The following is a 142942-nucleotide window of genomic DNA, read 5'->3' on the forward strand; positions in this document are numbered from 1 at the left end:
TAATCTAAAAATTATTTTTTATCCAAAATCATTGAAATTAATGATCACAAACGTTTAAATAATGACAGTGGGTCTAGTTATGTGATAACAATGTATAGTGAGCAGTGAAATAACTATTGGTTTCCATTTGTGGTGACTGCTGACTGACATTAGGGATGAGATTAAATAGATCCTGGAATTTAGCCTGGTCTGGAGCAGGCTAGCTCCACAGAATAAATCTCCATGGTAATTTATACCATAACATATCCTCCTGCCCCCTATCCATCTTTAGTGCAACCGGATTACGGATCAATTGAGCCAGGATCACCAAGATATCCTGGCTTAATCCCTTATCCTAGTTTTGTGCAACAGGCCCCCGTTATTATTCGGGATACTCAAGTTTTTGTTTTTAAACATCATATACCGTTAACAATAACCTGAAAAAGCTTGTTTCCCGGTTATAAGAAACCCGGGCTAGATACCTGGTATATGCTGATCTAAAACGGGATACTGTGGCATGTTAACATTTTATCCCGTTTATTGTTGTTTTTGCGGTTTGGGCAGGTTCAGTTTTGCATATCATATGTGTTGTGTGATGCATTATGTTTTCATCTGATTGTTAAACAAATCACTTCAAAAAGTAGGCTACCTGCGCAATTTGATCCACCCTAATAATTTAGCCTACTATAATTAAGTTACTGTAAGTTTCTGCTTATAATTTCCGACATTTGGTAGATCATATTCAGTAGCGACCTGTCATTCAAGGCAGTTTTGAGCCCCACATTTTTTGCAAAAAATAAGTAAAAAGAAAGGCTTGCCTGTTTTGTATGTTATTTTGGCATTAATACGTGTCAGTTTGCAAACAATTAAAGATATATATAATTGAGTTAATAAAGCCGCCTTCAGGCTGTAACACAACAAAATGTGGAAAAAGTAAAGGGGTGTGAATACTTTCTGAAGGCACTGTATATTAATATGGGCTGTTCTTAGCCTTTTCCTTGGTAGTTTATCGGAGATAGATATATGGAGAAGAAAAATTTCAATTAAAACATTGTTTTGACATAGAGTCAGTCAATCAGGCACTTGTGTCAGCTGCTGTGTGTGTGTGTGTGATGTTGGGCTGAAGCTACTGACCCAGAAGCTTGGCTCTCTCTCTCCTCCCAGGCTTTTGGGAGGGAGGGTGGACAATGAGCTTGTCATAGGCGATATAAGCAATGTCCCACATGCTCTCTGGAAGCTTCATCCACTTTTATTATTATTATTATTATTTATTTATTTATTTTTATTTTATTTTTTAGGGGTGGATCAGCTTAATATTGCGGAAAGAATATTGCTTCCATCAATGTAATTGTCTGCATCATTTCCAATCCCCCATTTATTTTTTGGGTAAATATATATATCCATACACGCATGCATACATATACACATATATACATACACATACCTATATAGATATAGATACTTTTTTAAAGAATATACCTTTATTATTATTCCCCGCAAACCCACCACCGATCGCCCAATTGGAGTAAACTAATAAACACTTCGGCTTTTACCTTCAATTTATTCATCTTATACACATTTTACAGACACCGTCTATTTTACAGTAGTTCTTTTTTGTTTGTTTTTAGTCCTTCCTCTATTTCTGATGTCCATCCAGTTTGATTTCTATTTGTAACTGTGCTATATCACAAAAGTTCTGAACCTATATACATTTTACACACCCCGTATGTTTTACATTGTTTTATCTTGTTATTAGTCCCACCCTTCAGCTCCATTCAACCCCTCCCATCAATCCATCAACATCATCCATTTCGGATTTCTATTTGCCATATATTTTTCAACTGTGCTGTGAAGCTTCACAAAACAATTGAACCTTTCTATTCTCATAGCTTCTACATATTGTAAATTAAAAATAAACATTTTTGCTAAAATAATTATTATATTATTGATTGATTGACTATGGCTTTTCAAATCACCCAGTATTGCTATCTGCAGCGTTAGTTCTAGGCAAATGTTGCAATTCTTCAGCCATTCCTGGACCTGTGACCAAAAACGAGCTACATCTGGACAATACCAAAATAAATGATCTAATGACTCTGCCTCCTCACAGCAAAATCTGCAGAGCTGGGAAGATTGTATCCCCCATATATATAACATTCTATTATTTGCAAGAAGTTTGTATAGTAATTTAAATTGAAAAATTCTAAGTTTTGAATCCGGCGTTGTTTTGCGTATCAATTCATAAACCATGTGCCATGGCTGCATGTGTGACATCACTCCACCAGTCCTATTTATAATATCATTCACTAAAATTATACTTTTTTTTTTTTTTAAATTTCTTCGAAAAATACAGTTTTTTTTAAATCAATTACTATATTTGAATTTAACCACAATATTTGTTGTATTATTTGTTCTGTCTTTTCAAGTGGATTAAACTGAAATTGCAACCAACTTTCTAAGGCTTGTTTAAAAAATAAAGATATTTTGGAGATTATTTCCTTTTCAAACAACCGAAAGTGGGCAGGTGTAATCTGAATAAAGGGAACAAGGCCCTTCTTGAACATAGGATGAGACACATGAGTCACCAATTTACTAGAAAACCAGTTTGGATTTAAATATAACTTTGGTATGACTGATGCCTTTAGTGAGAGGTCTAATGCTTTAATATTTAATAATTTCTGCCCTCCGAATTCATATTCGTTATATAAATAGGCCCTTTTAATTTTATCTGGCTTGCCATTCCAAATAATGAATATTTTTTGTTCATATAATTTAAAAAGCAGGTCACTAGGTGTAGGCAAAACCATAAGCAAATAGGTAAACTGATATGACTAAAGAGTTAATCAGGGTGATTTTTCCACAAATAGACAGGTATTTTCCTTTCCATGGTAGCAAGATCTTATCTATTTTTGCAAACTTTCTATAAAAATTTATTGGAGTGAGATCATTTCTTTCTTTTGGGATTTGTATACCGAGTATGTCCACATCTCCGTCAGACCATTTAATTGGTAAACTACATGGTAATGTAAAATGTGCATTTTTTTGTGATCCAATACATAATATAGTACACTTATTATAATTTGGTTTTAATCCAGAGAGGATAGCAAAAGTATCTAGATCCTAATTGTGGTTTTAAAAGAAAACATGAATCATCGGCGTACAATGACACCTTGGTTTTTAAGCCACGGATTTCTAATCCCTTAATATTATTGTTTGATCTAATCTTAACAGCTAACATTTCAATGGCAATAATACATACATTTGCTGATAGTGGACAACCTTGTTTTACTCCTCTAGATAGTTTAAAACTTTCTGAGATGTAGCCATTATTTACTATTTTACACCTAGGGTTACTATACATAACTTTAACCCATTTTATAAGAGATTCCCCAAAATTGAAATATTCTAGGCATTTATATATAAACTCCAGTCGTACTTTATCAAAAGCCTTTTCAAAATCAGCTATGAAAACCAGGCCTGGTGTCCCCGATATTTCACAGTATTCTATTGTTTCCAGTACTTGTCTCATATTATCTCCAATGTATCGTCCATGTAAAAAAAACCTGTCTGATTAAGATGAATAATATCTGACAATACTTTTTTAATTCTATGCGCCATGCATTTTGCTAGGATTTTTGCATCACAACACTGAAGTGTAAGAGGTCTCCAATTTTTTAAACGGACTGGATCTTTATATATACCATTTGGGTCCTGTTTCAGTAATAATGATATCAGACCTTCTTGTTGCGTGTCTGATAATCTACCATTTATATAGGAGTGGTTAAAACATGCTAATAAAGGTCCTTTGAGTATATCAAAAAAAGTTTTGTATACTTCCACTGGTATGCCATCCAGCCCTGGAGTTTTCCCATCCTTAAAGGCCCCAATTGCATCAAGCAGTTCCTCCTCTGTAATTTGGCCTACACATGAGTCTTTCTGTACAGATGTTAATTTTACATTATTATTAGGGAAAAAATCCATACAATTAGTTTCAGTTAGTGGAGATGGAGGAACCTGAAATGAAAACATATTCTTAAAGTACTTTAATTCCTCTTTCAAATATAATTTGGTGAATCATGCGTCAATCCATCATTTGTAACAAGTTTTAATAAAAAAATTTTGGTAGCATTTCTATATTGAAGATTGAAAAAGAATTTGGTGCACTAAACAATTTATCATCTAGTAGGCTTTGATTAAATTACCAATATCCTCGCCCACGTGGAAATTCTGTAAGAGTAATATATATGCCAATTATGTGATGATCCGACCGCATTCTGTCCCCTATCAACACTTTTTAAACTTTTGGTGCCAGAGAGAATGGCATAAGAAAGTAGTCAAGACGACTAGCTTGATTAAGCCTCCGCCATGTATTTCTCACTAGGTCAGGGTATTTAAGCCTCCATATATCCATGACATTCATGATTTCCTTAAGTGCCTGAGGGTGATAGTTTGTAGTGTGATTTCCTTTCTGGTCCATAGAGGTATTTAAGACCATATTAAAATCTCCCACCATAATAATAGAGTCTAGTGTTGCTTGTAGAGTTGATACATTCTTATATATATTTTCAAAGAAGCTTGGATCATCATTATTCGGACCGTATAGGTTAATAAGCCATATCTGTTTATTGTCCAATAACATTTTTAAAATAATCCATCTACCTTGATAATCTGTTTGGACAATTTGCACATTTGGATCAAAATTACTGTTAATTAAAACCATCACCCCTTTTGAATTTCTTTGCCCATGGGAGAAATATATTTCCCCCCCAGTTCTTTTTCCACAAAACTTCCTCTAAAATTGTTGAATGGGTTTCCTGTAAACAATAGATATTATATTCCTTCTCTTTTAGCCAGGTAAATACTGATCGTCTTTTCTTATTATCTGCTAGGCCATTACAATTATAACTGGCTATACTTATTTCACCACTTACCATAATGAGACAACTTTAAATTCTATTTATGAAAATATATGTTTGTAAACGTACCATTAAAAAGTAACATGATGATTGAGTGTCTATATAGCTGTACCATGATATTTGCATTGCTACTAAGTAAACCTCCAATTGGTCCCTACTATTCCACCCGCTAAAAGCCTTCCTCATCCCTAGTTGGGTTGTCATCCCATAGCCCTGAACAGACTGGGATCCATCCTTCGAAAAGTGCACACAGTGTCATTTACCGAATTGAAGTAAATCAATTGCCAAATGCATTTCCATCGCCCTCACCTCGATTTGTATTATATATAGCTGTGGATCATCCTCTATTGTCCCTAACATCTTTAACTCCTTCGCAACAGTTGTGGGATACACACATACACCCACACACACTCAACCCTTTCCCCCTCACAACCATAGGCTCACATTCTCAACAGTTGCACCACCCAGAGCCCAACTCAAGAAAGGTCTTGATTTACAAATGCATTTACAGTTGCAGCTGCATTAGAAGGCCTGCAAGACTGTGCAAAAAAAAATGGGCAGAAATTTAGAGATTTTATTAACCATTGTCACATCCTAGATGATGGAGGTCAAATGTACACCTCTTCCCTGAAACACCCACCCAAGTTTGTTGTCAACTTGCTGCAAGTCTCTTTCAGGATATCCACCTCTCCCTGGGAGAACTGCAAACTGTTCTTAAGGTCTTGGACCTCTCTGGTCAGATCATCCAGTCTTTTGTTAGCTGAGTCCACCAATATTTGGACAAAGCTCTTGAAGCTATTTTCCTGTTGCTGTAACAATTATTTGTAGACATATTTTTGTTGATTTAAAAGATCACGCACTTGTGATAGCGAAACACTGTCCTCTCCATTACTCCCACCTTCTTTAGCTTTGGGCAGCATAAAGGTAGCGTTACATATTCTGGTAACATAAAGTGTTCTGTTCTGTTGCAATTTTATAGTCTATGACATTTCAGATTTACATATGATAATTTTTCACAAAGTAGTTTGGATGTAGTGAACTCGTTTTTCAAAGTAACTTTAGTTAAGTAAACTATATTTGTCTTAAGGGGAGCTACTGTAGCTTAACTTCTTCCAGTGTGAAGTAATTGGTAGGTTGGTAAACTATTTTCAGAGTAGCTTCCCCAACACTGCTAAAAAGTTGTGACTAAACCTGGAATATCAACACTGGGAACACAAATGAAAGCTGGAAAAAGAGTGGGAAAGAGAGGCATGAGACAAGTCCAGTCTGGTTGTGAGATACATCCCGCCTCTCTCTCCTGTTCTTCCCGGCCCCACCCTACACCTCACAGTCCACTACAAAACCCTTTACATCACACCAGCTACATGACAGACCGCCACTTTACACAGACCAACACCTGAATTAAGAGAGTAGAATTTCCTTTTTAAAGCGAAGGAAAACCCTTGACAAAGAACTTTACTTTTCAAATTTCCAATCAAGACAAGAGGACACATCATAAGGTATTTGTTCAACTTTTCTACTTGTATCTCTGATTTTGTGCTATTTCAAATATGAAACATACCAGCTCCATAGTGCATTATAACTGCATTTTAATTTGTTATAACTCTTAGCGGAGTAACCTATCCAATCAAGTTTAAATAAATTAATATTGATGGTATGTTTAGGGGGCAGACACATGCATGTAACATCCTTATATTTTCATGAATGTCACTTAATTAAAACAGACTAAGGTATGTATGATTCAGGCCATATGCAAAGTACAAACAAAGAAACTTTTTTTTGCTCTCTATCGATTAAAAGATAATAAGTTCTGAGGAACATTTCCACCCAAACTTTTACTTTTGACATGAATCTATTGTGAAACACTCTATGGTTAATCCAAAATACGCTATTTTTTTCATGGTATAAGAAATGTATTCATACTCTATTCCATTGACGAACCAAACATAACGCCTTCATATTATGCTCAGGATTCAGTGATTCACCAGGATCTATAAGCAGCAACAATTACTATTAGTAATTATGTTCTTACCACTCACCCCCATCCTCTCGACCTCCTCCTCTTCCTCTTACCCTCACCTCTATGGGTCCTTGTGAGAAGAGAAGACACATTTATGTCTTTGTTTTACTAGTCTGCCTGGTCTTGTCCAGTTGAATATAAGGAGAAGGGTCCAAGTAAGCACTATTGCATGTTTTCTTAATTCAATGAGAGTAGCATACCATCAAGGGGCGGCGGGTAACCTAGTGGTTAGTGTTGGGCCAGTAACCGAAAGGTTTCTAGATCGAACTGCCGAGCTGACAAGGTAAAAATCTGTCGTTTTGCCCCTGAACAATGCAGTTGTTCCTAGGCCGTCATTGTGACAAAAGCATTTGTTCTAAACTGACTTGCCTAGTTAAATAAATAAATAAATTGCTTAGATGGATGAAATAATATGATCCAGTGGAGAAAATAAAGGTGTGACATTTTGCAAGGCTACTTACTGTTGGGGTGGAAGAAAAGCTCTTTTGGCTTGATTTAGTAAAGTTGTACTCAGCTAAAGGAATGACATTTGCTGGACTTTTTGGCAGGGCTAGGTGAGATTGAGTGGATCCAGGTGAGGAGATGTTGAAGTCTCAGTGAGACTAGGAGTGGCAGCATGCCACTGAGCTGCAGCAGCAGCAGGCTGAGGTAGACCGGGCCTGTCACAACACGACTCTGTCCCAGGGCTGTGCTTTCTGAGACTTTGTTTTTAAATGCACCTCTGAGCTACACAATCCTGACTTGTACAGGCCTGTCATAGGGAATGAGTCAGTGTGTGTAAGTATGTGTGTGTAGGTGTTTGTGGGGTACTCTGCTGTGTGATGATCACAGAAATGACCATGTAATTCTATATCTACATTTAAAGCAACCACACTTCCTTTAATACCAGAATGTGAACTGTTTTGTATCCCTCCCCTCTCTCTCTTCCAGGATGGGATCTGCTGGGGTACAGATTGTATGTGTGGCCCTTGGGGTCCTGGGCCTGATCGGGGGCATTGTGTGCTGTGCCATCCCTAGGTGGAAAGTGTCATCATTTACAGGACAGAACATCGTAACGGCACAGGTACTGAGCAGATCAAGTGATTTATTAGCCCTATGTGGTTTACATTTGAAACCCCTAAATACTTTCTAACATTATATTGGCTCAAATGACTCTAATAACTCGGAAAACGTAGAATGAATGCAATATGCTGAAGTCAAATAAGCTGTAATGAATGAATGGCGTGTGTATTACTGTAACTATTTGTCTCTGTGTGTAGGAAACTGAAGAAGGCCTGTGGATGAGCTGTGTGGTGCAGAGTACGGGCCAGCAGCAGTGTAAGAGCTATGAGTCCATGCTGGTCCTGCCATCTGACCTGCAGGCGGCCCGCGCCATGACCATCATCAGCTGCATGGTCACCTCCCTGGCCATCCTCATCTTATTCGCCGGCGCCGAATTCACCACCTGCGTGGAGAATGAGGACATCAAGCCCAAGATCAGCCTTGTGGCCGGGATCGCCCTGTTGGTGTCTGGCCTCCTCCTCATCATCCCTGTCAGCTGGTCCGCCAACAACGTCATCAGCAACTTCTACAACCCCCTTGTGGCTCAGAAGATGGAGCTGGGAACCTGTATCTTTATTGGCTGGGCTGCTGGGGTGCTGCTGATTCTGGCTGGAGGCCTGCTCATGTGCTTCAGCAGAGCCAAATCTGGCAGCTCGGGAGGAACCGCCAAGTACTACGGCAACAGCGCTTCAGCCCCCGCCGCCAACAAGAACTACGTCTAGTGCATGTACTACACCTCTGTATGTTTGTATGTGTGTAGAGAGATAGTTTGATGGAAAGGAAATGGGTCAGACAGAATGGAAACTAGAAAGGGGAGGGGTTTAATCTTGAGGATAAAGAAGGGACATTATTAGTGGAAATAATGGTTGTAAATATTGAATATTTCAAAATAGTAAGACTGGTTTAGTTGTAGTTAATCCAAGGGTCCAATATGGTGGTTCAATTTAAAATACAAATAGATGTTTCTTTTTGGGGGGGGAACTAACTCAATATACTATAATATACTATAAATCAAAACTGTGTAGAGATGATGATGTACCTACATTCATTCAGTTTCTTAACTGTGTCCAGCTCGCTAATAATCACCTACATGAAGGTTAGACAGTCTAGGAGCACCGGAAATTCCAAAAACGATGGATAGAGGAAATTATTTTACAAATTGTGACGGCGAGGAAATATAACCAATTTTCAGTGTGGACCTCGTTGAAGACCAAATGCAGCCCGCGGGGCAGAATGAGTTCGACACCCTTGTTGTAATGTGTTATCTCGTTGAGTTTTTCAATGCTGGGTGACATGCTTCTATAATGCCATGAATGAACAACAGAGACCAAGGTGAGGGACTCAGTGGTCATGCATTTCAAAATACAGGTATAGTCAAATGACTGTATATATCATTTACATCCATGAGATCACAACTTTTTTACTTATGAAAATCAGCTTGTCTTTTACTTTTGTGTATCAAATAATAAATACATGTTTTTATTTTATTCTGTTGCAATACAAATGATTGTCATCTCCTTCAGGTGTGCCATCCTTTAGATGGCGTTTGGAAATGTTAACAAAAGCAAAACAAGTTTAAATATTTTGGAAAATATTAAGGACTTTTATTTCCAACTATGTAAGAGCATATATTAAAAACAAGTCTCTATAAATGTGAAAACTGACGCCAAAAAACGAATTCAAGCTTCCAGACACGAAAAGATTTGGCTGCTGATATTGATGTCTCCAACTCTCCCTTTAACCATCTTTCCTTCAAACATCCCCAACTATTTATAACTATCTTACTTTCATCCCTTCTTTCTCTTCTCCTCTTTACACTTCCTTCTCTCTCTCCATCAGCTCCCTCTCGAACCCAATGGCTCTGTTTCAATTCTTGCTCTCCAGTTCGCTCACGCGCTTGTTCAGCTCCTCTACTGTTTCCTTCAGAGTCTTCACCTCCTTCTGCAAGGCATGTACCTCCTGAGAGAGAGAGAGAAAGATAGAGACAAAAAAGAGAGAGAAAAAGAGAGAGAGAGAGAGAGAGAGAGAGAGAGAGAGAGAGAGAGAGAAGCAGAGGGGAGATTCCTGGTGAAATGTGCAAAAGAGGAAGCCATATCTAAAATACAGATCTATTCACAGATATATCAAAGCATGTAGGTAGATGCAGCCATGTCCTTACCCCAGTGTTATCATGCTGATGCCCCATGGCTGCTGATGTGGTCTTCAGAAGACTTTTGTGAACTTTGAACTCTTTGGTTTTGGTGGTTGTCGCAAAACCGTCCTTCAAGGAGATCAGGATAGGTTGGCCCTCTTTTCCTTCAAACCACTCATTGGCCTCCACAGACGGCTCTGGACCCATGGTGTCTGGGTACAAATCCTCCTGAAACAGGTCAGACTAAAGAGAGATAGAGAGTGAGATATTTAAGAATTACATGCTTTGAGTTATAGTCATTTTTTAAAAGTGTATTTACCTTGCGGGGCACCGTCATGACAACGGGCTCACACTTCCTCTCATGGAGCTTGTAAAACCTGGTGGAGCGCGAATAAAACAATATACATTCCCATTTTACAAACAGAGCTTGTGTGTGTATACTGACGAGTGAAAATGTCCATGACTCTGTGTGGTTACCTGGCGATTTCACACTTGTTGACCTCCAGGCCCCTCTTGGGCATGTAGCCCATGCCCTTCTGACTCTCCTTACTGCTGTACATGGACAGGTAGTGAACATAGGGAGCCTCATCCGTCACCTCAAAGTACCGGATACTGCTGTCACCCTGAGGCAGGAAAATGAATGGTTAGTAAACCATAGTGTGTGTGTCAAAGGAGGTTGGTGGCATCTTATTTGGGGAGAAAGGGCTCGTGGTAATGGCTGGAGCAGAATAAGTGGAATGGTATCGAATACATAAAACACATGGTTTCAACGTGTTTGATGCCATTCCATTTGCTCCGTTCTGGACATTATTTTGAGCTGTTCTCAAAAAACGTTTGAGCCTCCTGTGTGTGTGTGTGTGTGTGTGTGTGTGTGTGTGTGTGTGTGTGTGTGTGTGTGTGTGTGTGTGTGTGTGTGTGTGTGTGTGTGTGTGTGTGTGTGTGTGTGTGTGTGTGTGTGTGTGTGTGTTTTTAACTCTAACCTTGCCACAGAGGTAGACGATGCCAGTGTCAGGGTCAAAGAAGGGCAATAGGACACCACTGCTGGTGTCCAACTCCTGCAGGGTGAGTGGCTCCCCAAAGCTCTTCTGTCAAACACATACAGGTCATGTCGGGTCTTAAGACACTATTCATACGCCTTTATAAGAAGTTCATAATTGTCCCATAACACTCACCGGGTCCCAAAGTGCCACCTGCCTCTCACTCATGCGACTGAAGCCGGTGCTCAGGATCTTCCCATCGGACACAAACACAGCCTTGACAGGCCTGGAGCCTTCGTGGGTCTTCTCCTTCTCCTGAGAGAGGCAGAGAGCCAGAGAGAGAGAGATGCAGACTCAGGGAAAGACAGACACTCAACGAAGGAGGTTAATCTATCAAAGACGCATGAAGGGAACTATATGAACTAATCACTGACTGTGATTCTATTGAGATCTATGACATTAAACCTGGTAGACTGTCCAGGGTTAGAGCGGCTGGTTCTCCTGTGGTACTGATGGGGGCAAGGAGAGGGGCACTCACAGCGATGACTGTGCCCTTGCGGGGGTCCAGCACACGTATGGTCTTGTCCTTACAGGAGGTGAGGATCTGGGAGCCGTCCCTGTTCCAGCAGGCACTGTAGATGAGGTCAGGGTGGACCGAGTCGATCCTCACCATGGCCTCTCCACACGCCACGTTCCACAGGATCACCACGTTGTCACAGCCTGGAAGCCAGGGGAGAGAGAGATGGAGGAACAGGCTGTTAGGCCATGCAGTGCTACTCCAGATATGTTAACAGTTGAAGAGGCACTTGTATTCTGAGGCGATGCATCATAGCAGTGCTATACCTGCGCTCATGAGCACATTGTGGGCAGTGGGGTGCCAACTTAGGATGCCTACGCGTTTGGAGTGCCCCTCCAGCTTCACCACGGGGTCCTTCAGGGGCGTGACCAGGCCACCCTCCGGGATCTCCCAAATCTGAACAATGGAGAGGTAGAGGAAGAGGAGGGTATGTCATTACACTGAGTTAACACAGTACATAGATACAGAACACTGATCGACTGGATCACACAGGGACATATGTCCTTATGTGCATCCATAATATGATTCTACTTAACAAGCTCAACATTATGGCCAGTGAAAGGTTGTGACCTCTGCTTACCATGACACTGCAGTCCTCTGAACCACTGGCAATGATGTTGTCATTGTGGGGACAGAACTCAATATCCAGCACTGGGCCTGTGTGTCCACAGACTGTGGGCTGGGACATGTCAATACGACCCGTCTACAGGGAGACACAAAGGAAAAAGATGAGTTACTATGACACAAATAAACACACACACAAGCTGATTGCTCAAACAGGAGATAAATACTACAGTATGCAGTAAGAACACATGGAGATGTAGATCTTTGCTACCACTGTGGTCTTGGCAACAGAGAGACCTAGAGAGGGTTCAGATGCGAGGAACTCAGTCAGCTGATGACAATTGTATAGCTCTGCCTGAAATCAGCCTTAGAGAGCAGAGAACTCTACTGGGAGAGTACTAGCAGTCTGTAGGGTTCCCATGGCCCTGGGGGTACACACAGGATCTGGACTGTTGGCCCTGGTGAAACACACACAGGATCTGGACTGTTGGCCTTGGTGAAAGACACACAGGATCTGGACTGTTGGCCCTGGTGGAACACACACAGGATCTGGACTGTTGGCCCTAGTGGAACACACACAGGATCTGGACTGTTGGCTCTGGGGGTACACACAGGATCTAGACTGTTGGCCCTGGTGGAACACACACAGGATCTGGACTGTTGGCCCTCTCTGTCACGTTGGCCCTCGCCCACCATTCACAGTACCAAAACAAAACCATCTACATTCTCCTCATGCTCCTAGACCTTAGTGCTGCTTTTGATACCATTGATCACCACATTCTTTTGGAGAGATTGGAAACCCAAATTGGTCTACACGGACAAGTTCTGGCCTGGTTTAGATCTTATCTGTCAGAAAGATATCAGTTTGTCTCTGTGTATGGTTTGTCCTCTGACAAATCAACTGTAAATGTTGGTGTTCCTCAAGGTTCCGTTTTAGGACCACTATTGTTTTCACTATATATTTTACCTCTTGGTGATGTCATTCGGAAACATAATGTTAACTTTCACTGCTATGCGGATGACACACAGCTATACATTTCGATGAAACATGGTGAAGCCCCAAAATTGCCCTCGCTGGAAGCCTGTGTTTCAGACATAAGGAAGTGGATGGCTGCAAATGTTCTACTTTTAAACTCAAACAAAACAGAGATGCTTGTTCTAGGTCCCAAGAAACAAAGAGATCTTCTGTTGAATCTGACAATTAATCTTGATGGTTTGTACAGTCGTATCAAATAAAACTGTGAAGGACCTTGGCGTTACTCTGGACCCTGATCTCTCTTTTGACGAACATATCAAGACTGTTTCAAGGACAGCTTTTCTCCATCTACATAACATTGCAAAAATCAGAAACTATCTGTCCAAAAATGATGCAGAAATATCCATGCTTTTGTCACTTCTAGGATAGACTACTGCAATGCTCTACTTTCCGGCTACCCGGATAAAGCACTAAATAAACTTCAGTTAGTGCTAAACACGGCTGCTAGAATCTTGACTAGAACCAAAAAATGTGATCATATTACTCCAGTGCTAGCCTCTTTACACTGGCTTCCTGTTAAGGCAAGGGCTGATTTCAAGGTTTTACTGCTAACCTACAAAGTATTACATGGACTTGCTCCTACCTAGCTTTCCAATTTGGTCCTGCCGTACATACCTACACGTACGCTATGGTCACAAGACGCAGGCCTCCTAACTGTCCCTAGAATTTCTACGCAAACAGCTGGAGGCAGGGCTTTCTTCTATAGAGCTCCATTTTTATGGAATGGTCTGGCAAAGTGGGTGGGGTTATATCCTGCCTGTTTGGCCCCGTCGGATGGGGACACAGTGTCTCCCGACCCCTCCTGTCTCAGCCTCCAGTATTTATGCTGCAGTAGTTTAGGTGTCGGGGGGCTAGTGTCAGTCTGTTATATCTGGTGTATTTCTCCTGTCTTATCTAAGTATGCTCTCTCTAATGCTCTCTTTCTTTCTTTCTTTCTTTCTTTCTTTCTTTCTTTCTTTCTTTCTTTCTTTCTTTCTTTCTTCTTTCTTTCTTTCTTTCTCTCTCTCGGCGGACCTGAGCCCTAGGACCATGCCTCAGGACTACCTGGCCTGATGACTCCTTGCTGTCCCCAGTCCACCTGGCTGTGCTGCTGCTCCAGTTTCAACTGTTCTGCCTGGAACCCTGACCTGTTCACTGGATGTGGTACCTGTCCCAGACCTGGTGTTTTCAACTCTGTAGAGACAGCAGGAGCGGTAGAGATACTCTGAATGATCGGCTATGAAAAGCCAACTGACATTTACTCCTGAGGTGCTGACCTGTTGCACCCTCGACAACCACTGTGATTATTATCATTTGACCCTGCTGGTCATCTATGAACATTTGAACATCTTGACCATGTTCTGTTATAATCTCCACCCGGCACAGCCAGAAAAGGACTGGCCACCCCTCATAGCCTGGTTCCTCTCTAGGTTTCTTCCTAGGTTCCGGCCTTTCTAGGGAGTTTTTCCTAGCCACCGTGCTTCTACACCTGCATTGCTTGCTGTTTGGGGTTTTAAGCTGGGTTTCTGTACAGCACTTTGAGATATCAGCTGATGTAAAAAGGGCTTTATGAATGCATTTGATTTGATACATTCAATAATGTACTGTACAGTACATGCCTTATTTTGAATATGAAGTGACATAATGTTTTTTTTCAAACTTCATTCAAACGTTTCTCCTAATGTCCCTGCCTTCATTATAGATGAACAATCAGCTGCCATCCAAAACCCTCTTAGTCACTGTCTCAATAATAGTGATCACATACTGGTTATATTGCTGTAGTAATAACTACAGAGTAGTTAAGTGACAGAAAAATGTACTTCTCCAACATATAAATCAAGGTAGACTCAGCGATATGACGTAGATGCAGAAAGTACATTTCCACAACAACTAAGAGCGTTGGAGCGCAAGGCTCAACTTCTCAGCTGTTTTGGTCCCGTGGCTCCCACACTGTAAGAGCGTGATGCGAACCCGTGCACATGCGCAGATACTTTGTGCGACTGTGTGAAGTCTTGCATCTCGCTCATCTCAATATCTGCAGTCATTTCGCTCTCTACCTTTAAATCAAATTATCGTTCATTGGAGAACAATGGCTTCCTTTGACCAAATCATTAGGCCTTAAATGCACTGTGAATTGTGGTTGAGAGGACTACTATTCATCCCTGTTACAGGCAAGTCCAAACAGTGACGCAATGGCGCATGACGTTGAGACAGTCTATGTCTCTGTGTAACATTTTTTTTTTTATATCTACGTATCTGTTCTATACATTAATATGCATACACTTAATGTCAAAGTCTTTCAATTACACCTTTATGCTTCAATATCACATAACGCATTCAAAATCAATCTAGATATTGACCACTATAAGACCATTACATACACTATATATACAAAAGTATGTGGACACCCCTTCAAATGAGTGCATTTGGCTATTTCAGCCACACCCGTTGCTGACAGGTGTATAATATCGAGCACGCAGCCATGCAATCTCCATAAACAAACATTGGCAATAGAATGGCTTTACTGAAGAGCTCAGTGACTGATCATAGGATGCCACCTTTCCAACAAGTCAGTTCATCAAATTTCTGCCCTGCTAGAGCTGCCCCGGTTAACTGTATGTGCTGTTATTGTGAAGTGGAAATGTCTAGGAGCAACAACGGCTCAGCCGCAAAGTGGTAGGCCACACAAGCTCACAGAACGGGACTGCCGAGTGCTGAAGCACGTAACGTGTAATTATCGTCTGTCCTTGGTTGCAACACTCACTAACGAGTTCCAAACTGCCTCTGGAAGCAACGTCAGCACAAGAACTGTTCGAGCTTCATGAATTGATCACCAATGTGCAATGCCAAGCGTCTCCTGGAGTGGTGTAAAGCTCACTGAAATTGGACTCCAGAGCAGTGGAAACGTGTTCTCTGGAGTGATTAATCACACTTCACCATCTGGCAGTCCGATGGATGAATCTGGGTTTGGTGGATGCCAGCAGAACGCTACCTGCCCCAATGCATACTGTCAACTGTAAAGTTTGGTGGAGGAGAAATAATGGTTTGTTTTTCATGGTTTGGGCTAGGTCCCTTAGTTCCAGTGAAGGGAAATCTTAATGCTACAGCATACAATTACATTCTAGATGATTCTGTGCTTCCAACTTTGTGGCAACAGTATGGGGAAGGCCCTTTCCCATTTCAGCATGGCAATGCCCCCGTGCACAAAGCGGTGTCCATACAGAAATGCTTTGTCAAGATCGGTGTGGAAGAATTTAACTGGCCTACACAGTGCCCTGACCTCAACCCCATCGAACACCTTTGGGATGAATTGGAACGAAGACAGGGTGCCAGGCCTAATCACCCAACATCAGTGCCCAACCTCACTAATGCCCTTGTGGCTGAATGGAAGAAAGAACCTGCAGCAATGTTCCAATATCTTCTGGAAAGCCTTCCCAGAAGAGTGGATGCTGTTATAGCAGCAAAGGGGGAACCAACTTCATACAAATGCCCATGATTTTGGAATGAAATGTTCGACAAGCAGGTGTCAACATACATTTGGTCATGTAGTGTATGTGTTTGTTGTTCATATTTCAGCACATTCGTCCCATGCTGATACTGTACTTGCATCCCCACATATGCTTCTGTTTTTCAATGTCAAACCCACCACTTGTATGCATGACCAAAGAGCTATATTTTCATGTTATTTGACCATAGCACCGGTTCCAATCCATGTGCCAATGCCGTTGATCAAACTCCAGGCGGTGCTATAGTCAGATGGCATGAAAATATAACTCTAGCTCAGTAAATAGCTCAGTATTTGTATTATATATTTTATACAGTCATCTTTTTTCTCATCTTTATCTGGTGTGCTAATAATTTTGGACCTGACTGTATATGCAGCTGCACTATACTGCGCCCTAGCCACATCCTGTCAAGACTGTGTTGCACTGAACCGCTCCAAATATGGTGAAAAACTAGCAACAGCACAGAGAGAGCGAGTGACGTGTAGAACCGAAACTCTGCCCCAAACTTCCTTATTCAGCACAATGTGTGATGCCGCCTTGCAATATTCAAAATTAAAATGTTGAAAAAACATTGTTCTTAGAACAAACTGTACAAACTGTACAAACGACACGCCAATGAGCATTTTCATCAAAATTGTACCGTAGTTGGGCAAATCTGGGCATGAATGAAGGTGACATTTTGAAACTTCAAGACTTGAGACTGAGTCATATGCATAGATCTACACAACAAATGGAGAGGGAAATGGACGTTAGACCACTTTTGCGGCCTGAAAACGTCTAACTTCACTTAAGGCATTCACTTTGACCTCTGTCTCTCTGCTCAGGCCCACCTTGTTCAGAGGCAGCACTAGGAAGGCCCCTCCTCCGCTGGCATCCACAATCATGGCCACGAACTTGGGGTTGACAGAGCAGAAGTTGCTGTCCCAGGTCATCTGGGAGATGCGGATGTCATCGTAGCACTGGTCAGCCTTCACCCCCTGGCCGAAGACATGACGGAACTTACTGGCCCTGACTACCTTCCTGGACATGGTGACCTGATAGGGGAGAGAGATGAGGACGGGGAGAGGAGAGGGGGGTGGGTGGAGCGGTAGTAGGAGAGATGAGGACGGGGAGAGGAGAGAGTGGGGGGGTGGGGCGGTAGTAGGAGAGATGAGGACGGGGAGAGGAGAGAGTGGGGGGGTGGGGCGGTAGTAGGAGAGATGAGGACGGGGAGAGGAGAGAGTGGGGGGGTGGGGCGGTAGTAGGAGAGATGAGGATGGGGAGAGGAGAGAGTGGGGGGGTGGAGTGGTAGTAGGAGAGATGAGGACGGGGAGAGGAGAGGGGGGTGGGTGGAGCGGTAGTAGGAGAGATGAGGACGGGGAGAGGAGAGAGTGGGGGGGATGGAGCGGTAGTAGGAGAGATGAGGACGGGGAGAGGAGAGAGTGGGGGGGTGGGGCGGTAGTAGGAGAGATGAGGACGGGGAGAGGAGAGAGTGGGGGGGTGGGGCGGTAGTAGGAGAGATGAGGACGGGGAGAGGAGAGAGTGGGGGATGGGGCGGTAGTAGGAGAGATGAGGACGGGGAGAGGAGAGAGTGGGGGGGATGGAGCGGTAGTAGGAGAGATGAGGACGGGGAGAGGAGAGAGTGGGGGGGATGGAGCGGTAGTAGGAGAGATGAGGACGGGGAGAGGAGAGAGTTGGGGGGTGGGGCGGTAGTAGGAGAGATGAGGACGGGGAGAGGAGAGAGTGGGGGGGTGGGGCGGTAGTAGGAGAGATGAGGACGGGGAGAGGAGAGAGTGGGGGGGTGGGGCGGTAGTAGGAGAGATGAGGACGGGGAGAGGAGAGAATGGGGGGGTGGGGCGGTAGTAGGAGAGATGAGGACGGGGAGAGGAGAGAGTGGGGGGGTGGGGGGGTAGTAGGAGAGATGAGGACGGGGAGAGGAGAGAGTGGGGGGGTGGGGCGGTAGTAGGAGAGATGAGGACGGGGAGAGGAGAGAGTGGGGGGGTGGGGCGGTAGTAGGAGAGATGAGGACGGGGAGAGGAGAGAGTGGGGGGGATGGAGCGGTAGTAGGAGAGATGAGGACAGGGAGAGGAGAGAGTGGGGGGGTGGGGCGGTAGTAGGAGAGATGAGGACGGGGAGAGGAGAGAGTGGGGGGGTGAGGCGGTGGTAGGAGAGATGAGGACGGGGAGAAGAAAGGGGGTTAGTGTGAGAAAATTAAGAGGAGATATAAGAAGAAAAAGGAAGAGGGGCAGAGTGTTTAATGTACAGTGGTAGACTAATCAAGTGGTTATTGTATTTAAGAATTAGCAGACTGCTACTGTAGCCAGTGAACTCTCACCCGGCACCCTTACAACATTTACATAGACAGAGAGAGAGAGAAAGAGAGAGAGAGAGAGAGAGAGAGAGAGAGAGAGAAAAGAGAGAGAAAAGAGAGAGAGTGAGAGAGATATATAGAAGAAAACCATTAATCTGTGAAATAAATGTAACTGTTCATCATTTGCATAAATAATACACAAATGCAAGCAAAAACATTTTACACGATATGAAGAGCAATGAAGGGATTTGAATACTGTGACCTTAGATGCCACAAAATGTCTTAAGAACATGAGCATCACTGACCCACTCTAGTTAGACCACAAGACAAACACATAGTGAGGACACAAACACACAAAGCTACAGGAAGGAAGGACAATACAGGAAAAGCAGAGAAAAGGGGAAGAAAGAACTTGCACAACTACTTCCTCCAGTCTGCAACTGTTTCTTTTTGTCTTTATTATCCGAGGTACACTTGTGGCTCTGTGTAATGCTTTAACTCACATCTAGTCATAGGGATGAACCCACACAGAGAGAGACAACATGGAGAATTGAAGGAAATATGAACATATGGGACTATAGAGGCAAACTGAAAGGCATACTCCACTGCTGTTTGGAAATCATGTGAACCAGGAACCTACAGCAACAGTTAGACCACATCCTACCGAACAAACAACAGAACCACAAAACGATCGTTCTTTCCGTTTCATTCACACACATGCTCTCTTTGTCCCTCTCTAATGTTCCTTTTTCACACATTAAACAGTTGGCAGATATGTATATGATATTATCTTTTTGCGAGCTATAACCAAAGAGAATGCAACTGGATGAAATATTGTCGTCCAATTTAGGGTTTGTAGGGTTTGTCATGCATTACTGTCAGTGGATAGTCCTCATGTTCAATGCATAGGCTACATTTCACAAGTTTCAGATTTATCAATAAGAATATTAGTGCACACAATGACTCAGTCCTGGCCTACAGCCCATACATTTATGCTGTAAAACGACAACTCTAAAAGAGTGAGCATAGAATTTACCTCCATTTGCAGACCTTACTTCCTCAAATCTGAAGCTGCGCTGACTCTGAATCCCTTGGCTAGACTTAGGCCTCATTGTTCTTGTAGCATTTGTGCATCACAAGACCTCTTTGGTAGACATTCATCTAATGCAATAATCCTTTGCAGAGTGTGCCCTAACCTTATAAAGGACCAGGACCTGAGTACATGTCAATAATGGTGTGTGTGTGTGTGTGTGTGTGTGTGTGTGTGTGTGTGTGTGTGTAGGCCTACAGCATGATCATATAAAGGGACAGCAATTATGGACTATCAGTCACATGGTGTGTGATTACTAGAAGGATGCTGAAAGCAGGCCTACCTGTTTTAGTGATGGGGAAATGTTCTGCTCAGTCAGGCTCCCTGCTTGGTTCTGCTGTGTCGCCAGAGAGGAGTAGGAGTCGGTAGTCTAGGGTAGATCTCTTTATGTGATGGAGGAAGTGAGAGTTTTAGATGGTGGAAATGGGAGGTGTCTCATTCGGTCTTCTCACTTGCTGGGGTTGAAACATTTAAATGACAGCTCTCAAGAAGAGATTAGATGAAGTTGTTGATATGCAGACCAAAGTGAGCCTAGTTAATTAGACTAATCAAATCATCAAAGCGTGTGTGCAATACTTTCTAAGTCTGTATTACTTTGATTTGATTACATTTAATTTAAATTAATATATATATATATATATGAAGATAAACAATGTAATGTCACCGGAACAGAGTCTCCAGAGTGCTCTAAAGCTTTGGGCCTCCCGAGTGGCGCAGCGGTCTAAGGCACTGCATCGCAGTGCTAGAGGCGTCACTACAGACCAGGTTTGATCCCGGGCTGTATCACAACCGGCTGTGATTGGGAGGCCCATAGGGCGGCGCACTTTTGGCCCAGTGTCGTCTGGGTTAGGGGAGGGTTTGGCCGGGGGGGGCTTCACAAGTAGGCTGTCATAGTAAATAAGAATTTGATCCGAACTGACTTGCCTAGTTAAATAAATAAAGAACAATGAATTCTAGGGTTAGGTCATCCCAAGGATCCCACTTAGCATCTACCATTCTGTAGTTGCCTACTTGCAGTGGGGAAGGTTGACTGTGGGATATAAATATGCTCAAAGAAGGTGCTGCTGTGTACAGGACAACCGCCTGCAAAAATGACAATTTAACCCCTGTGCACAATGCATGGATAACAGGATAAGGTCAAACAGAGAATAGCATGGCACAGCTAGGCTCTGTTTAAAGACACATGTATGCATCCTTTAACCAGACCCTGCTCCCTCAACCCCCCTGAAAACATCTCCATTAAAACAAGCAAGAGAACAGAACAGGAGAGACCAAAAAGACAGAATGGAAGGCCAAAGACAGGTTTAAAAATATAGACTTCAGTTTATTGCACAATCGTTGCTGGAGACTGAGGAGTGGGAGGGCCTGTCTGTATAATGCAAGACACTACAGATGGACACATGTAGAGAAACTAGACACAGGGAGATACAAGATGGCCATAAATTAACAGAAGCGTTGGTGAGAAGAACACAGGCGGGTCGATGAGGCACAGTAGGATGCAACTTGCACCCAGACATGGAGCAGGACAGACAAAACACATTAAAACACAGATTTCACACATGAAGTATGAGATCTTAATAAAACAGCTCATATATTCAAACATACAGGGTCCATAATATACATTCCTAACTGGTTTGTGCAACCCTGAACATGCAGGGTTTGGTCACTCGTAGCATGTAAACACTGATGAGTAGTAAGTATGTCAGTCAGTCACGTTGCCTGTGTAAAAGCAGCCTGTCTAATTCTGGTATTGGTTTTCCACCAATGGTCTTTTGACTAATCACATCAGGTCTTTTCACATCAGATCTTTTTCAGAGTTGATTGGTCAAAAGATCAATTAGTGAAAATATCAGAACAGGGTTTCCTGTGCCAGACACAGAACGGTTGGCGGTGAGCCTTTATACGATACAATATGATGCCTCCAATGAACTGCAACGTTACAGTTATGTCCACCAGATGGGGCCAAACGAACAGCCATTCAATTCATTTACAAAAACCAAGACAGACCGAAGACAAGGACAGAGAAACAGACAGACCCTCAAGAAAGCTCCCTTCATCAAGAGGAAAAGGGCATTTCATCATCTGTACAGACAGTATCATAATTAGTACCAACCCTCCACAGAGTAATTGTATTAATAATAATAAGTATCATCGTCATCATCATCGTATAACAATAGTGGACAGTTAATCCTTTATAAATAGTCAGAAACAGGCTAGCTGGCACCTGTGTACAAAACAAAACGTTACATTTTGTTAGGGTTTTCATACATCATGTCATCATTATCATCATAGAATAGCAGAATATACAGACTAAAACAATGACCATTAGCTGGCCTGGTTCCATCTCTGAAAAATGGTACTGTTGGTGGGCCTGGTTCCATCTCTGAAAAATGGTACTGTTGGTGGGCCTGGTTCCATCTCTGAAAAATGGTTTTGAGTTCTTTCTCACACCACATTCTTCCCTCCCCTCCCATCTTCCCGTTTCCACAGTCTAACTCTTTTCTCAACCACTCTTTAAATACATTTCACCTTGTTTTATCAGAGCCCACCCCAAGAATCCCTAAATAATCCCTACTTCTACTACTACTGCTGACTCTTACCTTCCCTCAGACCCCTACTCAGTTCAGGAGTCCCTCACAGTGGCCTCTGTGGTGTGCGTCTCTAAAAGCCATGTTTCAGAGAGGACCCCCCTGGCCTCAACGTAACAGCTACGGCTATAGCAGCCTGAGAAGTGGAAAACCCAGGGTGGTGGAGTCCCTTTGAGTAGAGAACTGGCCCTTTTTGGTTTTTGTGACAGTTGAGAAACAGCACTTGAACACACATCCACTTCAGACAGTGTAAATGTATTTGTATCTGATAATGCATAGATATCCAGTTGTAATCAGAGGTATTCATACATGCCCCCCCCCGTATCTTCCCCGTCTTTTATTTTTATGAGGTTACATTTAATCGAGCAAAAGCATTCTTAAACCCTGTGTCTCTCAAAAACCCACACGGTTACCCATCTCTACAACAGAACTGAAAATAATCCGTTTTATCTGGGTTCACATATTAGAGTAAATAGGTTGGATGTGGTTGATATTAATACACAGTAGAACCCCACCTCAGCCCGTTTCTCTTACCAGGTCCCTTTTCCCTCGGACACAGAGCATTGTCTGAGGTGACAAACATATTGAATTCCAGGTTCCTACTTCTGCTTTCTTTCCTTTACATATATGTATAAAAAAGTATCAGCGTTATATACTGTTTGCACTGTATGTATATATAATCTACATACATACATGTATTTACATGGACTTTAAATAAGTTTCATTACTGGTATTCACTTTGATCCAAAGCCCTTTTGAAAATAAATAAACAGTGCAGTTTATTTGATATAGTTGTATTGCCTCTGTTGTAGTCCCTCATATTCCTGTATTAGTATATACTGTATGTAGTATGTTCCTCTCTTAACACTCATGGTCCACTGCCCTGACAGCATGTAAAGTTCTTAGCTGGAGTGACTGACGCATGACGTGTCATATGTTACAATGCACAAGCATTTGGCTAATACTAAGTTAAAGTCCTCGTATGAGACAATGAGTTTATGTTTGAGAGCTACTAACATGCATTAATAATCAGTTTCATTCAGTGCACTGTAATACAATTTCAGCGTATGACGATACAAGGGGCCATGGCTGTAATGTACTCACCATGACAGGGGTGGTTTCATAAGGGGGCTGAGAAACAGTTTAACACTAGTCAGGGTCGGGTTGCAGTCTGAGGCCTGTGTGGGAGAGGCTGGGACATTCTCCCTCACCCCTGACTCAATGTGAGCAAAGCATGTGCTACAACGGAGGCCCTCGACACATCATTTGGCAACTTGTGAGTGAAGTGGAAATTAGTGTGGTTATGTGTGAGTGTGTGCACCAGGTTACAAAAGTGCAATGTTACATAGAAACATGCAAACTTAACTAGTCCATGGGACGACTAGGTAAAAGGTCCCTCAGAACAAAGCAGATTAAAAAAACTAAACGCTTGGTCTCAACCTTCCACATACAGTCAATCTTTGAACAAAATCTATAAAACACAAAAGTAATCAAAAAAGTAAACATTGTACTGTTCCTCAGAGCATAAACTCAAATGCCAGTGCAGAAACTAGTGCCAACAATTTTTACTTTAAAACTGAGTAACCAGAAATAGTTTGCTCAGGGTTACTGGTTGTGAAAATGGTGAGAGGGTTAGGGGTTCATTCATGCTTGGTTGCAGTTGTCTAATGAAATACTATATGGCACCGGTCAGCTTGGTACTACAGTACTGTACCTCTCTAAGGGTAACAAAGTGCAAAGACTCAAACTGGGCTATGTTATGTAGTAATAATGTCCAGCTTTGGCATAGAATGCAGTGCATCATACCAAATCATTATCTGGCCTCGGACAGTTAAAAGCCTAGAATGTAGCCTAGCTGTCGGCCATTTCTACCCTCTCAGGGGAACCTACTGGTTTCTAGTAGTCAAATAATAATAGTGCATTCAAATTTAAAAAACCCTCATCACAAACGGTCTCTCTAATACTGTAGCGTAATAAACATTTGGCATCTTTTTGGTGGCAGAACTTCCCTTTTCAGTCAACAAGATCCATCCTGCACAGTCATGTAACTATTGTTCAGGTATTATAAAGAGAGACATCCGGTCTGTTTTAGGCATCTTCATTTAAGACGTTATGTGCCCTTTTCATTGACTACAGTATGTGCCAAACATGATTACAATAATCAACACCAAATCAAATTCCTTAGTTAAATGTGAGGAATTGTCACTTTAAATATAGATATTGATGAATAAATAAAAAGCACTGTCTCACAAGATTAAGGTCAACCAATAATAAAGAGTAACTTAATGTAACTCAACAATAGCAATTGTAAACGTGGATAATATGTCATGATTCCCTAATCAAAATGGCTGTATTTTCAATGGCACAACGCATCCAAGTTCAGTCTAGCATTTAGGCTATGTGGATTGCACTAAAAGGGAGGTAAACTTCAAACAAAATGAGCACTAACAAGCCAAGGAATGAACCCCTTCACCCTTCACCCATACCCAGTTACCCTTCACCCATACCCAGTTACCCATACCCTGTTACCCATACCCTTCACCCATACCCAGTTACCCATACCCAGTTACCCTTCACCCATACCCAGTTACCCATACCCAGTTACCCTTCACCCATACCCAGTTACCCATACCCTGTTACCCATACCCTTCACCCATACCCAGTTACCCATACCCAGTTACCCTTCACCCATACCCAGTTACCCATACCCAGTTACCCTTCACCCATACCCAGTTACCCATACCCAGTTACCCATACCCTTCACCCATACCCAGTTACCCATACCCAGTTACCCTTCACCCATACCCAGTTACCCATACCCAGTTACCAATACCCAGTTACCCATACCCTTCACCCATACCCAGTTACCCATACCCAGTTACCCATACCTGACCACAGAGAGACAGACAAAGTCAGAGAGAAGGGAGAAAGACAAACAAACATGGAAGAAATAATGAGAGGGAGAATATCCTCTCTAATACACAGTAACTCAAGTAGTTCCATAGGACTCTGTGACGGGTCTGGGAGTGCTTTGTGCATTACTTGTGCATTACTAGCATGTATGCATGCTACGCTGTGAGTGTGTGCAGTGTGTGTGTTTGTTCTAAAGTTTATATGCTATGTGCTGCATAGGTTGCAATAGAATGACATCTGAAAAATACTTCAGAAAGAATTAATGCATCATTGACGGATCCACTTTGATAAAAGCCATAGGTTGAAATGGTAATTGACACATGAGGATAAGAGAAAATCAACTATTGCTCAAGTGTAACTTCACTTGCATATCATGATTTTTTTTGTAGACATTTCTATGTGTATTTCTGATATCAAATCCTTAATCTCCTTTGTGTGTAATCTTGACAGATCCTCTGCAGTGTGTGTGTGTGTGTGTGTGTGTGTGTGTGTGTGTGTGTGTGTGTGTGTGTGTGTGTGTGTGTGTGTGTGTGTGTGTGTGTGTTGACCAGTGAGCCAATATACAAATCCTTGTGTGTGTTCCCTAATATAAATAGCAACGCATGTATAATGGCAAGATGGACACAGATACAGTATGAACATTCTTGCTAGGTGCACATGTGTCAAAGCCTGCACCAATCCCTATTATGTAAAACACTTTATCTGGCCTTCCATGCACATCTTCATGAACACTTCCCATCTTCCCTTCCCAACCATTACCTATTGAAACAGCCCCCTCCCCCCAGAGGTCCTAAACCCTGTTCCCTGCTGGTCCTACTCCAGGCAGGGTGGGGCTCAGTCTGAGGGACAGTGGTGGCTGTTGATCCAGAGCAGGTCGTCCAGAACACCCCAGTGCAGGTAGAGGATGGAGCCCACCACCAGCACGTGCATGATCTGGTGGCTGTTGCACCAGTAGTCAAAGAGGCCCGGGCGGAAGCGCTCTGGGATGCGCGAGATGTTGATGATCCCGCCCAGTACAGCCAGCGCGTCCATGGTGAGGAAGTGTTGCAGCGAGGTGGGGCTGCCGCCGCCCACGCCCACCCAGCGCAGCAGGAAGAAGGAGAAGCGGAACAGGGCCTGCCAGGCAAAGGAGCGCAGACGCCGCACGCTACTCCGCGCCGTGATGGCCGAGTAGATAGCGTAGCTGGACAGCAGGATGTAGACGAGCAGAGCCACTGTGCGGGTGAATGGGTAGCACAGCAGGGTGCTGTAGACGATGGGCAGCGCTCCTGAGGCAAACAACACACAAAGTCAGAGGCAGTTAGTCATTAAACTACACCACAACAAATATTCCCATCCCAGAGAATCATGCACACAAAGCTGCCATCAAGGCAAAGGGTGGCTACTTTGAAGAATATCAAATATAAAGTATATTTTGATTTGTTTAACTTCTTTGGGATGGGGGCAGTATTTTCATGGCCGGATGAAAAACATACCCAAATTAAACGGCCTACTACTCAGGCCCAGGAACTGGAATATGCATATTATTAGTAGATTTGGATAGAAAACACTCTGAAGTTTCTAAAACTGTTTGAATGATGTCTGTGAGTATAACAGAACTCATATGGCAGGCAAAAACCTGAGAAAAATCTAAGCAGGAAGTGAGAATTCTGGTGCTTGTAGTCCTTTCAAGTCATTGCCAATCGAACACACGGTGAGTTAGGGTTCATTTTGCACTTCCTAAGGCTTCCACTAGATGTCAACAGTCTTTAGGAAGTTGTTTGAAGCGTCTACGATGAACGGAGACCGAATGAGAAGGCTGGGAACTTGGTCACCAAGGGAATGACATCACTTCATTGGGGCGCGTTCACGAGGGTGGATCCTCCGTTCCAAAACATTTTTCAAGACACAGGAACCGTCCGGTTGAAATATTACTGAATCTTCACGTTCTAAAGGCCCTAAAGATTGATGTTTTACAACGTTTGACATGTTTGAACGAACGTAAATACAATTTTTTTTTTTACTTTTCGTCGCAACATTTTCAGTGCGCATATTTGGAGTAGCTGAACTGAACGCGCGAACAACAATAAGCTATTTGCACATAAATTATGGATTTTATCGAACAAAACAACATTTGTTGAGTACCTGGGATTCCTGGAAGTGCCTTCTGATGAAGATCATCAAAGGTAAGTGAATATTTCTAATACTATTTATTAATTTAGATGACTCCAACATGGCGGCTATCTGTATCGCTTAGTGTTTTCTTCTGAGCACAGTACTCAGATTATTGCAAAGTGTGATTTCCCAGTAAAGTTATTTTGAAATCTGGCAATGCGGTTGCATTCAGGAGATGTTAATCTATAATTCTTTGAATGACAGTTTAATATTTTATCAATGTTATGACGAGTATTTTTGTAGATTGTGGTGCTGATTCACCGGCAGTATTGGAGGCAAAATATTTTCTGAACGTCACGCGCCAATGTAAAATGCTGTTTTTATATATAAATATGAACTTTATCGAACAAAGAAATGCATGTATTGTGTAACATGATGTCCTAGGAGTGTCATCTGATGAAGATCGTCAAAGGTTAGTGCTGCATTTAGCTGTGTTTTGGGTATTTGTGATGCATGCTAGTTGCTTAGAAAATGGCTGTGTGGTTATTGTGTCTATGTACTCTCCTAACATAATCTAATGTTTTGCTTTCGCTGTAAAGCCTTTTGGAAATCGGACAACGTGGTTCGATTCAGGAGAAGTGTATTTATAAAATGGTGTAAAATAGTCCTGTGTTTGAGAACTTAGAATTATGACATTTTGTGGTTTTAAATCTGGCGCTCTGATTTTTCACTGGCTGTTGAATAGTGTGGGACGATTTCGTCCCACCTCCCCTAGAGAGGTTAACACTTTTTTGGTTACTACATGATTCCATATGTGTTATTTCATAGTTTTGATGTCTTCACTATTATTCTACAATGTAGAAAATAGTAAAAGAAAAGAAAAACCCTGGAATGAGTGGTACTGTATATATACATTTACATTTACGTCATTTAGCAGACGCTCTTATCCAGAGCGACTTACAAATTGGTGCATTCACCTTATGATATCCAGTGGAACAACCACTTTACAATAGTACATCTATATCTTTTTTTTTGGGGGGGGGGGGGGTTAGAAGGATTACTTAATCCTATCCCAGGTATTCCTTAAAGAGGTGGGGTTTCAGGTGTCTCCGGAAGGTGGTGATTAACTCCGCTGTCCTGGCGTCGTGAGGGAGCTTGTTCCACCATTGGGGTGCCAGAGCAGCGAACAGTTTTGACTGGGAAGTCATATAGATGACTTCCCTGTCAAAATAAAGGTTTAATAATAATAATACTTTATTTGGCACTTAATACTTTTTAGTGACGGGGGCAGTATTCGGAAATTCAGATGAATGATGTGCCCAAATTAAACTGCCTACTACTCGGGCTCAGAACGTAGGATATGCATATTATTAATAGATTTCGATAGAAAACACTCTGAAGTTTCTAAAACGGTTTGAATGATGTCTGTGAGTATAACAGAACTCATATGGCAGGCAAAAACCTGAGAGAAAATCCAACTAGGAAGTGGTTTGTAGTTTTTCAAGACTGGGCCTATTCAGTATACAGTGACTTAGGGTTCATTTTGCACTTCCTAAGGCTTCCACTAGATGTCAACCGTCTTTAGAAAGTTGTTTGAGGCTTCTATGGTGAACAGAGAGCGAACAAAGGAAGTTGGAAGTTGTTGACTCAGGAGTGGACATGAGTTCATTGGCGCGCATTCACGTGAGAGTTAGCTGTGTTCCATTACATTTTTCAAGACATTGGAATCGTCCGGTTGGAATATTATTGAAGTTTTATGTTAAAAAGGCCCTAAAGATTGATGCTATACATCGTTTGACATGTTTCTACGAACGTAAATATAACTTTTTTGACTTTTCGTCGTGAAATTTTCTGCGCACTTCCTACATTTGGAGTAGCGTACTGAACGCACGAACAAAAAGGACATAAATGATGGACTTTATCGAACAAAACAACATTTATTGTGGACCTGGGATTCCTAGGAGTGCATTCTGATGAAGATTATCAAAGGTAAGTGAATATTTATAATTCTATTTATGATTTTAGATGACTCCAAAATGGCGGGTATCTGTATTGCCTGCTGTTGTTTTCTGAGCGCTGTACTCAGATCATTGCAAAGTGTGCTTTCCCCGTGAAGCATTTTTTAAATCTGTCACAGCGGTTGCATTAAGGAGATGTTTATCTATAATTCTTTGAATAACAGTTTAATATTTTATCAACGTTTATGATGAGTATTTCTGTAAATGTGCTCATTCACCGGAAGTTTTCGGAGGAAAAGCATTTCTGAACATTACGGGCCAATGTAAAATGTGGTTTTTGGATATAAATATGAACTTTATCGAGCAAAACATACATGTATTGTATAACATGAAGTCCTATGAGTGCCATCTGATGAAGATCATCAAAGGTTAGTGCTTAATTTTAGCTGTATTTCTGGTTTTTGTGACGCCTGTCCTTGCTTGGAAAATGGCTGTGTGGCTTTTATTTTTTAGGCACTGTCCTAACATAATCTAATGTTTTGCTTTCGCCGTAAAGCCTTTTTGAAATCGGACAACGTGGTTGGGTTAAGGAGACGTGTATCTTTAAAATGGTGTAAAATAGTTGTATGTTTGAGAAATTAGAATTCTGAGATTTTTGCTGATTTGAATTTGCCGCCCTGCTATTTCACTGGCTGTGTCCCGCAGGTGGGACACTAGCGTCCCACATAGCCCATACTAGTTTAATAGGCACTTACTATAGTCATTTTTTTTATGAGATTGGAAAATGTTTTTATTTTTATTAGGTTATGCATGTACTCTTTATGACAAAGTGTGAAATCAAACTTTTTTTCCCCTACCAAGTTACACATCTTGAAAGGCACCAAATTGCTGGTACGACACACTGGCTATTGGATACTCAAGATGATTTGCATATATGTAAATTAAAAATGGATTGCACAAAAAGAGTGCGCCAGACAGTGTACACAGAAAACAAAAGGCCGGAAGAGAAAGAAAGGAGATAAAAAGGTAGAGAGAATGAAAGAAAGAATGAGAGAGTAGAGAGCTTTTAGTTGCTACCCAGAAGCCCCTCTGCTTACCCAGCGTGTTGATCATGCAGATGCCGCACATGTCGAGGGTGAGAAGGGTGTGGTAGACAGGCTCTCCTCCCTCGTGGTTCATGAAGAGGTGGTAGAGCACAGAGCCCAGCTGGGGGGACAGGCAGGCCAGGAAGTGGACCACACCCAGCCATGTCACACTGATCTGGGACCAGGGGAAGTTGAGCGGGATGAGGAACAGGAAGCAGAGCAGAGGGATACCTGTCAGGAAGGGGTGAAGAGGATAAACAGGGTCCGGTCAAATAGGCCTAAATCTTGCTGACAACTAGCACCAGATTTACCAATACAAAAAGCTTGCAGTTTTCACTACTGTACCGGATAGTTTATTTTCACCTGTTATTATATTCCAATGAAATGACAAAAAAATGTCAAATGTGTGATGAATTTCCAATCACATTAGCAATACGGCATAGCGCTACTGCATAGACACCTTTTTTTCACCTTCCACAAGCTCTTGTTCAGCTTCAGCAACAATTACTGCTGCACTACAGGGCAATTCCACAGTAACAGAATTACACAGTATGGCAAGAAAAAACAACTATGTACAATGACTACTTTGAACACCTTACACATCAGGGTTCTCCCCAGGATATTTAAACAAGGAGGTGCTGCAGAGTACAGCCAAGATTTTTGAACACCTGTAACTGCAATTTCCTGCAATCTAGAGCAAACAATGGCCTTATATGATAAAAAATGAAGTAATAAAATTGTTTTTTTAAATGGTTCGGTCCTACAGACAGTGAGTCATGTGGCAGGCAAACAGGCATCCAGTTACTGTTTGATTGAACGCTAGGATGACATAAGTGACTTTGAGCGTGGTACGATTGTCCAGTATCTCAGAAATGGCCGGCCTCCTGGGATTTTCATGCATGACAGTGTCTAGGGTTTTCTGAGAACGGTGCGACAAACGAAAAGCATTCAGTCAGCGTAGCCCTGTGGGCGAAAACAGCTTGTTGATGAGAGAGGTCAAAAGGAGAATGTCAAGAATCGTGCAAGCTAACAGGCAGGCCACAAACAGGGAAATAACGGTGCAGTACAACAGCATCTCGGAACGCACAACTCGTCGGTCCTTGTCACGGAAGGGCTATTGCAGCAGGCGGCCACACCGGGTTCCACTCCTATCAGCTAAAAACAAGAAGAGGAGGTTCCAATGGGAACGTGATCACCAACACTGGACAACTGAGGAATGGAAAAACTTTTCCTGGTCCGACTAATCACGGTTGCTGTTATGTCATGCTGATGGCAGAGTCAGGATTTAGCCTAAGCTGCATGAGTCCATGGCTCCATCCTGCCTGCTGTCAACGGTACAGGCTGGTGGCGGTCGTGTAATGGTGTGGGGAATGTTTTCCTGGCACACGTTAAGTCCCTTGTTACCAATTGAGCCATGTTTGAACACCAACCACACCTTGTAGAATCCATGCCCTGAAGAGTTCAGGCTGTTCTGGAAGCAAGAGGGGGGTCTGACCCGGTACTAGATGGGTGTACCTAGTAAACTGGCCACTGAGTGTAAGTGTCTTCAGAAAGTATTCATACCCCTTGACTTATTCCACATTTTGTTGTTACAGACGTAATTCTAAATTGATTAAATAGATGTATTTTCTCACCCATCTGCACACAATACCCTATGACTACAACGTGAAAATGTATTTTTTCAAGATTTTTGCAAATTTATTGAAAATGAAATACAGAAATATCTAATTTACATAAGTATTCACACTCTTTTGCTTTGACACTCCAAATTGAGTTCAGGTTCATCCAATTTCCTTTGATCATCCTTGAGATGTCACTACAACTCGATTGGAGTCCACCTGTTACCAATTCCATTTTTTGGACATGATTTAGAAAGAAACACACCTGTCTATATATGTCAGAGCTGAACCTATCCCATGAAGTCCAAGGAACTAGTACATCTCCAAGATTGTGATTAGGCATATATCTGGGGAAGGGTATAAAACAATTTGTAGTGTTCAAAGTTTCCAAGAGCACAGTGGTCTCCATCATTGGGAAATAAAAAAAATATGGAACTATCCAGACTCTACCTAGAGTTGGCCTTCTGACCAAACGGAACAACCGGGCAAGAAGGACCTTGGTCAGGGAGGTGACCAAGAACCCAATGAACACTGACAGAACTACAGAGTTCCTTGGCTGAGATGGGAAAACCTGCCAGAAGGACAACAGTCTTTACAGCACTTTAAGGGAAAGTGTCCAGACAGATGCCACTTCTGAGAATAAGCCACGACAGCATGCCTGGAGTTTGCAAAAATGCACGTGAAAGACTGATAGCATAAAGCAAAATATTCTGTGGTCTGATGAGACACATTTTACTATTTGGTCTGAATGCAAAGCGCGATGTCTGGAGAAAACCAGGCACAGAACATCAACCGTCTAACAACATCCCTACTGTGCAGCATGGTGCTGGCAGCATGATACTATTGGCATGCTCTTCAACTGCAGGGATTGGGAGACTGATAGAGGGAACAATGAATGGAACCAAATACAGGCAAATCCTTGATGAGAACCTGCTTCAGAGTGCAAACGACCTTAGACTGGGGAGAAGATTTACGTTCCAACAGGACAATGACCTCAAACATACAGCCAAAGCAACGCTGGAATGCTTTAATCCTATTGAAAATCTGTGGAAAGACTAAGATTGCTGTTCACCGCCACTCCCCATCTAACTTAACAGAACTTGAGAAGAAAAAAAAAATTCAGATGTGCAAAGCTGATACAGACATACCCAAGACGACTCAAAACTGTAATCACTGCCAAAGGTGCTTCTGCAAAGTATTGACTCATGGGTGTGAATACTTATTTAAATGAGATATTTCTGCATTTAATTTTCAATACATTTTCAAAAATGTTTAAAACGTTTCACTTTGTCATTATGGGGTATTGTGTGTAGATGGGTGTCACGGTTGTCGTTGGTAATGGAGGACCAAAACGGAGCAGGTATGTGTACGCTCATCTTGACATTTATTAACTCAGAATGAACACACCAAAACAACAAAACGAAACGAACTTACGAACAACGAAACAGTCTTGAAAGGCTCACTCGGCAAAACAAGAAACAATCTCCCACAAATACACAGACAAACACACCCAACTAATATAGGACTTCCAATCAAAGGCAACACCACACAGCTGCCTTCAATTGGAAGTCCACCCCAATTAACTCAACATAGAAACAGATTACCTAGACTAAACATAGAATTACATAAACAAGGAACAGTGCCCAAAAACCCCGGAATACATAAATCAAATGCCCTTTTTAGAAAAACCACCACCCCAAACCACATAAACCAAATACCCTCTGCCACGTCCTGACCAAACTACAATAACAATTAATCCTTATACTGGCCAGGACGTGACAATGGGTGAGAGAATTTGTTCTTAACTGACTTGCCAAGAAAAATAAAGGTTGAATAAAAAATAAAGGTTACTCATTAAAAGAGTGTGGATCTCGGTTACATTTCACCCACCTTTGACCTCATACTCACGGCACCAATATAACTGACTGGGTTTGAACTCAGGCCTACTATAGAACAACACTTTCTGTGGCAAACAAAAGCATAAGAATCTGTAACAAAAACAAAAGCGGTAAAGTCAAGGGGTATGAATACTTTCTGAAGGCTGTTTTTTTTCTTCTTCTCTTATGGTCTTTGGGAGATCCCTGCACAGTAAATACAATTAAAACATTTACTGGAAAAACAGTGCAGATGCAAAGACCACAGTTCTTTCCTGTGAAAAATCGCAGCGTAATTCCGTTACCAAGGAATTGCCCTTAAACTAAAGAAGTGTTGTAGGTTGCTTCACTTAGGCTATTGGAATGTGCTTGGTGAGCAAAATCAGGTCCTTGAAATTTGATACACACATATCACTCTCCTCCACATCCTGCCTTCTTCCCCATCTTTCGCTCACTCTGCTTTTCCGAATGTAAAATCATTTGTCCTGACCAGGTGATACAGCCAATGCAATCCAACACCAGAGGAGGCTGGTGGGAGTAGTTATAGGAGGACAGGCTCATTGTATTGGCTGGAATGGTATAAATGGAGTCAAACATGATTTCCATGTTTGATAGGTTCCATTTATTCTTTTCCAGCCATTACAATGAGCCTGTCCTCCTATAGCTCCTCCCACCAGCCTCCTGTCTAACATCTATTTTGAGTGTGATTTCTTCTGCACCCTCCCTCCATACCCCGCTCAGCACTACTGAACAGTACAACTGGACAGGCTCTATAAGGCTGCGTTTACACAGGCAACCCAATTCTGGGGGTTTTCCATTAATTGGTCGTTTGACCAATCACATTAGATATTTTTCAGAGCTGATCTGATTGGCCAAAAAAACAATTAGTGTAAAAAATATAATTGGATTGCCTGTGTAAACACAGCCTAATCGGTCCAAAGTATGATTGCTACTCTTTAGACAGGAGTTGCGTGTTTCTATCCAAAAGTATTCCAGCTGTTGAACATATTGTGCAAATGTAACATGTAGACTCCATTTGTGTGATCTTATTTGGTTTTCAGGTGCCATATATTACAAAAAATGGGACCTGTGTGACTTCACCAACTTTATATATATATAAATATATACCATTTAGCAGACGCTTTTACCCAATGAGACCCAATGAGTCATACATCCGTATTTATGTAGCCTATTTTCTGAATGCTATTATGCTGCAAGAATATTGCAATAACCTTTTTCTCTGAATGACAAACCTTTTTCTCTGAATGACAAACCTTTTTCTCTAAATGACAAACCTTTTTCTCTGAATGACAAACCTTTTTCTCTAAATGACAAACCTTTTTCTCTGAATGACAAACCTTTTTCTCTAAATGACAAACCTTTTTCTCTGAATGACAAACCTTTTTCTCTAAATGACAAACCTTTTTCTCTGAATGACAAACCTTTTTCTCTGAATGACAAACCTTTTTCTCTGAATGACAAACCTTTTTCTCTAAATGACAAACCTTTTTCTCTGAATGACAAACCTTTTTCTCTGAATGACAAACCCTTTTCTCTGAATGACAAACCTTTTTCTCTGAATGACAAACCTTTTTCTCTAAATGACAAACCTTTTTCTCTGAATGACAAACCTTTTTCTCTGAATGACAAACCTTTTTCTCTAAATGACAAACCTTTTTCTCTAAATGACAAACCTTTTTCTCTGAATGACAAACCTTTTTCTCTAAATGACAAACCTTTTTCTCTGAATGACAAACCTTTTTCTCTAAATGACAAACCTTTTTCTCTAAATGACAAACCTTTTTCTCTGAATGACAAACCTTTTTCTCTGAATGACAAACCTTTTTCTCTGAATGACAAACCTTTTTCTCTAAATGACAAACCTTTTTCTCTCAATGACAAACCTTTATCTCTAAATGACAAACCTTTTTCTCTGAATGACAAACCTTTTTCTCTGAACATCCTTTTTCTTTTAATTACTTTTCTCTGAATGACAATTGCATAGTAAGGGAGAGGCTAAGCTGCCTGCCAATCAATCAATCATTCCTGGTCTTAATAAAGGATTCCTCTTCCTTTCAGGCATAAATTCCCCCCTGACCTGGTGATCACTAATCCTGTCTGTTTTAATGACTGTTGGCAGGGTGTGCTGTAAGTAAAATGGAAGGAGTTGGCTGACACTAAAACTCAACACTCCATTGGTACACGAGCATCCTTTATACCGTAGCAAGTTGACTTCACTTGAGGTCATCAAGAATCCTATGCTAGAGACCATGGTTTCATATGCAATCTTGGTCACTTCAATCTGAAAATGAAGAGGATTTTTAGAGACACAGACAGCCTTCTCCTTCTCTGCCCAACACATATACTGAAATTATAAGAGTATGTGGGCAAATTCATTGTGATTATCTATAACTTGTTACCATACTTTCTGACATAATTACCACGTTATTACCAGTTTATTCTGTGCTGTAATGTACTACCAGGTGCAACCAAAACTTTACATAAAGCTTATTATATTAGTCATCAGCTGCTGATGAGATTTGTCTTTGGTTTTGCCTATGGCAACTTACTGTGATTCAACTAACTACAATAGCAAGCTGCTTGCTAGTTAGCTAGCCAGCTAACCCTTTCCATGGCTGCTGTCACTGGTCACAGTACGGAGCGACTTCAGTGCCAACAGAAACTGTATTTGAATTCAACATTTTTTTATTTGTAATGCACAAATTGAATAATTGAATAAATAAATTGAACTTGTATTTCATGATTGAAAACTGAATTGAATTAATAGTTTTAAAGTTTAATTTCAATTGAATTAAATACATTTTCAAATTCAGTTCTCTAAATTCAGATTCAAAACCAGAGGCAACATCCTGGTACTTTGTCAGCAAGGAATGGTAGAAGTTAACAGATAGAATCAAACGTTCTACAGGTTGAACAGGGTTCCGGCGGTTTCTGAAGCCAATGTGGCATGTTTAATTTATTTTCTTCCGATTAATTTGGCTCTAAAATGTGTACCATTTTGGCTATAAGCTATTATGACCCCATTCCTGAATGGGCCTCTCTAAGACTCTTGAATATTGTCGTGCCTTCTGTTCCCCTCTATGATGCACACAGGACACGTAAGAGTGTGACAAAAATAAATGCAATTTGGCCCCCATAAGAATATAGTTGAATTGCCCTGTCATAGCCCTTCTGAGGATAGCTTTTCCACTCCCTATTTAATCTTGCTCTTGTGACTGACTGGGTTCGAACCAGGTCTCCAGCATGTCATAAGACTGTGTTAGCCCACTTAGCTAAATCCCATATGGATGAGTTCAGGAAGCTAACAAGTATTCAAGTCTCCAGCAAGGGCTCCTGAGTGGCACAGGGGCCTAAGGCACTGCATCTCAGTGCAAGAGGCAACACTACAGTCTCTGGTTCAAATCCAGGCTGAATCACATCCGGCCGTGATTGGGAGTCCCATAGGGCGGCGCACAATTGGCCCAGTATTGCAGAAAATAGAATTTGTTCTTAACTGACTTGCCAAGTAAAATAAAGGTTGAATAAAAAATAAAGGTTACTCATTAAAAGAGTGTGGATCTCGGTTACATTTCACCCACCTTAGACCTCATACTCACGGCACCAATATAACTGACTGGGTTTGAACTCAGGCCTACTATAGAACAACACTTTCTGTGGCAAACAAATGCATAAGAATCTGTTTACCATATTTAATGAGAGCACAACAGCGGTGGTTTGGTGATCCATGCAGGTGATGAACAACCTTGCCTGAGACCGGAAGACATGATTAGGTTCTAACCCAGGTCTCCTGTGTGCCAGACAATGCAACTTTTCAGGTCTCAGAGTATTCATCATGTAAGCATGGTCCACGAACCACCTGTTACACTTCACCCCCCTTTGACCTCCTCCTCGAAGAGACCCATCCAAGTCACAGAACCAATGCCTAGGCTTTAGCTCAGCAGGTTAACAAAGTCTTCACCCAGTCACTCACATTATAATGAGTACCCTTGCCGGAGACTTGAAACTAATATGTCTAACATGTCAAACTAACACATCTTCAGATCTCAGGCAAGGTTCTCATCACATAAGCATGGTCACAGAAACCACAACCATGTTCCAAGTTTTAGCTTTCAGCAAAGGGGTCATAATAGCTTATAGCCCAAAGAGTTCAAATGCCAAATTCATTGGAAGAAGATAAATTCAACATGACACATTGGCTTTAGAAAATGCCTGAAACCTGTTTAACACAGAGCGCACGGTTCTCCCCAATGTAAGTGGGGATGCTGCGCCACCTTGTTAAAATATCCTGGAGAGAACCCTGGAGAGTGTGATTCTATCTGTTATTTTCCACCATTCCTTGCTAGCAAAGTAACAGGATGATGTCTCTGGTTTTGAATCTGAATTTAAAGAACTGAATTTGAAAAGTGAATCTGAATGCATCTGAGAAGTTGAAAATAAGAAACTTTGCTAAACTTGAAATTATATTTTGTAAACTTAATACACAGACAATGAAAGCAATATATACAATATTGAAATGGAATATATAAATATTGGATTTCAATATTTAATGGAATTGAAATTGAATTTTAAAACTGAATGCAATATTCATTCAATTCAGTTTCAAATCATGAAATACAAGTGCAATTTATGAATTCAATAACTAAATTTGTGCATTACAAATTGAAAAATATAGAATTTAAATTCAATATCTTAATACAAAAATATTGAATTCAAATCGTTTCTGTTGGCACTGAAATCGCTCCATAGCAAAGCCTTCACCCAGGCAAGATCTGCACTGCTCTGTTGCTAGCTAGCTAGCAAACCCACTCATTTATTTCTAGAGAAATGTAGCTAGCCAGCCAGCAAGTTATCTTCATCCCAAAATATTTAAACTCACCATGTGTGTATATGTTTCCCAGTTCGTTGTGCATGTAAAAAAGGCTTCTTATACAGTCTTGGACAGAAGATATTGGTCGGTATCCAGTCAGGACGTATTTGTTGAATTGAAGATGAGGAGGTGAATTCGCCCAGTCTAATAGTCTGGGTCCATTTAAAAATGCCATAGCAACCAAAATAATTAAAACGACGCCGCCAAAAAAGTAAAATAATGACTGTACACCTATATACACATATAGTAGAATTATTGCGAATAAAAATTTATTAGACACCATTGATCAAATCTGGGGGGGTAGCTAGCTATAATGTGCTGCTAGCTACATAGCTAGCTAGCTCCCATAGCTACAATACTGTAGCGAGCTAGCGACAGAAAATATGTTCTTTCTTTTCAGCACCACTACCGGTGACAGCGTTTTTATCCCGCTGTTTGCTTTTAAAAACCGATACTTGTGTCAACCACAGGGGTTGACAAGGACGAGGCCAACCACATACATGGTGTAAGCCCGTGGTATACATTACATATTACATTTAATTGCCGACATAACACCCAACATCTGTCGGAGGTTAGCTAACACAATATAATTCATGGTAGCTGCTAGCTAGTTTCTCAATGTGTCGCTAGCTAGCGTACAACATTCCACGGCACATATCATTAGCCATAGTTAGTTAATCTGCACCGGTTCACAAGTCCAGTGGCTTTAGCTTAGCTACTTCCATCCATCACCTTGATACCACTGACTACAGAGGAATGGGTTTAGCGGTCAGATTTCCAATACAGGACTAACGTTAGCAGGTCATAACGTAAAAGCAGCTAAACGCTCGCGCACAATCATCTCTATTGTATTTACAAAAATATCCATATTCTGGTTACAGCTAACTAGCGGTAGCTAGTTTGTCACCGACCAACAACTACAGATGTAGTGCGATGGAACGCGTTAGCGTGCTACTGCTGTGATTTGGAGATTTCAAACAAATATGGATAAGGAAGATGTCAATCCGACACAACAAATACAGATTTTCGTGTCCAGATCTTCTCTCGTATTGGTAACCCCATTTCCCATAAAGATTCCGTCCAAACTCTTGTTAAATGTGACTCGTTTGTTCACCGGCGTCGAGTCCCTCGCATCGGATGACTGATGCCCTGTACCGGACAGTGACGCTCTAATCCAATGTGGGTATAGAGCGGTACTGAAGAGAATTATTGCGGGGGACTGACACTGGGGTTTTATGAGAAAACAGCACAAGGGAGACAGGGATAAATACCTCACCAGTCACTGTCTGGTATTATTTTTGGAATAATGTTTAATAATGGATGCACCAATAATTAGGCTATCCTCTCTAGAATTTAGGAAACATGAAGAAGAAACAGTTATTTGTACATTAATCTTACATCTTCTATGTATTTTTCTAATTACTTTCACGTAGTTAACACATTTAGGCCTACAACAGCAAAGTTTATTTTAAAATACACAAAAATGCACATTGGATAAGAAGGTGAAAGGTTGACTGTGGTGCCAGTCAGGGTGGCGGGAGCCATGTCAATCAACCTGCCCTCGCAGCATGCACGCTATATGTTCATCCTTCATTAGCCAATAGGAAAGCCTATAACATGAACACGCCATTACTAAACCAATTGGAGCGCAGAATTGTGTTCATGGGTGTGTTCATGTATTATATTATTATATGGGTACGTTTCTATCTGAATTGATTCTGTAGTTGTGAGAGAGGGCAAAGCAGAGAAAATATGTTGTCCCTATATTGTTGGAGGTATGCTTAATAATTCTAATTGACTGTATAGATTGTGATTCAATAAAAAAAACCAATTGTTTACCAAAAAGTAATAACTTAGTTACTAAGAGCATATGAATGTTTCTCTAAATATGAATCTAAAATATTGTTTCCACACTTTCTTTCTCTCGCTCTCTCTCAATTCAATTCAACGGTATTTATTGGCATGGGAAACATATGTTTACATTGCCAAAGTACGTGAAATAGATAAACAAAAGTGAAATAAACAATAAAAAGTGAACAGTAAATATTACACTCACAAGATCCAAAAAAGTTAAGACATTTCAAATGTCACATTATGTCTATAGACAGTGTTGTAACGATGTGCAAATAGTTAAAGTACAAAAGGGAAAATAAATAAATGTGGGTTGTATTTACAATAGTGTTTGTTCTTCACTGGATGCCCCTTTCTTTTGGCAACAGGTCACAAATCTTGCTGCTGTGACACACTGTGGTATTTCACCCAATAGATATGGGAGTTTATCAAAATTGGATTTGTTTTCAAATTCTTTGTGGGTCTGTGTAATCTGAGGACAATATATCTCTAATATGGTCATACATTTGGCAGGAGGGAAGGAAGTGCAGCTTAGTTTCCATCTCATTTTGTGAGGAGTGTGCACATAGCCTGTCTTTTCTTGAGAGCCAGGTCTGCCTACGGCGACCTTTCTCAATAGGAAGTCTATGCTCACTGAGTCTGTACAGAGTCAAAGCTTTCCTTAAATTTGGGTCAGTCACAGTGGTCAGTTATCCTGCCACTGTGTACTCTCTGTTTAGGGCCACAAAGCGTTCTAGTTTGCTCAGTTTTTTTGTTAATTCTTTCCAATGTGTCAAGTAATTATCTTTTTGTTTTCTGATGATTTGGTTGGGTCTAATTGTGTTACTGTCCTGGGGCTCTGTGGGGTCTGTTTGTGTTTGTGAACAGAGACCCAGAACCAGCTTGCTTAAGGGACTGTTTTCCAGGTTCATCTCTCTGTAGGTGATGGCTTTGTAATAGAAGGTTTGGAAATCGCTTCCTTTTAAGTGGTTGTAGAATTTAACGGCTCTTTCTGGATTTTGATAATTAGTGGGTATCGGCTTAATTCTGCTCTGCATGCATTATTTGGTGTTTTACGTTGTACACAGAGGATATTTTTGCACTCTCTCTCTTTCTTTTTCTCCCTCCCGCTCTTTCACTCCCTCTCTCTCTCTCTAGATGAGTATCATTTCATATCTAAACTTGAATAACATTATGAGTCTCCCAGTCGGCCAGTCTCAACATTTCAATAGTTGTCCTACGAGGTGACCCTATGGGTGTAACATGCCATAAATGTCAGTCTCTTTATATGAGAGACTTGATGCCATTGTATCTATTTTGATAGTTCTGATTGACACATCAAAATTAATCTTGGAGCTAAGACAGTGGAATCTCCCTCAAACATGGTTTAACTTCCTACTACATTTGGAAATGAGCAGCCTACATGGTAGCCCACTCTCTCAACTGAGAGTGGGCTGGTTAACATTATTCCTTCAAATTTTGTCTGATATGGGAACACTTTTTGAATTAAACTGAACAAAAATATAAATGCAACATGCAACAATTTCAAAGATTTTACTGAGTTACCATTCACATAACGAAATCAGTTAATTGAAATAAATTGATTAGGCCCTAATCTATGGATTTCACATAGGAATACAGCTATGCATCTGTTGGTCACAGGTATCTTTAAAAAAAAAGGTAAGGGCGTGGATCAGAAAACCAGTCAGTATCTGGTTTGACCAACATTTGCCTCATGCAGCGCAACACATCTCCTTTGCATAAAGTTCATCAGGCTGTTGATTATGACTTGTGGAATGTTGTCCCACTCCTCTTCAATGGCTGTGCGAATATGCTGAATATTGGCGGGAGCTGGAACACGCTGTCATCACGTCGATCCAGAGCATCCCAAACATGCTCAATTGGTGACATGTCTGGTGGGTATACAGGCCATTGAAGAACAGGGACATTTTCACCTTCCAGGAATTGTGTGCACATCCTTGCAACATGGGACCGTGCATTATCATGCTTAAACATGAGACGATGGCGGCGAATGAATGGCACAACAATGTGCCTCAGGATCTTGTCACAGTATCTCTGTGCATTCAAACTTCCATCGTTGTCCGTAGCTTATGCCTGACCATACCATAACCCCAGCGCCACTATGGGGCAGTCAGTTCACAACGTTGACATCAGAAAACCGCTCGCCCAACATTGTAGAATAATAGTGAAGACACCAAAACTATGAAATAATACACATGGAATCATATACTAACCAAAAAAGTGTAAAACAAATCAAAAAATATTTTAGATTTTAGATTCTTCAAAGTAGCCACCCTTTGCCTTGATGACAGCTTTGCACACTTTTGGCATTCTCTCAACCAACTTCACCTGGAATGCTTTTCCAACAGTCTTGAAGGAGTTCCCACATATGCTGAGCACTTGTTGGCTGTTTATCCTTCACTCTGCAGTTCAACTCTTCCCAAACCATCTCAAGTGGGTTCAGATCGGGTGATTGTGGAGGCCAGGTCATCTGATGCAGCACTCGATCACTCTCCTTCTTGGTCAAATAGCCCTTACACAGCCTGGAGGTGTGTTGGGTCATTGTCCTGTTGAAAAACAAATGATAGTCCCACTAAGCGCAAACCAGATGGGATGGCGTATCGCTGCAGAATGCTGTGGTAGCCATGCTGGTTAAGTGTGCCTTGAATTCTAAATAAATCACTAATAGTGTCACCAGCAAATAACCCCCACCATTACACCTCCTCCTCCATGCTTCACGGTGGGAACCATACATGCGGAGATCATCCATTCACCTACTCTGCGTCTCACAAAGACACAGCAGTTGGAACCAAAAATCTCAAATTTGGACTCAGACTAAAGGACAGATATCCACTGGTCTAATGTCCATTACCTGTGTTTCTTGGTCCAAGCAAGTCTCTTCTTATTATTGGTGTCCTTTAGCAGTGGTTTCTTTGCAGCAATTCAACCATGAAGGCCTGATTCAAGCAGTCTCATGTGAAGCATTTATTTGGGCTGCAATTCTGAGGCTGGTAACTCTAATTAACTTATCCTCTATAGCAGAGGTAACTCTGGGTCTTCCTTTCCTGTGTTGGTCCTCATAAGAGCCAGTTTCATCATAGAGCTCGATGGTTTTGTGACTGCCCTTGAAGAAACGTTCAAAATTCTTGATATTTTCCGCATTGACTGACCTTCATGTCTTAAAGTAATGATGGACTGTCATTTCTCTTTGCTTATTAGAGCTGTTCTTGCCATACTATGGATTTGGTCTTTTACCAAATAAGACTATGTTCTGTATACCACCCCTACCTTGTCACAACACAACTGATTGGCTCAAACGCCTTAAGAAGGAAAGAAATTCCACTAATTAACTTTTAACAAGGCACACCTGTTAACTGAAATGCATTCCAGGTGACTACCTCATGAAGCTGGTTGAGAGAATGCCAAGAGTGTGCAAAGCTGTCATCAAGACAAACGGTGGCTAGCTACTTTGAAGAATCTCAAATATAAAATATATTTTGATTTGTTTAACACTTTTTTGGTTACTACATGATTCCATATATGTTATTTCATAGTTTTGATGTCTTCACTATTATTCTACAATGTAGAAAATAGTAAAAATAAAGAAAAACCCTTCAATGAGTTGGTGTGTCCAAACATTTGACTGGTACTGTATGCTTCAAGGGTGCTTTCTTTCTTTCTTTTTCGGACCTGAGCCTAGGACCATGCCTCTTGACTACCTGGCCTGATGACTCCTTGCTGTCCCCAGTCCACCTGGTTGTGCTGCTGCTCCAGTTTCAACTGTTCTGCCTGCGGTTATGGAACCCTGACCTGTTCACTGGACTTGCTACCCGTCACAGACCTGCTGTTTTCAACTCTCTAGAGACAGCAGGAGCGGTAGAGATACTCTGAATGATTGGCTATGAAAAGCGAACTGAAATTTACTCCTGCGGTGCTGACCTGTTGCACTCTCTACAACCACTGTGATTATTATTATTTGACCCTGCTGGTCATCTATGAACATTTGAACATCTTGGCCATTGTTCTGTTATAATCTCCACCCGGCACAGCCAGAAGGGACTGGCCACCCCTCATAGCCTGGTTCCTCTCTAGGTTTCTTCCTAGGTTCCGGCCTTTCTAGGGAGTTTTTCCTAGCCACCGTGCTTCTACACCTGCATTGCTTGCTGTTTGGGGTTTTAGGCTGGGTTTCTGTACATCACTTTGTGACTGATGTAAGAAGGGCTTTATAAATACATTTGATTGATTGATGATGATTGATTGATTGATTGATTGATTGATTGATGTCATGTTTTCTGTCTTGTTGTGTGTTATGTGTTTGTTGTTATTAGTGTAATGGTGTAATGTCATATTGAAAATTTAAAAATCTTTATTGACAAAATAAAAACCATTCTTCCTTCAGTTATCTATGGCCAGCTCATATTGCTCTGCCTCTTTTACACTAACAAACTGATAATATTTGGTCATTTCAGAACATACATGTAGCTTGTTATATTGAATTAGCAGTTCTATAATTGAGAAGGTAAATTCCTTCTTATATCACATTACCCAGGGTTTCCTAGACCTAGTAGGCTATCATTATCTTCTCAACAGTTTCATTTTATCAACCCACACCACCACTTCAGAGAAATGACAAAGTAAATGGTCTGTCAGATGAAGCCATTTAACTGAAAGACCACTGTCGTATTTTTCCACTGAGCAGCACACCAGACCACCACCCCAACCCCTCTTCTGCTCAATTCTCGCACTCTGAAACCACAGAATGTTCTCTTCTGCGACAGACACTCTTTATCATCGTCTATACTAAGACCAACATCCCCTCAACCTTCCATTTGCTAGTCCCGTTTGAGTACGAGCACACCTTTTCCAATATCAAAAAGGAACTTTAATACGGTACATTATTGCCCAGCCTCTCACTCTCACATCCATCACATAGTGGACAGACTGGTCAAAGGTGAGTTTTAATGTTGTATATTTAGTTTTGCTTTGCACCATTTTTATAGAAAGGAAACATACACAAATAGTTATGTGCATATGGACAAAAATATTATTTTTGAGTACACATATTCTAATAATTGGATTTGACTTTGATAGTAGGCTGCGGTAACACATTTACTACCACATTAGATAACAAAAGAAAGAGAAATTGAACAAAATATGCAGTCAATAAGTACAGTCAATATGCAGTCAATATGTACAGTCAATAAGAGAGTGGCCTTTGAAATGGATACATAACAAGTGGGATGAAACAGAACAAGATTGAGTTTATGCAAGTGTTATGCTTATACCATATTATGTATTTCATAGTTGAGGGTCATGATTAATTTCCATTGAGGATTCAATTCATGGAAGTAGAATTCAAGAATAACCATTATGTAAATTGGGAATATTTATGTAGAAGTTCCATGTACACCAGCACCAAGTTTTCATACGTTTGTGTAAAATATGGTAAACATTGTTAGCTTATGATCTAGCCTGTAGGTTACGTTTGAAGGCTGACTTGCAATAAGTTATGTATGTTATATCTTGGTTATCAATAATTGTTTACTTCATTAAAATAATTACCCTCTAATTCACAAATAACTTTTATTTTTTTCAGCATAAAACAGTGACTTGTAGCTGCCTGTCGCAAACATCTTCTCACCTCATCCAGGATGTCCTTATTGATAGTGTGCCTCTGGGCAGGGCTTATGTTGTCCCTTCCTCGTCCCAGTTGCCAATCATGCATCATCGGTTCAGCCAATGAGTGCAAAGAGGCAGAATTTGCTCCTGGAACCAACCTAGCAGGGGAAGGCTTTGACATCACCAAAATGAAACGCAAAGGAGCCTTTGTCATTGACATGAACGTGTGGAAACGCAAAGACAAGACATGCACCCTCTGTGAGAATCCCTATCTGGAAGGGAAAAAACAGAGGCTTCCTTTGGCTGTGGTGGATTGGAGACCAAACCACCAGTGTAGTATGAAAGTGTCCAGTAAGCTCCATCGCTCCAGTGAGTCTCTCGTCAGCTCCAGTAGCTCTTCTGTGGAGAATAACTGGCAGGTCAATCTAGAGTTAGAGAAGGGATCAAAAAGTGGGAAGTTTATGCTCGCTGGAACCAACTCCAAATTGGCTGAGTACTCCATGGAGAAAACCAAGAGTGACAAGTTCAGTTTCACAAGCCACAGTGTGTCCTGCGGGTATTACAGGTAAACATCAGGTGGCCCACACAGCATGAGCTCATTTTACCCATGTGTCTCTGTGAAACCTCATCTCACAGTTTCCTTTGGGGATTGTAAATAAAAGTATACTTTTGCATGTTTATGGCTGGTATATTTCTGTGATCATTTCATTTTATGAGTGTTTGTCTGTATCCATACAATATTAACCCCCCTCTCTCTTTTCTCTCTCCAAAAATAGCTATCGAGTATCTGGCCAGCCCAAGTTACACCGAGAATTCAAGACAGCAGTGAAGAATCTCCCCAAAATATATCAACAAGAAAACAAACAACGTTATTACAAGCTTATTGATAACTTTGGCACGCATTACATTACCAAGGTGAGGGAGAGAGATGGTCAACATCAAGGTGGTAAATCATCAAGGCAATAGGCACACAAACTACATATCAAAATTAGGGATGTTTGCCCCTAGATGTGCAGTTTACTGGCATCTCTCTGGGAACAGTCATTACTTTCTACCTCTCATCCTGTGTGTAGGTGAGCCTGGGTGGAACGGTGCAGTCTGTGACCAGTATCATGCAGTGCCAGGCCAGCCTGCAGGGTCTCAGTGCAGAGGAGGTGAAGATGTGTCTGGATGTGGAGGCGACTGCCAGTGTGGGTGACAGTAACAGCTTGAAGACTGAGTTCAAGCACTGTCAGGAGGATAAGTCTAAGACAGAGAGCAAGGCCAGCTTCTCCAGTGTCTTCAATGATAGGTGGGGAATTATAGTCTGCTGCTCTCTCACATATAGATTCTCCCTCACACAATATCTTTATTTCTGTCTCTCTCTCTTCACACTTCCCTAATCATTACATACTCCCTTGCTAAAATGTGTATTGCCCCTCACAAAAACCTTTCCCCCTCTGACACCCTACAGGTTCACAGAGGTGAAAGGAGGCCACACCACAGAACCAGAGCTCCTCTTCTCTGCTGAAAAAGATCCCGCCTCCTACAAGCAATGGCTGGACTCCCTACCACGCTATCCGGACATCGTCTCCTATTCGCTGGAATCTCTCCATGAGTTGCTGCCCACCACCAACCCAGCTCGGAAGCACCTGCGAAAGGCCATCAGCGACTACATCCTGGAGAATGCCTTGTGGAAGAACTGTTCTGAACCCTGTCAAACTGGCATCAAAAGTGACCACAGAGACTCCTGCGTCTGCAGCTGCCACAACAACCCCGGGGTGAGCGCCGACTGCTGCCCCACCCGCAAGGGCCTGGCGCGGGTGATCATCACTGTTCAGAGAGGGGCCAACCTGTGGGGAGACCACACCACTGCCACTGACGGCTACGTGAAGGTGGCTTTCGCAGGCCTGACAATCGGACGCACTAGAGTTATCTACAACAACAACAACCCCAGCTGGGCAATGAGCTATGACCTGGGAACCGTGGATCTGTCAACCAGTAAGAAGCTGAGATTTGAGGTGTGGGACGAGGACGACAAGTGGAACGACGACCTGTTAGGAGAATGTGAGAAGGAGCTGACAGCCGGGGTGAAGGAGGATCTCTGCAACCTCCAGCATGGCCAAATGTTCTACAAGTGGGAGGTGGTGTGTGCCCCCAGTCTAGGTGGCTCCGCCTGTATGGACTATGTGCCCTCCCCTATGAATCCCCACCTGGAGAAGGTTTATGTGTCTCGCCACTCCCGTCTCATTCCAAAGGACATGCTGGTGAGTATGGGAGTGTTGGTGGACGAACCCAATCTCCATGGCAACAAGAGCTTCAGTACAGGGAACAGAGAGTGTGGTCGATTTTAGAGGTATGCATGGTGATCCATGTCAAAACCCCAGATCTTTTTCAGGTAGATTTCTCCAACCTAAAATAATAAAATAAATGTTTTGGTAAAATGTGTTTTGTTTTCTATACTGTATCTTTGAACTCCCGAGTGGCACAGCGGTCTTAGGCACTGCATCTCCGTGCAAGAAGCGTCACTACAGTCCCTGGTTCAAATCCAGGCTGTATCACATCTGGCCAGTATTGGGAGTCCCATAGGGCGGCGCACAATTGGCCAAGCATTGCCTGGGTTTGGCCGGGGTAGGCCGTTGTTGTAAATAAGAATTTGTTCTTAACTGACTTGCCTAGTTAAATAAAGGTTACATTTAAACAAAATAAAACAATTTGAGTATTAGTTGCTTGTTTTGTACTTGTTTGTGTTTATTTACAAGGTAGCTTGCATTCAATTTAAAATTGTTGAATGATTGGGTTACTTTATGCATAATAAAATGCTTATAGCACACACAGGGAGATCTCTTTTATGTCTCAAATGCAAAGTTATCTGAAGTTAACAATCAGGCAATATGTACATGTTGATGCAAGATGAGCACGTGCATAGCTGTCATTTCTTTTTATGTCAGGTGTTGTATTGCTACGTTATGTTTTGTTGCATTTGGTTTCGTTTACTGTCTGTGAGATACCAGTTGTTTGAAGGCACAGTTGCATTACTTGAGAGGAAGGGCTATGGTTTCCTGTGCACGGATGAAGTTTAGGTGACGCCATGCAAAAGACAAATGAAACGAACTGCGTGTTGAGATAACGACCAAACTATTTCCGTTGTGGAACACGATAAAGGTCTTTGGGGATACATTGTCAGTAATAGCAATACAGTAACATAAGAAGTACTATGTCATGAACAAACACCACTAGCATACTGAGGTACTAAGGAATAGTTTTTCATACACATGACATCTTCTGTATTTAATATCCCTCACAACGTCCCAGAGAATATCCCCCTTTATAATGACCTCAGAAGAATTCAGGTGTCAGGTTTTGGGAACAGGTCTTTGAATTTTATTTGGTGTTGATTTAAACTCATAGAGCTTCAGTCTTAAAACTCAACCCCCACATCACATGTACAGTACATTTACCATACTGTTGCCAAGGTTAAAAGAATGAGGAGACTGACAGACATTATACGGTTGCTTTCTGACCTTTAGTGTGAAATGGATATGAACACAAACACACTGGCAACACAATCTCCAAACACAGTAGAGGAAGAGAGGGGACAGACACACAACAATACAAAAGACAAGGACCATGAACAAAAAAACAGACAAATACAGAAATGTAACAACAGACCAAACAACAAACATCACAATGAACACATGATGGAACGGAACAAATATTCACTTGAAGAAGGCCTCAGCTGATTGACTTAACCTGGACATAGAAAGAGAGAGAGAGAGAGATAAGAAATGATTTTGAGTGATGCAGCTGGTTAAAGAGAACAATAAAACAAGGTAGGCCAAGAAGCTCTGATCTAAATTACTAGTAAGGTGACTTCATGTGCTCAGTCACAGAGACAAGCATAAATTAGTAACAAACACTCATCCCACCCACCTTTGTATCCTCCATTTCCAAAGAATCCAGTCAGTCCACCACCACCATATTTGCTTTCCTTCCCTCCTGCTCCTGAAGGAGACACACAGTCAGAGGTTTAGGTTTTGTTAGTTCAGCAGACAACAAAACAACAAAACAAATAAAAATGCAACGGTGTTAATGGACATCCCTGGTTAGATGTAGGAACCAGTGGAGGCTGGTGAGGGGAGGATGGTTTACAGTAATGGCTGGAATGGAGTCAATAGAATGGACTGCAACACATTTCATTCCATTCCATCCACTCCATTCCAACCAATAATCTCCCTCTCTTTCTCTATAATAAAATGACTATAACGGCTGGAATGGATCTACTCCATTACTATGAGCCGTTCTCCCCTCATCAGCCTCCACTGATAGGAACTAATATGGTTATTCTGACAGAAGAGAGCAGGACTTTCAGTCAGGGAATGTGACTTTATAACTTACCGTTACTGTAGGGGCCACTCTGACCTGCACCCAGCTGTCCTTGACCATAGCCTAAGCAGAGCCAAGATGAGAGTCGTAGCAATAGTTACCACAAACAGGACACACAGACACAAGGGACATTTACAAGACACGCACAGAACACGCACAACAGACTAACACTGAAAAATGTGTGCTCTTCCTCACCCACATGCATTCACACCTTAAGCAGTTACCACACACATCATTTCCCTTGGCAAGCAGTGTAGGGGTTGTGGTTGTGAGTGTGTTTAATCACCTGCTGGCTGTGCTCCATAGCCCCCTCCGTTTCCTGAAACGACAAGAGACAAGTACCCACATGTAAATAGGAGGAACAACGACAAACACATTCAGACATACTACAGAAAACACACAAAATCCTATATAGCACATGAGCAGACGGACGTACGGACACACAAACACATACGTATAGCGACAGACGACACATATAGGACAAACGGACATGTACTCAAAGACATGTACCATTTTTGCAAGGTGGTTTCCCACCACCAGTCGCAGGTCCATAAGGCTGTGCACCCTGTTGTGCACCCTGTGGCAATCCACCGTTGCCTTTAGAGAGATGGTCAGAGACAGCAGAAGCAAGACAGGTTTAGAGAGAAATGACCACACAAACAAGCACATAGTACACACTCAATCTCTGTCTCTCTTTCTCTCTCCACACACACACACACACACACACACACACACACACACACACACACACACACACACACACACACACACACACACACACACACACACACACACACACACACACACACACACACACACACACACACACACACACACACACACCATATTTGCCAGAGGATTTGCCTCCATCACCACCACCAAGGCCCAGTTGCTGAGCACCATAAGGGAAGCTTCCATCACCTGCTGGGAGAGTTTATTACAACAAGTGTATTTAATTGTGTCTAATACTGTTATAACAAGACCTCACATAAACATTCACAACCACACACACAAACATTTATTTTTCTTCCTCACACATCCACACTGTATGAGCAGGGTCACAAGTCACAGCAAAGAATTATAATACAAAAGAATCCTTGGGTCACAATGCTCTTACCATCCAGTCCAGCAGTATTGACTGGGGCGCCATTGTAAGGAAGCTGACTGACTCCACCCCCTGTGGAACACCACAAGGGTCACTTATAGAGTCTCATCATCTCTCCTCCCACCCCACAGACCACATCAATGCATGGAAAACATATGACTCAATTATGGCATCAACTGTATGCAAATGTGTAAAATGACAGTGACCCTTGAGTTTTTGACAGTGACCTTTGAGTCCCTCTGTTGCTGCTTCAGTGTTCATCACTGACTTGCTTTTTTCTTTGTCTAATCCTTCTCTTCTCTCCATCTCTCTACTTTTCAGCCTCTCTATACCTCTTTATTTTTCCTGACCACTCTGTCCTTTTTCTGCCTCTATTTTCTCTTGTTCTTCCTTTGTTCACCCTCCCCTCTCTTTAGAGTGTATTTACCCAGGCCAGTATCATGTCCCAGCCCCATAGGCTGAGCAACCCCGTAGGGCTCTGGGCCGTACCCACCCAACTTCCCACCATCAGGCCACAGCCCAGCAGGGACCACAGGCTGGCCCCCATAAGGCAGAGCACCACCAGGACCAGAGCCAGCACCCCCTACAGACACACACAGGGTACTGCATGAAGGAGGAGGCATGCGAGTTAAACAGAGATGGATTACACAGATTACACAGTGCTGATCAGAGTGAGCATAGAGAGTGTGTCAGATGAGAAGTGAAACACAGAATGTGTGTATGATTGTGTGAAGGTAATCATAAAATGGAGAGACTTCAATTTGTTTCGCTATGCGTCCTTTAGAATGAAGATATATGTAGATATAATCATCCAGATGATGTCATGAATGATGTGCTGAACATGCATATTTTGATGAGCTGGCATTCCTGAAACAGATGTTTTCCAAACATAACTGTCTGGTTAAAGGGGTCATCCATATGGTGCACGTTTATGGATTATCACATGATTATGGATTATTACATGATTATGGATTAATTGATCAGGTATGTTTCAGATGGTTATTCCCGATGGTAATTGGGAGTGTTTAGGGTGAGTGATTAGGTATTACACTGTGACATGTCCAGGGAGCGTTTCATTACTTTCGTTAGCATGCATGTTTTGGAGTGTGATGCTATTAGTGACATCAATTAGGGTGAAAGTTATTCTCCTTCCATGTGTACATCCTGCTTGTTGATGCCCTCTATCTTTCCAAGACAGGACATTTTAGGGAAAACATCCACTTCTTGACCCCTCTTCTTCCATCTCAGGGTGACTTCCTCACCATATTTCTCCTGTCCCTGTGGATATCCTCCTGCGCCAAGACCTAGAATAGCAGAGGAATAAAACAAACGATGAACCCCTGGGCAGTTAACTCTGTGGTTAGATAGAGGTCCCCTAAAGTGATGAAGAAAACCCCACATAAGACAACTAGGAGATATTGACAAGACATGGTTGGCAGAACATTGGCATGGTCCAGAGTTATTTCCAAATGGGAGACAATTGCTACACCTAGCATCCACACTGTTACATTACACCTAGCGTCCACACTGTTACATTACACCTAGCGTCCACACTGTTACATTACACCTAGCGTCCACACTGTTACATTACATCTAGCGTCCACACTGTTACATTACACCTAGCGTCCACACTGTTACATTACACTTAGCATCCACGCTGTTACATTACACCTAGCGTCCACACTGTTACATTACACCTAGCATCCACACTGTTACATTACACCTAGCATCCACACTGTTACATTACACCTAGCGTCCACACTGTTACATTACACCTAGCGTCCACACTGTTACATGACACCTAGCATCCACGCTGTTACATTACACCTAGTGTCCACACTGTTACATTACACCTAGCGTCCACACTGTTACATTACACCTAGCGTCCACACTGTTACATTACACCTAGCATCCACACTGTTACATTACACCTAGCGTCCACACTGTTACATTACACCTAGCATCCACGCTGTTACATTACACCTCTTACCTCTCTCAATGCAGACTTTGAACGATTGTTATTTGTTTTTGTGAGTAGGCCTAAGTAAGATCCTAATTAGGAGTTGTTATGACAGCTCATGCAAGTGTTATAATGCACTATAATGCCTTATTTGTATATATGCCTCATAGAAAGTGATACTAACCTTCCTCATCTTACTGAGAGCGAGTCAAGTTCACATAGAATAGAGTAGTTACCAGATTGAGCTATTATTGAGTTATTATTTATGCTGCTGGTGATTCTCTGATCCACCTCTACGCAGACGACACCATTCTGTCTGTATACTTCTGGCCCTTCTTTGGACACCGTGCTAACAAACCTTCAGACGAGCTTCAATGCCATACAACACTCCTTCCGTGGCCTCCAACTACTCTTAAATGCAAGCAAAACTAAATGCATGCTCTTCAACCAATCGCTGCCCGCACCCGCTCGCCCGTCTAGCATCACTACTCTGGACAGTTCTGACTTAGAATATGTGGACAACTACAAATATCTAGGTGTCTGGTTAGACTGTAAACTCTCCTTCCAGACTCACATTAAGCATCTCCAATCCAAAATTAAATCTAGAATCAGCTTCCTACTTCGCAACAAAGCATCCTTTGCATTACTCATGCTGCCAAACTTACCTTCGTAAAACTGACTATCCTACCGATCCTTGACTTCGGCGATGTCATATACAAAATAGCCTCCGACACTCTACTCAGCAAACTGGATGCAGTCTATCACAGTGCCATCCGTTTTGTCACCAAAGCCCCATATACTACCCACCACTGCGACCTGTATGCTCTCGTTGGTTGGCCCTCGCTTCATATTTGTCACCAAACCCACTGGCTCCAGGTCATCTATAAGTCTTTGCTAGGTAAGGCCTGCCTTATATCAGCTCACTGTTCACCATAGCAGCACCCACTCGTAGCACGCGCTCCAGCAGATATATTTCACTGGTCACCCCCAAAGCCAACTCCTCTTTGGCTGCCTCTCCTTCCAGTTCTCTGCTGCCAATGACTGGAACGAATTGCAAAAATCACTGAAGCTGAAGACTTATATCTCCCTCATTAACTTTAAGCATCAGCTGTCAGAGCAGCTTACCGATCATTGCACCTGTACATAGCCCATCTGTAAATAGCCCACCCAACTACGCCATCCCCATATTTTTTTTTCTTCTCCTTTGCACCCCAGTATCTCTACTTGCACATTCATCTTCTGTACATCTATCACTCCAGTGTTTACTTGCTAAATTGTAATTATTTTTTTACCCCTATGGCCTATTTATTTCCTGATCTCCCTAATCTTACTACATTTGCACACACTGTATATAGACTTTTCTATTGTGTTATTGACTGTACGTTTGTTTATCCCATGTGTAACTCTGTGTTGTTTGTGTTGCACTGCTTTGCTTTATCTTGGCCAGGTCGCAGTTGTAAATGAGAACTTGTTCTCAACTGGCCTACCTGGTTAAATAAAGGTGAAATAAAAAAAAGAATGAGTTGTTACTGGTTATGAATGGTTACCTCCTGCTCCCTTCCCTGCCTTGCCTCCCAGCCCAGCAGCACCATCCGCTAACACTGTTGGGTACCCAATCCCTGAAACATAATTATGTGCATATGTTTGGAGCGAGCAGTCGCACCACGCTTCGCTCCACAGGTAATATTCCACTTCGCTACATTACAACGGCTTGATTTGTTTGATCTGAGCAATTCTTCTTAGCTAGCTACATAGCCGTCTTTGTATCAAAGATAATTGTGTAGTTTAGAGTAACTGAGTAATTATCGAGGCTAGCTATCTTCGTCCTCCTAACGTAGTCAACACTGCTAGCTGCTAGCTAGCTAGTCATCACTGTTAGCTAGCCAACTTCTACCGACCAACAGCACCGCAGAAACTATTACATTACAACGCAACGACTTGATTAGTGTGGTGTTAGTGTTAGTTAGCCAGCTACATAGTTGTCTGTGCTGTCTCTGTATCTAAGATAATTGTGTAGCTTGAGTTTGAGTATTATCGAGGTGTGCTAGCCAGCCGCGACGCGGCGCCAGACTTACTCAACACACCTAGTCATCATTAACCCACTGCCAGATAGCCATCCGTTACCGACTAGCAGCGCTGTAGTTACTAATACTTCACAACGGAACGATTTGACTAGTGCAGTGTTACCTAGCGAGCTACCTAGTTGTCTTTGTCATAGCTTGATAATTGTTAATTGATAATTGTTAGCTAGCCAGCCATCGAGGTTAGCTAGCCAGCTATTTCCGTCCCCCGCGACGCCATTTTTCCTAACCTAGCCAACTATTACCGACGAGCAGCATTGTTGAAACTAAATACACTACAAGGAACGTCTTGATTAGTGTTATGTTAGCTAGCTAGCTACAAAGTTGCTTTGTATCATGACAAGGTGTAGTACTGAAACTACCGAGGTTACCTAGCCAGCTACACGTTCAAAGTCAACAACGCAGCCACTGCTAGCTAGCCTACTCCACCAGCCAGCAGTACTGTATCATTTTAGTCAATAACATTTTTGCAACGTAAGCTTAACTTCCTGTACATTCGAGACGTGTAGTCCACTTGTCACTCCAATCTCATTTGCATTAGCGTAGCCTCTTCTGTAGCTTGTCTACTATGTGTCCGCCTATCCCTGTTCTCTCTCCTCTGCACAGGCCATACAAACGCTCCACACCGCGTGGCCGCTGCCGCTCTAACCTGGTGGTCCCAGCGCGCACGACCCACGTGGAGTTCCAGGTCTCCGGCAGCCTCTGGAACTGCCGGTCTGCGGCCAACAAGGCTGAGTTCATCTCAGCCTATGCTACCCTCCAGTCCCTAGACTTCCTGGCGCTGACGGAAACATGGATCACCACAGATAACACTGCTACTCCTACTGCTCTCTCCTCGTCTGACTACGTGTTCTCGCATACCCCTAGAGCATCGAGCCAGCGGGGTGGTGGCACTGGAATCCTCATCTCTCCCAAGTGGACATTCTCTCTTTCTCCCCTGATCCATCTGTCTATCTCCTCATTTGAATTCCATGCTGTCACAGTTACCAGCCCTTTCAAGCTTAACATCCTTATCATTTATCGCCCTCCAGGTTCCCTTGGAGAGTTCATCAATGAGCTTGACGCCTTGATAAGTTCCTTTCCTGAGGATGGCTCACCTCTCACAGTTCTGGGTGACTTTAACCTCCCCACGTCTACCTTCGACTCATTCCTCTCTGCCTCCTTCTTTCCACTCCTCTCCTCTTTCGACCTCACCCTCTCACCTTCCCCCCCTACTCACAAGGCAGGCAATACGCTTGACCTCATCTTTACTAGATGCTGTTCTTCCACTAATCTCATTGCAACTCCCCTCCAAGTCTCCGACCACTACCTTGTATCCTTTTCCCTCTCGCTCTCATCCAACACTTCTCACTCTCCCCCTACTCGGATGGTATTGCGCCGTCCCAACCTTCGCTCTCTCTCTCCCGCTACTCTCTCCTCTTCCATCCTATCATCTCTTCCCTCTGCTCAAACCTTCTCCAACCTATCTCCTGATTCTGCCTCCTCAACCCTCCTCTCCTCCCTCTCTGCATCCTTTGATTTCCTCTGTCCCCTATCCTCCAGGCCGGCTCGGTCCTCCCCTCCTGCTCCGTGGCTCGACGACTCACTGCGAGCTCACAGAACAGGGCTCCGGGCAGCCGAGCGGAAATGGAGGAAAACTCGCCTCCCTGCGGACCTGGCATCCTTTCACTCCCTCCTCTCTACATTTTCCTCTTCTGTCTCTGCTGCTAAAGCCACTTTCTACCACTCTAAACTCCAAGCATCTGCCTCTAACCCTAGGAAGCTCTTTGCTACCTTCTCCTCCCTCCTTAATCCTCCTCCCCCTCCCCCCCCCCCTCCTCCCTCTCTGCGGATGACTTCGTCAACCATTTTGAAAAGAAGGTTGACGACATCCGATCCTCGTTTGCTAAGTCAAACGACACTGCTGGTCCTGCTCACACTGCCCTACCCTGTGCTTTGACCTCTTTCTCCCCTCTCTCTCCAGATGAACTCTCGCGTCTTGTGACGGCCGGCCGCCCAACAACCTGCCCACTTGACCCTATCCCCTCCTCTCTTCTCCAGACCATTTCCGGAGACCTTCTCCCCTACCTCACCTCGCTCATCAACGCATCCTTGACCGCTGGCTACGTCCCTTCCGTCTTCAAGAGAGCGAGAGTTGCACCCCTTCTGAAAAAACCTACACTCGATCCCTCCGATGTCAACAACTACAGGCCAGTATCCCTTCTTTCCTTTCTCTCCAAAACTCTTGAACGCGCCGTGCTTGGCCAGCTCTCTTGCTATCTCTCTCAGAATGACCTTCTTGATCCTAATCAGTCAGGTTTCAAGACTGGGCATTCAACTGAGACTGCTCTTCTCTGTGTCACGGAGGCTCTCCGCACTGCTAAAGCTAACTCTCTCTCCTCTGCTCTCATCCTTCTAGACCTATCTGCTGCCTTTGATACCGTGAACCATCAGATCCTCCTCTCCACCCTCTCCGAGCTGGGCATCTCCGGCACCGCGCACGCTTGGATTGCGTCCTACCTGACAGGTCGCTCCTACCAGGTGGCGTGGCGAGAATCTGTCTCCACACCACGTGCTCTCACCACTGGTGTCCCCCAGGGCTCTGTTCTTGGCCCACTCCTATTCTCGCTATACACCAAGTCACTTGGCTCTGTCATATCCTCACATGGTCTCTCATATCATTGCTATGCAGACGACACACAATTAATCTTCTCCTTTCCCCCTTCTGACAACCAGGTGGCGAATCGCATCTCTGCATGTCTGGCAGACATATCAGTGTGGATGACGGATCACCACCTCAAGCTGAACCTCGGCAAGACGGAGCTGCTCTTCCTCCCGGGGAAGGACTGCCCGTTCCATGATCTCGCCATCACGGTTGACAACTCCCTTGTGTCCTCCTCCCAGAGTGCTAAGAGCCTTGGCGTGACCCTGGACAACACCCTGTCGTTCTCCGCTAACATCAAGGCGGTGACCCGATCCTGTAGGTTCATGCTCTACAACATTCGCAGAGTACGACCCTGCCTCACACAGGAAGCGGCGCAGGTCCTAATCCAGGCACTTGTCATCTCCCGTCTGGATTACTGCAACTCGCTGTTGGCTGGGCTCCCTGCCTGTGCCATTAAACCCCTACAACTCATCCAGAACGCCGCAGCCCGTCTGGTGTTCAACCTTCCCAAGTTCTCTCACGTCACCCCGCTCCTCCGCTCTCTCCACTGGCTTCCAGTCGAAGCTCGCATCCGCTACAAGACCATGGTGCTTGCCTACGGAGCTGTGAGGGGAACGGCACCTCCGTACCTTCAGGCTCTGATCAGGCCCTACACCCAAACAAGGGCACTCCGTTCATCCACCTCTGGCCTGCTCGCCTCCCTACCTCTGAGGAAGCCCAGTTCCCGCTCAGCCCAGTCAAAACTGTTCGCTGCTCTGGCACCCCAATGGTGGAACAAGCTCCCTCACGACGCCAGGACAGCGGAGTCAATCACCACCTTCCGGAGACACCTGAAACCCCACCTCTTCAAGGAATACCTGGGATAGGATAAAGTAATCCTTCTAACCCCCCCCTTAAAAGATTTAGATGCACTATTGTAAAGTGGTTGTTCCACTGGATATTATAGGTGAATGCACCAATTTGTAAGTCGCTCTGGATAAGAGCGTCTGCTAAATGACTAAAATGTAAAAAAATGTAATGTAATCATCAATCAATTAGAATGATGTCTGTATGTGAGCGGGTCAGTTAGTTGGTCAGCCACCCACAGATGTTAGTTGGTTGGCTATAGATGATGAGACCTACCGGCTCCATAACCATTGCCTCCAGTACCAGCACCGTAGCCATTGCCATAGCCTGTGGAGAAGAGGGGGCATGTTAAAAACCTTGACAAGAAAGCAGACATTTAGTCTCAAACAAAGTCCACAAACAACACTGCATGCAGCTTTCCAACTCCTCTGGCTTTAGTGTGGGCTTGTTTAATGTTGTGGCAGACGTTTTCCACAACAGTACTTTCTGTACAGGGGATAGAAAGGTTAAAAGATAAGGACAGATGCATGCCTTGTACAGACAGAAGGATAGACAGATAGACAGACAGACAGACAGACAGACAGACAGACAGACAGACAGACAGACAGACAGACAGACAGACAGACAGACAGACAGACAGACAGACAGACAGACAGACAGACAGACAGACAGACAGACAGACAGACAGACAGACAGACAGACAGACAGACAGACATGCCAACGCCAAATACCTGCAGGCACTGCATTGGCCCCCCCAGGTAGGCCTCCACCTGCATGAGAACAAAAGAAGTCGAGGTCACTTCCTGGTGGTACAGACCCTGAGGATCTGTCTTCTCTCATTTAAGATCACTTCTCAGTGACAACTTTGGTGCAGTTGTCTTCCATCTCTAGAGAGTCAGCTATGTTTCACACTGCTACTGTACTCCTCAGTCATTCCCAACATATCTATTGAATCTCGTATTTCATCGTCAATACCTCAGCTCTATACTTCAGTCTACAGTGTCCTCTAACTGTACTTATATTTTAAGGCATTTGACCTTAATAAAGGAATTTGACCTTAGCATTTGACAAGGGGAAGCATGCTGACTCACCATTCCCATTGCCGTTACCCGCTCCAGCCCCGGGGTATGCTCCTCCCATTTGATCACCATAACCTGTGATGACAACCAAAAAACATTAGAGCACAGCACATCATTCATAGAGAGAGTACTGTGGGATATTTCATAACGAGAAAAGAGGAGATTGGCACCTGAGATCAAAAATCGAGTGAAGAAGATGGCAAATGGAAATGAGAGAGAAAATGAAAGGTGGGAGAGATAATAAGAGAGCAAGAGAAACAAAGAAAGATAGAAAATTTAAACTAGAGAGTGCAAAAGTGTGATAATTAATAGGCCTTACCCGCTGATTTGCCTGCTCCACCCTGGGGGTATCCTCCTGCTCCACCCTGGGGATATCCTCCCTGTCCCAGATTAGCACCTGAGAGAGAGAGAGAGAGAGAGAGAGAGAGAGAGAGAGAGAGAGAGAGAAAGAGAGAGCAAGAGTGAGCAAGAGTGAGGAAGAGGGCAAATGAGAGTGAAAGAGAAAAAATAGAATAGAAAGAGAGAGAGAAGAAAGAAAGAGAGAAATAAAGAGAAAAACATGGCGACAAAGTAAAAGGCTCACCACCACCAGCTTTGCCTGGTTTTCCTGCTCCACCCAGTGGGTATCCTCCTGCTCCACCCTGGGGGTATCCTCCTGCTCCACCCTGAGGGTATCCTCCTGCTCCACCCTGGGGGTATCCTCCTGCTCCACCCTGGGGGTATCCTCCTGCTCCACCCTGGGGGTATCCACCTGCTCCACCCTGGGGGTATCCACCAGCTCCACCCTGGGGGTATCCTCCCTGTCCCAGACTGGCACCTGAGATAGAGAGCAAGAGCGACAAAGAGCGAAAAATGGATTGAGATAGAAATATAGAAAGACAAAGATATATAAAGAGAGACAGAAATAGAAAGACAAAGATATATAAAGAGAGACAGAAATAGAAAGACAAAGATATATAAAGAGAGACAGAAATAGAAAGACAAAGATCTATAAGAGTGACAGAAATATAGAAAGACAAAGATATATAAAGAGAGACAGAAATAGAAAGACAAAGATCTATAAGAGTGACAGAAATATAGAAAGACAAAGATATATAAAGAGAGACAGAAATAGAAAGACAAAGCGAAAAGCTTTGCCTGCTCCATTCTGGGGGTATCCTCCTTGTCCAAGACCTGTAGCATAGGTGCATTCATTACTCAAGCGATCATCTACGTTTAAATGAATTTCAATTACATCACCTAACATGCATTAGAATGTACTGTGAAGAGGTAACATGGAACCTGTGCCAGATTTAGTAATGTTTCCAATGATTTTCTTTATGCCACAGAATAGTGAGCCATCCATTGAAAGGAGAAAAGATGTTGGTTAGGTTTCTGTCTGTCAGTGTCAGTTCCATTACCTGCTCCATAGCCGTTGTTTCCTGCCCCAGGATAGCTGCCAGCTCCAGCACCGTAGCCTGTGGAATAAGTCAACAAAGCTCAGCACAAAACCCTGTGATTGACTTGAGACTGAGCGACACGATCCCTAAACTCATCGCATTGTGATTGACCCTGTTACCTGTGGAGGAAAACATACAGCGAGCACTCATCACATAATACTGCTATTGGCTCCTAGCCTGCGGAGCACAACATCCATGCACATTACATATCACTGTGATTAGGCTGTAGCCTGTGACACACAACATCCATGCACATTACATATCACTGTGATTAGGCCGTAGCCTGTGACACACAACATCCATGCTTACCACATAACTGTGACCAAACAGAAAGATATGTTTACACAAATCCAAGCCACAGTGAAAATAAGACAAACCTACAACTCAGGTCAAATTTCAAGTCAACCATCCCTAAAGCGATTCATCAAAAGCTTTCAGTGTGCTTCTAGAACACGAACATAGAGCCAACAAGACCGGTGCATCATTCATTAAGGGTATTATCATATACAGTGCCTTCGGAAAGTATTTAGACCCCTTGACTTTTTCCACATTTTGTTACGTTACAGACTTATTCTAAAATTGATTAACTCGTTTTTTCCCCTCCTCAATCTACACACAATACCGCCCAATGACAAAGTAAAAACATGTTTTTAGACATTTTTGCTAATTTATAAAAAATAAAAACGTAAATATCACATTTACATAAGTATTCAGACCATTTACTCAGTACTTTGTTAAAGCACCTTTGGCAGCGATTACAGCCTTGCGTCTTCTTGGCTATGATGATACAAGCTTCATAACAGGCTAAAACCTGTATTTGGGGAGTTTCTCCCATTCTCCCCTGCAGATCTTCTCCAGCTCTGTCAGGTTGGATGGGGAGCATCGCTGCACAGCTATTTTCAGGTCTCTCCAGAGATGTTCGATCGTGTTCAAGTCCGGGCTCTGGCTGGGCCGCTCAAGGACATTCAGAGACTTGTCCCGAAGCCACTCCTATGTTGTCTTGGCTGTGTGCTTAGGGTTGTTGTCCTGTTGGAATGTGAACCTTCGCCCCAGTCTGAGGTCCTGAGAGCTCTGGAGCAGGTTTTCATCAAGGATCTCTCTGACTTTGCTCCGTTCATCTTTGCCTCGATCCTGACTAGTCTCCCAGTCACTGATGCTGAAAAACATCCCCACAGCATGATGCTGCCACCACCATGCTTCACCGTAGGGATGGTGCCAGGTTTCCTCCAGATGTGAAGCTTGGCATTCAGGCCAAAGAGTTCAATCTTGGTTTCATCAGACCAGAGAATCTTGTTTCTCATGGTCTGAGAGTTCTTTAGGTGCCTATTGGCAAACTCAAGTGGGCTGTCATGTGCCTTTTACTGAGGCGTGGCTTCGGTCTGGCCACTCTACTATAAAGGCCTGATTGGTGGAGTGCTGCAGAGATGGTTGTCCTTCCATAGAGGAACTCTGGAGCTCTGCCCGAGTGAGCATCAGGTTCTTGGTCACCTCCCTGACCAAGGTCCTTCTCCCCTGATTGCTCAGTTTGGTAGAGCGGGCAGGTCTAGGAAGAGACAAGGTGGTTTCAAACTTCTTCCATTTAAGAATGATGGAGGCCACTGTGTTCTTGGGGACCTTCAATGCTGCACACATTTTTTGGTACCCTTCCCCAGATCTGTGTCTAAAAACCTGTTCTCGGTTTGTCATTATTGGGTATTGTGTGTAGATTGATGAGGATTTTTTATTTATTTAATCCATTTTAGAAAAAGGCTGTAAACAAAATGTGGAAAAAGTCAAGGGGTCTGAATACTTTCCAAAGGCACTTTAGCCATTGACACAAAGTGATTGCTACAAACGACAGTGATTGGCACATGCAGGTGGATATAACACACAGACAGCTAGATTGTATGGGGTTACCAGTTTTGGTTGCTTTAGCACCCTGTCCATTGGGCTCTCCCACTCCTGGACCATATCCTAGAGACCACAACAAATGTTACTCGATAGTGCTACCTACACAATATTACAGCCACAAAGGAAAATAGAAAAAAGGAACAGACAGAGGTTTACCATTGCCTTTGGCTCCCTGATCACTGGGAACTCCAGCACCTGGACCATATCCTGGAGACCACTAAACAAGTTAACTCTGTAGCTTATAATAATAGAAACAGCGTCCCTCTGTTATAGCGCTTGCAACACCAAGGGTTGTGGGTTCGATTCCCGCTGGGGCCAACCATTTATAAAATGTATGCATGCGTGACTGGAAGTCGCTTTGGTTAACAGTGTCTGCTAAATGGCATATATTATTATATATTATGTGTCCGGCTCAAAGGACCATGAAAAACAACACCACCCAGAGAGTGGTTTAAAATAAGAAACATATCGCCCTGTCTCCTCCTACTGTGTCATTGTCCTAACAGGGGACCCACTTTAAACAGTACCTCTTCCTGTGTCCAACCCTCACTGGGTGGTGCCCAGACACAGTGACGTTCCAGAGACTGAGAAAGTGGTTTACCATTGCTTTTACCACCATTGAGGACTCCAGCTCCTGGACCATATCCTCGAGACCACAACACGTGTTACAACCACTGATTATTCAAAACCATTTGCATTCCCACAACACACTGCTCTTTATCCTAGTAATTCAACACATAGATTCTTAGCCATGCACAAAACAATATCACAGAGACTAGATGACTAGCATTTGGGAGGATATCAGCAAATTTCATGTCACCAAAAATATAGTTTTAAAGATAGTTCTAAATATACAGCTCCACTTCAATACAGAAAGAGACAGAGACAGAGACAGACTGTGACACAGACAGGGTATCAGAGGTTTACCATTGCTTTCAGCACCGCTGGGTTGCTGAACTCCTGGGCCATATCCTAGAGACCACACTAGTGATTACTTTACACTACTTGCTCAACACTGTTTACAATTGACCATTGGAAAGCTCTGTTACATCCTTTCCAGAACAGTTACAGGCATTCTGTCGGGTTAAAGCGAGACTTACTTCCAATATGGTCTTAACTGTAAAGCTGACAAAGACATAATTGTTGCAGTGGCAGTGCCATCCAGCATGCAGAACAATGTGCAGATCACCACTGATGAAGACTAGTCAGAGAAACAGAAACAACCCAGTAGCAGAAATCTACCATTTTTAGCACCAAGCCCAGTAGACACTCCAGCTCCTGGACCATATCCTGGAGACCACAACAACTGATACTGAACACTGGTTACTCAACAAGCCCAGTAGACACTCCAGCTCCTGGACCATATCCTGGAGACCACAACAACTGATACTGAACACTGGTTACTCAACAAGCCCAGTAGACACTCCAGCTCCTGGACCATATCCTGGAGACCACAACAACTATTACTTAACACTGGGTCAAAGCAAGTTAGCGCTGTAGAATGTATTATCAAAAGTTTTGTAGGTTATGATAATGAGTGCCATCCAGTTATTTAAACCCAGAGATTTAAACTGGCATTACCATTGCTTTTAGCCCCACCATTGGGAACTTCAGCTCCTGGACCATATCCTGAAGACCACAAAAACTGTTATTCAACACTGCTTATAGAAAATAAAAACCACTTGCATAAACACAACACATGATGTCTTTGACACAGACAGACAAGACACACAAAGACTGACAGAGACAAACAGACAGGGTATCAGAGGTTTACCATTGCCTTTGGCTCCCTGATCACTGGGAACTCCAGCTCCTGGACCATATCCTGAAGACCACAATAACCGTTACTCAACACTTGTTACTCAACACAAGTTAGCTGTGTAGATCTGATCATCAGAGGTTCTGTAGCTTATCATAGGAGAGTGTCAGATGAATAGAGATTCAGAGCCTGTAACACTCTGAAAGAGGTTACCATTGATTTTAGCACCATTGGGAACTCCAGCTCCTGGACCATATCCTGGAACCAACAACAACTGTTACTCAACACTGCTTATAGACAATTGATCAAAACCAGTTGCACAACACATTCTGCCCTTGATCCTAGTATTTCATCATATAGCTTATAGCCGTGCACAAATATCTAGCAAACACCAGCTGGATGTGTTCAGGAGCTTATCACCAATACTCCTCTAAAGATAGATTACCATACAGCATGCAACACAGACAGGCAGGGTATCAGAGGTTTACCATTGCTTTTAGCCCCGTTAGGTGCTCCAGCTCCTGGACCATATCCTGGAACCACAACAACTCTTACTCAACACTGTTCTACAATTGACCAGACCAGCATCCATGGATCGGTCAAATTCTACAATATGCTCAATGAACTGGCAACAGGCATGCAACAATATGTTACAAACTGTAACATTATCACACAGCATGCAGCATCTTGCTCGACCTCAACTTTGACATGGACGATAAACATTGAAGACAGACGTAGACACAGACAGGGTAGCACAGGTTTACCATTGGGTTTAGTACCCTGACCTTTGGGAACTCCTGCTCCTGGACCATATCCTGAAGACCACAACAACTGTTACTCAATACATGTTACTCAACATAGGTTTTCTCTGTAGATTTTATCATCAGAGATTCTGTACCTTTTTATAATAAGAGATGCTATAGCATTTCACTGTAATAACATGTTTATTTGGCGTGATGGAATGGTCAGAGTACTTAAATGTCTGGCTCGAAGGACCAGGAAAAAGAGCGTCACCCAGTGATTGGTGGACTAAGAGAAAGGAGCCAGTTTACCTCTAAAGTGACAGAGAAATAGAGACTGATGAAGACTCAGAAAGAGGTTTACCATTTCTTTTACCACCGTTGGGTGATCCAACTCCTGGGCCATATCCTGGAGACCACAACAGCTGTTACGCAACACTGTCAACACTGACTTATTGTAAATAATCACTTGCATGAGCACAAAACATGCTGCCCTGGGACCTTTCCCCTCTGGCCATGCACAAATATATTCATCCTTCTCAACGTTCAGGAGTCACATCGCACCAACTTTTGTAGCACATATCATGCAACATACAGTCAAAGAAGCTCCACTTTGATACAGAGAGACAGAGTGTGACACAGACATGTTATCAGAGGTTTACCATTGGCTTTGGCTCCCTGATCATTTGGAACTCCTGGACCATATCCTAAAAGCAACAGCTCTTATTCAAAACTGTGCTAAAAATGACCTGACCATGAAAGCATAATATGCTACAAACGTTGGCATAACCACACAGCATGCACCATTCAGCTCAACCTCAAATTTGAGATAGAAAGACACACATTGAATAGGGCCGTAGACACAGACAAGGTAGCCATGGTTTACCATTGGGTTTAGCACCCTGACCATTGGGAATGCCAGCTCCTGGACCATATCCTGAAGACCACAACAACTGTTATTCAATACAAGTTAGCTTTGTAGCTCTTATCAATGACCATTGAGTTCTGTCTGAAGTCATGAAAGATACAGCAATAGAGATAGAGACTCTGACATTTAGTGATGGTAACAGAGGTTTACCACTTGGTATAGCACCACTGGGTTAGCACCACTGGGTATAGCACCACTGGGTTTAGCACCACTGGGTTTAGCACCACTGGGTATAGCACCACTGGGTTTAGCACCACAGGGTTTAGCACCACTGGATATAGCACCACTGGATATAGCACCACTGGGTTTAGCACCACTGGGTTTAGCACCACTGGGATTAGCACCACTGGGATTAGCACCACTGGGTTTAGCACCACTGGGTTTAGCACCACTGGGATTAGCACCCCTGGGATTAGCACCGCTGGGTGCTCCAGCTCCTGGACCATATCCTGGAACCAACGACAACTCTTACTCAACCCTGTTCTACAACAGACCAAACCAGCATCAACATTTAGTGTTATCACACTGGCCTGGGTACTCTATCTGTCAAAGGCTTCAATATGCTAATTGTAACAAACAGTTGAGGTTACAGACATGCAGCAATGCACCACAAAGACAGAGACAAACAGACAGGGTATCAGAGGTTTACCATTGCCTTTGGCTCCCTGATCACTGGGAACTCCAGCTCCTGGACCATATCCTGGAGACCACAACAACTATTATTGAACACTTGTTACTCAATTCATCTTGGCTCTGTACTTATTATAAACAGAAGTGATGTATCTTATCATAAGAGAGCAACAAAGAAAGAGAGATGGAGATAGACCTGTGACACTCAGAAAGAGGTTTACCATTGCTTTTAGCACCGTTGGTAGCTCCAGCTCCTGGACCATATCCTGGAATCAACAACAGTTGTTACAACAACAAAACATAAATCAAAATCATTTGCAAACACAATGCATGCTGCCCTTGACACAGACAGACAAGATGCACAAAGACTGACAGAGAGACACTGACAGGGTATCAGAGGTTTACCATTGCCTTTGGCTCCCTGATCACTGGGAACTCCAGCACCTGGACCATATCCTGGAGACCACAACAACTGTTACTTATCGCTACATTCTCAAATCTATTAAAATGGTCTTGACACAAAAATTGACAAAGACCTACTCATATTGGTATCACCAAACATGCAATACAGTGAGAGTGTGCAGATCACCTCTGACACAGGGAAATAAACACAGAAACAGAAACAACTCCAGGGTAGCAAAAGCTTAACATTTTTAGCACCAGATACAGTAGGAACTCCAGATCCTGGACCATATCCTGGAGACAACAACAACTGATACTGAACACTGCTTATAGACAATTGATCAATACCACCTGCACAGCACATTCTGCCCTTGATCCTAGTATTTCATCACATAGCTTATAGCCATGCACAAATATCTAGCAAACACCGACCTTAAGGCGCTACAGAGGGTAGTGCATACAGCCCAGTACATCACTGGGGCTGAGCTCCCTGCCATCCAGGACCTCTATACCAGGCGGTGTCAGAGGAAGGCATACAAATGGTCAAAGACTCCAGCCACCCTAGTCATAGACTGTTCTCTCTGCTACTGCATGGCAAGCGGTACCGATGCACCAAGTCTGGAACCAACAGGACCCTGAACAGCTTCTACCCCCCAAGCCATAAGACTGATAAATAGTTAGTGTGGGTAGCTTTGGGTTATCTGTATTGACCCTTTTTGCACCAACTGTTTTGACTCATCACATATGCTTCTGTTACCGTTTATTATCTGTTCTGTCGCCTAGTCACCCCGGACACCTGCACATCAACTCGGTACTGGTACCCTGTGTATACGGCCAAGTTATCGTTACTCATAGTGTTTTTAATCCTTGTTTTATTATTTTTATATTTGTCTCTCTCTGCATTGTTGGGAAGGGCCCGTAAGTAAGCATTTCATTCTTAGTCTACACCTCTAGTTTACGAAGCACGTGACAAATACAATTTTGATTTGAACACTAGCTGGTTGTGTTCATTAACATATCACCAATTTTGTTCTAAAGATAGAGTACCATACAACACAGACATGCATGCATAATATGCTACAAACTTTGGAATTACCACACAACATGCACCAGAAAGCTCAACCTCAACTTTGAGATAGAAAGACAAACAGTGAAGACGGACGTAAACACATACAAGGTATCAGAGGTTTACCATTGCCTTTGGCTCCCTGACCTTTGGGAGCTCCAGCTCCTGGACCATATCCTGAAGACCACAACAACTGTTACTCAACACTGGTTACTCAACACTGGTTACTCAACACTGGTTACTCAACAATGGTTATCTCTGTAGATATTATCAATGACCATTGAGTTCTGTCACAAGTAATGAAAGATACAGCAATAGAGAAATAGAGATAGAGACTCTGACATTTATTAATGGTATCAGAGGTTTACCACTAGGTTTAGCACCACTGGGTTTAGCACCACTGGGTTTAGCACCACTGGGTTTAGCATCACTGGGTTTAGCACCACTGGGTTTAGCACCACTGGGTTTAGCACCACTGGGTATAGCACCACTGGGTATAGCACCACTGGGTATAGCACCACTGGGTTTAGCACCACTGGGTTTAGCATCACTGGGTTTAGCACCACTGGGTTTAGCACCACTAGGTATAGCACCATTAGGAACACCAGCAACTGGACCATATCCTAACACTGGTTAGTAACTACCACATACCGTTTAAAGAATGCATGTCTGAACACTGCGTAAAACTGCATCAAATACCACAAAAGCAACAATAAAACTATTTCAATAGGGAAGTTAGGCATCCAGTCAAAATGTACAGCAACAGTGTACTTAAAAATCCCTAACAGATCATAGCAGGTTACCAGTTGATATCCACACACTAGAGTGTGATATTTGTCAGAAGGGCAATATCATACAGAAATGCCAGCATCATGCAGTACTGTATGTAGCAGACAGACAGAGAAACAACAGACAGAGTAACAGACAGAGAAACAACAGACAAAGTAACAGCAAAGTAACAGCAGACAGAGAAAAACAGTCAGAGTAACAACAGACAGAGTAACAACAGACAGAGAAGCAACAGACAGAGAAACAACAGACAGAGTAACAACAGAGTAACAACCGACAGTAACAACAAACAGAGAAGCAACAGGCAGAGTAACAACAGACAGAGAAACAGACAGAGTGATGACAGAGAAACAACAGACAGAGCGATGACAGAGAAACAACAGACAGAGTGATGACAGAGAAACAACAGACAGAGGTTCAACATGGGGTTTAGGTTTAGCACCGTGACCATTGGACACTCCACATCCTGGACCACTTCCTAGAGACCATAATACTGGTTATTCAACACAACCTAAAACAGGGTACTCAGCAGCTATCTGATTGTAATATATTTACTGTAACGTCATATCTTCCTGCTGTTAGAGTTTAAACTTTTGACAGAGACAGACACACAGAGATAGAGTAGCAGATGTTTACCATTGGGCTTAGCACCCTGTCCATTGGGCACTCCAGCTCCTGCACCATATCCTGAAGACCACAACATTGACTCATTAGGTACAAAAATATATAAAAACAGACCAAACACGTGACATAAAAGCTAACATATTGACAAGTTGTTGAATCTGTACGTTAGTCATGGGCATGCAGTCTTAGCGACACTTGTACTGCAACTAATATGAACCATACATATACTTCAGTAACCCAATATGACCCAGCATATTGAACACCCCAGCACGCAACAAGCAGTGTTCACTATTAAACTGTGACACTCACTCTAAACGGAAGCTAAACTGAGGATGTAGCAGAGACTCTATATTTAGACTGTCAGAGTCGGGGGGGATGAATTCGGATTAGCATGTAAGTCAGAGTTTTGAATGGACCAAGCCGTCCTCTGTGGCGCAACACTGATACATAGAACAGACACCAGGGCACAGACAGGATCACACACACTGAGCTACAGACGGGACGACAGGCAAACACATGGTTGCCTTTAGCACCCAGTTCAAAAGGTTACTCTGCTCCACCATCACCAGTCCCTAAACAACCAGTAGAGCTACAGTATATACACATTTTATACAACCGGTGGGTCTAATCCTGAATGCTGATTGGTTAAAAGTGCATTCCAGCCGGTGTCTATTCCACAAGTTTCCACCTGCTAAATCTATACACATTTTACCACACACTCACATACCTTCACTACACATCAACATGTTCAGCTAAGAAGTCAAGTAAATGTTAATTGAAGGTCACTTCAAGTTTTTTGTCACAACTGAATGAAATACTTTTCCAATCTGGATATATTAAATCAAGAACTACTCATTCTGATAAATCAAGGCTGTTAATGTAAATGAGAACTCATTTGATGCGTAAGTGAAGTGTACACGCTCAAATCAACACATATGAAGAATGTTAAAGACATTGGACGACAAAGACGCTGGAGAGACAACATAGATAACATGTTAAAATAACACTTGAAAAAAACACCATACCAAATTCATTAGCAAGCACAGACAGCTGATATGGACATACTAAAGACAGGTTTCTATGAACACCTGGAGTTAGTCACTGATTGAGATACATTTTAAGATTTAAAACATTGTAATTAGATGAAGAGCAACATTCACAAACACTTTTGGAAGGAAACCATAGACAAACAACAGGAAGATGATATGCATCCCAGTTGACAACTAACAATGGGATGACTGAAAACAAACAACAGCAGGTGAAGAGGAGTCTCTGGCGAGCCCCTGTCCAGCTGGTATCGTAGGTCTATAGTGTTTGGCTCCCTGTCCAGCTGGTATCGTAGGTCTATAGTGTTTGGCTCCCTGTCCAGCTGGTATCGTAGGTCTATAGTGTTTGGCTCCCTGTCCAGCTGGTATCGTAGGTCTATAGTGTTTGGCTCCCTGTCCATCTGGTATCGTAGGTCTATAGTGTTTGGCTCCCTGTCCAGCTGGTATCGTAGGTCTATAGTGTTTGGCTCCCTGTCCATCTGGTATCGTAGGTCTATAGTGTTTGTCTCCCTGTCCATCTGGTATCGTAGGTCTATAGTGTTTGGCTCCCTGTCCATCTGGTATCGTAGGTCTATAGTGTTTGGCTCCCTGTCCAGCTGGTATCGTAGGTCTATAGTGTTTGGCTCCCTGTCCATCTGGTATCGTAGGTCTATAGTGTTTGGCTCCCTGTCCATCTGGTATCGTAGGTCTATAGTGTTTGTCTCCCTGTCCATCTGGTATCGTAGGTCTATAGTGTTTGGCTCCCTGTCCAGCTGGTATCGTAGGTCTATAGTGTTTGTCTCCCTGTCCATCTGGTATCGTAGGTCTATAGTGTTTGTCTCCCTGTCCATCTGGTATCGTAGGTCTATAGTGTTTGTCTCCCTGTCCAGCTGGTATCGTAGGTCTATAGTGTTTGGCTCCCTGTCCAGCTGGTATCGTAGGTCTATAGTGTTTGTCTCCCTGTCCATCTGGTATCGTAGGTCTATAGTTTTTGGCTCCCTGTCCATCTGGTATCGTAGGTCTATAGTGTTTGGCTCCCTGTCCAGCTGGTATCGTAGGTCTATAGTGTTTGGCTCCCTGTCCAGCTGGTATCGTAGGTCTATAGTGTTTGGCTCCCTGTCCATCTGGTATCGTAGGTCTATAGTGTTTGGCTCCCTGTCCATCTGGTATCGTAGGTCTATAGTGTTTGGCTCCCTGTCCAGCTGGTATCGTAGGTCTATAGTGTTTGTCTCCCTGTCCATCTGGTATCGTAGGTCTATAGAGTTTGGCTCCCTGTCCAGCTGGTATCGTAGGTCTATAGTGTTTGGCTCCCTGTCCATCTGGTATCGTAGGTCTATAGAGTTTGTCTCCCTGTCCATCTGGTATCGTAGGTCTATAGAGTTTGGCTCCCTGTCCAGCTGGTATCGTAGGTCTATAGTGTTTGTCTCCCTGTCCATCTGGTATCGTAGGTCTATAGAGTTTGGCTCCCTGTCCAGCTGGTATCGTAGATCTATAGTGTTTGGCTCCCTGTCCAGCTGGTATCGTAGGTCTATAGTTTTTGGCTCCCTGTCCATCTGGTATCGTAGGTCTATAGTTTTTGGCTCCCTGTCCAGCTGGTATCGTAGGTCTATAGTTTTTGGCTCCCTGTCCAGCTGGTATCGTAGGTCTATAGTTTTTGGCTCCCTGTCCAGCTGGTATCGTAGGTCTATAGTGTTTGGCTCCCTGTCCAGCTGGTATCGTAGGTCTATAGTGTTTGGCTCCCTGTCCATCTGGTATCGTAGGTCTATAGTTTTTGGCTCCCTGTCCATCTGGTATCGTAGGTCTATAGTTTTTGGCTCCCTGTCCAGCTGGTATCGTAGGTCTATAGTTTTTGGCTCCCTGTCCAGCTGGTATCGTAGGTCTATAGTGTTTGTCTCCCTGTCCATCTGGTATCGTAGGTCTATAGAGTTTGTCTCCCTGTCCATCTGGTATCATAGGTCTATAGTGTTTGTCTCCCTGTCCATCTGGTATCATAGGTCTATAGTTTTTGTCTCCCTATCCATCTGGTATCGTAGGTCTATAGAGTTTGTCTCCCTGTCCATCTGGTATCGTAGGTCTGTAGTGTTTGTCTCCCTGTCCATCTGGTATCGTAGGTCTATAGTGTTTGGCTCCCTGTCCATCTGGTATCGTAGGTCTATAGTGTTTGGCTCCCTGCCCATCTGGTATCATAGGTCTATAGTTTTTGGCCCTCTGTCCAGCTGGTATCGTAGGTCTATAGTGTTTGTCTCCCTGTCCAGCTGGTATTGTAGGTCTATAGAGTTTGGCTCCCTGTCCATCTGGTATCGTAGGTCTATAGTGTTTGGCTCCCTGTCCATCTGGTATCGTAGGTCTATAGTTTTTGGCTCCCTGTCCATCTGGTATCGTAGGTCTATAGCTTTGTCTCCCTGTCCATCTGGTACCGTAGGTCTATAGTGTTTGTCTCCCTGTCCATCTGGTATCGTAGGTCTATAGTGTTTGTCTCCCTGTCCATCTGGTATCGTAGGTCTATAGTGTTTGGCTCCCTGTCCATCTGGTATCGTAGGTCTATAGTGTTTGGCTCCCTGTCCATCTGGTATCATAGATCTATAGTTTTTGGCTCCCTGTCCATCTGGTAATGTAGGTCTATAGTGTTTGTCTCCCTGTCCAGCTGGTATTGTAGGTCTATAGAGTTTGGCTCCCTGTCCATCTGGTATCGTAGGTCTATAGTGTTTGGCTCCCTGTCCATCTGGTATCGTAGGTCTATAGTGTTTGGCTCCCTGTCCATCTGGTATCGTAGGTCTGTAGTGTTTGGCTCCCTGTCCATCTGGTATCGTAGGTCTATAGTTTTTGGCTCCCTGTCCATCTGGTATCGTAGGTCTATAGTTTTTGGCTCCCTGTGCTACAGGACCAAGACTTTTGCCCTCTTTCCCAACAGGCACCTGAGGTTCTAGACTTTTAGCCGCCTGTGACTCTGGGACCACAGAACCAACACCTTCGGAACCCTGTGGCTGCTGAGCTACTGGACCTTGACCTTTACCCCTCTTCCGATCTGCCACTGCAGCAGGTCCATAGCATTTGGCTCCCTGTGGTTCTGGTGCCGCAGGACCAAGACTTTTGGCCTCTTTCCTAATGGGTATCTGAGGTCCTAAGCTTTTAGCCTCCGGTGTATGGGATGCCACAGGACCAGAACTTTTGACCCCTTTGCCATTTGGAGCTGCCGGTCCAAAACCTTTGGCCCCCTGTGGCTGCTGAGCTACAGGACCAGAACTCTTAGCTTCCTTTCCCAGTGGAGCTGCAGGCCCATAGCTTTCGACTCCCTGTGCTTGAAGAACAACAGAACAAGGGCTTTTGGGCCCTTCACATCTGGCAATGCAGCAGGTCCTTGGCTATCATGATTGTGGCATAATGTGTCTACATGCAACATGCACCTTTATAGAAACTGGGACAAAGACACACATAGACAGACAAACACACAGGGTAGCAGATGTTTACCATTGGGTTTAGCACCCTGTCCATTGGGCACTCCAGCTCCTGCACCATATCCTGAAGACCACAATAGTGATTACTCAACACTGGCGACTATAGGACGGACTCATGCAGATACGATGCTCTGATCCACAAACATAACCATACACGGACACACCCACTTACATACTTCACCACTTACACAATTCCAATCACACCACAACAAAATATATATGGCTGCCCATTTGAAAGAATTTGGCAGCCGAACAATAAAGACAACCATTGATGGTAAGTAGATAGACACCTGTTAATGCACTGAGCAAACAACATGCATTTACACCATGTCTGACTGAATCAACAAAAGGCATAAATACTGATTACACAGAAGAGATTGAAAACGGCAACACGAAGAGCAGACATGAAGGCACAAACTGAAAAACGCAGGTAAAAACAAACCAACATGAATGCGGACACGGACGGACACGGACGGACACAGCAGGATTGGAAAGTTTACCCGGTTTTGGTCCCTTAGATCCCTGTCCATTGGGATACCCAGCTCCAGCACCTAATGTTTGCAAAGGGGCACTGTCAACTGGAATTATCAAACTCCACATGCAGGGTATGAGGTACAGAGGCTTTGCAGCAATCAACCACATTGCTTGTACAGATGTAGGATCTTAATTTCAGCCAGTTTGCTACAGCAGGAAAATAATCCTGCTGCGACAGAAAATGTGAATTATTATGTGATTAGAATTCATCTTTAAGAGTAAATTGACGCACCTGTGCATCAATCTAAGTAACATTATTAAAAAATCCCCAACAAAACCAGTCAGTTTAATGGACATTTATGTAGGGGTTGATATATTTTTCATTAGGGCAAATTAAGTCTGAAATTTCAAAGTGGAAAATCTTTTAAAACTCAAATTTTGCAAATGAAGATCCTACATCTGTAAAGCCAGTTTACAGATGCTTGGTGTCTATGTAGGACCCGGCTGGCTAATGTACACTGTACAGTGTACAGTATGCAGATGACAATTTGGAAGATGCGTGATATGGAAATCCCCACTGATTTATTGATTGGGATTGACAGTTTGTTCAATGAATTAAGTGCTTGAGGTGTGAGCTGTAAAAAATATGAACCCTGGCTTGTAAAATAGTAGACTATAGTATTGGCCTTTAGATGGTTCAGGCCAGCAGGGATTGGCTGCTTACCTGGTCGTGGATAGCCTCTGGCTCCAGTTCCAGGCCCGTAACCTAGCAACAAGACAAGTAGCAAGGTCAAAGGACATGCAACACATAACTCTTTACATCATGTCATTTAACCACATAACCACAAACAGAAAGCTTAAATCACCACTGCTGGAGTTATTATTATTTTATTCCAAGGTCACATTCTGGTTTATTAAATGAGAACCAATCTGCACTCACAGACAATGGCACAAATTCAACTTAACTATGATTAGATCCAACAGACAGAGACAGAGGAGACGGACTTAAGGATCTTAAATATTGTGTGTTCTATACGAACAAATACCAGGTAACAGAACAAACACGTACCTGGCTGTGTGCCATAGCCATTACCACCGTATCCTGACAAACACAGACACACAGACAGATGATGTTTACTCAGCATTGTTAGTACAAACTTTGGAATAAAACATCTCTTGTCCTGAATGTCTCACTCACCTCCACCTCCACGTGGTTTCCCACCCTGTGAGCTCAGTCCGGCTCCCGTCCCCATTCCTTGGCCATTTCCTGCTCCCAGACCAGCACCTACAATCAGACAAATGGGAAGAAGTAATATTATGTAAACATGTATTAAAATAAATGAATGAATATTTAAATCAACAAGGAAAACTGCTGCAAGAGTTAGACATTTTTGGCATATAGCCATTGTGGATTTCATGTAAAACTAAATTACTAAGACATTTCCTCTTAACAAGCCTTGTTCAGAGACTGTTTGTTGAGTAAAGTAGTAGACATTACCATAGCCTCCCTGGCCTCCGTTACCATATCCTCCCCTACCCCCGGCCCCTCCTGGGCCTCTGTATCCCCCTTTGGGAAAGACAGTGGAGACATGTCACAGATTGATACACACAAATAACACATTAAACAGAGTAGATAAACACAAGCTGAATCAAACAGAGAATACTTACACTGAGAATATAAAACATTAAGAACACCTGACACAGCCTTTACCTGGATTCACCTGGTCATTCTATGATCCCTTATTGATGTCACTTGTTAAAGTCACTTCAATCAGTGTAGATGAAGGGGCCTCAGGTTAAATAATGATTTTTAAGCCTTGAGACATGGATTGTGTATGTGTGCTATTCAGATGGTGAATGGGCAAGACAAAAGATTGAAGTGCCTTTGAACAGGGTATGGTAGTAGGTGCCAGGCACACTGATTTGTGTCAAGAACTGCAACGCTGCTGGGTTTTTCACGTATCAGGAATGGTCCACCACCCAAAGGACATCCAGCCAACTTGACAAAACTGTGGGAAACATTGGAGTCAACATGGGCCAGCATCCCTGTGGAACACTTTGAACACCTTGTAGAGTCCATGTCCAGGCGAATTGAGGCTGTTCTGAGGGCGGGGGGGGGGGGGCTAATGTTTGGTACAGTAGACTCAGTGTACGTGGTTTAGCTCTATCTTTGAGAAACTCACCTCCTCCAAGCTGCTGAGCCCCCCCTGGATAACGACCACCTGTGATTCATTAGAAAGACAGGTCATGATGGTACATAAATTCAATTATGAATGATGATTGGCAGCACTAAAAATATAAATATGGCAATCAATATTACCCCCAGCTCCTCCGGTTTTGGCGGGCTTGGCTCCGTAGCCTCCCTGTATCCCAAGAGCACCAGCCCCTGGAAGACCACAGCAAGAGGGAGATATGAGACATCAGTGATCAGTGAGCACCATAGCGGAGCATGTTTCTCTATGGTGGGAAAAGAATCTAAACGTTGTATCATATGAGTCTATATTAAATCATTAATAAGGAGGATGAGCATTGCAAGACAGAATCTCAGTCGGATTTCTCATTGACGATTGCACCACTTTCAGTTTTAATTAATTCTAAAAATGCCAGACAACTTAATCTGAAGCTATATTTAGTTGAGCAAATTAGTTTAGACCATGCTCAAGATGGGTCAATTGAGTGCAGTCTGAGATAAGACAGAATCTGTTAGGGGCTCAGAAATGTTGGTGGAAGTTCCACTGACCTCCAGCTTTTACACCTCTCATCCCTGCACCCAGAAAGAGAGAGAGAGAGAGAGAGAGAGAGAGAGAGAGAGAGAGAGAGGGGAGAGAGAGAGAGAGAGAGAGAGAGAGAGAGAGAGAGCGAGAGAGAGAGAGAGAGATGTGGGGGTGGGGGAGACAGACAGACATACAGAGACTAATAATTGCACTTACCCCTGGGTAGCATTTTCCCCATACTGCCACTTTGAGGTTTCACTCCTAATAGAGACGAAAAACAGAATTGCAAATCACTCTATGAAGTATACTATGCTGCTATGCTGTGGTTTGGAGAGAGTTGAAGGCCTTCATCGTTTCCTGTTGGCCAGTGCCAGTGTTCCACCATCCATAATGTAAGCATTTGAAACACTACAGCTGATTAAATATTAAATGATGTCATCGGATGATGAGTAGTGTACATCTCACTCCCATCCCATGCAAACTCAGCTCCAACTGGGCAGCTTGAGGGAAGAGAAACAGACATCTCCATTGATGGAGTGGAGAGACAGACAAAAAGGAGGGACTGTGTGCAGGTTGTAAAGGCTTCTTTCACAACAGGTTGTCAAATTTGGACCACTGCTGCCACCTCACCTTCCCATGCTTTGATTCAAAGCAATCAGACGAGATGAAACTACAGAGGTTTAGCGGGGTCACCAGACTTGGAGCAGGTCCATTTCACTGAGATCCAGGCAGCAAGGACCGCGTAGGCCCCTTTTTTCCCCTGATCTGACACAGTCATTGGAAATTTGACACATAAATGTCAGTTGGGTGGTTTTACAGAGATATCTGAGCATGATACCCAAGTTGATTCCTGATAGTTTAGCAACATGTCTACAGCTATCTGTCACTCAGCTGTACAGGTGTAGGATCTTAATTGGATCCCCATGTTGCAGGAGAAATGTCCTGCAAAGCATGAAATGTGAAACTTGTAGTGTATTTGAGGTTTGTAATTTTCACTTTGAAATTTCAGACTTGATTTTCCCAGGAAAATATAAATTAATTATAATCCACATAATAATTCACATTTCCTGTTGTTGCAGGATTATTTTCCTGCTGTAGCAAGCTGACTCAAATAAAGATCCAACATCTGTATGTTGACAGGCCTTCCAGACCTCTCAGATAAAGTCACCAGAAACATGAAATGCATGTTGTCAGGGTTTAAAACAAAGTAGTTACTCTGAATAGTTTAAATGTTCCATACAATTTTAAATTGTTTTTATTTTATCCCCAACTATTCAATTATAGCAATTATGCTGGCAATTATTTTCTGATTTTCTCTGTGAATTTTAGAGCTTCTTTTTTTAGAAGAGAATTTGACTACATGTGTCAAAGGAATTTCACAACTAGGGAATTAATGTTATATTAAACATATCTTATATTTCAAATGTTATTTCAATTTAATTTGGACAATTCAGATTGGCAAGTTTTTTATGGAAGTTGCAAGTTGTGCGTAATAGGTAACTAAATGTGGACCACAATGCAACACATCCAACAACAACAAAAATAGTTCACGTTTTATATATGAATATAATGTGAATATTATGCATGCATAACCACTTAAGTAATCAAACTACAATTGTTAAATATTCTTATTTTTTAAATCTAAGTTGAGAAACAAGCAAATCCATAATTTACAGAACAATACAATATCTTCGGAAACTACTATAAACTAATAAATAATTAACATTTAAACATTTAAGTCCAATTTACACTGCTGTGCACTAAGCAAGCACCAGTGAAGATCTAAGGTGGTAACAAGCAGTCCTGTGCTGACACCTACTGTACAGTGTTTCACAACACAATGTAATGAGTCTGAATGCTATTATAATAATGTTCTACAAAGCCATTTTTTTTTTACATTTTAGTAATTTAGCAGACGCTTTTATCCAGAGCGACTTACAGTAGTGAATGCATATATTGCATACCTTTTTTTTTGTACTGGCCCCCCGTGGGAATCGAACCCACAACCCTGGCGTTGCAAACACCATGCTCTACCAACTGAGCCACAGGGAAGACAGTCTTGAAGGGAAGACAGTCTTGAAACTACTCCAACATTAATTCTAACTATTCATTAAAAATACCATTTCAGATGTGCCAACTCTACAATTTAAGAAATGATGGTGGCATGTCTTAATCTCTCTTTCTATCCTTCCCAATCCTCACACACACACGTGGGCCTGACTTCTTATCTCTCTCTCTTCTCTCACCTGGGATCTATATCCTTTAGACAACGTTCTCACTTTCTCTCATATTCTGTCATATTCCCTCTCATCCCTCTTCCACATTCCTCTCATCCCTCTTCCATCAGCCATTCTATCCTCCACACAGATAGTCTTGGTTATGTCTCTTACCTCCTTGTAGTGTGTGCTGTGCCAGCCATAGGACCAGCGAGGTCTGAAGGAACGCTTTTACCAGCATGGTGGAGGAGACCTGGTCCGGCAGAGAGAAAAACAGGCAGACAGACAGACAGACAAGGAGAGAGAGAGAGAGAAACTGGCCGGCTGGACAGGGGCACAGCACAAGTAGACAGCTCCAGTGTTTGCCCACGCCTTAAATACGATTCTGGTTTTGATACCATCCCCCTGACCAGCCCTGCCCTCTACCCTGCAATTGGCCGCTGCACCGAAGCACCTGCCCCATTTTCTCCCTCTCTCTCTGGACAGGCAGTCAGGCCCACCGCTGCCCATCCATAGACAGTCCACATCAGGCTGCTGATCAGCTGGAGGGCTGCCAGCCAGTATATTAACATGGCAATGTGATTTGTGTGTGATGAGCGGGATAAGACAATGCTTCAAAGAGGTGATAAGTGTGAGATCATGGTTTAGATCAGGGATCATCAACTAGATTCAGCCGTGGACCGATTTTTTCTTGAGCAGATGGTCGGGGGGCTGGAACATAATTACAAATAATTTGTAAACTGAAAATTGACCGCAACAAGCCGAAACAGATATAATATTTGACTAAAACATAATTTCAAACCTTGCTTAGGGAATGAATGGGCAGTAGGATATGATCACGTGTCTCTCTATTATGCATGGGAATCACTTGGAGCTGATTTTCTGGTGTTTTTATAGACATTTATGTCTAACAATAAAAAACGAAATATATAATGTTGCTCAGAAAACTTGGGGGGGGCAAATAAAACCACCCGCGGGCTAAATGTGGATTGTGGGCCTTCAGTTGAGGAAGCCTGGTTTAGATGGTAAGGAAGGGGCAGTAGGACAGAAGGGCATTTTCAGTATGACAGTGTTTTTAAAAAAAGGATTGTTTATTTAACCTTTATTTAAACTAGGCAAGTCTATGTGTGTTTACAGAGGGGAAGGTATAGGAATGTGTATACATTCAAGGTGGCTAGCCTTGGAAATCCACTACATTAGACTGGCTGTATGATATTATTACATAACCCTATTACATAATTACATCATATTTATAACATTTCTGAACGAGAACTTATTATATTTATCAACACATATACAGTGGGGGGAAAAATAAAATGATCCCCTGCTGATTTTGCCCACTGATAAAGAAAGGATCAGTCTATAATGTTAATGGTAGGTTTATTTGAACAGTGAGAGACAGAATAACAACAAAAATATCCAGAAAAACGCATGTCAAAAATTTTATAAATTGATTTGCATTTTAATGAGGGAAATAAGTATTTGACCCCCTCTCAATCAGAAAGATTTCTGGCTCCCAGGTGTCTTTTATACAGGTAACGAGCTTGTTACCTGTAAAAAAGACACCTGTCCACAGAAGCAATCAATCAATCAGATTCCAAACTCTCCACCATGGCCAAGACCAAAGAGCTCTCCAAGGATGTCAGGGACAAGATTGTAGACCTACACAAGGCTGGAATGGGCTACAAGACCATCGCCAAGCAGCTTGGTGAGAAGGTGACAACATTTGGTACGATTATTCGCAAATGGAAGAAACACAAAAGAACTGTCAATATCCCTCGGCCTGGGGCTCCATGCAAGATCTCACCTCGTGGGGTTGTAATGATCATGAGAACGGTGAGGAATCAGCCCAGAACTACACGGAAGGATCTTGTCAATGATCTCAAGGCAGCTGGGACCATAGTCACCAAGAAAATAATTGGTAACACACTACGCCGTGAAGGACTGAAATCCTGCAGCGCCCGCAAGGTCCCCCTGCTCAAGAATACATATACATGCCCGTCTGAAGTTTGCCAATGAACATCTGAATGATTCAGAGGACAACTGGGTGAAAGTGTTGTGGTCAGATGAGACCAAAATGGAGCTCTTTGGCATCAACTCAACTCGCCGTGTTTGGAGGAGGAATGCTCCCTATGACCCCAAGATCACCGTTTTTCTGCTAAGGGGACAGGACAACTTCACCGCATCATTTGACGGGGCCATGTACTGTCAAATCTTGGGTGAGAACCTCCTTCCCTCAGCCAGGGCATTGAAAATGGGTCGTGGATGGGTATTCCAGCATGACAATGACCCAAAACACACGGCCAAGGCAACAAAGAAGTGGCTCAAGAAGAAGCACATTAAGGTCCTGGAGCCTAGCCAGTCTCCAGACCTTAATCCCATAGAAAATCTGTGGAGGGAGCTGAAGGTTCGAGTTGCCAAACGTCAGCCTCGAAACCTTAATGACTTGGAGAAGTTCTGCAAAGAAGAGTGGGACAAAATCCCTCCTGAGATGTGTGCAAACCTGGTGGCCAACTACAAGAAACGTCTGACCTCTGTGATTGCCAACAAGGGTTTTGCCACCAAGTACTAAGTCATGTTTTGCAGAGGGGTCAAATACTTATTTCCCTCATTAAAATGCAAATCATTTTATAACATTTTTGACATGCATTTTTCTGGATTTATTTGTTGTGATTCTGTCTTTCACTGTTCAAATAAACCTACCATTAAAATTATAGACTGATCATTTCTTTGTAAGTGGGCAAACGTACAAAATCAGCAGGGGATCAAATACTTTTTTCCCCCACTGTACTTAACAAGTACATAGACCATACACCCAGAAACAGAAACACCCAATAAGCTGAAATTCCTTCTTCAAGAGAACATGTATACACCAAGCCTTTGTCCCTGTTGTTCAGTTCTACTCTGTAACCCCTCCTCTCTTTAACTCACATCCTGACCATAAGGAAAGAACCCTCAATGGCCCTCTGCCTCTAATAACCCCTTCAGACCCCTCCTACCCCCTCCCCACCCCTCCTTAGACTTAGTGACCCCTTCAGACCCCTCCTACCCCCTCCCCACTCCTCCTTAGACTTAGTGACCCCTTCAGACCCCTCCTACCCCCTCCCCACTCCTCCTTAGACTTAGTGACCCCTTCACACCCCTCCTACCCCCTCCCCACCCCTCCTTAGACTTAGTGACCCCTTCACACCCCTCCTACCCCCTCCCCACCCCTCCTTAGACTTAGTGACCCCTTCAGACCCCTCCTACCCCCTCTCAGAGCCTCACGGTCACGCCAGCCCAGCATGAGCTCACAGCGGCAATTTAAAGTGACAAAACAGTGCATGAATCACTATTCTGGCTGGAGGCAGCAAGAAGATCCTAAGAAAATGTAGAAGACTGATAACATTCAAGTTGCAATCCAATCAAAACCAATAAACAGACAACCTGGTTACTTACTTGTCCCCCCCCCCCCCCCCCAAAAAAAAAAAAAAACTCTTCTCATGCATTGAGCTCATGTCTGAATTTATATGCAGTCAAGCAAATTTTTGAGTACAATGTTTTTTGAGTGATATTGTTAGTATGTTCCTGTCAAGCCAAGGGCAAAGGGAAGCTGTTTTAGGTCTACCTCAGATTAGTGGAGACCAGTGGAGGTTGGTGGGGGGAGCTATAGGAGGACAGTCTGATTGTAATAGCTGGAATGGAATCAATTGATTGGAGTCAAACGTGGTTTCCATATGTTTGATGTGTTTGCTACCATTCCATTTATTCCATTCCAGCCATTACAATGAGCCCGTCCTCCTGTATCTCCTCCCACCAGCCTCCACTGGTGGAGACACATTAGATGGACACAGACAGACAAAAAGCAAATTCTTGTCAGTGATGAGAGCCAATGAAGATGCTGCCCAGAGAAAACACAGTGTCTGATGTCATCACTGTTTACAGAGAGAGGGCTGGAACAGGCACATGTATTTCAAATGATATTATTTAGCAGAAGCAGTTATCCAGAGCAACTTACAGCAGTGAGTAGCATCATCTTCATGCAGGTCCCCCATGGAAATTGAACCCATAACTGTAGCGTTGCAAGCGCCATGCTCTACCAATTGAGCCACAGTGGAATAAAGTACTTAAGTAAAAATACTTTAAACTACTACTTATGTCGTTTTTTGGGGTATCTGTGCTTTACTATTTAAATTTTTTACTACTTTTATGTCAATACATTCCTAAAGAAAAGTATGTACTTTTACTCCATACATTTTCCCTGACACTCAAAAAGTACTAGTTACATTTTGAATGGTTAGCAGGACAGAAAAATGGTCTAATTCACAAACTTATCAAGAGAACCTCCCGGGTCATCCCTACTGGCTCTGATCTGGCAGACTCACTAAACACAGAACATCTCTGGTCATCCCTACTGCCTCTGATCTGGCAGACTCACTAAACAGAGAACATCCCTGGTCATCCCTACTGCCTCTGATCTGGCAGACTCACTAAACAGAGAACATCCCTGGTCATCCCTACTGCCTCTGATCTGGAGGACTCACTAAACAGAGAACATCCCTGGTCATCCCTACTGCCTCTGATCTGGCAGACTCACTAAACACAGAACATCCCTGGTCATCCCTACTGCCTCTGATCTGGCAGACTCACTAAACACATGTTTCATTTGTAAATGATGTCTGAGTGTTGGAGCGTGCCCCTGGCTATCCGTCAATTAAACAAATCTAAAAAAATGGTGCAGTCTGGTTTGTTTTACATAAGGAATTTTAAAAGATTTATACTTTTCCTTTTGATACTTAAATATATTTTAGCAATTACATTTACCTTTGACACTTAAGTAAATTTAAAACCAAACACTTTTAGACTTTTACTCAAGTAGTATTTTACTGGGTGACTCACTTTTACTTCAGTCATTTTCTATTAAGGTATCTTTACTTTTACTCAAGTATGACAATTGGGTACTTTTTCCACCACTGCTGTGCCACACGGGAATACATATATATGTAGAAAACATACACTTGGGCAAACTAACACAAAACCTCTATACACAACAGCCCAGTCCACTGACAGGTGGAATATAAATGGATGGGGCTGTTGCTCTGGGGAGAGAGATGATGATGATGATGAAGAGTGGTAGAGAGAACTTTCACAGTCAGGTGGAACAAACTCAACCTGCTCTGTGTTCCAAACAAGACCCATTAGGTTCATTAATGAACGTCTTGTTTTTACTAAACAGGTGTGACTGTACGCCTCCTAAAAAATAAGGGAAAGGGAAAAGAATGAGAACACGCAAACAGAATGTCTGAAATTCACACAAACAGCCCAGAAAAAGGCCCAGTAAATTGCAAGATAAATATGACATCATTTTAGAGTAGTTTGTTTCTGCCAGGCACTGTAAGGCTCAGTGAAAAGCATGCTGGTATAAATGTTTAATGTGGAAACCTGTGCAACCAGGTTGAAATATTCCTCAATGCCACCTTCTCTCTTAAAAGATGAAAAAGTATTTTTCCATAATTTTTCTACAGAGGGACGTTGTAAAAATGTTCCTTCAAAATAACCTGTCTAAAACCTTTTATTACGCTGTTTGTACTGACCATCTCTCTTAGTTTTCACCTCAGTTCGTAAACAAGAGGCATTGGTCGATGCATGGGATTGTGGTTCCTCATTGACTCACACATGATCTACTGTCTTCTACACTTCCTCTGTGCTGTGTGAGGGCTGCTACCATTAACACGCACTGTCCACCTACACCTCCATGACTGCTGAATATATGATGATATAAAACATTAAAATCGTCTATATGGCACCACGCTGATATCCAAAACCTTACACAATATACAATCATTTAACGAGTGGAATTCAAAGAACTCTGGTTATTTTCATGATTATATAGAACTGAAAGCACACCTGCATATTGTTTCTCATAGTGGTGCTCTGAATAGAAACCCTAACTTCTTAGACATAAATTATTAAAATTGCTCCCTCACCCACGTTTGACCTCTGCATGTATATTTTCTGGTCATTTCACTCATGGGGAACTTTTGGAAGACATTGTCCAAACCCACAGCTTCTGTGTGGTCAGTGCACTGCACAATTCATGTCAACACAATACATTGATGAGAGGATCCAAAGAACACTGGTTATTTTCAGAGAAAAGAGAGGCAGAAAGAGGGAAGAAAGAGAGAAGAAAGAGAGGGAAGAAAAAGAGAGGCAGAAAGAGGGAAGAAATAGGGAAGAGGGGGAAGAAAGAGGGAAGAGAGAAGCAGAAAGAGGGAAGAAATAGGGAAGAAAGAGGGAAGAAAGAGAGGCAGAGAAGAGGAAAGAGAGAGGCAGAAAGAGGGAAGAAAGTGTGAAGAAAGAGGGAAGAAAGAGAGGCAGAAAGAGGGAAGAAAGAGGCAGAGAAGAGGAAAGAGAGAAGCAGAAAGAGGGAAGAAAGAGAGGCAGAAAGAGGGAAGAAAGAGGCAGAGAAGAGGAAAGAGAGAAGCAGAAAGAGGGAAGAAAGAGAGGCAGAAAGAGGGAAGAAAGAGAGGCAGAAAGAGGGAAGAAAGAGGCAGAGAAGAGGAAAGAGAGAAGCAGAAAGAGGGAAGAAAGAGAGGCAGAAAGAGGGAAGAAAGAGAGGCAGAAAGAGGGAAGAAAGAGAGGCAGAAAGAGGGAAGAAAGAGGCAGAGAAGAGGAAAGAGAGAAGCAGAAAGAGGGAAGAAAGAGAGGCAGAAAGAGGGAAGAGAGAGGGAAGAGAGAGGGCAGAAAGAGGTGGTATAGACAGTGTTGGCTCTATGAGGAAGTGGGAAGAACAGGGTATGCAATGTGTGGACAGACATCTGGATGGCTATTTATGTGTGGTCAGTCAAACTGAAAATACCGTGCCTCACTGAACACACAGACTGAAACAGAGACAGGATAAACACCATACCATAGAGACAACCTCATAGTTTGTAAGGAGGGGGCTGAACAGGTAGTTCCTGCAAACACAACACACAATGAATGCATACACCTACACTGATGCAAGCACACACACTGAGACATCGCAAGACAGTGTGCCACCGCAGCACTGGCATACATACATAACACTCAGTCAATTCTTCGTTTCTGACAGGTTCTCACATGCCTGTTAGGTGGGCGTAGGTGTATGCATTCAAATGATTTGCAATCATGTTTTTCGTCTCTTAGGATTGAGGTAAATGCCATTATTAGTGTGTGTGTGTCTGTCTGTCTGTCTGAGATAAACCTGTTCCCACTACATCTGTCCCAGGTCCTCATTCATCCTCTGAATGTCAATAACACATCTCTTCAGACACATGTTTCATACCCAGACAAATATGGTGCTGGACACATGACATAATTATTTGTCATGTATTTTTGAAATTGCTTACCGCAGTTTAGCCCTGAGGATCCAGAGTGTTAGGCCTACGTGGTTTTATGCTCTTCGGGCATTATGCTGCTTCAGTCTCGTAAGTTGCTCTGGCCACAGCTGGGGGTTCTCAATATTAGTGTTCAACTCTGTGTAGCATATCAAAACTGAGTTAAGAGAACACAAAGAACCACAGAAATGTCTGAAAAGCATGCTCACCTCCCTAGCTGTGCAGGTACAACGGACATACCAGAGGATGTGGCTGAACCAACAGGTGGTGGTTGTGTCTGATGACAAATCTGCAATAAAATATCTCTCTGACAGACCACCATGCACCCTCTCACAGATGGACAACTCAAACAGTCAATATTTGCAGTCAAAATCAATCACTGCAGTAGTAATGGATATAAACACCTTGACAACAGTAGTGGAACAGAGAGATGCAAGGGAAGCTTTTGTGTAGATACACGACTCAGGTTGCCCGATCTGGATCCTCCAGGACACACAAATCAAAGACAAAAAGCTGACCAGCAGCAGGGATATGGACAGGGAGAGTATGAAATCCAACATGAGCTGCGATATTACCTATATTCTTAGAAAAAAAAGGTTCCAAAAGGGTTCTTCGGCTATCCCCATAGAACCCTTTTGGGTTCCATGTAGAACCCTCTGTAAAAAAACAAAAAAGGATTTCAGTGTAAACTCAAACAACTGAAACCAAATATCAAATATGTAGAAAAAATAATAGAGCTATATTTTTTTTATTATATATTCTTTGAGAACTAACAATCACCAATATAAAAGCGAAACATTCAGGGGAATAGAAAATTCAAAAAAGAATGCATTTAACATTATTGATGTTGTTAATAAATTTGAGCAAAAGAACCAGCCATGGCAAAATGCATAGAATTGCAGGAATGTATCTTTAAACTGCTAAATGTTCTCTCAGCTACATGGCAGAATACGTATAATCCAGTGGAGGCTGCTGAGGGGAGGACGGCACTTAATGGTTGGAACGCAGCAAATGGAATGGCATCAAACAGATAGAAACCATGTGTTTGATGTATTTGATACCATTCCACTCATTACGCTCCAGCCATTACCACGAGGCCGTCCTCCCCAAATAAGGTGCCACCAACCTCCTGTGGTAGAATTGCTTAAAAAACTGCATCTATATCTTTCAACTCCGTGGCAAAATGTGTAGAAATGCAGGAAATGTACTTTGAAACTGCAAAAATGCATCTGGGCTCCATGGAGAAATTCTGAGAATTGTAGGGAATTGTCTTAAAAATGCAGTCCGGGGGCAGCAGGAGCAGGGGTGCCAGGAGGTTGTTTAAACAGTCCTATAGAATCCAGACTGATGAAACAGAGAGGAGAGGGAGAGGGTCACATACAGACGGCCCGGCCTGTCAAAACATCATGACTCTGCCAAGCTCCCAGTGAGAGAGAATGGCCAAGAGTCTAGCTGCCGGTCCAGTTGGGTGATCTACAGTTTCCTGTAGATGGCCAGGCGCACAGTAATGGACAGCTCCATTAACACTGTAATAATTACTGCCTCTTATTCAGACTGAGATAACCCACTGGGCACACTACGTCATTTCAACATGGATAATTGGGTCATATTTGGTTGAGACATTGGCCAATGAGGTTACAACCTATATTCACCCACTCAAAAAGACAGACAAAAGTCAGTTGGATTTGCATTGTGTTATTACTATGCTTTCAAACATCTTAAAGCACAAGCAAATTCCAATGGAAAAACAATGTCTGAGTTTTGGTTTAGTTGTCACCCAAATGTCTATCACTGCACTTTCAATCATTTAAAAGCACAGCAAAGTTCAAACGTCAGATATTTATTTATACATCAGATGAATGTGATATCACTGTGTTTCAATAGCACAACCAAATGACCTGGAATGCAGTTGAGATTACATTAAAATTACATGGTGCAAGTGATCAATGCCATTCGAGATTCTGCACAGATTATTACAGCAATTGTGAAGATCTCCACAGACCTGCGATGACCTATGCATGCTATCTTGATCATGCACTCTTTATATGATTACATAAGAAGAAATATATAGTTACAGTAACCTCAAAATGTGGCCATCGATCTATTACTAATTTTAAGGTTGAATGTTACATTCGTTTGTAAAATAGCTTTAACTTTAGGCTATTTATGAAATTACAAAAGTACATTTGGTTGACAACACAACCAAATATCAACATTTAAAGGAGACGTATGTACTGCTTGGATAGTTCCAACTGAGCTACTGGCTTATCCCATTCTTTAACTTATTTTTGGTTGAGTTGAAGACATGAATCCAACATATCATTTGCTAACTTGTGCTAAGTTAATAGGCTATGTACTGTATTTCAAAAGTGATATTGAATTGTGTTTGGTTGTCAACACAAATAAAAATCTATATTTTAAGGAGATTTCTCTTCTGATTGGATAGTTCCATCTGTGCCACTGACTCAGTCTGGCTTTAATTCCAGTTTGTCTACAAATGAATAATTGATATGTTGGATTCACGTCTCCATCTCAACCAAAAATCTAAGTTATAGAATAGGACAAAATCAAATCAAACTTTAAATGCACTTTAAATAAAGTTTGATTTGATTTAGTCCTATTCTTTAAATTACATTTTTGGTTGAGCAGGAGATGTTTGGATCTCCTTCAAATGTTGATATTTGGTTGCGTTGACAACCAGACACAATTCAATATAATTAAATATCATTACATTTTAAATCAACCAGAGCTTGAAACCATAGGCCTATTGTATTTTTTTTAAATTATGGATTGAATTGAAACAATTGCTGTTGATTACTTTGCAGACCTAAATAGCATCATTAATGATTGATAAAGTATGGTCACATTTCATTTGCTCTGTTAAACCTATACTTTGGAATGACTTCAATAGTGACACAAAATATATTTCGATTTTAAGTGGAGCTCTCTTAACAATCATTCTCACGATAGCACATTGGGAACAGTTGGTGACACATTTCGTAGCAAAGTAGGGCTTACTTAAAACCCTGTGATGGGAGACCAAAGGGTAACTGTAAATGGATCAAATCTCCAGTAGGAGGTGCTGCCAAGCCTATTGTTTTGCTTTTCTGACAGTGCCTTCAGAAAGTATTCATACCCCTTGTCTTTTTCTACATTTTGTTGTGTTACTGCCTGAATTTAAAATGGATTATATTGAGATTTTTTGTCACTGGCCTACACATAATACCCCATAATGTCAAAGTGGAATTATGTTTTTCGAAATTGTCCCAAATGTATTAAAAACAAACAGCTGAAAAGTATTGAGCCAATAGGTATTCAAGCCCTTTGTTATGGCAAGTCTAAATAAGTTCAGGAGTAGCAATCTGCTTAACAAGTCACATAATAAGTTGCATGGATTCACTCTGTGTGCAATAATCGTGTTTAACATGATTTTTGAATGACTACCTCATCTCTGTACCCCACACAAACAATTATCAGTATGGTCCCTCAGTCGAGCAGTGAATTTCAAACAGATTCAACCACTAAAACGAGTGAGGTTTCCCAATGCCTCACAAAGAAGGGCACCTATTGGTAAAAAAGCAGACATTTTATATCCCTTTGTCACTATAAAGATATAGGCATCCTTCTTAACTCAGTTGCAGGAAGGGAACCGCTCAGGAATTTCTCTATGAGATCAAAGGTGATTTTAAGAAACAGTTACAGAGTTGAATGGCTGTGATAAGAGAAAACTGAGGATGGATCAACAACATTGTAGTTTCTCCACAATACTATCCTAAATTACATAGTGAAAATAAGGAAACCTGTACAGAATACACATTTTCCAAAACCTGCATCCTGTTTGCAACAAGGCACTCAAGTAATACTTTTAAAAATGTGGCAAAGCAATTAACTTTTTGTCCTGAATACAAATTGTTTTGTTTGAGGCAAATCCAACACAACACATCACTGAGTAACACTCTCCATATTTTCAAGCATAGTGGTGGCTTGTTATGGGTATGCTTGTAATCGATAAGGACTGGGGAGTTTTTTAGGATTAAAAAAATAAACAAAATGGAGCTAAGCACAAGCAAAAAATACTAGAGGAAAACCTGGTTCAGTCTGCTTTCCACCAGACACTGGAAGATGAATTCTCCTTTCAGCAGGACCTACAACACAAGGCCAAATTAACACTGGAGTTGCTTACCAAGAAGACAGTGAATGTTTCTGAGTGGCCGAGTTACAGTTTTGACTTAAATCTATCGGAAAATCTATGGCAAGACCTGAAAATGGTTGTCTAGCAATGATCAACAATCAATTTGACAGAGCTTAAAGAATTGTGAAAAGAATAATGGGAAAATGTTGCACAATCCAGGTGTGGAACGTACCCAGAGAGACTCACAGCTGTAATCGCTGCCAAAGTTGCTCTACAAAGTATTGACTCAGAGGTGTGAACAGTTATGTAAATGTGATATTCCTGTATTTCATTTTTTAATATGTTTTCAAAACTTCCTCAAAGCATGTTTTCACTTTGTCATTATGGGGTATTGTGTGTAGTAAAATACATTTAATACATTTTCAATGAAGGCTGTAACACAACAAAATGTGGAATAAGTCAAGGGGTATGAATACTGTAACGTTGAATATTACGTTTTTTTAAAGGTACAAATTCAGCATATTTTATACAAGGTTTGCCTATGTTGAAATTTGGTTACCATAATGACATAAAAACAACAAATCCATATATTTCCACGTAGATTCCATGTCACAATAAGTTGGCAAATTATGTTGAAACAACATTGATTCAACCAGTTTGTGCACAGTGGTAATCCATTACATATTGCGACAAGGGCCAAGGGGCCTATATACTGTTGCATTTAGATGAGTCTGTTGGCAACTTGGCATGCTAAAATCATCTCATACTGAACACTTTTCAGCTCCTACATATCCATAAAATGATCAGTCTAATGACGGTAGAACTCAACCCACTGTTTCCCAGCTATTTAACCACTGGTTACAATAACTGAGTATATTAAATCATTTGACACCTTACGACCGAACTGAAGTCCACCATACTTGATTTTAAGACCATAATTGAATTTTAGTCTTGCTCCTGACGTTCAGTTATTAAGATTATCAAGCTCTGTCAGATGAATCCACTCAATGTGGAAAACGATCATACAATAGCCACTTAACTGCCTTTCTGTCCACAGACACCTCCATTTCCCTGTTGACTCTCAGTGACAGCATATGGGAGATTCCACTATACAGCCCTCACATCGCTCCCGACTCCGTCTCCATTCCAAATCCCCTGCTGACTGAGTCAGACAGTGACAATATTGATGGTGTATTCTCAGTATTAAAGGTTTGTTTTAGTGTCTACAGCCAGGGTTACCCCACCAAAACAGACAGGCAGGGTCTCTGTCCAGCCACTTAGAAAACAGAGTGCGATAGTCTGAGGGATACATGTCTATGCTTTAGCAACTCCATGCATTTTTCTTTATTTATTATTTCTCATGTTTTTTGTATATACTATTTTGATATTGACTACTGCACTGTTGGGAAGAGCTTGCAAGTTAAGCATTTCACTGTACTCGTGACAAATAAAACTTGAAACTTGCATCCTTTTGAATCAGCTGGTAGTGCATTGTCCTTATTTTGTGTATTGAATTACACTGAACAAAAATATAAATGTAACATGTAGTGTCGGTAACATGTTTCATGAGCTGAATTAAAAGTCCCACTGAATTTTTCAATAGGCACAAAAGCCTTAATTGGCTCAAATTTTGTGCACAAATATGTTTACATCTCTGTAAGTAAGCCTTTCTCCTTTGCCAAAATTACTCATCCACCTTACAAGTGTGGCATTTCAAGAAGCTGATTAAAAAGCATGATCATAAGACAGGTGCACCTTGTCAATAAAAGGCCACTCTAAAATGTACAGTTTTGTCACACAACGCAATGCAACAGATGTCTCAAGTTTTGAAGGAGTGTACAATTGGCATGCTGACTGCAGGAATGTCCACCAGAGCTGTTGCCAGATAATTTAATGTTCATTTCTCTACCATAGAGAGAAATTTAGCAGTACATCCAACCGGCTTCACATCCGCAAATCACGTGTAACCACGCCAGTCCAGGACCTCCACATCCAGGCTTCTTCACCTGCGAGATGGTCTGAGACCAGCCACCTGGACAGCTGATGAAACTGTGTGTTTGCACAACCGAAGAATTTCTGCACAAAATGTCAGAAACCGTCTCAGGGAAGTTCCTCTACGTGCTTGTTGTCCTCACCAGGGTCTTGACCTGACTGCAGTTCGTTGTCATAACTGACTTCAGTGGGCAACCGCTCACCTTTGATGGTCACTGGCACAATGGAGAAGTGTGCTCTTCACAGATAAATCCCGGTTTAAACAGTACCGGGCAGATGGTAGACAGCGTGTATGGAGTCATGTGGGCGAGCGGTTTGCTGATGTCAACGCTGTGAACTGAGTGCCCCATGGTGGCGCTGGGGTTATGGTATGGGTAGGCATAAGCTACGGACAACGAACACAATTGCATTTTATCAATGGCAATTCGAATGTAGCGAAATAGCGTGACGAGATCCTGAGGCCCATTGTCATGACATTCATCCGCCGCCATCACCTCATGTTTCAGCATGATAATGCACAGCCCCATACCACAAGCATCTGTACACAATTCCTGGAAGCTGAAAATGTCCCAGTTCTTCCATGGTCTGCATACTCACCAGACATGTCACAAATTGAGCATGTGTGGGATGCTCTGGATCGACAGTTCCAGTTCCCCCCAATATCCAGAAACTTCGCACAACCATTGAAGAAGAGTGGGACAACATTCCACAGGCCCCAATCAACAGCCTGATCAACTCTATGCGAAGGAGATGTGTTGAGCTGCATGAGGCAAATGGTGATCACACCAGATACTGACTAGTTTTCTGATCCACGCCCCTACCTTTTTTTTAAGGTATCTGTGACCAACAGATGCATATCTGTTTTCCCAGTCATGTGAAATCCATAAATTAGGGCCTAAGGAATTTATTTAAATTGACTGATTTCCTTATCAAATCTTTGAAATTGTTACATATGCGTTTATATTTTTGTTCAGTGTATAAGTCAACGCAGTTCTGTTGGGTGCACGTGTTTGCATTGGTGAACATAGTGAGAGACTGACTGTCCACACAGGGAATTAAACCTCTGAACCTTTTGCCCTGTGTCTTGACCAGACCCCTCCCACTTTACACCCACTCCTAAGCATCCTCTCTCTGACCCCTCTGAGTCATTATCTTCACATCTCTGCTGCCCATCTCATTCCCCTGATAGCTGTTTCTACATGTCCTCTAACTCTCAATATTCACTTTCTCCCTGCATCTTTATCTCTCCACATCCAAGGCAGTATATCTACCCTGTCTATGCTGTTTGCAATTTCCACTTTCATAGAATTTCACATTAAGGTGTGTCCTTACAGAGCTTCTTTATCTTCCATCCCTCACCTCTTCCCTCTCTTCCTACTGAACGACAGTCAAAACCTCTAAAGGAAATATTCAAGCCTTCGTGCAATCGGCAGAGTTGAAAAGCTTTCCAACGACATAATAGTCACAGGTCTTGATTTTAAACGTTTCTACTTCATCTGATCATGATTTGCCTAGTCCCAACCTCATTTTCTACCCACCAGACAGTGTGTGAAAAATACAAATGAGCCCTTGTACTGTCCAAGACAGTGATGCAGAACAATGTTTAAATTCAGTTCAGGGTCATAAAAAATACAGACACAAATTGATGGACTAGCTGTTCGAGGCGCCCTCATCAAAGGCTCAGTATACTATGTTTTCAAGACCCATGTTGTAATGTTTGGATATGCAACTCTGTACCACTACAAAATGACTTTAAACAACAATGGATCACGCCTCACAATACATCTGATACAGACAACATGGATGTGACCATGGTTGACCATGTCATTTCTGTGACTAAACCAAGACAAAGAAAGAAAATAACTAGAAAGAATTTGGTTGAGTTCTTTTTGTCTGGTGTAAGCGTGAAGTGACTTTATTGGGGCAGGAGAACTGAATGGTCTATATCAGACCCAGGAGCCCCTCTGGAGCGGGCATGGCCTGATTAGACTCGTCTAACAGGGCACATGCTCTCAACTTATTGTCAACGCTATGGCAGGGTGGCAATAACCGCTCACGCCATCTCAATCTTTATCTTGGCATTTTGAAGCATACAGTCAAAGTGTGCGTGCTTTGCATGTGTATATGTGTGTGTGTGTGTGTGTGTGTGTGTGTGTGTGTGTGTGTGTGTGTGTGTGTGTGTGTGTGTGTGTGTGTGTGTGTGTGTGTGTGTGTGTGTGTGTGTGTGTGTGTGTGTGTGTGTGTGTGTATACTTGAACATTGTTGAGTCTATGTGTCTCAACGCAGAGGTGTGTGCCAGGTTCACATAAACAGGTGTATGTGGTAAGAGAGAGCTGGAAAGAGTGGAAACATGGGAATGTGTGAGACTGATTGTGTGCTCGAGTGAACAATTCTAACAAGTGTGTGTGTGTGTGTGTGTGTGTGTGTGTGTGTGTGTGTGTGTGTGTGTGTGTGTGTGTGTGTGTGTGTGTGTGTGTTTGTGTGTGTGTTTGTGTGTGTGTGTGTGTGTGTGTGTGTGTGTGTGTGTGTGTGTGTGTGTGTGTGTGTGTGTGTGTGTGTGTGTGTGTGTGTGTGTGTACACTTGTGTGTGTGAGTGAATGTGTGTGTTTCAATGTGAGCCTTGATGAGTGCGTATGCACATGCACAGTAAAACACAACATGGGCCTACAATAACACAGGGCCAGACGGCCAGACTGCTTGCCTGCATGACTGGCTAACCCTAACCCTGACAGGCTGACTTCACGCCTGGCTCTCACTGCTGTTTGCATTGGAGCTGGAAGCTCCTCAGACAGCGACGGGAACACTCAACAAATAGTGTGAAAATAAAGGATTCACACTTATAAAAGGACAGGCTGGCTCACACACAGACACAGAGGAAACTCACATGGTTACACACTTCATATACACACAGACACAGAGGAAACTCACATGGTTACACACATCACACACAGACACAGAGGAAACTCACATGGTTACACACATCACACACAGACACAGAGGAAACTCACATGGTTACACACATCATATACACAGACACAGATGAAACTCACATGGTTACACACATCACACACAGACACAGAGGAAACTCACATGGTTACACACATCATATACACACAGACACAGATGAAACTCACATGGTTACACACATCACACACAGACACAGAGGAAACTCACATGGTTACACACATCATATACACACAGACACAGAGGAAACTCACATGGTTATACACATCATATACACACAGACACAGAGGAAACTCACATGGTTACACACATCACACACAGACACAGAGGAAACTCACATGGTTACACACATCATATACACACAGACACAGAGGGAACTCACATGGTTACACACATCACACACAGACGAAATGGACATGGTTACACACATCACACACAGACACAGAAGAAACTCACATGGTTACACACACATACACACAGAGACACAGAGGAAACTCACAAGGTTACACACACATCATATACACATAGAAAGACAGTATTGTAGGCTGAAGAGGAGTTTAACTGATTTCAGGGAACTAATAGCCTACTGAAAGTAGGTTCAAAAATATTTGGGAAAATACTGTAAGGCATCATTTTCTCTAGGATCACATATGGATGTTGAGGGAGAAGTAATAGGCATCTAGGCAAGTTAGAGAAACACCAAACAGGAGGGTGAAAATCTTTGTCAATTGGATATCCTGCCATAGGCACACAATGCCCCATCTGGTGGTCAGTAAAAATAATGTACCCAGACCGTAAAAAAAAAAAAACATTTCAGTTGGTTGGTTCATTCAAAGATGCCAAGAGAGGCCAGGCTCCCCCAAAAAATTCACCAAGATAAAAATATTTAAAAAACATATAAAATAATGTATCTTTTGTGTTTAATCCTTTACCTTCAAATCACAAGAGGCTGAATGTACAGTCGTGGCCAAAAGTTTTGAGAATGACACAAATATTAATTTTCACAAAGTCTGCTGCCTCAGTTTGTATGATGGCAATTTGCATATACTCCAGAATGTTATGAAGAGTGATCAGATGAATTGCAATTAATTGCAAAGTCTCTCTTTGCCATACAAATGAACTGAATCCCCCCAAAACATTTCCACTGCATTTCAGCCCTGCCACAAAAGGACCAGCTGACATCATGTCAGTGATTCTCTCGTGAACACAGGTGTGAGTGTTGACGAGGACAAGGCTGGAGATCCCTCTGTCATGCTGATTGAGTTCGAATAACAGACTGGAAGCTTCAAAAGGAGGGTGGTGCTTGGAATCATTGTTCTTCCTCTGTCAACCATGGTTACCTACAAGGAAACACGTGCCGTCATCATTGCTTTGCACAAAAAGGGCTTCACAGGCAAGGATATTGCTGCCAGTAAGATTGTACCTAAATCAACCATTTATCGGATCATCAAGCGCTTCAGGGCGCCCAAGAAAGTCCAGCAAGCGCCAGGACCATCTCCTAAAGTTGATTCAGCTGCGGGATCGGGGCACCACCAGTACAGAGCTTGCTCAGGAATGGCAGCAGGCAGGTGTGAGTGCATCTGCACGCACAGTGAGGCAAAGACTTTTGGAGGATGGCCTGGTGTCAAGAAGGGCAGCAAAGAAGCCACTTCTCTCCAGGAAAAACATCAGGGACAGAATGATATTCTGCAAAAGGTACAGGGAATGGACTGCTGAGGACTGGGGTAAAGTTATTTTCTCTGATGAATCCCCTTTCCGATTGTTTGGGGCATCCGGAAAAAAGCTTGTCCGGAGAAGACAAGGTGAGCGCTACCATCAGTCCTGTGTCATGCCAACAGTAAAGCATCCTGAGACCATTCATGTGTGGGGTTGCTTCTCAGCCAAGGGAGTGGGCTCACTCACAATTTTGCCTAAGAACACAGCCATGAATAAAGAATGGTACCAACACATCCTCCGAGAGCAACTTCTCCCAACCATCCAGGAACAGTTTGGTGACGAACAATGCCTTTTCCAGCATGATGGAGCACCTTGCCATAAGGCAAAAGTGATAACTAAGTGGCTCAGGGAACAAAACATCGATATTTTGGGTCCATGGCCAGGAAACTCCCCAGACCTTAATTCCATTGAGAACTTGAGAGGCGGGTGGACAAACAAAAATCCACAAATTCTGACAAACTCCAAGCATTGATTATGCAAGAATGGGCTGCCATCAGTCAGGATGTGGCCCAGAAGTTAATTGACAGCATGCAAAGGTCTTGAAAAAGAAGGGTCAACACTGCAAATATTGACTCTTTGCATCAACTTCATGTAATTGTCAATAAAAGCCTTTGACACTTATGAAATGCTTGTAATTATACTTCAGTATTCCATAGTAACATCTGACAAAAATATCTAATGACAATGAGGCAGCAGACTTTGTGAAAATTAATATTTCTGTAATTCTCAAAACTTTTGGCCACGACTGTACTGTATCTCACCAGAGAAAGCATTCGAGCAAGTGAAACAGCACCCCTCTGTCACTGTATGTGTAGGTCCAAAAGAGTATGACATTATAGCCACCTGTAGCATTGAATGCAAAGGAAGCCAGCGAGTATTTGACCTCCCATGATGAAAAAAGTATAAAATAATAGCCAATCAGCATTGAGCTAAACTGAGTGAGCTCAACTGTGAATGTTCCTAGCACACCAAAAAAAGTGTCAAAGGAAGCCAACTTGGATTTGGTGTGACTCCTATCAAATCGTATGGAGAGCATAAGTCACCGGCAGAAACAACTTGAATTGTTCCCTCTCACTGCGTTGTTGTCCTCTTGTGGCTAGCTAGCTGGCTAAAATTGTCCCTTTCCTAAATTAGCCATGTATGGAGATAGGGATTTATACTTGTGGTTTTACTTAATTCTCCGTACTGGCCAATGATTATTACTCCGATTCTGATCCAACCATTAATTCATACATTGTGCCCCTGGCCTGAGAGGACAGACATTCAATATGTAGTTACATGTAGAAGGCTATTGTTAACTAGGTAATGGAAGGTAGATAAACAGAAATCAGAAACATCAACAGCCACATCATATTTTTATTATGTAGATTGGAGTAAATGTTTTTGGTATCTTTTTGTTGTCACTGTATTAGACTAAGCATAGGTGATTTGATGATGTTGAAATGTTGAAGTTGAAATGGTGCTGGATAGTGGAGGCAGTTCCTGTTTTCTTTGCGACTTGCGGTAACTCACAGTGCTTCTAAATCCATAGTTGTTTAGTGGTCCGAAAATGTCGGAAACAGTAACTTGCTTGACCATGCTGTAGGTCATGTAACTGTTTGTTACATGCAATATGCTTTGTGGACTTCACTGGACAGAGGTTGCTTGTCGGTTTTGTGATGAAACAAAGGTGTAGTTGAATTTATTCTGCCACTGTGTCCTCTTATTGTCTAGGTCTTAGGCCTATACAGTGGGGGAAAAAAGTATTTGATCCCCTGCTGATTTTGTATGTTTACCCACTGACAAAGAAATGATCAGTCTATAATTTTAATGTTAGGTTTATTTGAACAGTGAGAGACAGAATAACAACAAAAATATTGAGAAAAACGCATGTCAAAAATGTTATAAATTGATTTGCATTTTAATGAGGGAAATAAATATTTGACCCCCTCTCAATCAGAAAGATTTCTGGCTCCCAGGTGTCTTTTATAAAGGTAACGAGCTGAGATTAGGAGCACACTCTTAAAGGGAGTGCTCCTAACCGCAGCTTGTTACCTGTAAAAAAGACACCTGTCCACAGAAGCAATCAATCAATCAGATTCCAAACTCTCCACCATGGCCAAGACCAAAAAGATCTCCAAGGATGTCAGGGACAAGATTGTAGACCTACACAAGGCTGGAATGGGCTACAAGACCATCGCCAAGCAGCTTGGTGACAACATTTGGTGCGATTATTCGCAAATGGAAGAAACACAAAAGAACTGTCAATCTCCCTCGGCCTGGGGCTCCATGCAAGATCTCACCTCGTGGGGTTGCAATGATCATGAGAACGGTGAGTAATCAGCCCAGAACTACACAGGAGGATCTTGTCAATGATCTCAAGGCAGCTGGGACCATAGTCACCAAGAAAACAATTGGTAACACACTACGCCGTGAAGGACTGAAATCCTGCAGCGCCCGCAAGGTCCCCCTGCTCAAGAATACATATACATGCCCGTCTGAAGTTTGCCAATGAACATCTGAATGATTCAGAGGACAACTGGGTGAAAGTGTTGTGGTCAGATGAGACCAAAATGGAGCTCTTTGGCATCAACTCAACTCGCCGTGTTTGGAGGAGGAGGAATGCTGCCTTTGACCCCAAGTTCACCATCCCCACCGTCAAACATGGAGGTAGAAACATTATGCTTTGGGGGTGTTTTTCTGCTAAGGGGACAGGACAACTTCACCGCATCAAAGGGACGATGGACGGGGCCATGTACCATCAAATCTTGGGTGAGAACCTCCTTCCCTCAGCCAGGGCATTGAAAATGGGTTGTGGATGGGTATTCCAGCATGACAATGACCCAAAATACACGGCCAAGGCAACAAAGGAGTGTCTCAAGAAGAAGCACATTAAGGTCCTGGAGTGGCCTAGCCAGTCTCCAGACCTTAATCCCTTAGAAAATCTGTGGAGTGAGCTGAAGGTTCGAGTTGCCATATGTCAGCCTCGAAACCTTAATGACTTGGAGAAGATCTGCAAAGAGGAGTGGGACAAAATCCCTCCTGAGATGTGTGCAAACCTGGTGGCCAACTACAAGAAATGTCTGACCTCTGTGATTGCGAACAAGGGTTTTGCCACCAAGTACTAAGTCATGTTTTGCAGAGGGGTCAAATACTTATTTCCCTCATTAATTAAAATGCTAATCATTTTATAACATTTTTGACATGCGTTTTTTGGATTTTTTTGTTGTTATTCTGTCTCTCACTGTTCAAGTAAACCTACCATTAAAATTATAGACTGATCATTTCTTTGTAAGTGGGCAAATGTACAAAATCAGCAGGGGATCAAATACTTTTTTCCCTCGCTGTATATCACGGCCGCAAGGCATACTGTATGAACTAACAGGTTATAGAGCAAACAATGCAATTATTACAACACATAGGTTGTAATATGACTTTTCTTACCCACACACCGCTACTGTTCTGATATGATATTTCTCTATAGTGAAGTAATACTACACTTCTAGACCTATTTGCTATCTCGTCTTTGAATGACAATATTCAGTATTTAATTTCAAACCCAAATGTGCAGCATTAAACCTATGGTTCTGTCAGCTTCAATACGGTAGGCCTACACCACGGACACTATTATCTGACATGCACACACACACACGCACACGCACACACGCACACGCACGCACGCACGCACGCACGCACGCACGCACGCACGCACGCACGCACGCACGCACACACACACACACACACACACACACACACACACACACACACACACACACACACACACACTGCTAAACAGTGTGTGTGAGCTATCTCTCAACTATGAGAGAGATAGCTCAACAGTAAGCAATACAAAGTTCAGTCTGCAGTCTGTAGGGATAGAACGCTCACTGTCTAGGAAGAGGTATGGGTGCTGCACTGCTGCACTGTGACTGCCACTGACTAACCGACCAGATCAGGGCGTACTGTTACCCTGTGACACACAGTGAGAGCTATTTCTGAACTTGTACAAGTTCCAGCTGGACCAAATTCAAGTCAGACTTCAGTAAATTAAAGGGACAGGTCAGCTGCACCATGATTAGCAGACACACCTATCAGTCATATTCACAACTTCCGATTGTACACGGGCGGACACGGCCCATTCTCTATGTACAACTGAAGTATAGTTGATGAAAATACATTTATCTACAAATGCCAACCCTATGAAATTAGGCGTGCTGAATTGATTGATACATTAGCCTTCTTGTGAACTCTTGAACAAAAACATAAAGGGAATACAGACCATCTATTTCAAAGCTTCATCAGACGCTATTTTCCCACTTCAGACCTTTTCCCACTTCAGACCTTTTCCCACTTCAGACCTTTTCCCACTTCAGACCTTTTCCCACTTCAGACCTTTTCCCACTTCAGACATTTTCCCACTTCAGACCTTTTCCCACTTCAGACCTTTTCCCACTTCAGACATTTTCCCACTTCAGACCTTTTCCCACTTCAGACCTTTTCCCACTTCAGACATTTTCCCACTTCAGACCTTTTCCCACTTCAGACCTTTTCCCACTTCAGACATTTTCCCACTTCAGACATTTTCCCACTTCAGACCTTTTCCCACTTCAGACCTTTTCCCACTTCAGACCTTTTCCCACTTCAGACCTTTTCCCACTTCAGACCTTTTCCCACTTCAGACCTTTTCCCACTTCAGACCTTTTCCCACTTCAGACCTTTTCCCACTTCAGACCTTTTCCCACTTCAGACCTTTTCCCGCCTTTTCCCGCCTGATCAACATGTGATGGCGTTCATGGTAATCTATCAATCTCACGTGCATGTGGTCATGCGCAGAATTAAATTGAACAAAACTGGGACCTACTACTATTACAGGTGTAGGATTTTAATTTTAGCCTGTTTTAGTGTAAGTGCCTAGCATATCAAGTTTATATTTGTTCAAGTGCAAAAGTGCCTAGCATTTACACAGCAGGAAAATAATCCTGCAGCAACAGAAACTGTACGTTATTATGTGGATTATAATTAGCCTAATGTATATTTTTCGTAACGGATTATCAAGTCTGAAATTTCAAAGTGCAAATTACGAAGTTCAGAAGTTTTAAATTTCCAGCATTGCAGGAAAGTTCTCCTCAAACAGGGTGATCCTACTCCTCCTGTACACTGCACTGGTTTGATAGGTCTACCACAGATTTGAATGCATTTTTCAGCACACACACACACACACACACACACACACACACACACACACACACACACACACACACACACACACACACACACACACACACACACACACACACACACACACCTCATGTGCAGTTTACAAAGAGACAAAAACACAACAGACAATGTCAAACACCCATCCCATTCCTTCTTCCTCTCTTTCACAGATCTTCCGGCCTGCCTTTTGCACTTGACCTAATATAAACTTGATATTTCTTGGCAGACAGACAGGTTGCAATGGGGAGGAGTCTCACAGTTCTGTTCAGTCCAGGACAGGCTGAAGGACAAACAGACACAAAGGTGCAGAAAGAGAAAGGGACAAAAGACTGACCAACAAAATTAAAGGTGAGTCAAACTTTTTGGATAAAGAACAGAACGTTTTTATAGATTCTATGGTATTTGTTTAATTTTGCTTCCCAAGTGTTTCCCATTTCAGATCACCAGTAATATCAACAGGCCTATGGCATGGCTTCTGTCTGTTTTGTTTTTTTACTTTACTTTTCTTTTAATTTAGGTATTTAAAACCCAATATTTATAAAATGTATTTGACTTCATTTGAAAATGACTAGGTTAGACATTTACTGCCAGTTAACATATATTGTGAGCCATTTTAATAGGGTATCTTATCTATGAAGGTTTATTGAGAGCTTTAGCTTGACCTACTTACTGTATGTGCCATGGCTGGGGTAGAGAAGCCACAATACAAACCTGGATAACATGTGGGCCTAGACCTGGATTATTTCATCTTGCCTGTAGGGTGTAATAAATTACCTACAAATATAATAGCACTTTTCTAAAAGGAATAAATCTACACATCTGAACATAGCCTACTGCCTCTCTGTCTACACAAACATGGAAACTAATTCCCACTTCTATCCTCTGTCCATTGGTTTAAAAGTTGTCTGTCTGTACTCCACAGGAATGGCGTCTCCTGCATCGATGGCGACCCGCAGGCTATTTGCTGCTGCATCACACGCAGGCCATGAGGGAGGATCAGGTGTGTGTAATGTACTTAACTCTGCTCATATTGTGTTATATTCTCTCTGCCCTACTGCCTGCACCTTTTGTGTTGAGTTGGGCTTCTGGGTTTAACATTAACAGAGGTTTGTGGAAAGTTGGCAGTCTTCCTCTTACATTCATTAAATGTTTGTGTTCTGCTGTATTTAGGCCTGTCAGGTGACTTACAAATGTATCATATTGTAATTGAGGCGCTTCTGTCCTGCATGTCAGAGCCTGAGACAAGGAACCAAGGCTGAGTCACTGCAATCTGAACTGGATGATCAGTGTTTTGGAGCTGCTCTGTTACTTAGTTATGCTGGTGTTGTGATGTACCCAAGCCTTGATAACTCAGGGTCACACAGAACCGTAGAGTCTGATCTACCGGAACTGGTTTCAACTCCACAGCTAGGACCTGGAAGATCCTGTCGTTTGTGTTGGCCCTACCTGGTGTGGCCGTCTGCATCGCCAACGCCTACATGAAGATGCAGCAGCACTCCCATGAACCCCCTGAGTTTGTGGCCTACTCACACCTTCGCATCCGCACCAAGGTGATACAGGAGGCACTCTGATATCCAACAGACTATAGCCACATCCTCAGACTAACTTCACTCACAGTTCATCATCTACATGTTAGGATTGGTAGTAGTAGTGGGATGTCTTTCTGAACATAGGTCTAGTTTTATCCAATCTATCCTGAATGATGAAACAACTTTCTCTTTCAGAAATGGCCCTGGGGTGACGGCAACCACTCTCTCTTCCACAACCCTCATGAAAATGCTCTTCCTGAGGGTTATGAGGGCCCCCGCCACTAAGGAAACCTCCTAACTCTATGCTGATCATCCACCTTCCCTGATTGCTACATGCTGAATAGCTCTAATCTATAGCTCTAATGAACCTGGCATTATGCTACTGACCAAGGGGCCAATTAGCAACACTACTGACTGTGGTGCTCCCAGTCAGATAGAAATAAAAAATATACTAGTTTTACTGTATCACACACACTGAGTGGCTTCTCATTTGTTTACCTCCAACTGTCTGATGTTATTATGTGTAAGATGAATGGAACTAGTATGTAAACATACATATATTCCAGTTCTGAACACCAAACATACATTGAGGACAAGACAGACCAACACAGACGTTGGCTGTGCGTAGTGGGTGTGGCTTGCTCTTGCCTCTGACCACAGAACATCGGCTGTCATTTTCTGTTCATTTCCAGACAATTCTACATGTTAAATCACCACTGTTCGTCTGAGCAGGTGATCTAGTGCGCATGGCCAACATTCGTGTTGATCAGTCTTGTCCTTTAGATACAGTATGCCTTTTCAGACAGGACAAAAGAGAAAGACATTTTAAACAGATTTAATGAGGAACGTGGATTCACATGAGGCGAGTGAAAGCTGATCTCTGTTATCTTCACCTTGCAGCTACTCCTAAAGTTCTCTTTATTTACAGCATATACAACATGGCACCCAGTCCCACCCTGATTATTAGAGTCATCCAAGTCAATACAGGACATTTACAGGACAGCTCTGTGTATATTTCAAAATCAAACTGAAAACATAAAAAAAAGTTAACATTACATGCAACAAAAGTATTTAGCATATTACATTATGCTAATGTTTTAATTATAATATAACTTAATTTACAGTGCACCATGAGATAAAAATGATTTTCCTCATGATTCATTGTCTGAGAACCCATCCCTTTAAACGGCCGCATGACTCCTTTAAATATAAATGTACTATTCTGAAGAAAATAATTCAAACGTCAATTACTTTGTAAACACCAATATTGGAATATAAAGGTTATTTGTTGTGAGACAAAGACAGATATTCACAAGGAAGGAAGGAAGGCTAATCATGTTGTAAAGACTTTTGAACATAAAATACATTTTCACACTGGCAAACGTTAACTTCAGTGTCATTGGAGAGACAATCACATGATCTCATACCATTCCTAATAATATCCTCATACTTGATCCTCTGTTTCTCCTCTCTTCACCTCCATCCCCACCCAACTTTCTCCTAGCCCTCCCCCTCTCAGCTCAGGGCCATGGTGGCCAGACTCACTAGGTCACGTTTCAGAGTCTCTGTACAGTCTGCCTCTCTGGCCAGTCTGCGCAGGCAGTCTGCAGCCAGGGAAGAAGGGCGGGGCTGGGAGGAGCCCTGAGAGCCCAGCAGTAGGGACAGACAGGCCCTGCCCAGTCCAGGATAGCTGTACCGCTGGGAAAACCAATACACCTGTGGTAGGAGGGTCCATCTACCAGAACCAACTTTAGAGTCCTGTACAGAATCCGCAACCTTCTGTGTGTTTGAAACACTCTGCAGTTTAGAACGTCTTTTGCAGCACTTAGAGGCAGAACTTGATTTCAGAGGATTGACACAAGTCTCCAGTCCTGAGGTTGTCTTTGGTGCACTATCGCCCTTCTGGCCTGGTCCAGGGGCAGAGTGTCGTCTACCCTCTGTCTGCTGACAGAGTTGGAGTCCAGAGCCATGTAGTGACACAGCCTGGCCTGCTGTCACTGTGGGGGCCAAGGAGTCTGTCTGGGCCTCAGAACCACTCAACTCTAGTCCAGATGTGCGGTTTGCCAGGCTCTCGTCAGCAGACTCTCCATCTGACCCATATTGGTCCATGTTAGATGGAGGTTTTTTGCCAACATCTGCAATTCGACCAGCATTCTTGGCAGAGCAGGACAGCAAAGACACACACAGATCCTCCACCTCCCTCTGCAACTCTGTCACCAAAAACCTACAGGCCCCCACCATCGTCTCAGCTAGGGGGGTCTTCTGGAAGCCCTGTGCCTCTGGTGAGGGTTCTTCTGCCCCGTCTCTCCAGACACCCAGTCCTTCAGAGGCCAAGGATCCCAAAATCTGACACTCTCCTCTGCCTTCTCTCTCTGTCTCATCCCCCTGTTCCTCTGCAGTATCTCCGTCCTTGTTCAGGCGACAGCCATGCAGATAGTGCAGTACAGGTAGCAGCATGCCTTGGCTCACATCCCTGATAGGGATGGCCTCCCCAGTTTTCCCTTGAGCCTCTCCAAAGCCCCCCCTCAACAGGGCCCTGAAGTACTCTGACCCCACCACCTCGGTTCCCTCCGCCCCAGCCACTGCTTCCCTATTGGCTGACACCTGGCTCCCATCGTCCAGTAGGAAGAGGAGGTCAAAGGTTGAGTCATTGTAAGGACAGATATTGACCAGACGAGGCTTTTTTAAGGGAGGGGGTGAAGCTTTACCGGTTTGTGAGACTGACAGGGGTTTGATAGGACTGAGTACCCTGCACCTTCTTTTAGCCAGTACTGTTTTGGGGCAACCCATCAGACTAGAGAGGCATCCAATCAGCAGGGAGAAATATAGAGAGTGGAGCTGGGGGGCGGAGACATGTTGTGGTGAGTTGAGACAATCGGAGAGGAGTCGTCGGCATTCACTGGTGTGATGGTCTTCCTCTTCCTCGTCCTCATTACATCCAAGGGGCTCCAGAGCCAAGAGTAGACCACCGTTGTCTAGAAGAAGCTTCTTCAACAGAACCTTGTTACTGTTAGGGAACACAAGTTGATGTCAGATTACAGTTGGTATACACTTCATAACATTCCACCAGTGCCATTTCACACAAGACAATTTGACTTACCCATTTACTAGTGGTAGAGACAGGGCACAGTTCAGCTTGTCTGACTCCGAGCCTGACAGCATCACATGGCTCAGGACTCCAGAACCAAATCCAGACTCACACTGAACGCGTAGGTTACTAAGCAGAGCAAGACCTATGCACAAGAAATTATACCCAAAACGTTACAGCAGCACCATTACACAAACTAAAAACAAAACTTTAAGACCAAGTACAACAATTAAACTTACCAAGCTGTTTCACTTTGGCCTTGACCCTATCAGTCTGCCTCTCTCCAGCTCCCCAACTCTCAGGGTCACTCCCTCTCTGGACCAGGTGGTGGCGGATCAGAGCCACTGAGCCAGTCCTGACCAGCGCCTGCAGACAGTTGGGGTTGCAGCTCAGCCGGCACAGCATGCGGAAGCACCTGCCGCTGGGGTCCTGATGCTGGCTGAGGTAGAACAGTAGGCCAGAGATGATGCCTGAGTTGACCAGAGCAGCGCTGGGATCCGTGGCATGAGAGAAGCGTGAGAGCAGCAGCAGGATGGGAGACTCTGGGGCCCAAGGCTCAGGGTGGTAGGGGTGGTGGTAGGCCTGGGGTCGGGACACTGTGGGAGGGGTGTCGAGGGGCACCACACTAGAGCGGGTGGTTGAGGGGACACGTGGCCTTTTCCGTGGAGGGGAGGAGAACTTGGATGGGGAGACGGGAGTGAGGGGTGGGATAGTGGGGGAAGGGAGAGAAGAGGTAGAGGAGGCGGGCTGGGCTCGGGGGGTGGAGGTAGAGGAACCGGGCTGGGCTCGGGGGGTGGAGGTAGAGGAGGCGGGCTGGGCTCGGGGGGTGGAGGTAGAGGAGATGGGCTGGGCTCGGGGGGTGGAGGTAGAGGAGATGGGCTGGGCTCGGGGGGTGGAGGTAGAGGAGATGGGCTGGGCTCGGGGGGTGGAGGTAGAGGAGATGGGCTGGGCTCGGGGGGTGGAGGTAGAGGAGATGGGCTGGGCTCGGGGGGTGGAGGTAGAGAAGCTAGGCTGGGCTTGGGGGGTGGAGGTAGAGGAGCCGGGCTGGGCTCTGGGGGTGGAGGTAGAGGAGCCGGGCTGGGCTTGGGGGGTGGAGGTAGAGGAGATGGGCTGGGCTCGGGGGGTGGAGGTAGAGGAGATGGGCTGGGCTCGGGGGGTGGAGGTAGAGGAGGGCAGAGGGACACAGGGAGACAGATCAGCGGTTTTTGAGGGAGATGACATGTGGACCTGAGCTGGAGAACTCGTTGAGGTAGAGGGAGTGGATTGACTCTGAGATTCGGGTGCGGATAAGGGAGTGGAGGAAGGTAGTGAGTGGGTAGGAGATAAGCATTTTAAAGGGGAATGACAGTCAGTGGAAGAGGTTTGGGAAGAAGAGGGGATATGAAGACTCCCCCAATCTCCCTCCGTGCCTCCAGGAGAGTCAAGAAGATCCCCCTCAGAGGAGATCAACCCTTCAGACACCAACCAGGACCTGGAGGAGCAGCAATAGGACAGGTCAGATAACCATTTTTACAAAAGTAGAATAAATCACAGGTGCACAGAGGGGGACAAAGGTGAGTCTGTTCACTCACCTCAGGCTAAGAAAGCTGGATGACCCAAGGACATGCTCCTTCCCCATCTCCTCTTTCCTGTTCCCCTCTGGGGGAGGGAAGTCAAATGAGTCGAAACATGACGTAGACAGCAGCTCTGAAGCAAACATGGTAGAGGTGAGGCTCACATCCATCTTCCCAGCAGATGGCTCCTCACCTTTAGCCAGCTCCACTAACCGAGCAACTAGCAGGGGGACTATTCCCAATTCTTGTAACTGTTCCAGGGCAGCTTCGTCATAGACAAAGTCAACACAAGCCAGAATGACCAATCGGTCGAGGGGGTGGCTCCGATGGACACCAAGGAAGCCAATCAACACCTCCAGACCGCCGCTCTCCTTCACTTTGGCCCGGTTCACTGCCTCTTTGCAGCATAAGCAGAGTGCCTTGAGGAACACTCCAGACTTCAGGCCGTCCTTCTTGACCTCCTCTGTAAACTTCTGGATTACCCCCAGGGAACCCACCAGAGGACGTAAGCAGCCTTGAGTGCACATGTTGGCCAAGGTTTTCAACGCAAGCTCCTCAAAAGGTTTATCGGCCTCTCCCGAAGCCATGACACCTAGCTGAGCTAGAACCCCAGATCGGGACACCTCTCTAGCACACTCTACACCACAGCCCCTTGTGAGCTCATGGAGGGTCCGGAGTGCTGCTCTCCTCAGCCCCAGAGGGTACTCTGGAGCAATGAGCGGGGCGAGAGCAGTTAGTGTACCCTGGGTGAGCAGTAAAAGGCGGTTTGAGGGGGTGTCTGCAAGGTAGAGGATTGCACGGGCAGCCGACTGAGCACACTCTAGTTTAGAGGAAGGGGCTTCCAGTGGGTCATCAGAGGGAGGGGATGGGGCGGATGCAAGAGAGACGCAGAGGAGCAGGAGTGGAACACCACCTGTGTCGAAAACAGAAAAGCAATTATTTTTCAAGGACAAAATCTAATGTTCAACTTATACAGTACCAGTCAAAGGTTTGGACACACCTACTCATTCAATGGTTTTTCTTTATTTTGACTACTTTCTACATTGTAGAATAATAGTGAAGACATCAAAACTATGAAAGAATACATATGGAATCATGTAGTAACCAAAAAAAAGTGTTAAACAAATCAAAATATATTTTATATTTGAGATTCTTCAAAATAGCCACCCTTTGCCAAGTGTGTGCAAAGCTGTCAAGGCATTCTCTCAACCAGCTTCATGAGGTAGTCACCTGGAATGTATTTCAATTAACAGATGTGCGTTGTTAAAGTTTATTTGTGGAATTTCTTTCCTTCTTAATGCGTTTGAGCCAATCAGTTGTGTTGTGACAAAGTAGGGGTGTATGTAGAAGATACCCTTATTTGGTAAAAAAACAAGTCCATATTATGGCAAGAACAGCTCAAATAAGCAAAGAGAAATGACAGTCTTTAATATAACTTTAAGACATGAAGGTCAGTTAATCCGGATCATTTCAAGAACTTTAAAAGTTTCTTCAAGTGCAGTCGCAAAAACCATCAAGCGCTACGATGAAACTGGCTCTCATGAGGACCACCACAGGAATGGAAGATCCAGAGTTACCTCTGCTGCAGAGAATAAGTTCATTAAGAGTTACCAGCCTCAGAAATTGCAGCCCAAATAAATGCTTCAGAGTACAAGTAAGACACATCTCAACTGTTCAGAGGAGACAGCATGAAATCAGGCCTTCATGGTCGAATTGCTGCAAAGAAAACCACTACTAAAGGACACCAATAAGATGAGACTTGGGCAAAGAAACACGAGCAATGGACATTAGACCAGTCAAAATTTGTCCTTTGGTCTGGAGTCCAAATTTGAGATTTTTGGTTCCAACCGCTGTGTCTTTGTGAGACGCAAAGTAGGTGAACGGATGGCATCTGCATGTGTGTTTCCCACTGTGAAGCATGGAGGAGGAGGAGGTGTGATGGTGTGGGGGTGCTTTGCTGGTGACACTGTCTGTGATTTATTAAGAATTCATGGCACAATTAACCAGCATGGCTACCACAACATTCTGCAGCAATACACCATCCCATCTGGTTTGCGCTTAGTGGGACTATCATTTGTTTTTCAACAGGACAGGTGAAGCTGGTTGAGAGGATGCCAAGCGTGTGCAAAACTGTCATTAAGGCAAAGGGTGGCTACTTTGAAGAATAGAAAATACAAAATATATTTTGATTTGTTTAACACTTTTTTGGTTACTCCGTGATTCCATATGTGCTATTTCATAGTTTTGATGTCTTCCCTCTTATTCTACAATGTAGATAATAGTACAAATAAAGAGAAACCCTGTGTCCAAACTTTGGACTGGTACTGTACTACAAAACAAAAATACCATCAGAAAGTGATGTAGACAGACAGAGGCAGCCAAATACATTATTACATTTTTTTAACTTACCGGCAGAGTGGATAAGTGTGGAACTCTCTGGGTCCATGGCCAAGTTCCCCAAGGCCCGGGCTGCTCTGTTCTGGATCGTCTCCATGGCTACATTCTTCTTCAAAATACCCACTAAGAAAGGAAGAGCAAACTTACATTTCTGAAATTCTCACCATCATGTGAAATGAATGATTCAAATTTATTGTGATAGTCACTTGCCCACAATAGATATTCCATCAAGCTTCCTAACCTTTAGAGGGGAGAAAAACATTAAATATCATAATGTAAGTCACCACTGTCCAACTTTTCATACTAAACATTCATATTCAATCAATGTAAATGTGTAGCAGCCCTGATTTGTCCTACACCCTTCTGTCTCACCTCAACTCGTGTCTGTCTCTCTGTGCAGCAGTTAGCCAGGATGCTGAGAGCCAGGTCCAGAGTCTTCCTGGAACACTCAGGGTGCTTTAGCAGGTCCAGGAGAGTGCGCAGTCCACCCTGGCCTCGGAATCGAGCTATCCCACTGCTTCCTCCTTTAATGTGCTGTGTACGGATGGCCACCAGCGCTTGCCACTGCCCAGCTTTGACCCTCTTGTCCAGCTGTCTGTGTCCACTGGTGTCCGGCCCTGCAGTGCCTGGCTTGTGGTCCTCGGCTGCTGCTCTCCCAGGTTTAGAGAGCTGTGACAGGCACCAGGTCAGAGAGGTCTCTGGGGAGGCTGAGGACACTTCTCTGGGGTTGCCTGCCCATGTCCCATGTTTCTGGATCCCTGGCACTAGCTTTGACGCCATCATGCCACTAATTGTCTCCAACCCACCTGCTCTTCTGCTTATCCTCACTAACAAGTCACTTCAGACAGAAAGTGATGACATGGAGGATGACAGGGGGACTGAGGGGCAGAAATGTGGATCATTATTTTTGTGCATTTTACTTTTCAATTATCTTAGGCTACATCATACATTTATACAGTATTAAATATGGTTAACAAATGATCTCTTCTAGTGTATTTTCATCTTAATCAATTTCCAAAGTTTGTCAAAAAATTCTGGAAAAGAACAAAAATACTACAAATACCAGCATGACAAGTGGAAGAAATTACCCTTTGACCCCACTTCTCAGCAATGCTGCTGGGAGTTGACGTTTGTGAACCTCTCGTCCACTCCTTAAAAAAACAGGCCTCTGTATGCGAGAAGGCCCAACAAACAATCACGGTGCGTTATAGTGCGAACACAAGTGCTATAATCTATGTTTTTAAGTCCCATCTCAAGAGTAATAAAGTATTTGCAATGACTAATTATTCCCATCGACATAATTAATTCAATCAAACGAAGAATAATCGTTTTAGCTAGCCGCTAACGCCATCTTTTAGCTGGACGATAAACAGGAGGCGCCACGAAAAGGGGGGAGGGATGTTTGAAGGGGTGGGTCGTTCTATTTAATCATGGGCCTTGTAGTCTCAGCTGTTTTACAACTATCAGAATTAAGCAATATTTCTCTATGAAAATAACATTTCCAAAAACATTTATAAATAACTCCTCGTTTCAAGCCATATATATAGCAACCGGTGATTGTTGTTAATGAAGCAAAATAAATCTTGTTTCGTTAGAACTGTAAACACTACATTTTCCATATTGCTCTACGATGCAATCGCTACGCTCACTGGGAGGTGCTGGAAACAAGTATGGGGTTGTTGTTATATTCATCGTTTTAGTTGATGCGGGGGGAAAAATAATCGCATGCCATAGTAGAGTTGTTAAATTATTGGTTTGAATTGCTTGTCATATTCTACTTCAAACAAATTTCATTGTCACTGAGTAACACAATGGATGTAATTGAGACGGTTGTAACAGAGAGTATTGGAGTAGATGAAACTCCAACGGCGTCCAGTTTGGATACAGATAAATCGAAAGCAGGTCAGTGCAACTTGTCAGCAGATTGCATTCATCGTTATTTGCGAGGAGCTTGCGAGGAGTTTGTGGTTGATCACTGGTATTTATCAGAATACATTTAATTGGCTCTTAAAGTTTCTCAATAGGGCAAGTTTCTGTAAACACACGGGCTACGAGGAAAACACATGACAATTTAATAAACATTTAACAAAACATGTAATTTATTTGTATCATATTGTTTTTATAAATACACATTTATCAACTTCCCTTCTCCAGAGTTTGTATGGACTTTACAAGCCACATGGCAACTTGTCCAAACCCGCCTCGAAATGGACCAGGATTTTGACCAGCCAGTGTGCAAGAAAAAGAAACTGTGGGAGACAGTGGCTGAGAGAGTGACTGCCAAGCTAAGGGCAGCTGGGAGCACAGATGTCACAGTCAAGGCCTATGAGTGTGATCTGAAGTGGCGTAACATGTTGGCCACATACAGGAAAAACGCTGAGAGGTCCAAGAGACTGGGGGCCCACAGTGTCCACTGGGAGTTCTTCAAGGCCATGCATGAGGTCCTGGGGAAGAGTCGGGAGGAGATCGAGGCACAGCGCAGGTCCAAACTCAACGGGACCAAGCTGGGCAAGGCTATTGCCAGCAAGCGGTTTACCCCCATCCTCCCTACACCCTCCCTGACAGCTGCCCCCTTTGCTTCCAGGCCCCCCCAGGATGTCCTGCAGCTGTACATGGAGCTGCAGGAGAGGAAGATGAACATGTGGGCCCAGCAGAAGGCCCTGGAGGAGAGGAAGATAGAGGCCATCAATAATCTAGCCCGTGCAATCTCCAGTTTGTCTCACAGTCAAAACAACAGTTTCCAGCTGCCAGAGTAGCAGTACAGCACACCAGAGCAAAGGAGTTCTCACTGAACTAAAAACTTTTGGATTTTGTGTGATATATGGAAGCTTGTGCATAGAATGAAATAGTGCATCATGCAAATGTTTCTTAAGCGTTCAACCATTCAGCTACTTTGTGTTGTCATGATTTGTCATTGTATATGTTTTTATTATGCTGTAATAACACCATTTGACAAAGGAGTTGACTGCAGGAAATCCCTGTAATACCTGTGAATGAGAAGAAAGCTACACAGGGCATTTGTACATAGATCTGCCATAGGATACAAATAATCCTACATATGTATAAAATACAAGATATTTGTGTGATACTCTTCCTTTTAATAAAATATACAATATAAATGCTGTTTATCTCAATACAAACACAAAATTATAAATCACTTTATGTACTTCCAGAATCCAACTCTTTGTACAGCAAATCTGCGATGGCTTCCCTTCTCCTCACACCCTCCTCATCACACTCCCCCTCTCCCTCCTGTGTCCCTGCCTCCCTCTCAACCTGTCCGTTGACCACTTCCCCCATGTCCAGAAATACATTGTGGAGTATGCAAGCAGTAAGGACAACTGCTTTGGCTCTTTCATAGTTCCCCATGTCCAAATACCTGAGCCTTTCAAATCTGGCTTTCAGGCTGTTCAACAGCCTCAATGCCTGGAGGAGGAGAGAAGGACCAGAAACCAACACGGGTGATGGAGTAAATAGTGTGTCAGGATATCGTAATTCAGTGATATTCTAAGTCAGGGGGGGAGGGCTAGAGTGAGGTCGCCCCCCCCAAAAAATTGTATGGGACAATATACAAACGTTTTTGAGAAAGATAATTGGAAAATGTTTCTTGAGTAAATGTATTGATGCCTTTTCATTTTGAAATTAATGCAATTAATTGAAGGTTATTTGTTGATGTAAAAATCTAAATTGACTGATTTTAAGGTTGTGTCATCTGATTTGGGCGGCAAGAAATTATTGGGGGGAAAATGGGGTCCCCAGAAATACTGGCGGATAAAATGGGGTCCCTGCTGAAAGTTTGTATAACACTTTGTATAACATCCACATTGAACAGCAGTCTACATACCAGTCGGCCACCTAATTGGTTGGTCCTCAAGTGTGTTCACGCTCACAAAAGGAAAAGAAGATCCTATGAATGTTTCCTTTTTCCATGCGGAAACTGGTAGACACAGAGCGATAGCTGAGGTGCTTGGAGAGGAGAGTGAGGGACAGGAGAACAGTGTGGGACAGGGATAAGAGGACAAGTCCTGCCATACAGCTCTGATTGTATCTTGAGTTTGAATTCTGGAGGAGATCTGTAATGTACTGAGAGATGAAAAGAAACATAAATCAGATCTGTGCACAGCAAATGAAGAAAATGGTGTCATCTCAAATCTGCATTAGTGTGGGGATGGAACAATAGATCAAGCCACAACAATGAAGATAAGTAGGCCTACTGAAGGCTACCTGAACTGCAGCGTTTTCCTCAGCATCAGTTAACTGTTGAGATTCAGACTCCTCTTCTACATGAGAAAGTGTAAGTTCTGTTGTTGACCAAATTTGGTTTTGCTGTTGAGGTTCTTCCACCAGCTGAGACAGTTGTAGGTAGATTGGTCCAGACTGATCATGAACCTTTGCTAGGAGGTCAGCTTCCAGAATTCTTCCCCTGCTCGGTCCAATCGTTGCTCCAGTTCGTCTTGAGAAAGAGGCGCCCATTCACGCTGCATCATTTCGAGCACAGCTCGACCAGCCGACTCAACATAATTATTATCCATGCGTGTGCGTGGTGTTGAGCGCAGTGGAAAAGGTTTGATAGAAGACTACCGAAATTGTAACGTTATCCTGAATACCGTATTTAATATTTTATTAGTTGTTTTGCTGATTCACTCCTTTAAATAGTTGATGGATAATGCCATGCTTGTTCAGAACTTGGTCTGCCAACACACTAAATTACAGGCTAGCTAACGTTCTAAAATGTATAATACAGGGTAACTTATCACAGATACTGGTAACTAACTAACTTAGTAAGTTGGCTATTATTGCGTTATATCTAACTACCTTGCTAATCCACTATGTCCTCCTCAGTTATTGTGTAGATTGCTTAAGTTAAATACCTGACACCTGAGATGCAAATTAGAACAAATATTTAGCTGTCCTGCTAAAAACAAAAATATAATCTTCTTCTTTACAGTTTTATGGCAGACTACAGACTACTATTGGTGTATTGCCGCCATCTACTGTACGGGGTCGTCTTCTTTGATATTATTGCAGTACGAACTATTGCGGTGGTGGAAAAGTACTCAATTGTCATACTTGAGTAAAAGTAAAGATATTTTAATAGAAAATGACTCAAAGTTAAAGTCACCCAGTAAAATAAAAATATTTGGTTTTAAATATACTTAAGTATCAAAAGTAAATGGAATTGCTTAAATGTACTTAAGTATCACAAGTAAAAGTATCAATTATTTAAACTTCCTTATATTAAGAAAACCAGATGGCACACTCCAACATAATTTACAAACGAATCATTTGTGTTTAGTGAGTCAGACAGATCAAAGGCAGTAGGAATGACCAGGGATGTTCTCTTGATAAGTGTGTGAATTTGACCATTTTCCCATCAAAATGTAAAGAGTACTTTTGGGTGTCAGGGAAAATGTATGGAGTAAAAAGTACATTATTTTGATTTAGGAATGTAGCGAAGTAAAGTTGCCAAAAATAGAAATAGTCAAGTACAGATACCCCCCCAAAAAACAAGTATTTTTACTTAAGTACTTGACACCACTGGGTATGAAAACAAATGCAATAGGTGCATGCTGCCACCTACTGTTTTGGCTGTATCAGCCCAAATAATTAACAAAATAAACTAAACTCAATGAACTCCTTTATTCAGATTCAACTGCCAATGCCCATCCCTACAGGCTCTGGGAAATATCTTCTGCTGTAGCTAGCGTAATACAGTAAAAAAGTGCAAGACATCACCCTCTTTTGGTGGTAGTATAATACACCATAAAATCCTTAACATTTCCTAATTTTACTGCTGAATGGATTTTATTTCACCATATGAATGACAAAGTGAATTGCACAAAAGCATTTCACAGAATAGTGTGCATTAACGAAAGCAATAACACACAGGGGCTGACAAATGTATTGTTTGTATGTCAACAAAAGGACTTGGTGGTTGTCCTGTTTTTAAAAGAGCATGTTGGCAAACTATTTCCATCATATCTTAAGAGAATGACAACCACAACAATCAGATTGTTGACTCGGAGACAGTAATTTGTACCTTTGATTATAACGAAAGATGAGTGGACCACCGAAACGATAGAGGACCACCGAAAATATGCTAAATACCGTATTTACTGATGTTTAGTTAATTCACTCATTTAAATATAGTTGATGCAAAATGCCATGCTTGTTCATCCAACACACAAAATTACAGGCTAGCTAGCCATCTAAACATTTTACCAAGGTAATTTATTAACAAATATTAAGGTAACTAATACATTGCCTATTGTGTTATAGCTAACTCGCTAATCCACTTCATCCTCAATTGTGTAGATTAATACATTTACCTACCTGGCCCTTTATCCAAATAAATGAGCTAACTACATATTTGACTAGCTCTCATCCAGCCTGCTACAAACACATTATTCTCTTGCTGTAGCTAGCTTAATAGATTAAGCAAGTGCTCACCTCTTTCTGGCTGTAGTATAACACTACCCTATCATACAATCCTGGCAATTTCAAATTTCATTGGACTGATTTTATTTCACCATATGAATGACAAATACCAAGTAAAGTGAATGGCACAAAAGCATTTCACAGAGTCCATTAACAATATATCACACAGGAGGTGACAAAGTAAATGTTTTTTTTATTTTTTTTATGTCAACTCAAGACAATTACAGGTGTTGCTTGTTTCATAAAGTCCTGTTTTTAAAAGAGCTTGTTGGTGAACCATATCCATCATATCTTAAAAAAAGGGCATGACAACCACCCCAAAGTCAGGTTGTTGAATCTAATTGAGACAGTTTACACCCATTTCAATTCAACACCAGTAAATGGTACCTTCATGCTTGTTTATCACAAAAGATAAGTGATTCCTGTCGCTTTCCACTGAAGGTTTTACCATTTACACTTCAGACAAAAAAAAGGGGGGTGGTGTAATTTGGGGAATAGGGGTCAAATTGGTAGTTTTGTATAGAGAATTAGGAGAAGAAAAGAAAATACACAGGAACTCCAGTGCAAAGGTTCAAAAGTAAAGAAACAAGCAAACAAAAACCAGATAGTGGGAAAGCTTAATACCTTTACACTGAAATAAAAACTGACGATTGTAAATCTTCACACCATTCTGTGTATGTGTCCATCCGTGTGTGCAAGTACATGTGTTCTGCTATACATTTTATGTCATAGCATCAACATGTTTGTGTGTTTATTTCAGATCCATTCATGCACATGTTATCTAGATAAGCTAATAACTCACAAACCCTTTGTTGCTCCACATACTACCACCCCAAGGAGTAATTAAAAACCACTAAATTGTAATATTAATATTGAATAAAGAAAACACAATCAGCAAGAGGGCATTCTAAAAATGTAATAGCCACTCCCTTCTCAAATCCCCACCAAACCAAAACACAGGCTACACCCTCCCCAAAAGACTAGTATGAATTAAATTAGGAGGTATGATGCATTTTTCCCAACCCCCTTACTGACAGTGGCCTGACAAATTAGAAATGTTTGTTGAGGGATCTTGTGAGTGAATCTAAACATGCGTGAGCCTAGTTCAGGAATAACATGAAAATACTCCCCTCTGTGTGAGAGGGAATTCATGTTCTTCCTGCAAAGTTAAAGATCTCACAGGTACACTCGCATGTTACCCTAAAGCAGTCTGTAAAGCCGGCCTACATAATCCAAAGCACCACTTCCCAGACCCCCCCCCCCCCTTCCCTGCCTACTTCCTTCACTGCACTGCCTGCTCATTGGCTGTGCTGCCAGAGTCCTGAGGCTTCATGACGTCAGGAAGCTCTGGGGGGCTGGAGAAGGGCTCAACCCTCAGCTGCTCAAATGCATCATCTGAAAGAGAGGGAGAGATTTGTTTGATAAGGAGAGAGTGAAGAGTATCAAAGGGAAACAGAGGAAGAGGCATTTTTAGAAGGATAAACTTAAGGGTGCAAGGAAGTTGCAATTTGTTTCTGTTAAACTATCAAACAACAAACTATTTCACAGCCATTCTGACAGACGGATATCTTGCAGCTCAACATCAGAATAAAACAGAGTGAATGTTTTGAAACATGGGACAGATACTACGTAACAGAAAAATTAATACTCACCACCGAGACGGAAAGCTAATCCAACAGTCCCTGGGGCCTGAGGTCTGGCTGTCTGATTTGTGAAGCCACAGTCTCCAAGAGTCTTACTATCCTCCAGCAACATGTCATCCTGATACAAGAGAGATGTCAGAGCAGAGGCTAGATATGTAACACCACCATCAAGTTCACCATTTAATCAATATATATACACACACGTACACCACAAATGAGGGCAGGAGAGAGAAAAAGAGAAGAACAGACTTTGGGGGATTGTTTGGGCTTAATAAAATCAACCTCTTAGACTTGGGGAGTTCCTACATCAGAAGAAAAAACTATTTTATATACACAAATAGAATAAATTACTTTCATTGTCCTGGCCATATCTTACTCCCCCACTTTGTAATTGTCCTCCACAAGGGGTATGCACTGTATATACCTTGTACAGCCTCTGTTCCTCCGGTGCCCTCTTTAGGATACCCTCCACTATGCGCTTCAGCTCGTAGACCGTAGTGGACTCTTTGGCATCAGTGAAGATGGTCGTCTTGTGACGCCGGATCATCAGAAACACATCCTAAGACAACAGCAAGTTAGGGAGATAACTCTTATTTTTATTATGTCTTTTCCCAAACTTTTAGTACCAGGGACCACTATGCCGTTGCTCTCTGTTTGCTAGCTAACTAACAGACCAGTGAACAATAAGAAACACTGGCATAGGACTGTGAAACGTGCTGCAGCCCTTGACATTTCATTCATTGTCTAGTAGTCAATGGCCTATGATTTGTATATGTGGAAGCCTTTCTTGAACCAATGCACCCGTTTGACGTTAAAACATCTCAGCAGAGGGGAAAACTGAGCAAACAGCAGCCAAATCGGCCACCATAGGCTTCTGCCGGGTGACAGCCCCACATGTGCACGTTCATCACTAGAAGTGCCAGAGAGCCATCTTTCTAATTAAAGGCCTCAAGTCTGGGCCGGACCCAATAATGTCGACAACATGTAGGGCTGGAGGATAGTGGGTAAAGTACAGTTAAATTATGGGTTTCAATATTTGGTAGAAACAGGGTTTCATTATTTAAGGTTGGGGGATCATGCAAAGTAAATTGGTTAAGACCGCACCACCAACTGTAAATCCCAGTTCCACCCATGTTTCAAAAGACTAGGCTTAACTCGAAGAGGAAAATGCTACAATTCTGTTGACTGACAAAATGACGGTTGACTATGAGTACATTTTACCTAACTTGCCACCAGTTACTTAATAGCTAGTTGATTAACATTGTCTGGTTAACGTTGTCTTCCAAAGCTAGTAGCTAGCTAACTGTTAGCTAGCTACATAACGATGCTGGATACAAAATGTCCAAATGACTTTAGCTACCAACTGTATGACGTTAGCTTGCTAACTAATTAAATAGCAAATGGAATGTTTGTGTAGCTAACTAGTCAGCAAAAAAATAGGTTATATTGCATTACTTGTTCAGTTAGTTAACAGTAAGTAGTAGATGCCAGCCAACGTTAGCTAGCTAGCGCATATACTCAATGCTTCACTGACGTGTGGTAATGTACGCTTGACACCAAACGAATAGCAAGCCATCTGGGCAGTAACTAGCTAACTAGCTAGCTAACGTAACCTAGTTTCTATGGACATGGAAAGTATGTTCGAGTGTCACCAAGGCTAGATAACTAGCTAAATGAGACAGATCTAGGATAAGTTAGCTAGTTTCCTTTCTTTTTAACAAGTCAGACAGTTAACGTTTTTGCTAGAATTAGCTCGTCAAGTTACACTAAAACAAAACGCTGATTGCAGTTAAACAGCTACTGTTGACTTGCTAGTTACCGTTAGCTTAATATGCTGCGAAACAAAAGGAGTCCATATCAAGCGTTTCCCAACCTTATGTCATAATGGAGGGAATTAACGGTTTCTACATGTCAATGTTTACTTTACCATAGTAGCAAAACGCCATGAGAATGTCAAGTCACAGTTTTAAAATAGATTATTTATCTCTTCCTCACTCACCATTTCTCTCGGTCGGTTGCGCCTCCGCTATCCCACGCTGCACTGCGAGAATCACAATACGCTCTCATCCAACAGTGGTGTATAACACCAGAGATACTTTTGATGAGCTAGGAAACTCCATTGAAATCGTATTAACGACCATTGTGTACGTTGCCCATGCTACGTCAATGGACCGCGCGGTGCCTTCTGGGCGAGTCTTGGACAAGGAGGGCTCTCCTTCAAGGAGTGAATGGGAGTCAATTGGCCGCTAACTAAAAACTCAACATTAGCATGCATTTTGTCAACAAGAAGTACAACAATACAAATATGTTCTGATATGTGCGATAATTAACTTGCTATCTGTAATGTATACCATTGGAATCGTGACATCGCGTTCTTTGGAGAAAAAAAGGCACGTTTCTCTACTCATACCCTGACTTTCGGAAGGGATTTCGTGACGATTATTTTAGCAACAGCGTGACGAAGCAAGACAACGTCAACGATATTGGTCAACAGTCTGCTGGGTGGGTCGTTATGTGTCTCATTCATTGCCCCATAGGATTCCTATCTCCTTTCTCTAATATCTCTGATCATACCCATACCACAGCGGAGGGTATTCAGAGAACAAGTAATGGCGTATTTTTGTAGGCATTAACACATTCCACAGGCAGAAGGGGTAACCATTTTTGCGAACTCCGCCATGGTTCGTTAGCCAAAGCCTATGGGGAAATTAATGGCGGTTTTGAATAAACGCCGATAATAAGGTCTGTGGTAAACACAGATTTAGGAAATCTAACGTTTTGTTCTATGAGATCATCTTCATCAGTTTACGTCACTTTGTGAATTTATGTATTTATGAAAAATAAAGCACAACGCTTCATAATTCATAAAGGTCATGTTAACTGACTGATATCTCATATTACAAAATATATAAGACCTCCTCAGACATTCTTTTAGGCATTTATTCCAAACCCCTATTATTTCCCCAACTAGAGGTAACTCATTAAGGGGTTTTAGAACTACAAGTTGGCGAGATATTTACCATTTAAGAACCAAAACAATAGTTTATTGGTCATATTCAGGTAAATTCTATTGGAAAATGGAGGTAAATTCTGTTTCGTTTAAAAAACGTTTTGCAACTGAATCGGCGGACTGAATACATCCCAGCTGCCCGAAAGCGCTGCTTGTGCAGTTAAGTGAAAACTCAAGCTTTGTTTTGAGAATATTTCATTATTGTACATTTTGTTAAGCTCCAACACCGGTATGCTCTACAATGAAGGGACCCATAATAAATGCATGCTTCATAATGTAAGTAGCTTTGTATAAACAAATGCTTTTTTTTTTTTATTGTTCAGTCTCTTATTCATGGCATAAAAAAACATTCCTTCAATAATCCTGCGTTCATAACCATGGTAGTATTTACCAGTTGTGAAGTCGTTAGGTAGTATTTACCAGTTAGATACATTCACAAGCTTTGAACTCGCCGATTGGCTAATGGCCAACAAACTGCGTCAACCATAAACAAAAACAATAACAATATTGCTTTTTATAAATAATGTTTTGTTGCATTTAACTGCCGAAAATGCATTTCCCCCCCCCGAAAATGCTGTTATGGAGGTAATTTCCTTAGTATGTGACGTCAGAGGTCAGCATGTGAGAGAAGTCAGAGCTCAGGGATGATAGATACGTTTCCTACTACTAATTACCAGTTGGAGGAGCATTGAAGTGAATTTTTCCAAGATCAGGTAAGGTGAAAATATCTACAGTATATACTACAATAATGTAAGGTGAAAATGTCTATACTACAATAATGTACTACAATGTTTGGATTAATTTACTGGAAGAAAAAAAAAAAGTTTACAGTGTAAAATAAAGAAATTGCTTTTAGGATAAGCTTATCACTATTCCATCATCTATGCATGATATTTTGAATTGATCCAGTTGGTTCATAAACTCCTACTATCATCCTCCTGTGTAACAATCATGACCCAGTATACCAGCCAAACAACCGTAAAAGACAAGTGTTTCTAATCAAAATGATAAAATAAAAACCACATCCAATCAATTATTCAGTTTTCCATGGCATGATGTTCTTCAGAGGATCGCTCACTGTTGGTGTCGGGGTTACCGTCCGTGCGACCGTCGGGGTTACCGTCCGTGCGACCGTCGGGGTTACCGTCCGTGCGACCGTCGGGGTTACCGTCCGTGCGACCGTCGGGGTTACCGTCCGTGCGACCGTCGGGGTTACCGTCCGTGCGACCGTCGGGGTTACCGTCCGCGGGGTTACCGTCCGTGCGACCGTCGGGGTTAGCGTCAGTGTTGATGTTACTCTCTGTGTTGCTTCTTAAAAAGGAGACCCTTGTAACTGTGCTCTTTCCAGCTGTTTCCTTCCCAGATTCAATGCCAACCATGTCTGTAATAATAGATAAACACAACAAATTACAATTATGTTAGTAACATAACACAATTACAATTTAGATTACAGGATTACAATGGCAGAAAAATCCCTGCTATGGTACAGGAATTGCACTCACCTTGCGGATCAGAGTCTTGTCCACCCTCTTGATTTGACTGGATTGCAAAGGAACTCTCTCTGAGCTCTGCAGGACTGAACTGTAGGAAATATAAAAAGGACAGGCAGAAACACACCCATTCAATTGAAATGCAATCCATTATGATAAGAGTTAAGCTATAACTACAGAGTAAACTTACAGACAGATCCCTAGGAGTGGTGACCGGCTGTGGTCCTTTGCAGCACAGCAGAGAGAAAGGTCTCTGCTTGGTCTTGGGGTGCTCCTTGAAACACAGGCTGAACACCTTTGCAGGGAGGCAGACATCCCAGTTGTCTGGATGGTCCTTCACAAGATCAGACACCATCCTGTTGGGGTGAAGCCCACCATGGTCAAAGTTGAGTACGAAATTAAAAACCATATAAAGGAATGAGTCTAAAACACAAACCGGCTGATCAGGGTCTGTGTGGCCAGATCCAGTGATCCAACTTGCCGATGACGGTATAAGAGAGAGAACCCCCTCAGCTTCAGATGACTGTTTAAGGCAAGGTTGATCTAAAACATGAATAAATGTAAAAACACCTCATATGATTGTCTAATGAACCACTCTGGACCTATTGACCGCTAGTGCATATATGAACCAACCTCAAGATTGTTGCAAGGTATGTATAACAGTAAGTATGTGACAAAATATATTTTGCCTCACCTTACTGGTAAACTTCCTCTTTAGTCGAACAAGGATTCCAAAAGGGAAGCCAAAGTGAGAGATGACTTCAGCTACATGCTGTGCTACCTCAGTAGAGCTACAACCTCTCAGGGGGAAGGCCTCCACCCATTTGGAGTAGAAGTCTGTCAAGGTCAGAACGTACTGGTGTCCGTTCGGTGTTAGGGGCAGTGGTCCTCTGATGTCCATACCCAGCCACTCCCACGCCTCTGTGATCTGGGTAAGAATGGGAGACAATGTATAGTACTGTTTTAATGACACTTATTGGTTTTTGATCCAGAGTGAGACATATTAGAAACACAGACAAATGAATCAATGATCAACTTGGAGGCTCTTTCCCTAACCCTGTATTAGAGACTGAATGTTTACACATCCTTCATTACCTCTATTATGTGCTTGAGGGGTGGAAGTTGGAACTCCATGTTCTCACATGCCACCTGAAAATAAAGTGCATTGTTTATCAAATTCTTAGCATAAGCTATTGGTATATAGCATAAGCTACAGGTTATTCCAGTGAGCAAACAACTTACCTTCGGGGCAACATCATCTTTGAATCCCCAGCGAATACTCTGCAAAGATCAATATGAGGAAAATGTTATTAAATGTCTACATAATGCAAAACCCCAGTAAATAATCCCTGTATATCTGGCAAAGCAACAGTCCAATCAGACCATCTAGAGCCACTCACATGTGGTAGACAGTAATCACTGTGGAAGAAACCTGGGAGGGATTCAGCCATTTGGATTTCTTCATCTACATGGATATACCAACTTGAAGAGGTAACTTTTTCTGGAGCTCTGATCCGTCAAAATAGAAGTTGACAATTGAAAAAGCAAGAACTAGAACACAGGTAGAAACCATACTGCTCTACAGTGATGTTGTGCATTCCAAAAAGAACACATTTAACTTTCACTTAAATTCATGAGGTTATTTACTTAGTATTGTCTTTAGCCAGCTTGCTTGTCTCTGATGTGATGGTGGGGCTTGGTGTCATGACCGGTTCAGCCACTGTAACAGCAGGGGCAGAGGTATACTTCTCTGGCAACCCATCACTCTGCATGGCAAAAACAAAGATAATGACCACCATTACTGCGTGGACGCATGTACTTTAAACGTACCGTGTGTAGGCATTTCATTTACATATCAATGCTTCACTTACCAAGTGAAAACATTGCTGAGTTACATCAAATGCAATACCAAGATGGACACTAATGTGCAATGTGTGATGCCAAATACAGCAAAGGAGTTATTAGCCTCTTCCAGTGCCTTACCCTGGCTCTTCTACTCTGTGGGTGGATGGATGCCTGTAGAAGGAACACATTTAATTTAAATCACACGTTACAATATTGTAATCATCAGTTGTCATAAACCGTATTATTTGTGCGTACCTTCTTCTTTTGAAAGTTCTCTGGGAAGTCAAAAATGGTCGGGACTGCGTCTGGCGTGAGACGTTGACGTTTGTCCATCCGGCAAATGTACTTGTCTTCAAAGTGAATGGAGCACACACGGTGGTGGTGTTGCGGATTCCAGTCTTTCCACTTCATATTAATAATCCATCGCTTGCGTCTTTCAGGGTCATTTTTGGGGAAACTGTTACAAGAAACATTAATACATCAGCAAATTGGTATCACAAAAGTATCAAATGATGAATAGTAAATCCATAAATGATTTATGTAGATTTATAAGAGAAGAGTATCGCAACAGAACATATCATTTACCTAATTAAGCTTTTTTGTCAGTTTTTCTCCTGCACACTAACGTTATTTGTACTAGCTAGCTATAACTTTTACTTTAGCTAACAATAACATAGCTAGCAACCGTACCCGTAGTAGGCATCACAGTTATGACCAAATAATTGTTATTGTTCTAATTACGTCGGTAACCAGTTTTTAATATCAATAAGGTACCTGTGGGTATGTGGTATATTGCCAAAATACCACGGCTAATTGCGTTAAGGTGTCTCTCGAGCAAGACGGTAAAACGTACCTAAAAAATCCTACATCAGCTTTGGGACCGCGATTTTTGCAGTTGTATGCTGAACACAGCGTTGGCATTTTTGTCGCTATATGAAATGAACAAATATAAAATACGAGCCACAACTAGCTAGCTAAACGTTCTCAGAGGTGATGATGCCGCCGGATGTTAAAGTTTTTTTACACGGGTTGTTCTTGTTCTTCTTCGTGTAGTTTTCTGGCAAACTACACGCTTTGTTTCGTATTTGCTGCCTTTCACAGGTCGGAGTGTGAATTGCAAATGTTCTTCACAATATGGGCAAATAAAATGCACTATCTACGTTTACATAAACGCCACTATTCACGGTTGCCAGGTAGAGCTTACATTTCTAGACAAATGACTATTCAAAACCCGCACACAAGGCCTATAAACTAGCCCAACATGTTTTTTCTGCAGCAAGGGGAGTTGCCATATTTGGCAACAAAAAAAACTTTTGCGTAACATTATCGAGCAAATTAAGAAGGAATATCAACGTAATTTGTAACGACGTAAAATGAACAATTCGGGTTGCCATCAAAATTCTTGAGAGCTAAAGTGACTAATTTAAATATATCGCATTGGTCTATTTGGGAGATTGACTAGTCATTTCAATAGGCATAGGCTAGAGGCTAGACCTATGAACTAAAATAAGGGTTTATGATTGTAATTCAACTTTGTCATAGTTTGGTTAGCTAGATGTGTAACCGATGTGAAATGGCTAGTTAGTTAGCGGTGGTGCGCGCTAATAGCGTTTCAGGTAACGATGCTTCGTGGGTGTCAGTTGTTGATGTGTGCAAGGGTACCTGGTTCGAGCCCAGGTTGGGGCGAAGAGAGGGACGGAACCTACACTGTTACTTTGGTGCCGTGACCCGGATCATTGGTTGCTGCGGAAAAAGGAGGAGGTCAAAGGGGGGTGAGTGTAGCCGATGTGAAATGGTTAGTTACTTAGTTAGTTAGCGGTGGTGCGCGCTAATAGCGGTTCAATCGGTGACGTCACTCGCTCTGCGACCTTAAGTAGTCGTTGCAAGGGCCGCGACTTTTGTGGCGCGATGGGTAACGATGCTTCGTGGGGGTCAGTTCTTGATGTGTGCAAGGGTCCCTGGTTCGAGCCCAGGTTGGGGCGAAGTGAGAGACGGAACCTACACTGTTACAGATGCAGATAGACTACAGCCCCTGATATGCCTACATCTAATTTCAGATCGCCTACAGTAACATAGGCAAGATGTAAAATGAACGATTTAGCAGTTTGCTTAGTTCAAATTGTCAGACTAATTTATTCAACATGCATAGGGAGGCGATTTCGATGTAGGAACTGTTTCCCTTCTGGAATAGGCTACTGAGGATGGGGTTATAATTTCAATCACTGAATCAAAAATTAATAACATGGATATGAATTGTATAAGCCCATGTTTGTCAACAAGAGTCAGTGGTTTTTATATATATATTTTCTCTGTAACCTAATCTGACAGACTACCTTCAATCTAATGCATTCTAATAACAGCTGATCGGCAATTGCGATATAACTGTGACGATGACACACAATTGATAACTTCCAATTTCATTAACCAACCATGGACATTAATAATACGAGGCTACAACAACAATAAACTGAAGTTATAGGATATTTATTAAATCAGTTTGCCAGCTCCAGGTAGACTACACAAGTGGCACAAATTGATTTGCAATGACTCCAGTGATATCAATTCATCATATTTATTGTATCAAATGGTACGCTACAGTAGCCTACATACGCATAGAAATTAATAGGCTACTTGATTTATTTAACTAGGCAAGTCAGTAAAAAAGTAATTCCTATTTACAATGACGGCCTACCGGGGAACTGCATTGTTCAGGGGCAGAACGACAGATTTTTACCTTGTCAGCTCTATGATTCGATCCAGCAACCTTTCAGTTACTGGCTCAATGCTCTAACCACATTTAATGTCAGTTTTATTGTGGACTTTTTCCCATAACAGTAGCATGTGAGGGAGTTCCATAACTTCCATTTCAAAATTTCACTGAGCATAAAACCTTATTTAACTAAATGTTTTACATTAGTTCACTTGTTAGTTTTTTAATCAATTGTTAGTTAATGTAATTGTACACAAACACTGTATAGCTTCAAAACATGGTTAAAACTATCATTTTGATCTCATGAATTTGAGCGGTTCAATTTCTCCAGCCCCATCCCTCAACTCTTTTGCCAAAACAAGTGGCGGGGCAGCCAACCGATTGTTGTTTTTCGAATTGCCCCTTTAAAAGCTAGAATCCTTAAATTGGTGAAACTGCCACATCCATTTGGCATATTACAACATCAAAAAAGTTAATGCAAACAAACTGTTTTTCCCCTTCGGAAATCATTGCAAGCGCAATAGAACAGCAGAATATGTACTGGAATTTATTTTACCACGCTGCCGGACGTTCCTCTCCTCCGTTTCATGAACAAAACAAAAACAATATTAAAGACGCTGGGGCGAACAGTGGTGCTGTTTCCCCAACTGCGGATTCGATAATTAAACCGAAACTAAACCAACATTCCTGAATCGAACCAAAGTAACCCTTCTCCTACTAACAACAATAAACCTATCATAACAATTCATCATGGGAGCTCGTCAGACCCTCTGCCCAACCCTGACCTACTAACCTCCTCTCAACCTGGTTTTACCTCACAGTTTCACAAATGGGAAACACAGCCTCATGTGTCACAATTGTTACACTACACCTGATCTTCCTGAACCGCAAAGGTACTAGTTATTATACAGGCTAGCCCCAACGTGCCGATGCTATCCCTTGCTTGGACAGCATTGTCCCGCATTTTCCCATTGACGAAAAACTATACAGAGCTTTCAGAAAGTATTCACACCCCTTGACTTTTAACACATTTTGTGTTACAGCCTGAATTTACAATTGATTAAATTGAGATGCTACTGGCCTACACACACACACACACACAATACCCCATAATGTCAAAGTGGAATTACGCTTTTAGAAATGTTTACAAATTCATAAAAAATTTAAAGTTGAAATGTCTGGAGTCAATAAGTATTCAACCCCTTTGTTATGGCAAACCTAAAGAAGTTCTGGAGTAAAAATCAGCTTAACAAGTCATAATAAATTGCATAGACTCACTGTGTTCAATAATCGTGTTTAATATCATTTTGAATGACTACCTCTCTGTCACCCACACAAAATAATACAGATAATTGTAAGGTCCCTCAGTCGAGCAGTGAATTTCAAAAAACAGATTCAACCACAAAGACCAGGGAGGTTTTCCAATACCTCGCAAAGGGCACCAATCTGAGATGGCGTAGCAGTCAGGCATCTTTGTCATGTCCCGTGTGTGTGTGTGTGTGTGTGTATATATATATATATATATAATTATTATTATTATTATTAGAATTTTTTTTTTTTCTTCGTATATATTTTTCTATACTTTAGAACCGGAACCCCCAACAGAAGCTAGCCAGCTAACTAGCAACGAGTTAGTAGTCAGTTAGCCATTGCTAGCGGTCATCAGCTAACCTCAGTCCGGTCAACTCCAGCCAGGCTGCACAGCGCGATTCAAACCAGAGCATATCGGACTGCTTTTTCTCTACCACATCTCCGGATTTCTACCGCAAGCTCTGAGCGTTTTCACCTGGATCATCACAGCTAGCTAGCTGCTATTCGTGTGGCTACTCCTGGCTAACGTCTCTGTCCCGAAGCAAGCACCAGTTAGCCTGAAGCTAGCCTCGTGCTAGGCCCATCTCCCGGCTAGTTGAAGAGGTCCATCACCCACTCCTTGGGCTACAATACCTATTTTGCTAATTGACCTGGACCCCTTTTACTGCCGACACTGAGCCCCGCCAATCTATCACGACTGGTCTACCGACGTAATCCGCCCGAGGGGGTTTCAACATGCTCCTCCGTCGCGACTTCCCCTGAAGGCCCATCTACTAGCCTGCTAGCCACTGCCCGCTACCTGTCTAGAGCATATCGGACTGTTTTTTTTTCTTCCTCTACCACATCTCCACACCTCCGGATTCCTACCGCAAGCTCTGAACCTTTACACCAGATAATCGCAGCTAGCTAGCTGCTATCCGAGTGGCTACTCCTGGCTAACATCTCTGTTCCGAAGCAAGCACCAGGTAGCCTGGAGCTAGGCCCACCTCCCGGCTAGCTGAAGAGGTCCATCAGCCAATTTCTTGGGCTACAATACATATTTTGCCAATTGGCCTGGACCCTTTTAATGCCTACACGGAGCCCTGCCATTTCATCAAGACTGGTCTGCAGACGTAACCGTCCGAGGGGGCTACAAAAAAATTGTTGTGATGTCCCCCTAAGGCCCTTCTGCTATCCCCGGCCCGCAAGCTGTCTGAATCGCTGTGTCTCCAGCTCGCCTAGCTACTCACTGGACCCTATGATCCCTCGGCTACGCATGCCTCTCACTAATGTCAATATGCCTTGTCCATTTCTGTTTTGGTTAGTGATTGTCTTATTTCACTGTAGAGCCTCCAGCCCTGCTGAATATGCCTTAGCTAGCCCTTTTGTTCCACCTCCCACACATGCGGTGACCTCACCTGGTTTAAATGGTGTTTCTAGAGACATCTTTCTCATCGTCACTCAATGCCTAGATTTACCTCCACTGTACTCACATCCTACCATACCCTTGTCTGTACATTATGCCTTGAATCTATTCTTCCGTGCCCAGAAACCTGCTCCTTTAACTCTGTTCCAAACACACTAGACAACCAGTTCTTATAGCCTTTAGCCATACCCTTATCCTACTCCTCCTCTGTTGATGTAGAGGTTAATCCAGGCCCTGCTGCGCCTCGCTCCACTACCGTTCCCCAGGCGCTCTCATTTGTTGACTTCTGCAACCGTAAAAGCCTTGGTTTCATGCATGTTAACATTAGAAGCCTCCTCCCTAAGTTTGTTTTATTCACTGTTTTAGCACACTCTGCCAACCTGGATGTCCTAGCTGTGTCTGAATCCTGGCTTAGAAGGGCCACCAAAACTCCTGACATTTCCATCCCTAACTATAAAATATTCAGACAAGATAGAACTGCCAGAGGGGGCAGAGATAGCCTGCAGAGTTCTGTCATGCTATGCAGGTCTGTACCCAAACAATTCGAGCTTTTACTTTTAAAAATCTACCTTTCCAAAAACAAGTCTCTCACCGTTGCCACTTGTTATAGACCACCCTCAGCCCCCAGCTGTGCCCTGGACACCACACCATGTGTGAATTGATTGCCCCCAATCCATCTTCAGTTCATACTGTTAGGTGACCTAAACTGGGACATGGTTAACACCCCGGCCGTCCAACAATCTAAGCTAGATGCCCTCAATCTCACACAAATTATCAATGAACCTACCAGGTACAACCCCAAATCCGTAAACACGAGCACACTCATAGATATCATCCTGACCAACCTTCCCTCTAAATACACCTCTGCTGTCTTCAACCAGGATCTCAGCGATCACTGCCTCATTGCCTGCGTCTGTAATGGGTCTGCGGTCAAACGACCACCCCTCATCACTGTCAAACGCTCCCTAAAACACTTCAGCAAGAAGGCCTTTCTAATCGACCTGGCCTAGGTATCCTGGAAGGATATTGACCTCATTCCGTCAGTAGAGGATGCCTGGTTATTCTTTAAAAGTGCTTTCCTCACCATCTTAAATAAGCATGCCCCATTCAAAAAATGTAGAACCAGGAACAGATATAGCCCTTGGTTCACTCCAGACCTGACTGCCCTCGACCAACACAAAAACATCCTGTGGCGTACTACATTAGCATCGAAAAGCCCCCGCGATATGCAACTTTTCAGGGAAGTTAGGAACCTATATACACCGGCAGTTAAAGAAGCAAAGGCTAGCTTTTTCAAACAGAAATTTGCATCCTGTAGCACAAACCCCAAAAAGTTCTGTGACACTGTCACGTCCTGACCAGCAGAGGGAGTAATTGTATTAGTTTTGGTCAGGACGTGGCAGAGGATTTGTGTTTTTGTATGTATTTCTACGTTCTGTCTAGTTTAGTTTTTCTATGTTTAGGTCTGGGTGTTGGACTCTCAATTGGAGGCAGGTGTTTCTAGTTGCCTCTGATTGAGAGTCCTATAATTAGGTGTGTGTTTGGTTTGGGTTTTGTGGGTAGTTGTATTTTGCACTGTTAGTTATAGCCTGCAAAACTGTCATTCGTTGTGCTTTCTTGTTTTTTGTGTATGCTGCTTTTTATCTAATTAAAAGATGAGCATCCACATTCCTGCTGCGTATTGGTTCTCCCTTCAACACAACGACAACTGTGACAGAACTACCCACCATACCAGGACCAAGCAGCGGAGGAATTCTGGCGAGGACTGGGGAACACGGCGGGTAAGGGAGCCCGAGAGGCAGCCCCAATAAAAAAAATTGGGGGGGCACAAGGGCTGTTTGGCGGGGTGAGGTTGGAGACCCAGGCCAGCTCCCCATACCCTTTTTTGACAGAAACAGACTGGACAGGTCCTGTGCTTTGGGGTAGGTGCTGTGGTGAGGCCTGGTATTTTTAGGCCGGTACGCGCAGTACCAGCGCCCTGCATGTGCCAGGGGAGAGTGGGCATCCAGCCTGAAGGGGTGATGCCAACCCTGCGCTCGAGACCGCCGTGCGCCTCTACGGTCCAGTGTTTCCCGCTACACGCACTAGCCTTGAGGTGCGTGTCTCCAGGCTGGCACGTCCAGTACCAGCCCCACGCATCAGGCATCTAGTGTGTCAGCCCAGCCTCGCCAGTCAGGAGCTGCCAGAGACGCTCGCCAGTCAGGAGCTGCCAGAGCTGCCCGCCAGTCAGGAGTCGCCAGAGCTGCCCGCCTGTCCTCCGGCCCAGCCAGAGCTGCCCGCCTGTCCTCCGGCCCAGCCAGAGCTGCCCGCCTGTCCTCCGGCCCAGCCAGAGCTGCCCGCCTGTCCTCCGGCCCAGCCAGAGCTGCCCGCCTGTCCTCCGGCCCAGCCAGAGCGGCCCGCCTGTCCTCCGGCCCAGCCAGAGCGGCCCGCCTGTCCTCCGGCCCAGCCAGAGCGGCCCGCCTGTCCTCCGGCCCAGCCAGAGCGGCCCGCCTGTCCTCCGGCCCAGCCAGAGCGGCCCGCCTGTCCTCCGGCCCAGCCAGAGCGGCCCGCCTGTCCTCCGGCCCAGCCAGAGTGGCCCGTCTGCCCGGCGCAGCCATCGCCGCCCGCCAGCCGGGCGCAGCCAGGGGCGCCACCTAAGTGGGCGACGCCGAAGGTGGGGCGAGGTCCACGTCCCGCACCTGAGCCGCCTCCTATATAGGTGGGTTGGGGAGGGGGGGTGTAGCACAGTGCCATCGTTGACGGCAGCCACCCTCCCTTCCCTCCCTTTAGTTTAGGGGGATATTTTTTGTTGTTTGGGGGTTTTTGTCTTTTCTTTTAGGTGCAGTCGGGGTCTGCACCTTTGGGGGGGGGGGGTACTGTCACGTCCTGACCAGCAGAGGGAGTAATTGTATTAGTTTTGGTCAGGACGTGGCAGAGGGTTTGTGTTTTTGTATGTATTTCTACGTTCTGTCTAGTTTAGTTTTTCTATGTTTAGGTCTGGGTGTTGGACTCTCAATTGGAGGCAGGTGTTTCTAGTTGCCTCTGATTGAGAGTCCTATAATTAGGTGTGTGTTTGGTTTGGGTTTTGTGGGTAGTTGTATTTTGCACTGTTAGTTATAGCCTGCAAAACTGACATTCGTTGTGCTTTCTTGTTTTTTGTGTATGCTGCTTTTTATCTAATTAAAAGATGAGCATCCACATTCCTGCTGCGTATTGGTTCTCCCTTCAACACAACGACAACTGTGACAGAACTACCCACCATACCAGGACCAAGCAGCGGAGGAATTCTGGCGAGGACTGGGGAACACGGCGGGTAAGGGAGCCCGAGAGGCAGCCCCAATAAAAAAAATTGGGGGGGCACAAGGGCTGTTTGGCGGGGTGAGGTTGGAGACCCAGGCCAGCTCCCCATACCCTTTTTTGACAGAAACAGACTGGACAGGTCCTGTGCTTTGGGGTAGGTGCTGTGGTGAGGCCTGGTATTTTTAGGCCGGTACGCGCAGTACCAGCGCCCTGCATGTGCCAGGGGAGAGTGGGCATCCAGCCTGAAGGGGTGATGCCAACCCTGCGCTCGAGACCGCCAGTGCGCCTCTACGGTCCAGTGTTTCCCGCTACACGCACTAGCCTTGAGGTGCGTGTCTCCAGGCTGGCACGTCCAGTACCAGCCCCACGCATCAGGCATCTAGTGTGTCAGCCCAGCCTCGCCAGTCAGGAGCTGCCAGAGACGCTCGCCAGTCAGGAGCTGCCAGAGCTGCCCGCCAGTCAGGAGTCGCCAGAGCTGCCCGCCTGTCCTCCGGCCCAGCCAGAGCTGCCCGCCTGTCCTCCGGCCCAGCCAGAGCTGCCCGCCTGTCCTCCGGCCCAGCCAGAGCTGCCCGCCTGTCCTCCGGCCCAGCCAGAGCGGCCCGCCTGTCCTCCGGCCCAGCCAGAGCGGCCCGCCTGTCCTCCGGCCCAGCCAGAGCGGCCCGCCTGTCCTCCGGCCCAGCCAGAGTGGCCCGTCTGCCCGGCGCAGCCATCGCCGCCCGCCAGCCGGGCGCAGCCAGGGGCGCCACCTAAGTGGGCGACGCCGAAGGTGGGGCGAGGTCCACGTCCCGCACCTGAGCCGCCTCCTATATAGGTGGGTTGGGGAGGGGGGGTGTAGCACAGTGCCATCGTTGACGGCAGCCACCCTCCCTTCCCTCCCTTTAGTTTAGGGGGATATTTTTTGTTGTTTGGGGGTTTTTGTCTTTTCTTTTAGGTGCAGTCGGGGTCTGCACCTTTAGGGGGGGGGGGGTACTGTCACGTCCTGACCAGCAGAGGGAGTAATTGTATTAGTTTTGGTCAGGACGTGGCAGAGGGTTTGTGTTTTTTTATGTATTTCTACGTTCTGTCTAGTTTAGTTTTTCTATGTTTAGGTTTGGGTGTTGGACTCTCAATTGGAGGCAGGTGTTTCTAGTTGCCTCTGATTGAGAGTCCTATAATTAGGTGTGTGTTTGGTTTGGGTTTTGTGGGTAGTTGTATTTTGCACTGTTAGTTATAGCCTGCGAAACTGTCATTCGTTGTTCTTTCTTGTTTTTTGTGTATGCTGCTTTTTATCTAATTAAAAGATGAGCATCCACATTCCTGCTGCGTATTGGTCCTCCCTTCAACACAACGACAACTGTGACAGACACTGTAAAGTCCATGGAGAATAAGAGCACCTCCTCCCAGCTGCACTGAGGTTAGGAAACACTGTCACCACCGATAAATCCACAATAATTGAGAATTTCAATAAGCATTTTTCTACGGCTGGCCATGCTTTCCACCTGGCTACCCCTACCCCGGTCAACAGCTTTGCACCCCCCACAGCAACTTGCCCAAGCCTACCCATTTCTCCTTCACCCAAATCCAGATAGCTGATGTTCTGAAAGAGCTGCAAAATCTGGACTCATACAAATCAGCTGGGCTAGACAATCTGGACCCTCTCTTTCTAAATTTATCTGCCACAATTGTTGCAACCCCTATTTCTAGCCTGTTCAACCTCTTTTTTTGTATCGTCTGAGATCCCCAATGATTGGAAAGCTGCCGCGGTCATCCCACTCTTCAAAGGGGGAGACAATCTAGACCCAAACTGTTACAGACCTATATCTATCCTACCCTGCCTTTCTAAGGTCTTTGAAAGCCAAGTTAACAAACAGATCACCGACCATTTCGAATCCCACCGTACCTTCTCCGCTATGCAATCTGGTTTCCGAGCTGGTCATGGGTGCACCTCAGCCACGCTCAAGGTCCTAAACGATATCATAACCGCCATCGATAAGAGACAATACTGTGCAGCTGTATTCATCGACCTGGCCTAGGCTTTCGATTCTGTCAATCACCGTATTCTTATCGGCAGACTCAACAGCCTTGGTTTCTCGAATGACTGCCTCACCTGGTTCACCAACTACTTCTCAGACAGAGTTCAGTGTGTCAAATCGGAGGGCCTGTTGTCCGGACCTCTGGCAGTCTCTATGGGGGTGCCACAGGGTTCAATTCTTGGGCCCACTCTTTTCTCTGTATACATCAATGATGTCACTCTTGCTGCAGGTGATTCTTTGATCCACCTCTATGCAGACGACACCATTCTGTATACTTCTGGCCCTTCTTTGGACACTGTTAACTAACCTCCAGACGAGTTTCAATGCCATACAACTCTGATAGACAGTCCTGAACTGCCCTGGACAGTGCTTTGTGCCATTTGTTTCCCAAGTGACGTTCCAGACAACACCGGCACCCACAGCAGCTTCATCCGTAACCCTACTCCCCCACACAAAACAAGCTTACAAAAGGACTGTTAGAGGCAATACATAAACTAAAAAAATGGGCAGTTCAATAACAAGCAGACAGGCACTGCCTTTATAAAGTACTGAACAATATAGTACTCAACAATTCCATGCATGTTTTAACTATTGTGTTGGCCATGGCATAGGTTTGTTTATTGTAGCTTATTGCTGGGTTTTTAAACTTCCCTCAAAAAAAGAATGATGAAATAGAAAAAAAAGAATGGAAATGTATTTCAAATTGTCAATAATTGCATAGTGTTCTCTTCCCATCTATCCACCAACTCAACCCTCTTTCCACCTACACTCTAGCTGCATCACCATCCGCCCTTCTGTTACGTTATATATTTATTTTGATAATCAACAATTTTAAGCAACACTCCAGTTTGTCTATATTTTGTTCACGTCTATTTCTTAAATGTTTAAATTTCTTTTTGTGAAAGCATAAGAGATGGGGAATCAATCCCAGTAAATTTAAGCCTTAACAGATGTATTTTGTCTATCAAAAACATTTGTTTTAAGTCGAATTTCACTATTTTTCTCCTTGAAATACCATTCTCTTCCTCTTTTCTACCTTTGTCTTCTCTTTTCCATCTTGCCCTTTCACCCCCCCCCCCCCCCCCCCCCCCCCCCTTGACAGACTATTGTTCCCCAGCTTCCAAAGTTGCAAAATGGCATAACGGATGTCAAGCTAAAGCTAGTTTTAAATAAATATATTTTTCTCTTCCTCACTCACTATTTCTCTCGGTCGCTTCTTATTATAACTCAGTGGTTTGAACTAACGCCGCCGTTATCCCATGCTACACTGCGAGAATCACAAAACACTCATCTGGTTGTGACTTTATGGAGTACAGCTAGAACCGGAAGTTACTTTTCGTAGCAGTTTAGGACAGCATTTTAGCTAACCCTAACCTTAACCCAATTCTCCTAACCTGCTACGAAAAAGTAACTTCTGGTAATAGCTGTATACATCCTAGTAAAACCCCTCATCCAACAGCTGTCCAAAAGCAGTGTGTGCGCGCAATATGCCAGAATGGGGCACACAGCACTTGCCATCATAGGTCCACAAATTGTAGTGACAACATTTGGTTTAAACTCCATCACCTGCATGCTCCACAATAACAAGAGACACCCATAATAAATACATTATAAAGCATACAAGTATCTTTGCATTTAACAAATAACTCAATTCCATGTGGTTCGTATTCCAGCCTTTGATGAGAGCCATGAGAGAAATATTTGTAAGTGGGTAAATCTATTTGAATTCGATGACTTTTTAAAAGCATCCCTTTTGATTTAAAGAAAACCTTTTCTACATGTTTGACCATGGAATAAGTAGTAAGAAAGTTACTTTTTGGACCTGAATGCCAAGGAGATCAAAGTTGACCCGAAGTGTACACACGTTTCTAAATAATTTACATTAAAAGGTTAAAGAAGCTATACGTAATATTTTTGCATTGTAATTCAGAAAAGGTCCCTTATATAGCTGCAGTATTAGTTGAATGATTGTGAAACACTAGGTTTTATTTTTTCCATTTGTGACAAGCCATAGTGTTCAGAATCACTGTACCATTAAATAGCTTTTCAATGAACTAAAAATAAGTATTTTCAGCCATTTGAATCTGGTGGATAAACTGAAAGTAAAAGACAAGCACGAGTTGCTTGCACTAGATACCCCATTTCATTTTTTTCTTTCACGAAATTATAAGATATACTGAACATAAATTTAAAACGCAACATGTAAAGTGTTGGTCCCATTCTTCATGAGCTGAAATAAAAGATCCTAGAATTGTATTCAATTTTGTCATACAGCACAATGCCACAGATGTCTCAAGTTGAGGGAGCTTGCAACTGGCATGCTGACTGCAGGAATGTCCACCAGAGCGGTTGCCAGATAATTCAAAGTACATTACTCTACCATAACATGCTTCCAACGTTGTGTTTTAGGGATTTTGGCAGTATGTCCAACCGGCCTTACAAATGTCTGGTATAAAGGCCTTTTGTGGGTAAAAACTCATTCAGACCCATGGCTGCACCACTGCCCAGTCAAGTGAAATCCATAGATTAGGGCCTAAATAATTTATTTAAAAATGGATTGATTTCCTTATATTAACTGTAACTCAGTCAAATCTTTGAAATTGTCACATCCTGACCAGTAAAGGGGTTATTTCTTATTGTAGTTTGGTCAGGACGTGGCAGGGGGTATTTGTTTTATGTGGTTCGGGCTGGTTGTGTTAGTTGTAGGGTGTTTGATTTAGTATTCCGGGTTTTGGGCACTGTTCTATGTTTATGTATTTCTATGTTCAGTCTAGTTATTTGTATTTCTATGTTTAGTTAATTGGGGGTTGAACCCTCAATTGGAGGCAGGTGTTTTCTCGTTGCCTCTGATTGAGGGTTCTATAAATAGGTATGTGTTTGTTTTTAGTATTTGTGGGAGATTGTGCTGTGGATAGCTCTGTGCCTTACTGGCCTGTTATTTGTAGTTGTGTTTTTGGTGTACGTATTTATTTTGGTTTACCTTCTTTGTCCGTTTAAATAAAAGAAGATCAGTGCACATTTCCCCGCTGCGTCTTGGTCCACTTTACCCTACGACAACCGTGACAGAAATTGTTGTATGTTGCGTTTATATTTTGGTTCAGCATGCATATGTAAGGTTTTGTTCAAATCAAAAGGGTTGCTGTTAAAAAGGGATTACATTCAAATGGATTTACCCATGTCAGACATCAGTGACTGTGCTCCCACCAGCATGGCAGCACCCAGGCTCCCAATTGGAATTATAGTATGGCCTCAACAGCCCTTAATATGGTACATATGATTAAAATAGCTAGAAATGCATTTGTCTTCATGTCCTTTGTAATCAAGATTAAGTAAGGTCTGATCACCGATGAGACAGCCTTTTAAAAAACGTAAAAACAAACAAACAAATGAGAAGGGAAGTGTGGTGGTACAGGAAGGCTGGCAGTGTGGTGCCAGGACAACCTCTCCCTCAACAAGACAAAATTAGATGATAGTGGACTACATGAAACAGAGGGCTGAGCACACCCCCATTCATATCTAGTGGAGCAGGTCGAGAGCTTCAAGTTCTTCGTTGTACACATCACTAAGGACCTATCACGGTCCAAACACATCACAGTTGTGAAGAGGGCATGATAATGCCTCTCCCCCCTCAGGAGGCTTGGCATGGGCGCTCAGATCTTTAAAAAGTTCTACAGCTGCACCATTGAGAGCATCTTGACTAGTTGCATCAGCTCTTGGTATGGGAACAGAGGGTAGTGTGTACAGCCCAGTACATCACTGGGGCCACGCTCCCTGCTATACAGAACCTCTACACCAGATGGTGTAAGAAGGCAGCCTTAAAAATGGTCAAAGACTTCAGCCACCCAAGTCATAGACTTCTCTCTGCTACCGCGCGGCAAGCATGACTGGAACGACAAGTCTGGGACCAAAATGTTCCTTAACAGCTTCTACCCCCAAACCATAACACTGCTGAATAGCTAATCAAATTGCTACCCCAACCATTTACATTGACCCCCCCCTTTTTTGCACTGGCTCTATGCACTCACTGGACTCTACACTGACACTCCAACACACACACTGCTGCAACTCTTTATGATTATCCTTATTGCCTAGTCATTTTTACCCCTACATATTATCTCAACTACCTCGTACCCTACACTGACTCGGTACTGTTACTCCTTGTATAGAGCCTGGTTGTTGTTATTTTGTTACCATTTCCCTTCTTATTTTCTTACCTTTTAACTGCATTGTTGGTTAAGGGCTCGTAAGTAAGCATTTCACGGTAAACCCTACATCTGTTGAATTCAGCACTTGACAAATACAATTTGATTTCAAAATAAAGCAAATTGCTTTTAGGGATAACCTTATCATTAATCAATCATCTATGCATGATGTTTCGGCTGATTGAATTGATGCAGGTGGTACATAAATTCCTGACCCACAGTGATGTCTCTGCTAACAATCTTGAAACAGTACACCAGCCAAACATTGAATTAAAGTGTTTTTCAACAAAATGATCACACCTTAGAAAACCAAAATAACCTACTCCCCAAAAATATGGCAACATGACAGAGCGCTCATCCAATAAATTATTCAGGTTTCCATGGCATGATGATCTTCAGAGGATGGTTCACTGTTGGGGTTACCGTCCGGGTTACTGATGGTGTTGGGGTTACCGTCCGGGTTACTGATGGTGTTGGGGTTACCGTCCGGGTTACTGATGGTGTTGGGGTTACCGTCCGGGTTACTGATGGTGTTGGGGTTACCGTCCGGGTTACTGATGGTGTTGGGGTTACCGTCCGGGTTACTGATGGTGTTGGGGTTACCGTCCGGGTTACTGATGGTGTTGGGGTTACCGTCCGGGTTACTGATGGTGTTGGGGTTACCGTCCGGGTTACTGATGGTGTTGGGGTTACCGTCCGGGTTACTGATGGTGTTGGGGTTACCGTCCGGGTTACTGATGGTGTTGGGGTTACCGTCCGGGTTACTGATGGTGTTGGGGTTACCGTCCGGGTTACTGATGGTGTTGGGGTTACCGTCCGTGCGACCGTCGGGGTTAGCGTCAGTGTTGATGTTACTCTCTGTGTTGC

General features: G+C 43.1%; 10 protein-coding genes, 1 long non-coding RNA gene and 1 pseudogene across 47 annotated transcripts; 4 read left to right on the forward strand and 8 right to left on the reverse strand.

Moving 5' to 3' along the window:
- The first annotated feature begins 6255 nt into the window (after positions 1–6255).
- LOC106606881 (claudin-6) lies at positions 6256–9443 on the forward strand. Its single transcript, XM_014203304.3, has 3 exons — positions 6256–6394; positions 7846–7978; positions 8175–9443. The coding sequence occupies exons 2-3, from the start codon at positions 7847–7849 to the stop codon at positions 8676–8678; spliced, it is 636 nt and encodes a 211-aa protein (XP_014058779.1). The 5' UTR covers positions 6256–6394; position 7846; the 3' UTR covers positions 8679–9443.
- Positions 9444–9536: 93 nt separating this feature from the next.
- On the reverse strand, positions 9537–20555 carry cor1a (Coronin-1A). Of its 2 annotated transcripts, XM_082971378.1 has the most exons (11): positions 20390–20555; positions 17557–17760; positions 12222–12344; positions 11908–12037; positions 11603–11784; positions 11260–11379; positions 11068–11172; positions 10565–10710; positions 10407–10464; positions 10115–10330; positions 9537–9915 (listed from the first exon to the last, which is right to left on the reverse strand). In XM_082971378.1, exons 2-11 carry the CDS (start codon positions 17752–17754, stop codon positions 9823–9825), a joined length of 1371 nt encoding a protein of 456 aa, XP_082827504.1. In that variant the 5' UTR covers positions 17755–17760; positions 20390–20555; the 3' UTR covers positions 9537–9822.
- A 4921-nt stretch (positions 20556–25476) lies between these two features.
- LOC106601588 (progestin and adipoQ receptor family member 4) lies at positions 25477–40294 on the reverse strand. The gene is made up of 3 exons (XM_014193899.3): positions 39135–40294; positions 30757–30975; positions 25477–26875 (listed from the first exon to the last, which is right to left on the reverse strand). Exons 1-3 carry the CDS (start codon positions 39406–39408, stop codon positions 26442–26444), a joined length of 927 nt encoding a protein of 308 aa, XP_014049374.1. The 5' UTR covers positions 39409–40294; the 3' UTR covers positions 25477–26441.
- Positions 40295–45736: 5442 nt separating this feature from the next.
- On the forward strand, positions 45737–49299 carry LOC106606884 (perforin-1). The gene is made up of 5 exons (XM_014203336.3): positions 45737–45927; positions 46573–47160; positions 47372–47510; positions 47669–47886; positions 48049–49299. Exons 2-5 carry the CDS (start codon positions 46628–46630, stop codon positions 48926–48928), a joined length of 1770 nt encoding a protein of 589 aa, XP_014058811.2. The 5' UTR covers positions 45737–45927; positions 46573–46627; the 3' UTR covers positions 48929–49299.
- Positions 49300–49930: 631 nt separating this feature from the next.
- On the reverse strand, positions 49931–81184 carry LOC106601582 (uncharacterized). Of its 32 annotated transcripts, none has more exons than XM_082971794.1 (39): positions 81001–81184; positions 78827–78871; positions 78217–78282; positions 78080–78118; positions 77395–77463; positions 77095–77181; positions 76966–76998; positions 76621–76662; positions 75923–75973; positions 75436–75486; positions 70955–71005; positions 69656–69706; positions 68467–68517; positions 68283–68327; positions 68081–68131; positions 67390–67440; positions 66868–66912; positions 66528–66578; positions 66252–66296; positions 65977–66021; positions 65779–65829; positions 65586–65633; positions 64161–64211; positions 64011–64067; positions 62076–62132; positions 61259–61492; positions 60995–61072; positions 60688–60750; positions 60328–60366; positions 59873–59923; positions 55573–55644; positions 53328–53369; positions 52078–52137; positions 51804–51884; positions 51471–51557; positions 51247–51279; positions 50973–51023; positions 50508–50579; positions 49931–50327 (listed from the first exon to the last, which is right to left on the reverse strand). In XM_082971794.1, exons 1-39 carry the CDS (start codon positions 81065–81067, stop codon positions 50323–50325), a joined length of 2268 nt encoding a protein of 755 aa, XP_082827920.1. In that variant the 5' UTR covers positions 81068–81184; the 3' UTR covers positions 49931–50322. The 32 variants fall into 32 exon arrangements, with proteins under 32 accessions (XP_082827920.1, XP_082827913.1, XP_082827907.1 ...); XM_082971787.1 differs by having other exon boundaries at positions 51804–51881; positions 75923–76000; XM_082971781.1 differs by having other exon boundaries at positions 75923–76000.
- Positions 81185–104354: 23170 nt separating this feature from the next.
- LOC106606878 (cytochrome c oxidase subunit 6A, mitochondrial) lies at positions 104355–106162 on the forward strand. Its single transcript, XM_014203298.3, has 4 exons — positions 104355–104511; positions 105086–105163; positions 105571–105713; positions 105888–106162. The coding sequence occupies exons 2-4, from the start codon at positions 105088–105090 to the stop codon at positions 105975–105977; spliced, it is 309 nt and encodes a 102-aa protein (XP_014058773.1). The 5' UTR covers positions 104355–104511; positions 105086–105087; the 3' UTR covers positions 105978–106162.
- A 349-nt stretch (positions 106163–106511) lies between these two features.
- LOC106606877 (armadillo repeat-containing protein 5) lies at positions 106512–114123 on the reverse strand. 2 transcript variants are annotated; one of them, XM_082971976.1, is made up of 8 exons: positions 113819–114123; positions 113103–113608; positions 112941–112971; positions 112743–112853; positions 110352–111246; positions 109020–110251; positions 108793–108925; positions 106512–108699 (listed from the first exon to the last, which is right to left on the reverse strand). In XM_082971976.1, the coding sequence occupies exons 2-8, from the start codon at positions 113511–113513 to the stop codon at positions 107208–107210; spliced, it is 4305 nt and encodes a 1434-aa protein (XP_082828102.1). In that variant the 5' UTR covers positions 113514–113608; positions 113819–114123; the 3' UTR covers positions 106512–107207. The 2 variants fall into 2 exon arrangements, with proteins under 2 accessions (XP_082828102.1, XP_082828106.1); XM_082971980.1 differs by lacking the exons at positions 112941–112971; positions 113819–114123 and having other exon boundaries at positions 113103–113334.
- Positions 114124–114360: 237 nt separating this feature from the next.
- On the forward strand, positions 114361–115849 carry LOC106601586 (uncharacterized). Its single transcript, XM_014193897.3, has 2 exons — positions 114361–114632; positions 114885–115849. Exons 1-2 carry the CDS (start codon positions 114542–114544, stop codon positions 115484–115486), a joined length of 693 nt encoding a protein of 230 aa, XP_014049372.1. The 5' UTR covers positions 114361–114541; the 3' UTR covers positions 115487–115849.
- LOC106601587 (uncharacterized) lies at positions 115808–117720 on the reverse strand. The gene is made up of 2 exons (XR_001328033.3): positions 116955–117720; positions 115808–116813 (listed from the first exon to the last, which is right to left on the reverse strand). It is a non-coding gene; the product is annotated as an uncharacterized LOC106601587 (long non-coding RNA).
- A 2419-nt stretch (positions 117721–120139) lies between these two features.
- LOC106601585 (elongin-B) lies at positions 120140–122980 on the reverse strand. Its single transcript, XM_014193896.3, has 4 exons — positions 122811–122980; positions 121236–121370; positions 120821–120929; positions 120140–120563 (listed from the first exon to the last, which is right to left on the reverse strand). Exons 1-4 carry the CDS (start codon positions 122811–122813, stop codon positions 120451–120453), a joined length of 360 nt encoding a protein of 119 aa, XP_014049371.1. The 5' UTR covers positions 122814–122980; the 3' UTR covers positions 120140–120450.
- A 1113-nt stretch (positions 122981–124093) lies between these two features.
- Positions 124094–128213, reverse strand: LOC106601583 (uncharacterized). Of its 4 annotated transcripts, none has more exons than XM_014193893.2 (12): positions 128010–128213; positions 127412–127613; positions 127295–127327; positions 126959–127077; positions 126712–126820; positions 126554–126592; positions 126407–126460; positions 126006–126239; positions 125748–125854; positions 125502–125667; positions 125324–125402; positions 124094–125202 (listed from the first exon to the last, which is right to left on the reverse strand). In XM_014193893.2, the coding sequence occupies exons 1-12, from the start codon at positions 128075–128077 to the stop codon at positions 124859–124861; spliced, it is 1554 nt and encodes a 517-aa protein (XP_014049368.1). In that variant the 5' UTR covers positions 128078–128213; the 3' UTR covers positions 124094–124858. The 4 variants fall into 4 exon arrangements, with proteins under 4 accessions (XP_014049368.1, XP_082828145.1, XP_082828150.1 ...); XM_082972019.1 differs by having other exon boundaries at positions 127931–128169; XM_082972024.1 differs by lacking the exon at positions 128010–128213 and adding an exon at positions 127742–127998.
- Positions 128214–142445: 14232 nt separating this feature from the next.
- Positions 142446–142942, reverse strand: part of LOC106593872 (RUS family member 1-like) — a 10777-nt pseudogene continuing 10280 nt past the window's right edge.

Source organism: Salmo salar, chromosome 03 (genome assembly GCF_965601325.2).
Source record: "Salmo salar chromosome 03, fSalSal1, whole genome shotgun sequence".
NCBI classification, from domain to species: domain Eukaryota; kingdom Metazoa; phylum Chordata; class Actinopteri; order Salmoniformes; family Salmonidae; genus Salmo; species Salmo salar.

Bases quoted from the DNA above. Each gene is read 5' to 3' on its own strand.
- LOC106606881 (XM_014203304.3), top strand. From the start codon at position 7,847: ATGGGATCTGCTGGGGTACAGATTGTATGTGTGGCCCTTGGGGTCCTG. The intron at 7,979-8,174 runs GTACTGAGCAGA...CTCTGTGTGTAG, and splicing joins AGAACATCGTAACGGCACAG to GAAACTGAAGAAGGCCTGTG.
- cor1a (XM_082971378.1), bottom strand. From the start codon at position 17,754: ATGTCCAGGAAGGTAGTCAGGGCCAGTAAGTTCCGTCATGTCTTCGGC. The intron at 10,711-11,067 runs GTTAGAGTTAAA...TTCCTGCCTCAG, and splicing joins TCGTCTACCTCTGTGGCAAG to GGTGACAGCAGTATCCGGTA. The intron at 9,916-10,114 runs GTAAGGACATGG...TCTCTCTCTCAG, and splicing joins ATCAGCATGATAACACTGGG to GAGGTACATGCCTTGCAGAA.
- LOC106601588 (XM_014193899.3), bottom strand. From the start codon at position 39,408: ATGGTGTCTAATAAATTTTTATTCGCAATAATTCTACTATATGTGTAT. The intron at 30,976-39,134 runs GTGAGTTTAAAT...CCTTCCTGACAG, and splicing joins GGGAAACATATACACACATG to GTATCCCTCTGCTCTGCTTC. The intron at 26,876-30,756 runs GTAAGCAGAGGG...TGTTTGCCTCAG, and splicing joins CTGCATGATCAACACGCTGG to GAGCGCTGCCCATCGTCTAC.
- LOC106606884 (XM_014203336.3), top strand. From the start codon at position 46,628: ATGTCCTTATTGATAGTGTGCCTCTGGGCAGGGCTTATGTTGTCCCTT. The intron at 47,161-47,371 runs GTAAACATCAGG...CTCCAAAAATAG, and splicing joins GTGTCCTGCGGGTATTACAG to CTATCGAGTATCTGGCCAGC. The intron at 47,511-47,668 runs GTGAGGGAGAGA...TCCTGTGTGTAG, and splicing joins GCACGCATTACATTACCAAG to GTGAGCCTGGGTGGAACGGT.
- LOC106601582 (XM_082971781.1), bottom strand. From the start codon at position 81,067: ATGCTGGTAAAAGCGTTCCTTCAGACCTCGCTGGTCCTATGGCTGGCA. The intron at 68,132-68,282 runs GTAAACCTCTTT...TGTGGTCTCCAG, and splicing joins CAACGGTGCTAAAAGCAATG to GATATGGTCCAGGAGCTGGA. The intron at 66,022-66,251 runs GTAAACCTCTGA...TGTTGGTTCCAG, and splicing joins TAACGGGGCTAAAAGCAATG to GATATGGTCCAGGAGCTGGA.
- LOC106606878 (XM_014203298.3), top strand. From the start codon at position 105,088: ATGGCGTCTCCTGCATCGATGGCGACCCGCAGGCTATTTGCTGCTGCA. The intron at 105,164-105,570 runs GTGTGTGTAATG...TCAACTCCACAG, and splicing joins AGGCCATGAGGGAGGATCAG to CTAGGACCTGGAAGATCCTG. The intron at 105,714-105,887 runs GTGATACAGGAG...TTTCTCTTTCAG, and splicing joins ACCTTCGCATCCGCACCAAG to AAATGGCCCTGGGGTGACGG.
- LOC106606877 (XM_082971976.1), bottom strand. From the start codon at position 113,513: ATGATGGCGTCAAAGCTAGTGCCAGGGATCCAGAAACATGGGACATGG. The intron at 111,247-112,742 runs GTAAGTTAAAAA...TTTTCGACACAG, and splicing joins CACACTTATCCACTCTGCCG to GTGGTGTTCCACTCCTGCTC. The intron at 110,252-110,351 runs GTGAGTGAACAG...CTGCTCCTCCAG, and splicing joins TCCAGCTTTCTTAGCCTGAG to GTCCTGGTTGGTGTCTGAAG.
- LOC106601586 (XM_014193897.3), top strand. From the start codon at position 114,542: ATGGATGTAATTGAGACGGTTGTAACAGAGAGTATTGGAGTAGATGAA. The intron at 114,633-114,884 runs GTCAGTGCAACT...TCCCTTCTCCAG, and splicing joins TACAGATAAATCGAAAGCAG to AGTTTGTATGGACTTTACAA.
- LOC106601585 (XM_014193896.3), bottom strand. The intron at 120,930-121,235 runs GTATATACAGTG...CTCTTGTATCAG, and splicing joins AGGAACAGAGGCTGTACAAG to GATGACATGTTGCTGGAGGA. The intron at 120,564-120,820 runs GTGAGTATTAAT...CCTCTCTTTCAG, and splicing joins ATTAGCTTTCCGTCTCGGTG to ATGATGCATTTGAGCAGCTG.
- LOC106601583 (XM_014193893.2), bottom strand. From the start codon at position 128,077: ATGCCAACGCTGTGTTCAGCATACAACTGCAAAAATCGCGGTCCCAAA. The intron at 126,593-126,711 runs GTGAGTGGCTCT...TGATCTTTGCAG, and splicing joins GTGATTACTGTCTACCACAT to AGTATTCGCTGGGGATTCAA. The intron at 125,403-125,501 runs GTAAGTTTACTC...TATTTCCTACAG, and splicing joins CCACTCCTAGGGATCTGTCT to TTCAGTCCTGCAGAGCTCAG.